Raw genomic sequence first — 144,179 nt, forward strand, 5'->3', positions numbered from 1 at the left:
GTGCAAGGAAAGTTGAGACCAAGCCTCAACCAAGTACAAATTTTTTGGGTAAAGATAAAGAAAAGGAGGAGGATGTAGATCTAGATAAGGAAATTGTGATTCCTAATTGCGATATTTCAAAACTCAATACTGATGAAATGCAAACCTTCAGAGAATTACTCCAAAAGAAAGCCAAGCAGTAGAGGCTAAGAGAGGAAAGAGACAAAGAGTTTAAAATCATTTAGGATGCAAAGAATATCTTAGCAAAGGCTATAGGCATAGAGGTTGATTCTTCTCAACTAGTTTTGTATTAGTTGGTAGAAGTATTTCAGAAGTATAATGAAGATTTAGATGAACAAGACAAGTTTTTGTAGAAAGTAGAGAAATTTTTTGAGAATAAGGTCTTAGAACTTAATGCTCAAAAGATTTCCATTCACCAAGTAGAGTTATCTACTATTTTTGGATTTTCTTGAAACTTCTTTATTAATGTAACTTTACTTTTTGGTAAATTATGTGATATTTCAAGTTGTACAAAGAAAATAAAAGTCAAATTATCTAAGATTGATGAAGACCTTAAGGTGAGTTCTCAAAAATTGCAGCTTGACTCGAGTTCAAGCTCTACCCATTTCAAAAAGATTAGATTCTTGAAAAATATATAGGTAGAATTGCTTAGAGAATAGGTTAGGATTAGATATAAATTGGTAGATATTCAAAATATGATTCTTCCTAACATGGATGCACTGCAAAAGCATATTGCATATTCAAAAATCCTCATCCATGACAATAATTTGTCTATTGTAGACCATATGATTGAACTATCAAAAGAGGTGCAGGTGGCATTGCACATATGTAGGATCTTGCAAGAGAATTGGGACAAGACCTTACCACTCATACTAAAGGTACATTTAGACTTATTGTCTCATTTTGGCATTACTATGTAAATACATACAGTATAAATCTTTGGCATTAATGTCAAAAAGGGGGAGAAGATATAAGTTGATATAAAGGGAGAGAAACTATATAAGTCATGAGGAGAAAGATGTAAAATGATAGGGAGAAAATATTTTAAGAAAAGTGTAAAACAAATATATATTATGTATAATATACTATATATTATACTATGGAAGAAGCATTACCATGTACTTAAATTTATCCTTACAAAACCAATTTTGAAAAATCTCAAAAATAGTATACTCTACCAAGTTGGAGATATAAGGTGATGGATAATTTAGTTTTGACTTATAAGTGTTTTTGTCACTAATACCAAAGGGGAAGATTATTGACATTTTGGTCATGTTTGTTATTAGTGACATACACTTATTTAGATTGAGGGTTCATACTAAGCATATTGTATAGTTAATAGTGTTAACCAAGAATTTTAGTTGCTATCAAGTCCTATAGTTGCTACTAAGCCCTATAAATAGATTTCAATTTGAACTGAGTAGTTACTAAAGATTTGATGAACAATAGTATAAACCAAGCATTTTAGTGTATGTGAAGTTTACCAGTGTAAATCGAGTTGTGTAGTACTTACCAAGTTCGTAGTTGATGTGATACAAATCTAGTATTGACCAAGCTACTCATTGTTAACCAAGAGACTCAATTTATACCAAGCTTGAGGTGATAGTGTTTATTGAGCTATGTAGTGCAAATCAAATGATTTAGTTTATATATTGAGTTTCACAATATTTTCTGAGTCACTAGTTTAAACTAAGTTCATGACTACTTGGAAGTGATTAGTATGGAGCAAGCTTCTATGTCTACTAAGTGCATGATGATGCTGAGCATTGATAGTGGATGTTGAGTACCAGAACCTCACCGAGTTATTCTTTAGAACCCTAGTTTCTACACTTTGGCTGACTTTGTAATATTTGTGTAAACTTGTATTATGGCTGACTTTGTAATGGTGTAATTGGATTGATATGTATGTAATGTATTGTGTCACATCCAAAAATATTGAAACATGTAAGGAAGTAATGTAATCTTAAAAGAAGAGTAGGAGAGAGAATTGCAAAGGCTACAATAGTATAAGGAGCAACAACGATTCATCTATCACAACAAGGTGATTTTTATACTCAAAGGAATATAATTTAGGAAACCAAGTTGCATATCAAAGATTAGCTACTATTTCATCCTAACAAGTGGATTAGTCAAATCCTTTAACAAGCTAGACCTAATAGTTTTATGTAAATCTCTTTACTGAGTGCATACTTCATTGTATGTTTGTAAATCCTTTTGCAAGGTGGACCTAGCAATCCTTATTGCTCCTAATAGGGTAGATCATCAGAAGTGATTATTGTAAGCCTTAATAGGCCAACTTTATATTATAGTACTAAATCTTGTGGGTATCACCCACACCCTAATTTTACTTTCTCTTTGGAAAATTTTTAGGTCACCAAATCTTGTGTTAAAGTGTTTTCTATGCTTTTATGTTTTTCAGTTTCTCATGCATGTAGTTAGATCAAAATTCATAGAAAGGATTAATTGCTAATTGGGATAAAAGTTTTAGAAGTTACTGATTCACCCCTCCCCTCTTAATAACTTAGCTTGTCATAATATTTCCAACATAATGAACCATTTATGGGCTTATAATCAATAAGGCATGCTTGAGATCTAGCTTTGAGGCCATTAGATTGAGGTGAAAGAATGAAGTGTTGTTGCTTTACTCCTGTTTGGAAAATTTTGCTAAGAAGGGAGTTGTCTGCCCCAAGGCAATAAAAGGGACACTTCTCTAGGGGCTTTGAGAATAGAAAGTCAAGTTACTCTATAGTGAAAATATTCCTTAGAGATGCTCAAAAGATACTTCCAAAAAAGTTAGTGATGGAAATGTGACTCCAATATAAATTAGATGTAGTGTTAAAATCTTTAGGTAGGAATTGAAAAGATGAAGTGCATAGGATAGCAAAAGGCTTACTCCATGTGTTGCGATCCTGGATAGAAGGAAAATGGGTTTGCAGAAAAGCTAAGTTTCCCTATCTCTCCTACATGTATTAACATTATCAAGTATATCTATGTTTTAGATTCTAAAGCAAAGTAAGGCACTTCCCTAAAATCTAAAGAATTTGTGTTGTTGAGTGATTCTTAGTCATATCACTTTACTTTAAGTAAAGTAATAGAGCTTTTGGGAGTTTAACATTTTACATGAAAATGAATAGAAAGTTTGAATAGCCATTAGTCATGTAATTAAATGTAAATCCTGGCATTATAATCATTGGCCAAACTTAACTTCATTTGTGTGGCACCAACATTCTAATTCCTATTCCTATTTTACTAGAATTGCATGCAATTGGTTTCTTCAAGTATATTTAAGTGTCTATTTATTGAGAATTGCATCATGTGAAATAATAGAAAATGGAAATTAGAGCTATTGGTTATGATAAGTTAATTATCCTAGAAAGTGAGTTAAATGAGCTTACAGACAAATTTTTCAAATTCTACGATTTCAGTGATCTTCATAGAAGACTTAATTCTCAACCCATTCACCCAATTACTTAAAAATTTAAAGAGAGAAGACTAGAGGAAGTAGCTAGTTTTCCTATGAAAATTCATGCATCTGAGTTACTAAAGGAATTCATAGAGAGATGAAACTCAAAAATAAAGTAGATTTTGTTTCCCGATCGATCTATACTCATATCAATAAAAAAGGCACTGATGTAGTCTCCATTTGGCATTCCTGTAAAGGAGAAATATTGTGATGTTGGTTCATCTCTTCCACATCCATGTTCAATGAGAAGAAGACCCTCAGACAAGAATGTGTTCAGAGGACCTAGTTCTAGACTACCCATTCAAAGAAAAGAAAAATGTTGAAGACCCTATTTGACACAAATCTAAAAAGAGAGATTGTGGATATCCTCTCACTCCTCCCAAAACTCAAAGGAAAAGAAGATATTTTGGAGTTCATCAAGCACCATTCATTCCTAGTACAAGAAATATGTGCTAAAGATATATAGATTGATTGGGCACATATCACCTGTGATGACCTCACTTCATGGTTGAATTTTGTGAGAGGATTCAAGTAGGTTTATATGTCCTCATATCTAATCTATGCATTGGAAATTCACCACTTGTGACACAACCTCCCTATCATCCCAAACTATGATGAGCACACCAAAGTATATGAATTCTATCCACATTTGTAGCTGAAAAGAAGCTATGAGGAGTACATAGCTATCAATGATGACTTAATAAAGAGGCTATGCTAAGAATTGTAAGGATTCCTTGAAAGGAGATTCTCACTAGAGCTGATTTTGGCCATAAGCTAATTGGAATGCCCATTCATCTAGTTTTTGAGTTTCTCCTATTTGTGAATAGGAGCTTATGATGAATTTCCTAAGAGGTTTCTAATAAGATATCTAGAAGATAAGGTGGTTCTAGTTGAACTATATTAATAGATGCTTGAAATGAACACCATGTGTTCTAATGTGAAGAGGATTGTTAGTATTCCATTTTCTATAGTGGCTGGCCCATATTCATGTGCCTTCAGATCAAATGCTCATAATTTGGTAAAGAGCTTTGAGAGAAAAATTAAGGTGTTAGATTATGAGGTACTCAGGCCTTAATATGATCCAGTTAATTTTGTAAGGGGTCATTTGAATTTTAGATATGCCTATAGGCATGTTACAAATATTGAATACTTTTGGTCTGAGTGTCTCAATGAGTACCAAACTGGAGAGAGATTTTGGCCATGGCTAATAAGATTAAATTATATAAAAATTTTGTTGATATTTCTAACCTTGTAGATGATGGAGCCTACATGCACCCCTCATCTTATGAGAAGATCAAAGAAACCCCAATTTTGTGTACCCCACCTATAGATCTAGTCATTAATACTATGAGAGTTCCTATGTAGGGTATAATCAAAAGAACAAACAAATGGGTGTAACAAACCTGAGTGAGAAAGAAGAGGACTGGAAGCACTAGTTCGATGGAGTATCAGCTAGAGCCACCCAGGAAACCACAAAAACAACCACCATAGCTACTACATCAACATCTATAGGGCCATTATAGTCCATTGGCCAAGCTAGAGACCAACCTCTAGAAAAGAACATGCCACTCACTCCTACCTACAAAGATGACCCTCTTCCAAACATCGAGAAGGTTGGGGAGAAGTAGGATGACAAGGATAAGGGGAAAGAATAAGAAAAACTACTGGTCAAGCCATCTTCCCTTGTCCAAATCATCAATTTGGATGGCCAAACCAATCCCATGGATGGCCAGGAATAAGATACATCACAACAAGGAGATACCTTAACCCTTTCGATAACTAAGGTCTATAATGTCCCCATTTTTGGTAGGTCTATGCAGTTGATGGAGTTAGCTCATCATAGTGAACCTCATGAGCTGATAGGGTGTTTTGGTGCCTAAGTTGTGATTTTTCTATTTTCAGTAAGTCTATTATTAGCAGTTGTTATTTTTGGGAGTGTAGTGTGTGGCTTCAGCAGTTGGTTGTCACCTATAGTTAATAATGTTAATTATTGCATGAGCTCTTATTTATTTATTAATCATTGAGTTGCATTATAATAATAATATTTATATTATTATAATAATGTAATTAATAGATATCTCTAGAAAGTATGCTGGAAATTTTCTAGTGTTAAGTTCTTTTGGAAAACTTCCACAATTTCTAAGGTGGAGTTATTTAGGAAACTTTGGCCAATAGAAGATTATAAATGAGAGCTCATTGCATTGGGAAAAGTACACTTGAAAATATATATTATTTTTTTCCTTTATGGCTTATTCCTAATTTCTAACTTGTAAGCCCTTGCTAAGGTATAAGGGTCTTGTCTAAGAAGTTCTTGGCAATTGTGTCAAAGTATACAATTGGCCAACATTCTCCTATTGTATTCCTATAGCTAAGGAGGATAATCTTAATTATTATATATCTAGCTAAGGGTTTTAAAGAGTTTACTAAGAATTATGATTATGACCTATAAATTATGCTAAGATAAATAATTTGAAACATTCTCCTACAATGATTTTAATCTATGGCTTGGAGATTCTGATAGTAAAGGTCGACATTTTGGCTGAGACTTTATATTGGGTTTTGTTGAGTGAATTGATACTGGAAGTCTATGAATTTTCTAGTACTGGAAGATGTGGCTGAATGCAAGGGAAAATTTTCATAAAGAGACTAGATGAAATCATCATGGGACCTACATGCCATTATCAGTTGTGCATTTAAGATTGGATAGCTATGTAAATGTTGTAGTAACATCAAATTGGAACTACAATTTGAAACTAGCTACATGAATGACTAGATCAAGTCATGATTAATAGTTGGGTCTAGATATTGGAGATGACAACTAATGGAATTATTGTTTAGACCATATTCATTACTAGAGGAGGGAATCATGCATACTAGTGATTTTCCATGAAGAAGTTAGCTACAAATGAACAATAGAAGGGAGAACAACTCCACAATATTTCAATTCAGGTTCAAAATTGCAATACAAAATTGTATTGAAATTATTGGAAAGTTGTTCTTTTTCTCAAATTTAAAAAATTGGAAAATGATATTTTGAAAGATTTATAATTTTTCAATTTATATTGTGATAATTTATATAATGCACAAAACAAAGAAACACATATAATTTGGAAAAAATAAAAAAAGTGAAAAACTTATGAAACAATAAAGTTGTTCATCAATATCCAAACTAGGAGCCAGTTCTTATTTTTACAAGGTCATTGCCTTCCCTATTGCTTCTTAGAGCAAGCCAACTCCATTAATCTCAAGGAAGATATTTGATCCTACTGCATTGTAGTCTACTATCAATGTGCTCTCTTCAGAGTCATGGCTCGAAGAGACCATTGATAGGAAGAAGAGGAGATATAAGGAAGCAACCCCATCAAAGGACATGATCACACAAGTAAATTTCTCTTATCCTTCCAAGAAGATGAAGAATCATAAGGAAAATTTTGCATTGGTTTTTGATTCAACAACTAGCGATATGCTAGTTGAGATTGCTAAGCCAAAGGAAGAAGGCATATTTTATGAGCTTTCCAAGGTTGATTTCCAGATTAGGATAATGGATATTGACATCCTAGTTCATAACTCAATGATGAACATATGGAAGTCTACCAATGAGAAAATCTAGGATAATATGAAAGATCTTAGAGTAGAGAAGAAAATATTGAATGCCTTGAGTATAGAATTAGTGAAATACATAAGGTTTGCACTTGGGAGCACTTCGTCAAGTCAATTTGACATGACTGTAAAGGAGAATAAAATTCTACTCTAAAAGCTACAACAAGAAAGGGAATTCAAATAGGTTGGATGAACATGGGTAGATAAGATGAAGGCTCAAGGTCCCCCACTAGTTGAAAACCTAGGAAGCCTATTATTGGATGCTCAAAAGCTCAAGGAAGTAGCTTCAAATCATTAGACAAACATATAGAAGGATGCAATCATTACTTAGGAGATCCTTAAGGTAGGCAAGAAGTCACCATTTCACTAGAAACAATTCTTGGAGTTTTTTTATAGAAAGCTCCATGAGATCTGCAAATGAGCTCAAGGATGTGCATGACTTGGTGCAAAAGGTCATTGAAAAGTTGTTTCAATATTTGAAAACCTTGCACACAAAATCCTTTGTGTCCAGTAACAGAAAGTTTGTGGATATTGAGAAAGTGAAATCAAAGTTCTTGACATTTTTTGATGAAGCCATTGACACACACAACTTCCAAGTGTCCAAGATCTAGGAACTCTTAGTAGAAGATGAAATCATAAGGAGGGAAACAAAGAAATTCCAATCAAGGCTTGCCAGAATCAATGAATTGATGGAAATGCATGACTACTAGATTGTTCAAGTTGACAATATCAACATTCTAGATGTCAAAGAGCTAGACAAAGTAGCTGAAGCCATAAAATCTTATAGAGATAAATTAGTTACTCCTAAGAAGACATGATATTTTGATGTTCTTCCAGACATTTGTCACTCTTCCCCTTCTCTTTCTTTTTGTAGCCATTTTAGGCATTCTTTTAGTCTGTGTAATGGACAATGATTCAAGCTTGTCCTATTTTTAGTTGATTCTATTCAGAGATGCCTTGTGAAGTAATCATCTAATGTAACCAACCATTTTGAGAAGGCCCATAAATTTAATCTTTTTAGATGTCATGAATACTAAAAAAAATTTACTTTGGGAAAACCCTGTTGTTAGGACTACTATGTGTTACTCTGAGTACTTTCAATTTTTTTTGTTCATTTACTTTCAGTATAGTGTATGGAATAATCTGTTAATGTTAAAAGTTGAATGAGTGTGAATGAAGTTGATTTTATTTCCTTAGTTCAATAGATTGTATGTCTTACTTTCTTCAACATAAGCATATCCTTTTTTCTCTGTGTTGTATTGTATGGTTTGTGTGTTTAGTATAGTTTGTTACATAAAGAAGCTAGAAACTAGTGTGTGGAGTAGCCAAGGGATAGGCAATCTGGGTATTGTCAAAACATCAGCTAAATATGTAATTTGAGAATTACCTATTGCACCATCTCTTCCTTCCTTCCTACTATTTGAGTTAGTTATGCATGTTTTCATTCCTTGCATCTAGGTTAGAATAGATTGCATGTTGTGAGTTAGTCCCCCTTTTAATTTCCTAAGTTTTTTAAAGTGTTGAGCAACTTGGATTTTGCCTCTTCTACTCTTTGGTTAAGAGCATACCCCCAAAACCTGATAGAAAAAATTCATTGCATATCTTGCATTCATAAGGGAGTTATACCTTTCAATTGACCCATTCTATTGTTAACATTATTGTCCTCCATAGGCCATTGCGAAAGTTAAGAGTCAAGGTATGAACCAAAAAGATAAAGAAGAAAAACTATTAACCAACATGTTACTCATGTTGCAAGAGAATATAAGGATTCATTGAACTTATCTAACATATGTGTTTTCCCTGGTAGAGGCATAAGGCTACTTGGGTTTCATCTCCAAGAGTCATTGTCCTTGTAGAAAGGGGGCTTCTATTTGTCATACCTTGAAGGATCATTGACATGTAAGTTTTTTGATTGAATCTTTTATCGACTCACCTATTTGATTAGAAGTAAATATCACACTAGATCTAGAAAAAAAAACCAAGATGGGCTTTTCCAAACAGGCCTAATGAGTAGCACATTGACACCAAATTGACCTTAGGGATAAAAGTGTGCTTGAATTATCTTATTTTTGCAAAGACCTCATGAAAAATATTAGAGAAAATGGTTAATTTAATTTAATTTATTAAATTACCTTTTCCTCTTTCTTAAGATTTCACTTTATGCACTTTACATTTCCATTTAATAATTAATTAGTAATTATTAAATTTCATTTACCTTTTAGGCTACCCCTTCTAGATTTTTTATCTCCTTCTATAAGGATTGATCTTTTATAATTATCTCTCACCTTTTTCATTTCTGAGAATACAATTTGCATATTTTTAGAGAGAAAACCTTTCATCTTCTTGTCTTTATCTTCTTTATGATAGGTTCTTGCACTGTCATGTCCCCATATTTATAAGATTGAATGATAAATTAATTATTAATAATAATGATATAATTTGTCATTAAGTTAACATATTAATATGTCCCTGTCTCCAAGAGAAAGGATATCTATCACATCATTTGTAGATTATTATTCATCGGCCTCCATTCTAATATTAAATGAGTTGATATTCAAAATCAAACAAGTCGACATTTCATTGATTAGAATGATTCTTCAATATTACATAATTATATCAAATGTATTAATATAATGCCTTTGTATATATTTACCTATATATATATATATATATATATATATATATATATATATAGCCCTATTCTTATATCATACTTTAAGAGGGAATCCTATAATTGGATAAAATAAAATAATAGTTCATACGCTATTATCAATTGTTCACAAAAGAAATAATATTGATAAATACTTATGATCTATTTATTTTACTTAATCATTTGTATTATTCATAGTAATAATATAAATTATTATTATTCATAATAATAAGATTAAGATATAAGAATAAATAAATGTTACAATTACATTATAAACAATGAAATAATAACATATCTAGATATTATCACATTTGAATATATATATATTAATTGATTAATAAAATAATAAATATAATATTATATAAATTAATGATACAAGAGTTAATATAAATGATAATACAATCAAATATGTTATAATAACATATAATATAAGTAAATATATATGATAACCATCATATTTAAATAACATATAAATATATATATTTTAACATAACTATGAATTAGTTAACACCTAAGGATGTGACTGTTGGCCAATACCGACCAACACATATAAAGAAATCCAATCAAATGTTATATGTGGAGGGGAATAAGGAAGAGATGTAATTGATTATATCTCTGACAAATTACTAAAGCAATAACAATGAAGATGCATGGATCAAATACGGAGGACAAAGAACATAATAGAAACTAAAGGGATAGAATATATATTCAATTTCTCCTGTTTGTAGACTTATGGGGTGGACTGAGAAAGCATGGTTTCTGACACAACCTTCCAGTTATAAGTGCAAGAATTGTAATAGCATATATCAGACACAACATAATTGTTGAGCACATATTTATCTCTTTATCAGTGATGGCTTGAAGCATTGCAGATTGCATACATAATAAAGTTATATCAAAGAAAACATGGCAAAGGATATAAGTAAAGAAAAGAAAAGTTGCAAAAATGAATGACCCTAAAAAGGGGTCATTACAAATAGTTTCAGAGCCTTGATCTTGCCATCTTGTGAGTATTTCTTCACGAGTGGAGTATTTTTTGACGAGAATCTTCCTGAATTGTGCTTGCCAAATAATCATAGGGAAATATCATTGTGAGAGACATTGAAGAGGGCTAAGGGGCTTCTACCTCTAAATCTGGGCTGCTACCTCAAGCATCCTAGTCAAGCTCTCGATCAGGGACATCATAATCAGATCCTGTTGCTCCTACGGGGAGATAAGGCTTGTACCACTTCTGCAACTATAGTAACTTTCTTTATTGCTGGTCGTGGATAGGAAGATTAATAAATCCATACTTTTGTGTGAAAATGTCGACACCTTACATGGATTTAGAAAAATACATAGATGAAGAATCATTTTCCTAGTGAAGGAAGCAAGTTTTATATATGGAAATAGAAAGAATCACAGGTTGTAAAATAGTAAAGATGAAATTGTAAAGATTACCTGTGCCAGCAGAGGCTCTACTCAATGGATGATAAAAGATACAGGTTCTGTGAAGCCCTGTGAAGTTCAAAAGAAGACAATGTAGAAATAATGAAAGATTTTTAATGTTGTAAAAGATGACCACCTGGAATACCTTTGGTAGCAGTGGAGAAGGCTTACTTGTACAGAGGCATTGAAATCTTTTGAAATTTTGATATATGAGTAGAAATGGAAATTAATATTTTATAAGAGCATTTTCAAGAAACACAAAAGAGGCAGACTAGGAATGTATGGTTGGTTAATTTATATAGAGGTCGTCATTGAAATGATGGTTCTGCAAGTTTGCTAATACACTCTTTCATAGGAGCCAATGCAAATAGTCAATGGAGATTGCTTGTAAACACCTCTTGATAACTCGTCTATTGACTAGAACAATGAATGTATAGGATTGGTATCCTTGATAATCGATTATATATATAAATAGGTAACCAGATGAATTATAAGAAAAATAATAGAAGAAGTGTAGAAAATGTTTTATGACCCCACGTAGAGATCCAAGTACAAATCTACACATTGACAATCCTTGTGACATGGCTCTAATAACCTCTATGTTTGAAGAGTGAAGCCGTACAGGTCTAACAGTGTTCATATCACCCTACATAAGGGCTGATGTCAGTACGATAGGTGTGTAGATTATTGATTTTCCATTCTATGCTATATTAATGCATATTCATATAATTTAATAAAATGCTGATCTTAATTAATGAGTAAAGGTTAAACAATTAAAATGTAATCAAAATTCCATTCATATATTACATGTTACAAAATATGGTGATTCATAAAATTGTCCAAGTCTATAGTATCCAAGAATATAAATAGGAACGACTAAGGAATTTAATTAAAACAATTCATATGTAAAGGCTATTTAGCATCAAGGACCCACTACTAGTGAGCAGGTCATATGTATTGAATAAGGTCAAAGGAAGGAAATAGTTAGGGTTTGAAGAGTTGCAAGAATTCCAATTTATTTTACTCCTCTATACTAACTTAAAGGTTAGAATCCCTAGTTCAAGATGTTAAGTTATAAATCTTTGGAAAGCATCTAACCTAGTTTTCTTGTTTGGGATAGAGAAGCTAAAAGCTTTGAGAATATACCATTCTATGAGTTCTCTTTTGTTGACTTAAAATGGATTTTTTTTTATAAAAAATTTTCTTTGAGGATATACCAGTCTCTATGTCACTTATTATGAGTATCTACAGGACACTCAAATAAAATAAAAAACTTGTACTCATAACTATGCTTTAAAATTTTAAGGGCTGTACGCTCAAATTATCTATAGTCATAAGTATGATTTGAAGTTCAGTAGACCAAAGGGTTGACATTTAGAATGGTTTTCATGATCTGCATTTTCAAAATATGGATTGACAATTAAGATTTATGTTCTTTATGATAATACTAGTTTAAAATTGGGAGGATTGTCTAGTCCCCTGATTTGACATTGAGATTATCATACAAACCCAAGTAAACTTGAGTTCACTATAGTTACACACTTCGTTGTTATTGTTTTGGCTGATGATTGTGAATAACATAGGTTTAACCATTTTTAATAAGCAACCGTATTCTTGAGTAGTTGACAAGTTGTTGATGCTTAAGAATAGCTGTGTTGATATTGGACTTCATTTTTATGAGTCTAATATTATAATTCATATTAGCTATCTAATTGAGATCCTTGGGGATTTTTCCATGAGATATTAAGCTTCCATTATAGGAGTAAGTGGGAAGTTTGTCCTTGAGGTGTAACCATTCATGGGTGATGTAAGAAGTCTACATTCCTTTAGAGAGCTTAGAAGTGCAAGGGTTTTTGTAAGCCTTTAAGTCACAAATGAATAGATGTTTTCAAGTTTGAAAAGTCATTATTCTTGTTAGATACCTCATTTCTAAGATTAAGGATCTTGAATAGACTCTAGGTCAGTTAGTACCCTTGAGTTAATATTGATGTGGAAGAGTTTTTATATGAAACCCTAAACTGTTAGTGGGGAGAAGATTTAGTATTATAACATTATTATATCAAATTAAGTAGACACATGTATAATATATAAGGATCATGTATGACTAGATCTTAGTAAGTACCAAGTGAATTATTAAACACCATAGAGAATATATGAAATAAGGTGCAATGACCTATCATAGTTTAGTGACTATTGGTTTTACACTTGAAATTACAAAAGAGTAAATACATGTCCATAGAGTAGTGTATATTCCAAAAAAGGAAGAATTTAACCAATTATGATAGAAGGGAAATCCATTTTATTAGATAGTACATATGGATCTATTTCTTGTCCACATTATGATCTCTTAAGATAGGGAGTTGGTGGAGGGAGAGGCGGAGTAAATTTGAGCACCTGACGGATATCCTCCAGGGAACCGCTTGTAGCTTGTTTCATGCGCTCTCTACACCATCAATCTACCATCTCAAGATGATTGTAATAAGGAGAGAGAAAGATTCTTATAAATTAGATTAACACTCATTTTCTCATCCACATTATGATCTCTTAATATAGGGAGTTGGTGGAGGGAGAGGCGGAGTAAATTCAAGCACTTGACGGATATCCTCTAGGGAACTGCTTGTAGCTTGTTTCATGCGCCCTTTGCATCGTCAATCTACCATCTCAAGATGATCAGGAGAGAGAAAGATTCATGTACCAAAAAACTATGTTCATTAGATTAATCTTCTCATCCACATTATGATATCTTAAGATAGGGAGTTGGTGGAGGGAGAGGCAAGGTAAATTCTAGCACTTGACGGATATCCTCCAGGGAACCGATTGTAGCTTATTTCACGCGCCCTTTGCACCATCAATCTACCATCTCGAGATGATCATAATAAGGAGAGAGAAAGATTCCTATGTCAAATAATTATGTTCATTAGATTAATCTTCTCATCCACATTACAATATCTTAAGATAGGGAGTTGGTGGAGGGAGAGGCGGAGTAAATTTGAGCACCTGACGGATATCCTCTAGGGAACCGCTTGTAGCTTGTTTCACACGCCCTTTGCACCATCAATCTACCATCTCGACATGATCATAATAAGGAGAGAGAAATATTCCTGTGTCAAATAATTATGTTTATTAGATTAATCTTCTCAACCACATTATGATATCCTAAGGTAGGGAGTGGGTGGAGGGAGAGGAGGAGCAAATTCGAGCACATGATGGATATCCTCCAGGGAACCACTTGTAGCTTTTTTTACGCACCCTTTGCATCATAAATATACCATCTCAAGATGATCATAATAAGAAGGGAAGGAATCATCACAAGACTCATCTTTCTTCAGAGCTATTATATGCTAATAATTATTTGTGTTGCAGGTCCATGATCAAAAGGCATATTAGGGAAGTATATTTTATACATCATTTCCTTTACTCTACTTCATTGTGAAAATCAAAAAAGAATGTATGATGTGTCTACATCGTGTATGCTTTATGCCTTCATGCATCATGTGTCTGCATTGTGTATACTTCGTGTCTTCATGCATTAATGTGTCTTCTTCATGTATGCTTTGTGTCTACAAGCACTTACATATTTACTTCATACATTATGACATTAACTACATGCATACTTTATGTGTTCTTTCATTCCAGTGTATAACTTGTATATTGAATTCACAATAAAGGTTTAGTGTAAAAAATCATTGCTTGAGGACAAGCAATTTGAGGAAGGGCGGACTATCATGTCCCCATATTTATAAGATTTAATGATAAATTAATTATTAATAATAATGATATAATTTGTCATTAAGTTAACATATTAATATGTCCTTGTCTCCAAGAGAAAGGATATCTATCACATCATTTGTAGATTATTATTCATCGACCTCCATTCTAATATTAAATGAGTTGATATTCAAAATCAAACAAGTCAACATTTCATTGATTAGAATGATTCTTCAATATTACATAATTATATCAAATGTATTAATATCATGCCTTTGTATATATGTACCTTTATATATATATATATAACCCTATTCTTATATCATACTTTGAGAGGGAATCCTATAATTGGATAAAATATAATAATAGTTCATACGCTATTATCGATTGTTCACAAAAGAAATAATATTGATAAATACTTATGATCTATTTATTTTACTTAATCATTTGTATTATTCATAGTAATAATATAAATTATTATTATTCATAATAATAAGATTAAGATATAAGAAGAAATAAATGTTACAATTACATTATAAACAATGAAATAATAACACATCTAGATATTATCACATTTGAATATATATAATATTAATTGATTAATGAAATAATCAATATAATATTATATAAATTAATGATAGAAGAGTTAATATAAATGATAATACAATCAAATATTTTATAATAACATATAATATAAGTAAATATATATGATAACCATCATATTTAAATAACATATAAATATATATATTTTAACATAACTATGAATTAGTTAACACCTAAGGATGTGACTGGTGGCCAATACCAACCAACACATATAAAGAAATCCAATCAAATGTTATATGTGGAGGGGAATAAGGAAGAGATGGAATTGATTACATCTCTGACAAATTACTGAAGCAATAACAATGAAGATGCATGGACCAAATATGAAGGACAAAGAACATAATAGAAACTAAAAGGATGGAATATATATTCAATTTCTCCCGTTTGTAGACTTATGGGGTGGACTGAGAAAGCATGGTTGCTAACACAACCTTCCAATTACAAGTACAGGAATTGCAATAGCATATTTCAGACACAACATAATTTTTGAGCACATATTTATCTCTTTATTAGTGTTGGCTTGAAGCATTGCAGATTGCATACATAATAAAATTATATTAGAGAAAACATGGCAAAAGATATAAGTAAAGAAAAGAAAAGTCACAAAAATGAATGACCCTAAAAAGGGGTCATTACATGCATGTAGGTATTCTTCAAGCTTTGTGGATTTTTATTTCTCAAATCCTTCATGGTATTAGAGCCAGATCTATTATAGCTTGTTTGGTATTTGGAGAACAAGAAGAACAAGGGTTTGACAAAATAGATCTAGTGTTCCTTAGGATTTTTTTTGTGAAAATAGGGGGATCTCTAATTTTTGGAGCATTTTGAGGCCAAATAGACCTCATGGTTAGATTCAAAAGACATCAAAACCCCCATTTTCATATTTTTTTTTTTCAATTTTGGACAACATTGATCTTGGAGGCAAAAATGCTTTTCATAATAGGGTTGTACAACCTTTACACATAAATTGAGATGCCAATTTTTTTTTTAAAATTGCAAAAAGTAATTTTTTTCAACCATTACAATTTGAAATATGAGCTAGTAGTCACTGAAGTTACTAGTGGTCCCAGAAACCATCGGCAGAGACTGCAAGTGGTCACCCTAACTGTTGCGGCTCCTATCACTGACCACCACCACCAGTAGCTCTACCCACCCATTGTTGAAGACACTACCACTACTCCTCCTAACTATCACTCCTCCAGAGCTCTACTCACCTAGTGGCTCCACTATCCAACCACCACCACACCAACAACAGTGGTTGTATTTTTTCCTTTTTAAAAAAAATTTTTTTTTTTCTTATTCCTCTAGGGGCCCTATTATCTTTTTGCAATACCTTGAACATACATGGATCTTTTTTTGATCCAAAAGAAGTGTTGGAGAGATGGTTCAAAGACATAGAAAATAGAATAAGTATTTTTTTATTTTTTTCTAGTTTGGTACCTATTTTTGTGCTCGAAGTCTGTTGATGACTTCTATCTTCTAGGGGGTAGAACTTCTTCATTATAGCTCCATTTCATGATCCAGAAAAAGTGCTTGAAAGCTCTTCTTGAGCCCTACTCAGATTCTTTTCTATTTTTCATTAGTATTATCTAGAGGTACATTTTATTCTAAATTGGATCATTTTTTCTCTCTTTTTTTTTATGCATCCCTTCTAGCAAATGGGGTTCAACTTTTTGCATTGTGGGGGGTGTTTTGTATTATTATTTCTATTATTTACATTAGTAAACCATAATTTAAAAAAAAAATTCAACATCTTCTTCTGTAGAACTTCTAACCCCTCATAACTATCACACATGGAAGACCTTGATGACACAACTTCTCTGGTCAAAGGGGTTGTGATCTTGTTTAGATGAAGTGCAACTAGTTTTATAGAGGCCTTTTGAGGTCATGCAACACAATCTAACAAGATGGAAGAGGCAATATGACTAATTTCTTTATAGGTAGCTAATAGTCTATAGTGTCATATTGATGGGTGCAATACCCCTCTAGCTATGTGGACCAATCTTGAAGGCTTGTTTGATATAGTGAATGAGTTCAGGACACTTTAGATTGAGACAGAACTTACCTCTCTTGTACCATATTATTTTCTTTCCATTGATAACTTCTTAATGAAGTTCAATCAATAGAGATATTTATTGCATGGTTGTAAGAAGACCAACACGGACACTGAGTGCATTTATCTTATTATTTATAAGCTTCATGAAAATTTCATATCTTTTCTTCTACCTTCTATTCCACCAAAGATGCTTTGGGTAATAGATTTACCATTCCATCCTTTGAGGTTTTTGAGATCATTTGACTCAAGAGAAAGCTAAACTCTCTCAATTTGATTCTCTCATAGGCTTATAGACTTATGCATTGGTAGCTCGACCATCTTTAGGGATGAAAGAGGAGACATAGAAATCTCATTCTATAGTGTCTTAGATTGATTCTAGAACTCACAATTCATTAGAGCCACCTCCTCCTAAGGTGGGTAAACCAAAGCCAGAAAGACCAAAGTGTACTTATTGTAATAAGCCTAACCATGATGAGTCACATTGCTATGAGAAAAAGTTAGATGGCTATGCCAAATAGGTTTTAGATTTGAAAGCTCTCCTTTAGAAGAGAAACATTGATATTCCTTCTACTTCTCATAGATCTTCTTCATTATCATCATTTCAATTAGATGGTAACGATATAGGAAAGGGTCATGCACTATGTGCAACTATTATTCTTGATTCTTTTAGCTAGTTGCTAGATTCATGTTCTTCACACCATATGGAATCTTCTTAGGATTTGTTCTCTTCTTTGAGGCTTCTCCTACTCCACATATTTTGATGCGGAAAAACATTGTTATGAATGTATGTGGGAAAGTTTCTATTGACATTGTAAGAATTTGGCTTAGGCTAGAATTCATCCAAGATCAAGGAACTTAGACACAAGCACAACAATGGACCAAAATAGAGAGTATGATCAGAATGATGATATTCATTCAATATGCCAGCTTGAGAGTACACTATGAGTACCTATATAGAAAGGCCTTAGGAGAGCTTCTAGAATGCATAGAAGTTAGCATCATGATAAGTCCTACAACTAGGCACATGTCCACTAGATATGAATTATCCTCCATTAAGCATGGAATTGAGTGTGATGATGTGAGGATAAGTCTACAATGGTGTAGCATGCAAATCAGTGGTGTAGACAAGATGTGCTAAATAAGAAGTGTGAATAACTGTGTTGTCAACATGACAACGTAGTGAATGATGCAAACTCCTATGTTGTAGACACCATGTGTATAATTAAAGTTACATAACTCATAAGAGTACACAAACTCCTAAGTGTCTCACCTAATAAAATAATAAAATAATGCAAAATAATTAAATAATACATTAACCTAAGTAAACTTAAGTAAGTGTAATAAGTAAATAATTATTTACACCAACACCCCCCCTTAAGTACAACTTCAGGGAATGCCCTTAAGCTTAAAAAATCTAGGATGATGTGCAAGATAGGTTCTAGATACTAGGCCATGTTAGATACCCATGTACATAATGATATGCAATCTCTCATAAAGTAGAGAAAGAGGAAAAACCTCATGGAAAAAATGCTCTCCCAAAAAGAGAGATAAATAGGGATGCACGAATGGATGGAGTAATCAAGACCCCCCAATTACAACATACATCTAATATATACATAAGAGAATGATGAGAAGAGGAAGAGAGATAGGATAGGCTCACCCCCCCCCCCCCCCCCACCTCCTCCCCAAAGAAGAATGTTGAATAGTGACTGCTCTGATGAAGAAGCTGATCCAAGACTACAAAATGGTGCTCCTTCCCTTAGGAAGAAACAATGCCAAGGGTACAAATGAGATGCTTCTGCTATGTATGGAAAGAATCCCATGGATAAGTGATGTCTCTAAAACTTTCTCAACTGGCTGAAGAACCTGTCTCAAAAAATTTTCTATCTCTGCAATTGATGAAAAACTCTTCTGCAACTATTGATCATAAGTATCCACAATCACTTCACCTATAAGGATTGATCATGTAGAGAATGAACAAGAGAGTCAGATGGAGCCCTTGTGACAAATAAAGAAGGTGCTTTTGCATCAAGAAGAAGAGGTAGATCATCAATACTATCCCCCAAATTTGTTATTGAACCCATACCTAGAAGATTGGATGTATCTTGCTATGCTAGACCTATCACTATGGCTATGTATGCATGTGGACTAAATCGATGAAGTGACCTTTCACTACAACTATTAATAGAACCCCACATGTCTAAATCTATTGAAGCACTATCACTGGTGTCACTATTAGTTTCCACACTATATGATGTGCAAAGAGGAGTAGAGGACAAGCTAGGTGAACTTTCCTCAAAGTATACAACATTCATCACAAATATCTAATGTGTCTCTAGATCCAAGAGTTTGTATGCCTTCACACTATCTTCATAACCAATGAAGGTACAAGGCCAAGATGACTATGCCTTGCATCCCCTGGAAGATGTCTTTGCCTATGCAGGGCAACCAAAGACTCTGAAGTGTGTCGTAATAGGTTTTTTGTTGCACCATACCTCAAAAGGAGTTTTTCCATCTAAGGCTAGATGAGTAGAATGATTAAGAATGTGAGTGGCACTAGAGATTTCTTTGACTCCTAATGATGGAATAAGAGACTTGGCATGGATCATGCAACTTGCCATAGGTTTGAGAGTTTAGATCCTCAAAGCTACAACATCTATCTTATGTGGATTGAATGTTGAAGGAGTTTGAATATCAATGCCCTCATGTTTGAAAAAGTCCATAAGTCTTCTATTCACATACACGCTTCCATTGTCCATTCAGAGTACTTTTATGGCCTTTCTGGATTTTTGTTCTGCATGAGTCTTGAAGGCTATAAATATGTCCAACACTTCATTCTTGTTATGAAGAAAATAGACCCAAGTGTATCTTGAAAAGTCATCAACAAAGGTAAGTATGTAGTGACCCTAGCTGGATGCAAAAGGACCTACTAATACCATGTGAACCATCTGTAGAACACCTAGTGCCCTTGAAGACTTCCCTCTTTGTAACTTCCCCTTTGATGCATATCCACTAAATCTGTTGAACATTCACCCTTAGAAAAGTTGATTTGAGGTAGACCTTTCACCATTAGGTTTGTGTAAAGTTGCTAAAGGTAGCAAAAGTCAAGATGACCATATCACTCATGCCATAATTGTATGCTTGAATTTGATTGAGATAACAAGGCCTTGAAGGAGACTTAGGCAAAAAATGAGAGAAAGAGTACAACCTCTTCTTATGATTCACTTTCCCCACTGCAACCAAGGAATCATCTTTGAGACTATGCACTTTTACTGAGTCTGGAAGAAACTGAAATCTATGTCCATCTTCGAGGTGAGTGATTTGGTAGATTGATAGGAGGTTTGAACTTAGATTTGGAACATAGAGAACATCTTGAAACTCTCCATTTTCCATTTCCATGCTTCCTTTTCCTTCAGTTTCCATTTTTCTATCATCTCCCATGAAGATGTGCGATACCTTGGACTGCTTCATTAAAGAAAAATCCTCCTTTGAAGAACCCATATGATATGAGGCACTCGAGTCAAATATCCATTCCTTTTAAGAGTTTGAATTTTCCATGAATGCTTTCCCTTTTCCCTTTGAATCTAAAGAAGACCCTTTCTCCTTATAAGCATCAGGCAATGGAACATTATATCTCTTCATGATGTTGGTCAACTCATCAATCTTCTTAAGATAACACTTGTGCTCTTCATGACCCAATTTCTTGCAATAAGTGCACTTCTTTTTCTCCTTATTTTTGTTGTCACCCTTCTTGTTGGAATTCGAGGACTTGCCTTGTTGATTGGATTGTGGTGTTGTCTTTTTTGCATCCTCATATTTGTTCTTCCACTTCTTCTTACCCTTTACTTTATTTGAAGACTATCCAACTAAATTTTGAGAACCCTCATTGTTGGCCACCAATGCTTTAGACTGAGGTGATTTGAGAATCCCCATTAATTTCAACTTCTTTTCTTCATCATCCAATAGTTTAGCATATTCATCAAAAGTGACTTTCTTGTAGGTAGACCCTAAGGTATTCTTTGAGGTGTTAAAAGAAGATAAAAATGTGGAATACTCTGATGGTAGCTTGTTATGTATGAGATAGATCAATTGTCATCTTTTATAGAACTTCCACAATCAGTAAGCTTTTCCCTTAATTCATTCACCTTGATGATGAAATTTTGTATGGAGTCATATGACTTAGGATCTAAGGAAATGAGCTCATCTTCTATTTTGAAAACATCCTCTTTAGACACTTTACCATAAAGATTTTTGAGGGTATCCAAAGCTTCCTTGGATGTAGAACACTTCTTGATTTGATACATGATCTTATCATCTACCCCCAAACATATATCACCTACGGCTTTTCTATCCATTGCTACTCAAGCTGAAATATCACTTTCTAAAACTTTATTACCTATTGGTTTAGGAAGAGTACCATCTACATATTGTGAAACTCTATTATGCATTAAGTGATACCACATTTTGATGGACCATGTAGCATACTTATAAGGAGTTAATTTAGGAAACTTAAAGTTGCCCATAGTGCAAAAAATGAAAGAAAAATGCAGAAAAGAGAGAAGGCAACACCAAGAACACTCCCCCTTTTCACTAAATCAAGAAACCCCCCAAAATAGATGCTTTGGGCACTTTATTAGTAGTGTGATTACAATGGGCCACTTGACAATTTGGCCTTTGTGGACTTTTGATTTTTCTCATTACAACCTCTATAAGGATTACAAGTCTAGGATTTTACAATGTGCTACAATTTTGAAGCAATACAAATAAAAGAAAGGCCCTATTTCCAAAAGTGACACTTTTGTCCACACAACACTACAATTTAACTATAGATCTAGAAAATAGACAAAAAATAATGCATTTTCAAAAAAAATGGAACCTATTTTCGACTCAGATGTGCCTATACAGAGTGCTTGAAGTTGAAAAATGTAGCATTATGCAAGTATAGTCACCAAAAAATGAAAATTTTGAACAATCCATGCACCAAAACTAGAAAAAAATTGCACCACTAAAAAGTTTAGAAAATTTTACCCAATTTTTAAAAAATTGCATTTGATTAGGTGTCTAAATGTCCAAGTTATCGCCTCCTGAAGTCAGACTACAAAAATGAAAATCAATCTAGAGAGGGGTTGCATTGGCAAATGAGGGGGTTAAATTTGACAGTAATACGACCATTAAAATAGTTCAATTTGGCCCTAGAATGATGGTCAGATAGCAGTCAAATTTAGGCTCATGAATAGGATGACGTTAGCACACCTTGCCCCTGTGATGATGTTAGCATGATGTCATCCATATGAATGATGAGACTAGTGGTATGGTTTTGTACTATATGAACTATATGGACATGATAGAGAAAAATGGTTGGTTTGCCATGTGTCACTAATTAAGCAGGTACAAAATGCTGACTGTTCAATTTTCTTGCATGTCACCTATAGATTGGGTCCAGACATGGGGTAGTCCAATGATGCCATGTGGAGGTAGGTTGGCAAACTGTTAATGCATGGCAAAATTGCAGGTATGATAGAGGACGTGCTGGCAAGCATCATATGCCAAAAATTTTGTTTTGTAGCACCTATTTACACAAACAATGGTTGGATTCAAATGCACACATTGTGAAACAAAGGGTGCAAAAAATGGTTTAGCAACACTGGACTCTTGTTTTTTGTAGCCAGATTATGAGTTTTTCACAGCCAAAAAAATGACTGTGATGCTGGTAGATGAATTAATAGTTGCTAGAATTTGAAGTATTAGTCCCACATGCATGGGAAAAGTGCATAATGCACTCTTTAAGTTAAACTTGTCATGGACTAAAATGAAAAAAGTCCACCTAATGTTGGGCATGGCCACCGAGAGGTTTAGTCCGGCTCATCTCACCTAATTCTTGTGAGATAAGTGCCAAAATTTGAAAGCTTGGCTTGTTAAATTGATGAGTTATGTGGGAGCTGATGGAAGGGTAGTACGACCCACAGACTCGTTGAAGAACCCTACAAAAATATAAAACTAAATACTACACCAAATTATAGAGCCAAGCCTAGGTGTCACTGCTCGGTTGGGGAAAAAAAAAGTTTCTCTACCTTGAATTAAATTTCAAAAAATAATTTTGAAAAAACCCAAATAGGAAAATAAATTGTAGAGAAATAAAATAATTTAGATCCAAAATCAAATAATCAAATCAAATTAGATCATACTCGAGCTACAAATCGGGGCCTTCGAGTTTTGATTTGCAAAATTTTTTTGCCTCATGATCAACTTTCACCTAGCATAAGAAAATTTATAGTCAATCTTTACCGAATCAACACTCCAAATGCAAAGGATGAGGTCAAATTTGGCTCTAGACTCTCCCAATTTTTGCGGATCCTCCGAATTCATGTCAAAGTGTTGAAGCATGAACAATCTCAAATGACTGTGTAGAGAATCTCCCTCAACTCTGATATCATGTAAGAATTTGGCTTAGGCCAAAATTCATCCAAGACCAAGGAACTTAGACACAAGCACAATAGTAGACCAAAATAGAAAGTATGATTAGAATGATGATATTCATTCAATATGCCAGCTTGAGAGTAAACTAGGAGTGCTTGTATAAAAAGGCCTTAGGAGAGATTCTAGAATGCATAAAAGTCAGCATCATGATAAGTCTTACAACTAGGCACATGTACACTAGAAATGGATTATCCTCCATTAAGCACAAAATTAAGTGTGATGATGTGAGGATAAGCGTACAATGGTGTAGCACGTAAATTAGTGTTGTAGACAACATGTGTTAAATAAGGAGTGAAAATAACTATGTTGTCAATATGACAACTCAGTGAATGATGTAAACTCCTGTATTATAGACACCTTGTGCATAATTAGAGTTGTGTAACTCATGAGAGTACACAAAGTCTTTAGTGTCTCACCTAATAAAATAATAAAATAATGCAAAATAATTAAATGATGCATTAACCTAAGTAAAGTTAAGTAAGTGTAATAAGTAAATACTTATTTACACCAACATACATTGATGATGGTATATTTCATGATGTACTTTTTGTTCCATATTTTTCCTCTAACCTTCTCTCTATTTATTAGATTATACATAGTGGGATAGGGAAGACAATTGAGTTTGCATAAGATTCAGTGCACATAAGAGATAGTGAGACAAACAATATTATTGCTATGGGGACTATTGATCATGCTTCTTGTCTATATTCCTTATCACTTTTTGGTCCACCATCTCCACTATTGGATACCCACTCTCCTTTTTCATGAGATTCTACTAAGGTGAAGTTAGGTCGCTTGAACTTATGTGTTGCTCTTGAGACTAATGTTGTGACTTCTACACCTCCACCTCATGTTCAAATTCCATCTCTTGCACATGATTACTCTTCAAACTTTCTTACTATTATAGATCCAATCATTGAGCCATCTAGTATAGTTTCTAAGGATATATCAAAGGACACACATCTTCTCTTAGATGATAGATTCAACATACATATTATCCCACCTCCATTGGAGATTCTATTCTAGGATTCTCATGCTTTCCCTTTGAGAATAAGCTAGGACTTCTAGATTTACCTTACATACATGGGTTTTATCATCCTTGTCCACTACCTTTTTTTCCTTTAAATTGGAGCCACATTGGTATGTTCATTAATACAAGAGTTCTTCCATTCTGATGGGGCCTATGGATTCTCAAGCTTCTATCATGGGGGCTTTCATTATACTTATGGTCTTAAGAGATTCTTTTGTGATGTTTCATTTGTACATCATTTTCTATATCTTTTTGGAGTAGTGTTTTTCCCACTAGATTTTCTCTATTTATCTATTTCATAGAGATTTGATTGTGTTTGAGTACCTCATTAGGCCATGTTACCAATACCTAAGTTTTCTTTCAGCATTGTAGTTTTCTTGCATTATTGCTCATCTTAAGGGGGGATGTTAGAGAAAAAAGTTAATTTCATTTCATTTATTAAATTACTTTTTTTCCTTCTTAAGATTTCACTTTATGGAATTTTCATTTCCATTAAATAATTAATTAGTAATTATTAAATGTCATTTACCTTTTAGGTTGCCGCTTTTAGGTTTTCAATATCCTTTTATAAGGATTTATCTTTTGTTATTATCTCTCATCTTTTTCTATTTTGTGAATACAATTTACATATTTCCAGAGAAAAACCCTTTCCTCTTCTTGTCTTCTTCTTCTTCATGAAAGGTTCTTGCATGTAGATATTCTTTGGGCTTTGTATATTTGTATTTCTCAAATCCTTCAGAAAACATTTGTAAAATATACACACTGGTTACTATCAAATTTTTTTGTTGAAGAGATCACTTGTCCGTCTATCTCAAAGTTTCTTTTTCCTTTGAGAGATTTCTTTCTCACAATACACCATATCCATTTATCAAAAGAGTCTTGTCCTTTTTGATTCAAAATGTTTTTTAGCAAGTCTATTAATAACAACCCTAAGTCTTGTGGGTTGTACTACATATCTTTATCTTGTTTAAAAGAAAAGCCTTTATACCACATTTTAATAAAAACCATTTATTATCTACTTAGACCCATTTATTACTGAGAAGGTTAATATTTTAAAATTTAAAGAAAAAGGTATTCTTAGTATAGTCACTACCTTAACCGATAGTTGAGATAAACCTAGTAAGAACACCTTATGTCCAACCAAGCAAAGCCCAAGTTCGAAAAGGTTATGCCTCCAGGAAAAATAGTTTATAGAGAGGTAGAAGGAGAACACAAGAAAAAAAAATCTAATTCAAGACTTGATAAACTAGATCAATTTGAGAAAGAAGATGTTGAAGTTTCTCTACAAACCAAGTGGGACCATAAAGTTCAAAACTTAACTTTAATACATGGACTCAATCAAAGCCTTAATGACTATACTAGCTTTACCCACTTTGATTAGGTTCCTCTTCTTCCACATACCCTTTGCACTTATCATATCATATATTTTTCCTTTTAGGTTATTATATAGGTTCTTATCCTCCTTAATAATTTCATAGATCCATCATCTTTAAGTCATGCTTTTATAAATCCAACCCCATCCAAATCAAAATCATAGATAAAAGTCCTCCATCATCTTCATCATACTTAAGTATTTGGTGTCCCTTTTGTCGAGAAATGTCTACCCTAAATCCTACATCCATCACAATATCTTAGGTATCCCTTTAGACTAAGAATTATCTAAGATAACCTATATTTGTCATTTGTGTCTCTCATCACCTTGAGAAAAAGGTTGGGCTCCACATTTGATCATCATTTGTCTTTTGAAAGTCACAAGTCTACCTTAGAGTTGACATCACCATCACATATTAAGCTTATACATAGGGAAAACATCTCCTCCTCCACTTTCACATCATGTCACTTATCCTTTATTCCTCCTAGGTGCCACATCATTAGGAGTAAGAATCCTTTCCACACACCTAATCATACATCTTTTACATCCTAGAAAAACCCTATATCATAGTTGTTATATCCTTATAAAGTTTTTACAAAATCACCCACCCACATATAATTTTCACTTGTTCTCCTTCCATTTTTCATTTCATCCTTAGGAACATCATCATTTCATACCACCTACCACATGTATCTCTAAAAACAAAAGGACGAAGAAATATATGGATCCTAATCTTAGTAGAAGCTCAACTAGTGTACATCAATATCCAATGGTCTCCAAAATTATACATGATCCACCACCACAAAATCTAGAAGAGACAAGTCCCTCATTAGACATAGATACCTTTATGAATCAACCAAGAAACACAACCATTGTTAATGCCATCATAGATAGAAATAGGGAAACCATCATGGTGAACTTCTTGAGAGACAACATTGGTATTTTTGGCTTTGGGAGACCACCACCTTTGGACATATTTGATCCTACCCATCCCTTTCTTGGAAGAATACCACCACCTATTGGTCCATTTGATCCTAATGACCTATTGGTCCATTTGATCCTAATGACCCCTTTTCATACCAAAAATAGGACATCAAATGATGCAAGAAGAACACATGGACTCAAATATACCATCAACCCAACTCCATGCTCCCATTCATAGAAGTAATCAACTTGCTATAGCATAATCATTAGTCTACACAACATCCCAACATACCACTACTATACCATCCATGTCTAAAAATATTATCACCATTCCTACTTTAATTTCACAATCAACTTCTATTCCACTAAGTAGTATTGCACCCTCTTTCCCTCAATCTTCCACTTCCACTTCATATGCATCCACTCACACTACAACCAATCCCTCTCAGTAGAACACCCAATTAATACTTCATTACGCCATGGGGATTACTTCTTTAGTAGATAGAAATCAACCTTTTATCCCACCCATTATCAGTATCAATCTATTTTTTGTCAGTCAAAACATCACCACTCCATTTCCACTTGGTCCTTTTAATTTTACACAATCACAAAGACCACCTAAAAATATTTTCACTAGAAATCCATTCATGCCTAATTTCCAACCACCACCACCATCCTTTTTCAACCCCACACCTACCATCATGAATTATTTCTCCATGCCACCTCTAGGAAACAACCAAACAATACCAAGAATAGGAACATTTCCTTACACTAACTATTGGGCTCCATACAAATCCTAGTTGCCACCTCAATTGAGCACACAATTCCAAACTATAGAACAACTATATCCACCACCACCCCCCTTCCAAAAAATTCCACTATAATCATCACATGTCCAAACCTCCTTATAAAATCCTCCAACTAGACAATAGTCTCACATCTACCCTCTACCACAACCACCACCTTATTAAAAATACATCTAGCAAGAACAAAAATATGTCCAACCACCATTTCAGCAACCTATAAATCTCATCCCAATAGTAGTGCAATCCACATTCCATCCACCACAACATACAAACCAAATACACCTCTATTCACCTATGACATCTAATACATACCCTCCACTAGAAGCACTAAGATTGGAGGCATTGATAGAAAGACCTGTCAACCCTGAGTGGGAAGAAATGAAAAGTTCTCTAAAGCACTCAAGGATGGAACTAAATCCAAGACCTTAAAGTTTGAGAATTATTGTCCATATCCCTTTGACAAGACTATAATAATGACACACTTCCATAATAATTTGAAGTCCCCAAATTTGACAAATTTAGGGGGAAAGGAGATCTGGTCACACATGTCAAAGAGTATTATATGCACTACCAAGAAGTGGCTTACACTAACATATTCCTTATGCAACTTTCATGTAAAAGTCTAGCAAGATTTTCTATTGAATGGTTCTGTCACATACCCTAGGGCACAATTCATACCTTTTCTGATCCTTCAAAAGCCTTTGTGGCCCAATATGCTCACCTAGTTGAAACCAAGTTATTTGTCATAGATCTAGTCCACACAAAATCAAAAGGGAGGGGAAATCCTCTCTGATTACTTATAGCAATGGAAAACTCTCACAAATTAGATGTCATGAACCCTACCCAAATTCATCCTTGTCAAGATGTTCATTAAAAATGCACATCCTAATCTTGCACAACACATGGTTATGAATTTCTTAAAAACATACAAAGACATCAAGAAGAAGGGGATGATCCTCAAGAAAGGACTCATTAAATATGGTGTCATCAAAATTTACAAAGAAAACACCCAAGAATGAGGATAATATAATGACAAGCCATGGTATTGGAACAAGAACAAAAACATAGTCATGAATGTTGCCACAGATACCTGACAAGTTCATGTGGTCTAAGTAGCAATGCACCAAATACTCCTTATCAACAAATGCTGCAACAAAAAAAATTAACCTATCAACAAAGTGTGTACCAAAAATCCTACCAACAACCCCTATCATAGCACACTTAGCACAATACACAAGCACCAAATCCTCAACATCAAACCAATGCCATTACTATCATAGTAGGTCCACGATGGCAAGTCCAAAGGAAATCCCAAGTATACACCCCTTTGGAGGAGCCCCTTGACATCATTTTTGGAAAATTGGCCTAAGACAATCTTGATGGGTGGTTGTTCTACATGAGGCCAACGATAGGAATCCTTCACACAATTCCTTTATTAGAAAGATAATCTTTTGAGATCAACTCCAAGGTTCTATATTTGTCTTGCAACATACCAAAATCTACTTAGTTGAAGATAAATGTGATTGTTCACAAAGAGACCTTTGATGGTTCTATTTTGATCTCAAAATGAAGTAAAATCTGTTTGCTACCTTAAAATAACACACAAAAGAACAATGTTTTTGTATTTTCTATTTTTCAATGAATGCAATCTAATAGTGCAACTAATATGAGTTCCTATTCTAACAAGGGGTTAGCAAAGAAAATAATAGAACTAAAAGAAAATAACATGAAATTAAAAAACCTAATGGACATAAGCTACAGAAAACAACATGCTACGAGTTAAGCTTTCGAATAAATCGGTAGGAAACCAATGAAAATAGGAGCAACACTTCCTAGAATCCATTGATGCAATCGTCGATGATAAACTTTAACAATTGTATGATATTTCACCTTTCATCAAATCACAAGGCCACAGAAAGTGTGCTCATGCGAGACAAAAAATTATGCAGACACAATTTGATGATATCTTCTCAAGCTAGATATGTCAACAAAATTCGTAATACTATAGAAAATAATAGAACTAAAAGATCGTACAACTAGAAATAATGCAATAAACCTTTTGTTCAATCACAATCTCATGAAAAAAATTCACAAAACAATAAAACATTTAGGCAAAAATCACTACACTCCAAATGCGAGCACCAAAAGTATAATTTTATTGCATAATAATGGCAACCTTTGTTACATATTACAATGGGGTATTTATAAGAAATTGTCTCCTCAATTTGTGTTGAGAGTGATATATTCTTCATGCAATAAAATGATTTTAACTAATAAAACAAACTCAATATATACAAACTAATAATTAATCTAGTGCTTAGAAGGAGTCCATCCATATTTTATTCATTAATTGGATGCATGAGACATTTACATGTCAAAAAAAAAAATGAGAGAAGAAATAGGAGGAAGCCTTCAGTCAAAGTAGGAGTTTCTAGAGGTGCCAAAAATAGATGCTAGTCCTTTACTAGGCATGTGTCGAAGTTAAACTGTCATCAGAATGCATTCTTGTTGCATGGAAAGCACTATTTTTAGAACAAGTAGTTAACTGTCGATGCACCTCTAAATTGTGGAGCTGCGGAGCTACGTACCTAAATACCTACACACCTATGGAGCTGCAGACCTTGACAAGGTCAAAAATCTCAAAACTTTATTAAGTGTCAAAATTAAAATTCTGGCATCTAGGTTTCGATCTTCTTCATCCCAAAGCTATGTTTGGATGTTTTCCCTTGAATTTCTCTATCATCTCAGCAATTTTAGCCGCATTCAAAAGATCTAAAGCCTCATATTTATCTTTTAGCTTATGTCTATAATTGACTACATCAACTTGGGTATTAGCAAAATCCTCGAGTTTGGTATCCAATTCTAACAATACTTTTTTAGACCTAAAGGCTTGTCAGATGTCCTCATCATTAGCAACCTCCACAAAAATCTTCCTCAAATTCTCCACTACTATCTCTATAGGTAAAAAATTTTCTCATTCCTCATCTTCAAAAATATCCAAGCATACATCATTGTAGTGTCTCTCTACTTCCAAAATTCACTCTCAAGCTTGGTCCTTGAGCTGATGAATCTCCTCATGTAATGTTCCCATTACCTAATTTCTATCCACTATCTTCTCTATCCAATCGTTGATCATATCCAATTCTTCTCTAGTATATACATCAATCAAAACTTGGTATCTTTGGCCCATTATGGCTTGTAGAGTCTAAAAATCCTTACTCTAGGCCTATACCACATCCATGATACTGAATTCCTACTTCAAAAATGCTATGATCATATTCACATTCTCTTGTATAGCATGCATAAACTTCAAATTCCCTGTGATGATTGTAACACCTTTCTCCTCAAAACTTTCTCACCACTCTTAACAAGCCTTAAAAATTGGATCTTGTTCTACACCTCCCCCTTCTCTAAGTACAATGTTCAAGGTATACTCATGGTGTTCAGGATCCAAAGGACCAACTATTTTGGCTAGACATCCTTTTAGGATCTCAACTTGCCTTCGAAGTTCTTGGAGTTTGACCTCATCTTGTTCCATATGCTTAAGGACCTCCTTGACTCCTAGAGTCATCATTAATTGGGTTGAATCCCATCTAGGCCTCCCCAACATAACATCTTTTAATTCATAATCCTCAAGACCAAGGCCTTCCACATCTATGCCTTTAGGAGGGAGAGCCACTTGTGAAAATAACTCTTGATTCCTTATGTTGGTGATAAATACCAATGGCACTACCTCATGTGATGGAGACTCAGGTTAATTCAATTTTTTTGCAATGTCACAAATGTCTTCTTCTGAAGCACAAAATTGAGGTTTAGTACTCTTCATTATTTCCTTTTGGATCCATCTAGGGATATGTCCTACTAAGGTCCTAGCTCCTGATGATGAAGGAGTATGTTCTACAACCTCCTTCCCTTTGTTGCTCCTACTCAAAGTTGTATCCTATTGGGAGGGCTCTTCTTTTTTAGCCTCAATCTTAGTGGACCCTTTAGCCTAAAACTTTGTATCTTGGGAAGGTGGTTGAGAATATTCCACCATTTGTCCCTCATTTGATACTTCATCTGTTGCTATTTGTTCTAGTTGCTTCTTTGATGATGGTTCCTTCTGAACCTACTCTTCCTTTGAACTCTAAGGTGGGGGAGTCACCGAGCCATGTTCTATCATTGTAACTCATGGTGGAGATGGAGGAGTAAGATCAGGACCCTATGTATCTAGCACAATTTTCATCCAGTATTCTTGTTGAGGTTCACTTGTAGGGGTGTCCCTGATCTTATCGCCAATCAGTTCTATACCTATAGGCATGAAATCAAAATCTGACATTGAGAAAACATCGTCAAACTCTTCACTTTTCTCATCCACCCACTATTGTACTACATCTTCCAAAGAAGAGAGTTCTAAGGGTTCTCCTTGAGTGGATGGTGGGGTACCCATGGCACTCTTTCTCCTTTACAACTTTGTTGCTCTAGCTAGCTGAGTTCTTCCTTGTAGGGGCAATTGTTCCTCTTCCTCTTCTAATTTTGTTTCTTCTTCCTCTTTATCTCCCTCTGGAATGGTTTTGGGGATAGATGTTTTAGGCACTAATCTTCTACTAATCCTTTACCTTTTCTTCATCTGAATCTTAATACTCTTCTTATGTTTCTTTGGGACAAAAGGAGAAGCTAGCTCTTCTTGTGTAGGAGGAATCAAGGCTTGTGGAACCTATCCCTCTTCTAGTTGTCTAAACACAATGGGAGGCAACTAAGGTTCATCCTAGACTTGAGTAGCTCCAGTATCCTTGGACCCTTGGGCACTCTATTCTTGCTACTAGGGAGGCACCTATTTTGCAACTTATTTTTCTTGAATCCTCTAAGGGGAGGTCCTCTTTCTTTAATTCTTTCCCTTCCTTTTAGGAGGGTGATAATATCCAACTGGGTGATCAAGTTGGTATACCATCTCTAGCCTGATAGGAGACTGGGTTGCGAAGGTAAGAATTGTTACTTTCTTCCCTCTACCTCTTTCTAGGTGGGCATGTGCATGGAAGATCACTGTATCAGGAATTGGATCAAGTGGAAAAGGTTTCTTGATCTAATCCTTCATCATTTTGATGACATGCCTCACTCGATGATTAATATCATCAACCTCCTCCTTGTCAACCTCAACATTCATAATGGGTCTTTCACCAATTTTTTCATTGTTGAATAGGGGGTCCAGTAACTCCTTAGAATCCTATTGCTTTATTTCCTTTGGGATGTTCAACTGGAGCCTTTTTTTTCTAGATACAAATTCATCCTATAGTAGTCCCTAATGTAGACATTGTAGTCATTTGTGGCATTCATCCAGTGATCTTCAAAAAAATCCTCATGATGGAAGTCCTTTCTTACTAGACTCTCCACTCTCCTAACATTGTCAAAATAGTTTCGAGGAGAGTTGTACTCTTCAAGGGGATAATTCTCTCATTCCCACTAAAAGGATGGAATATCCTACTTTTGTTTCACCTGATATGGTCCAATGACCAATGGCCATGCCTAGCAAGGTCTTTGTTGTCTCTTTATCTTCTCATAGGCTGACTCAATTTTTTAGGATATCTCCAACAACACTAGTTTGTCAATTGGGTATCTTGGGAGCTTCTTAGGATTGACAGATGCACTAGGTACCCATAGATAGGTGAATGTTTTGAACTGGATGAAGTAGGCTCTAAGAGCTATTATCTATGCTTTGGCTTCATCAGATAAAATTTTTCCATAGTCTCCCTTAATGAATTGAATGGTATCAAAGATGAATGCATCATTCACAATTCTATATTCCTTGCTCTGCAGTGAGAGTTTCTTCTTCACCAACTGAGGGTAGACTATGTATAGCCAGGCATTAGGATCCTGCATACTACCTCTTTTGTACAAACCCAGGTAGTTTGTCACCCTTGCTGCAAGTAGGTATACCATGTAAGAAGTCATGTAAAAATTCTTCTTGTCCTTTACCATCCTCAGTTGCTCACACAAGTTTTCACTTAGTGTGGTAGCCTAGTCCAATGGTATCTTTTCCTGTCTAATGGTCTAAATGAAGTTGACCATGAAGGTGGTGAGGTGGCCCACTATAGGTAAGCCCATAAATCTTCTTAGGAGAATGATATAGTATCAAATATCTTCATGTATGCCCAAGTCATATCCACTTTACCTATTATCACTCCCCAAGAAGGCTTCTTGATTAGGTAGGAGGATTGTATGATGTCGATCGCATCCTATTGATGCTCCCTGTACCATCTTTCAATTATTTCATATGAGAGTCTTATAAACTAGTATGCTCTTGGGAGATGGAAGACCCTCTCAATATTGTTAGGTCGTAGGTCCAACACAACTTCTCCTGTGACATTTTTGACAACCCTTTCTTTAGGAACAAAATGTTGTGCTAGGGCCATGATTAGTTTTGTTGATTGTACTAACATAGGATATGACATTGCGTTCACCAACATATAATGGATCAACATAGATACCAAGGCTAACCTCTTTGTTGGTTTATTATAGATTCTAAGGAATTCTCCTAGATCCATGTGCCCTAAGTCAATATCTCAAATTTCTATGTAATCATCATGGAATCTCAACTTTGAGGGAATGCCTTGGAGTTTGAAAACTATAGGTTTGGATGCTACTTCAAATGTGGGTGCCATTTGATCACCTGTACATTATGAGAAAATGTTTATTAGTTCAAAGTAATAAAGACTTAGAAATAAAATTGGTTGCATGCATGATGAAAATGTTTTATGGATATGGGTTCACTAGGTTGTGAAAAGTTTTAATTGTACACTTGGACCTTGGCTAACTAATTCACTACACTCTTAGTTATTCTAAAGAATTCAAACAATATGCACTGAGCACTAGTAAAATTGCACAGTGTGAAGTATGTTTAAGATAAGTATGATGAGTTTGTGGCACAAAATTCAAGAGAAACCATTTTTAGGTGAATCTACTGAGGATTCTAAGAGAAGTTTCTAGAGGGGACCTAATGGAAAGTAGGGAGGATTCAATGAATCTAACCTAACCCTAAGATGGACAATTGTGACTAAGCAAAAAAAGATCAAAAATATCTAGATATGGGGATATGAGGCTAGAAGAAAAGTGTCAAGAGTGCAAACTAGAGAAAGAAAAGAAGTCTAGAATCAATGCTTCATATAGTGGCTGAAGGAAAGAACCTACTATTGGCACACTAAGCATGAAGTCTTAACAAGGTAAAGGCTTCAAGGGCAAACAAGAAATTAGAGGTTAAAGGAATGAATGGCAAGTAGAATGAAGGATTGAATACAAGATTTGAAATCTATAAGTGAGTTGTTTTGTTATCAGATCAAGTCCTACTACTACTTTCTAACAATTGTATTAGTTTGGATAGATTCTTTAAATTAAGGTTGACCTAACAGTCATGAGTAACTCCTTTAACTGAGTGACATTCTAAATAAAATGTTCTAAAGTACTCTAAAAAGGCTCACTCCTAATAGGGTGATTAAAATCTTTTAATCAATATCACATTTAACAGTGTACATTGTAACCTTTAATAGCATTAGCTCGTCACTGGGCTCACTTTAGAAGAGTGAAAATTTCTAGCATGTTGTTGGTGGTTTTTCCCAAATTGGGTTTCCATATTAAATCCTTGTGTCAAATTGTGAGAATGAGTTTGTGATGTTTAATGTTTATATTTCTATAATGTTATTTTGACCTAGGACATTAACCTACTAAGTTATGGAGATATTGGTTGATCTAATCAATGCATGCACATATATGTTTAGTGAGTAATGAAAAGTTTTTTTTGTACATTTGGACCTTGGATAACTAATTCACCCCCCATCTTAGTTATTATAAATACTCAAACAATTGGTATTAGAGCCATTGGTGCTTGTGAGGAGATAGTTTAAAGGTACTAGAAGCTAAAGATCAAGATGCATAGAAAGGAGGTACCTAAGCTAAACAAGGACAACTTTCTCCATGACAAAGTTTAATGAAGCTGCATCTAGGAGGAATTGGATATTTTGCAATGTCAACTATGACTACCAAATTTGTGGAAGTATAAATCAATTGAAAGAGAAGAAAGAACACAATTAGGAAGTGTTGGAGATTACATCTTCCCAAAGCTATTCAAATTTTGATGACATCAAGGAGTATACTTTTGCTAAACAAATGTGGGATTCCCTAAAGAAGATCTATGGAGGATATAAGAATGTTCTAAGAGCCAAGGTAGAATGTATAAGAGAATGCAAGAAGGTGAGACTATAGTTAAGTATTGTGCAAGATTTAGAGAGGTTTTTAATGCAATGAGAGGATCAAATGGAAAGATTAAAGATGAGACTATGATTAGCAAAGCATTGAGAACCCTGTTGCCTATCTATGCTATTAAGTCTCTTCCATACAAGAATTGAGATGTACTCCTAGTAATAATCTGACCCTAGAAGGACTTGTTGGTAGACTCATTGCTTTTGAACTTTCAAATTTTGATAATTTCAAAACTGAGAATGTTGAATCTTCTTTCAAAGGTAATACAGCACTCAAAGAAGCTAAAGACAAGAGTAAGAAAAAGGTCAAACATGTTGCCAGTGATAGTGATAGAGATAAAGAAGATGTAGAAGAGCTTGAAGCATTGATGGCTAGGAGATTTCATAGAGGCAAAGAAAAATACAAAGGTAAGTTACCTATCATATATTTTAATTGTAATGAGGTTGGCCATATTGCAATAAGATGTCTTGAGAAGAAGATGATAAAAAATGGAGACAAATACAAAGGCAAAAGAGATGAGAACAACATAGACTATAAAGACAAAGGAAAGAAGGCTTGTTACATTGTTGAAAAACAATCCAATGAAGAATCAAATGATCATGATAATGAAGTTGTGTATGTTTCTACCAAAGATGATTCTAATGAAGATGAGGCAACTACATTAGTATCTTATGCAAACAAGAGTGATAGATGGATCCTTGATAGTGGATGTTCCCATCACATGATTGGAGAGAAAATCAAGTTCAAAATCCTTTAGCATTACAATAGAAATAGTGGTAGATTTGGTAATGATGCACCTTGTCTCATAAAAGGTAAAGGATCAATAAGATTGATAGACAAGATCATATGTGACAATGCTTACTATTTGGAAGGACCTAACTACAATATGTTAATTGCATCACAATTGAGTAGTTCAAGATGTAAAGTTGAATTTGAACACAAGAAAGCTAAGATTTATGATACTGATGGTGAACTCATTGGAAGTGATGACCAAAAAAGAGGTATTTTTTTTTAATCTTGACATGAGTGAAGCAACTTGTCTTTTTGTACAAATTGAGAATCTGTGGTTATGGAAAAAAAGGTTATGTCATGTAAATCTTCATAACTTGGTCAGTATTAGTAAGATGAAAAAGAGTTAGAGGTTTGCTGAAAATGAAGAAGCCCAATAATGTGATTTGTGAACAATTTCAGTTCAACAAAATGACAAAGTCTAGTTTCAAGAGTAAGACTCATACTTTAAAAAAAAACTTGGAATTAGTTCATACTTATATATGTGGTCCAATTGATGTACAAAGTTACAGAGGTGACAAATACTTCATTCTCTTTGTTAATGATTATTCTCGAATGATGAAATTGATGTTTTTGAGAGGAAAATCTGATGTTTTTCAAATGTTTAAGTGGTATCTAGCATGAGTTTAAAAAGAAAATGGTAAAATTTTAAAGTGTTTGAGATGTAATAGAGGTGGAGAGTTTACATCTAATAAATTCAATAATTGCTGCAATGATATAGGAATCAAGAGATAAACTTTTGCACCTAGGAACCCTCCATAAAATGGGATAGTTGAAAAAAGAAATAAATTTTTGATGGACTATACTAGGATATTGATGATGGGGAAGAATGATGCTTTGAAATATTGGAGAGAAGATGTCAGTAACACTATCTATACCTTGAACCGAGAACAAGTGAAGAAAGGAACAAATATCATACATTTTGAATTATGGTATGGATACTCACCAAATGTCAAATATTTTAAAGTATTTGGAAGAAAGTGTTACATTATAAAGGACAAAAAACAAGGTAAACTTGATGCTAAAAGTGAAGAAGGCATATTTCTAGGTTATTCCACAAGAAGTAAATTCTAAAACTAAGAAAATTGTGGAAAGTTTCAATGTAAAAGTTGATTATCATACATAAATACATGAAGATTAACCAAATAAGGAATTTTAAGATTACAAAACCTTTGTGTACTACTATGAAGGCATGTTTACTAATGCTGATGATTTTAAAAATCAAGCTGCTAATCAACAAGAACCAATGACTATCAAGTCACATACTATGGATTTTGAGTTGTAGTCAAAAGTTGAGTTGCAGTTTGATGTCGAGATCATTTTAGAAGAGAGGAATGTTGAGTTACCTAATAGAGATGTACATAGTGAACCTAAGATTGAAATTCAAGAATGACTTATTATTGAAGAAAGAACAATGCAACCAAGATTATCCAAATATGTTAGAAGACACCATCCTACTAAACAAATCATTGGAGGAAAAGAAGATGGGCCAATGACAAGGAACATATTGAAAAAATAACACATGTTTGTTAAGCACACATGAACCTAGACCACTAAAGGATGTATTAGAAAATGAAGATTGGATAAAATTCATGAATAATGAAATTGATCAGATTGAGAAGAACAAAACCTAGACATTAGTACCTAGTTGAGAAGACAATAATGTTATTGGAACCAAGTTGGTGTATAGAAAAAAATTGGATGAGAATGGTGAAGCGACAAGGAATAAGGCAAGGCTAGTTTGTAAAGGTTATAATGCACAAGATGAGGAATTGACTATGGAGAGACATTTTCCCTAGTTCCAAGATTGGAAGGAGTAAGAGCTCCACTTTCTTACTTTGAATACAAAGGATTCAATGTTTATCAAATGGATGTTAAGTCAACATTTCTAAATAATGTATTGGAAGAAGTTTACATTGAACAACTTGGAGGATTTGTTGATCCTAACAATAAGAACATGGTATTTAGATTGCACAAGGCTTTATATGGCTTAAAGCAAGCTCCTAGAGCATGGTATGAAAGATTTCATAACTATCTTGTGAAGATTAGTTTTGAGAAGACTGATGACAACAACAACCTATACTTGAAAATTGAAGGAGGAAAATTAATTTTACTAGATGAAATATTTTTTGATGATATCATATTTTTTAGGAAAAAATGCATTGTGTAAGACATTTGTAGATGAGATGATGAAAGAATTTGAGATGTCTATGTTTGAAGAGATAAAGTTTTTTGTTGGATTATATGTGTATTAGATGAAATATTGTATTTACATTACTCAGTTTAAGTATGTAAAGGAAATATTGAAAATTTTTGGTGTGGAAGATTCAAGACTAGTTGGCACTCCCATGGTGATAGGACACAAACTATCAAAAATTGATGATTCCACTGAGGTAAATCAAACATTGTATAGATATAGATTTATGATTCAGAATTGCAATATGTAGTATGTGTAGAGGACCTAATATTGCACTAGCTATTGGGATTTTTGCAAGATTTTGTACAAATCCTAAGGACAATCACTTACTAGCTATCAAAAGGATTATGAGATATCTAAAAGGGACATAATATTATGGTCTATACTACATCAAGAATGATAATTTTGAATTGAGAGCCTATACATATGTTAATTGGGTTGGAAACATTGATGTTAAATCCTTGTGTCAAATTGTTTGAATGAGTTTGTGATGTTTAATGTTTATATTTTTGCAAATTTATTTTGACCTAAGACAATAACCTACTAAGTTATGGAGATATTGGCTAATCTAATCAATGCATGCACATATATGTTTGGTGAGCACTGAAAAGTTTTATTTGTACATTTGGACTTTAGATAACTAATTCAATGCCCCAGTCAGTTATTCTAAGTAATCTAATAAATCCTCTTCCATCTCTTATCATCATTTAAACCCTCTCAAATTCATCAAATCCATCCAATTCTGATCCACATTTATTACTCCTAGCATACTCGAACTCCATCTAATGAACCTCATGAGTTCATCCTCCATATATTGATCCACATCGAAGAACCTCCATATCACACAGGGTGTCTTATAGGAGTATGGATATCATGAATCTCCACTTGTATTTCTTGATAAGATGCCAAAAGTTCATTAGCATCTCTCTTTTCCTTCCTGGTCTCTTTGTTTTCAATTTAGGGCTTGTAACCTTTTTGAGCCCCAAATTTTCCTATCTTTCATTTATTGTTTCAATATCCCTTTAAGTCCTTCTTGTGTCTTCTTTTCCTCCTATGATCTTCCTATTTTTATTGTGCCTTCTTTCTATTTACAACATTATCTCATATTTATAACAATACTCTTTACTATTTTATAGGGCTTGTTGGGGGCTGAAATTTCTCAAGTTGATGATGCCATACTTTTTGCCATTAACTTTGGCTTGACAGCTATGTGGTATCATCGATTTAAAACCTATCAAGTTTATGATTTTATTTGAACTCATGATGTGTCTTATTGATTCTTCTTATGTTATATTTGTTTCTTCTTTAGGCTACTCCACATAGCTCAAGGTTTAGAGGAAAGGGAAGGAAATCAATATGAACACCGAAATAAAAAAAGGCATTAAATATAAGTCAAGTTTATATTTTGAAATTTATTACGAATGAATTTTTATACATGTACTCAATATTGATGAATACATATTGACTTGTTTTTTAAATATATGTAGAGACAATTGGGTTTTATATAGTTGATGAATTCTCTCGAGACTTCCAATGTTGAGGCAATGGAAGAGGTAAAATTTCATGTTTTCCTTCTCATAAATTTTAGGTTATAGTATGTATTTTTTCTATATACATATTAAATAGTTACATTTACAAATGAGTACATGTTTTTTTTTCTTCCACTTTTATAGTAATTATCAACAATTTTTCATATTAACATGTGTTATTTATATTTTACCCATTACAACACTCTCTAAGACTTTGTGAAAATCCTTTCCCATTTTATTTTGTTAGGAGTCCCAAGTGTCAAAGATGGGGTCAAACACAATAGAGGCTAGAGGTATGTATGTAGATTCTTGGTTGAATTCCTCTTGTAATCTCAACTTGGATTGCTTGAGTGTGTGATAGAAATCCCTAATGTCTACTATACAATTCTAACATTTTATTGCTTACCATATAGGTTGGGCCTCATGCCAAAATTGATTCATCAATTTTTGTGCCTCCTTCTAGCACGCGAGATACATCTTAGGCTGCAATATTCTTTTTTGTTTCTTTAGTCAATTTGGAATCTATAATGTCACTCTATATTTCTAACATTTTATCACTTACCATACATGGTGTAGGAGCACCTTAGGGGAAAGGAAAACCCTAATAGAAATTTTTTCTTTTAAATGGCCTAGCCAACCATTTCCCAAATAAGGACTAGTTATAAAGTCCCAAGGTGTGTTGGAGAATGTGTCAGAAGGTTGAGTGCAAGTGTTGGTCATGTTTTAGTTGTTAAGTCCTAGTTAGTGCTAATAGGTCCTAATAGGGTCAACTATGGTAAAAGTTAAAAAATAAATAAAAAATGAGGTATGATTGTTAAAATATGGTCCATATGTGTTTTTGAGTCAAATTGGATGGGTTGGAGTCACACTTGTCAAGTTGGGAATGACACATGGTCATTTTTGCAAAAATTGTGAAAGTTGCTAATGACAACTTTTCCTAAAAAGTTGGAGGGAGATTTAATTAGGTTTGGGACTTGACCTTAGGGTCATTATAGGTGGAGTAGGAGTATAAAATCTCATCCAAAACCTAAAAAAAGGGGAGACCTTTTTGTGTATAGTTTGGAAATAAGAACAACACTAACTATAATGACAATTTTTGGGGTTTTGTTCTTCATTTATAATTTAATGGATTAAAAGGATGAATGTTGCCATTGGATAGGTTAGTGTGAGACTTTTGAACTATTTTTGCATGGTTTTTTTTGAAGTTTTTAATATAGCTATTGTTGTTTTCTAATAAGTTTTAATTCCCCTATTTTATTGCCCTGTATCTTGAGTTCCAACCATGGGATCTTGATGGCCACTTGGAATCAAGAAGTACACATTGTGCATAATGTAAATATGGAAGGAAGAGTTAGAAGGTGTCCATTTTATAATTTTTCAAGTGATCCCTAAGCAAGCCTGAAGATGTTTGGCTAGGAATTAAAATGCTTGCAGGAGAGTTTTAATGTGTTTGCTTGATTGGTATGAGAAAATATTGATTGGGGAAATGAAATAGGGAGAGTCAAGGGTATACATGATAGAGAAGAATTCCTGAGAAGAATATTCAAAAAAACCAAGAAGAAATTCTTGATATTGCCTTAGAAACCCTCAAGCATGGGGTTTTTTGGAAAAAGTATTGTACAAATGCTATGGGAGTCTGAAACCCATAAACTCTTTGAGACTAGGTTATTGTGAAAAGATGGTGCAGAATGGTTGGTAAATGACCAAGAAAATTATGAGGGTTAAAAATTTATGCATTTTACATGTTTGAAGCCCTGGGTGAGTTTGTGTGCTTGTTGAGCACAAAGTTGCTTAGTTGGGGTTTTAAGAGTTAGGAGTGTATTTTGAATTGATAGGTAAGTATCTAAGTTAAAGAAGAACAAGAAAAGATCATCTAGTGTAGGGTATTAGGAAAGAACCCTAAGAAGGATAAGAAAAATCTTTAGTTAGAGAAAAAAGGCTCAAAGTGTGAGAAACTCCCACATCAATATAGGTTGTGCCTCATACCAGCGCTGAATCAATAGTGGTTGTACATCCTACTAGCATGAGAGATCTAGCTTAGGTTGTAGGAAGTTTTATTATTTTATTTGGAATCCCTAATTCCACTCTATAATGCTAATATTTATCACTTACCATATAGGTTGTGCCTCATACTAGCACTGATTCATCAGTGGTTGTACCTCCTACTAGATGAGAGATCTAGCTCAGTCTGCAGTGCATTTTTTTTTTTAAACTCTATTTGGAATCCCAAATTCCACTCTATAATGCTAAAATTTTATCACTTACTATATATTTTATGCCTCATACAACACTAATTCATTAGTGGTTGTGCCTCCTGCTAGCATGAGAGATCTAGCTTAGGTTGCAATACATTTTTTTATATTTTTACTCTATTTAGAATCCCTAATGCCTATCTATAATTTTAACATTTTAACACTTACCATAGAGGTTGTGCCTCACACTAGGACTGATTCATCAGTGGTTGTGCCTCCTATGAGCATTGATTAATCAATAATTGTGTCTCTTATTGTGACTCTACCTCATCATTTTGTTAGGAGTCCCATTCATCAAAAAAAGGAGCCCATTACCATTATCATTCAATCCAACTATGGGAAATAGGGATGAGGCAATGAAAAACTCAATTATCCACAATATAGAACCCAATTTCAAGATATTTTAATATTTCTTATAGATAAGATAGTTGATAGTGTATTTTAATTTTTCTTCTGCAAACACCTGACAAGCTACATACTACATCAAATAGGCTCACTTTTGATGATCCTACATAGTCATAGATATTGATAGTGATATACATATGTATTTGTGGTCATCACATGCCATTGACATATATTCAACTTTTGTATTGTATTTGTGCGAGATTTTTATTGTGCACATTCGACATTTCTATTGTACATGTTTGACATTTGTTGGGTATTCAACTTTTCTATTGTATTGATGAGACATAACATATTTTTGTAACTATATGATTGATATGGCATAATATATTGTTTATTTTCATATACATTAAACTTGGATTTCTATCCAATATGTTCAGTATGCACATACAAACTTTTATTTCATCTTACTTTCTTGTAATTAATCAAACACATGAACATTCATTATTTTAAATAGAAAATGTAACATGTTTATTGAATTCATTATAACGTGTAGTAACACTCATATGTCAAATATTTTCATGTAATAAGACATTAAAAGTAAAAATATGTAATGATTTTTGTATTTGTCTCAAATATGTGATGACGGGCCACACCACCCGTACCAACTCACAACCAAAAATGCAACAAGATGGAGATAGAGAGATGACAAAAAAAATGCTTCATAAAGCATCCATTAATACTTGAAATTCATTAAAAGAGATTACATTTGAAGAGCTTACAATTCAAGAACTTCTATAACTTCCAACTTCCATTCGAAGAGCTTCCTTTTCTCGAGCTTCTATATCTTCAACTTGATTACAAATGATAATAGGCCTTCCTTAAATAGGCACTTCTAACCCAAGACATTACAAACACAACCAATGTGGGATAAAAGGTAAATACAACTTACCTTTAAATAAATATTAAATTCCCACCCAAATACAACTAAGCACCCAACAAATATTAAATACATGATTTAAGGATCTTTCCACAAACTTCTAAATTGCCACCTATACACCTTGAAAATAGAAATCTCCTTTTCCTTTCTTTTCTCCTTTTTATTTTTTTATTATTTCTCCTCTAATTTTCGTCACTTTCTCTCTCCTCCACAATTTTTTTTTTTTTTTCTTCCTCTTTTTTTTTTTTTTTTTTTTCTAATAATTTAATTTTCCCATGTAAGATGCTCCTGCATCAGACTCCCCTGGTAGATAGAAAAGTGTGTCCCACACTTTGATGTCAAAAGAAAGATATAGAACCATCTTCATCTTCACCACAAGCTTCCACCTCAACAGGACAAGAAAACCAACATGCAAATCTTCCACATTTTTTTTTTTTGCTGATGCATGATGCTCCTGCATCGGACTCCCATGGTAGGAAAAATTTTGTGAGTATGGAGTCACAAAATGAAGTAGCCATTGTTGACATAATTTTTTTCCTCTTCCTCCAACACATAGCTGGAACAAGTATCCGATGCTGATATATTTCCTTCTTTCTTCTTTTCCAACACTTGGCTGGAACAATTGTTTGTTGCTGAAAATGCTCCCTTGCAATGAACTCTATCCAAGTATAACTCTCATCCTCATTCAATCTTGTTGAATTAATTACACCTGTAATAAATCCAGCAACACCATACCAATCTTTCTTTGCATACCACACTTTATTAACAAGATCCTCATGCAAACCATCATTAGTATCTTTCAAAATCACCTCAAATTCAGCATCATATAATTCATAAGAATTTACCTCTTTGACATATTCATCTTTTTTTGCCTCTTTCATGCATGTAACTACTTCACTTGTTGGATCTCCAACTAAGGCACTATACTTCTCATCCATTGCTGCAATCTTCAAATAATCTTGATCTACTTCAGGTTCGTAAGTCTTGTCATCTTTATGTTCTTCCTCTTCTCATTCATCTTCTTCAACTTTAGGTTCACAAATGATTTCCTCTTCATCTGCTTGCTCTTCCACTGGATCATCTTCCTTTTCCACATCCAAGGAATTATCAACATCTCTTTTCTAGTGACTTGCTCTTCTCTTCTGCAACTCAGCTTCTAATTCATTCACTTGCTTCTGCAAATCAACTAGCAATAATTGTTGATTTCTTGCTCTAAATTTCTCAAGTCGAGGAATCCTCAAAATCCATCCAATCACAAAAGTCATCTTCTTTGTTCTCTTCTCCATAATCAAGTCTTTAGAAGACAAATCTCATCCAAAACAAGAACCTTGTGCAAACTGCCTCACAGTCGGCGATCTATCTACACAATCAAGAACTTCTTGACAAACTTCAACCAACTCAAGGTCCTGGTGCAAACTGCCTCACGTTCGGCGATCTGTCCGCATGCTCAGGAACTCCCACTCTGATACCACTGATGACAGGCCACACCACCCGTACCAACTCACAACCAAAAATGCAACAAGATGGAGATAGAGAGATGACAAAAAAAATGCTTCATAAAGCATCCATTAATACTTGAAATTCATTAAAAGAGATTACATTTGAAGAGCTTACAATTCAAGAGCTTCTATAACTTCCAACTTCCATTCGAAGAGCTTCCTTTTCTCGAGCTTCCTTTAGAAGAGCTTCTATATCTTCAACTTGATTACAAATGATAATAGGCCTTCCTTAAATAGGCACTTCTAACCCAAGACATTACAAACACAACCAATGTGGGATAAAAGGTAAATACAACTTACCTTTAAATAAATATTAAATTCCCACCCAAATACAACTAAGCACCCAACAAATATTAAATACATGATTTAAGGATCTTTCCACAAACTTCTAAATTGCCACCTATACACCTTGAAAATAGAAATCTCCTTTTCCTTTCTTTTCTCCTTTTTATTTTTTTATTATTTCTCCTCTAATTTTCGTCACTTTCTCTCTCCTCCACAATTTTTTTTTTTCTTCCTATCTTTTTTTTTTTTTTCTAATAATTTAATTTTCCCATGTAAGATGCTCCTGCATCAGACTCCCCTGGTAGATAGAAAAGTGTGTCCCACACTTTGGTGTTAAAAGAAAGATATAGAACCATCTTCATCTTCACCACAAGCTTCCACCTCAACAGGACAAGAAAACCAACATGCAAATCTTCCACATTTTTTTTTTTTTTGCAGAGCATCATGCATCAATATGGCAGCCTAATAGTGCTTAGAGACCCTTAGGGATGCTTCTATTTAGTGTGGTTGATACCATTAGAGGGGCATTGTGGCTAAAATGAGGTTGGTTCTAGCCTAAACTTGACCAATTGGAGCTAACAAAGAAGACTATTTGATCCTAGGACCAATGGTTTGAAATATACACAACCTTGCTCATTTGAACTAAGCAACATTTCAACTTTTAGCAATAGGCAAGATATAAATGCTAAGTCCAAAAAAAGTCAAATCCATAAAAAATAAAATTGGTTATTTTAGACCTAGAAAATGAAATCTAGTAGAACCTAAAATTTTGTAAATACCTCATACAAGCTCAGAGAAATGCTCGATCAAAGATCATAGCCTAATGGTGCTTAGAGACCCTTAGAGATGCTTTCATTCAGTGTGGTTGATACCTTCAAAGGGATGTTGTGGCTGAAATGAGGTTGGTCATAGCATAAAACCAACCAAATGGAACAAACAAAGGATACAATTTGATCCTAGGACCAATGTATGGTTTGAAATATACACAACCTTTCTCATTTGAACTAAGAAAAATTGCAACATTTGGCAATAGGTGAGATATAGATGCCAAATCCAAATAAAGTCAAATCTCTAAAAATTAAGATGAATTGTTGTAGGCATAGATAACATGATCCTATAACACCTAACATCTCATCAATTCCTCACATGAGTTTGAAGAAATGATCGATCAAAGATCATAGCCCGATGGTGCTTAGAGACCCTTAGGGATTCTTTTATTGAGCATGGTTGATACTGTCAAACAGACACTATGGATGACATGACCTTGGTCCTAGCCTAAACTTGAATAACTAGAGATAATAGAGTACATGATTCAAACTTGGGGGGGGGGGGGGGGGGGGGTAAAATCAATTATCTAAGGTCCGGATGTACAAATAAAACTTTTCACAGCTTAGTGAACCCATATTCATAAATGCATCCATTAGATCATAAAATCACTTAAAATTTCTAGGTTACTATCAAATAAGCTTTGTAGAAATGTAAGCATGAAACATAATAGATTCAATAACACATTTGATACAATGATTTTATGTGGAATCCCAATTTGGGAGAATCACCAATAACATGCTACTCATTCTCACTCTTCTGAAGTGATGCCCTATGAAAGGTCAACCCTATCAAACATTATAATGCACACTATTAAATGTGACCTAGTTAGAGGATTTCAATCACCTTGTTAGGAGTGAGCCTTGTTAGAGAACTTTAGGTCATTCACTTATAATGTCACCCAACTAAAGAATTTACAAATGATTGTTAGATCAACCTTAATCCAAACGATTTACACTAGACTGGTACTTGATTAGAAAGTAACACTAAGGCTTGATTTGATAACAAATTACAACTCACTTGTAGATTACAGATCTATGTCTTAGTCCTCTATTTTTCTTAGCTTTCACACAGTTCAACTCTGATAGCTTATTCACCCTTCAAGCATTCATACTCTTAATCCTTCTTACTTTGCTTGCCAATAGTAGTCTCTTTTATTTGGTCTCTGAATGAAGCAATACCTTAGACCTCTTGTCTAAATTAGATTCTCGAACATTGACCAACCTTGCTTCTAACCAGCCATCTCTATAAATAAAAGATTAAGATAATTTTTAATTCATCCTCTATCATCCATTTTAGGGTTAGGTAAGATTAGGTAGGATTCAATGAATCTACCCATCTTTTCATTTAGTCCCTTCTAGAAACTTCTTCTTTAATCCTCTTTGAACTTGCCTTAAATTGGTTTACCATGAATTCTATATGACCAACTCATCATAGTTATATTCTATGTGCTTCACAAAATTCAAGAAAAAAAATTAGTCAGCTCATATTTTTCAAACATATGATTTAACATGAATACTGGCACTTGACATTAATATGTTATCACTCGGCTTCCATATTGCTCTTCCACTCATCTTCAACTAGATCACTTGCTAAACAAAGTTTACTGGTGCTCGACATCAACTAAACTTTACTTGGCTTATACTGTATCACTCAGCATATACTGAACTTTGACTTTTCTTGGCTCCAACTAATTTTCTACTCAGCTTGCACTAACTTTTCTGAGCACCTAATATCCACTTGATTCTTCTAGACTTAGTCAGTGTATCCAGCCTTTTCAACCTATTGAGCTATCATTTTTCTATAGTTCTAACCATAATTGTTGTTGTTGTAAGGACCAACATTGTTTCTCTAAAAAAATTATTTTTTCCTTGTGGTAACTTTAAATGAGTGAACTCATTGTTCATTTGTGACATAGTCTTGTTCATTTAAGCAAACTCAGAGGCAAAACTATTGTCTACCTTAGTGGAAGCCACTACATTTTGCACGAAGAAAGCAACTTTTGGAGGTTCATATCTTGGATATGTTATAACCTAGTTTTGTAGAGTGGGTGCCTACTATAATGTAACTTGATTCATATGTATCAATTGACTAGGCATAATAGGTTCTCTAATAGGATATGTTGGCATTGTTTTAATAGCTTGAGTTGGAAGCATCAATCCTCCCCCATTAGGATTGGCCTACTTAGTAAAGGTAATTTCTTTCATGAAGAATTTTTCTAATGTGTCAATATTTGTTGTAGGAAGTCTTCTTAGAAAAATAGTAGTAAGATGCTCCATAGCATTTAGATAAATCTAAATTGTAGCTTAAACTAGTATAGTGTATGGCATTTCCAACTTGCAGTAGGCCATATGAAAGTAATGGTTGAAGTGTGAAATCATCTTAGTTGGCTCCCTTTTGATTGATATGCATTGTTGATGTATCACAACTGGTTTGATGAAAGTTTTGAATTGTTCCAAGAACAATTTTTTGAAAGTATCCCAGTCTCCAATATACCCACATGGAAAACTAGCATACCAATTAAAGGATAATTCCCCCAAAGTGTAGGGGAATAAGAAAAGAACCACATTCTTGTTAGTAATATGATTTCAATTGTAAATTGATTTGAATACCTTGATGTGATCTTCAATAGTTCTAATCTCTCCATAGATGAACCTATTGACAGTCAAAATTGTAGCCCAAATTTTGAGCACCATTGAAGAAATTGAGCCCTATAAACACTTTTATGATGCACATATACCCGACTTTCATGTTGAGGCCTAAGAGGTGTTAAATGCTTCTAGAACCTTCCATTTAGCCTGTTTAAGTGTTCCATAAAGCTAAATTGACGTTCTGAGCCATTTCGTGAAGTCTCATTTCAAGCACATTTCAAATCTGCATTTTCACCTAAGTGTTAAATAGTGACAAGAGGTTATGTTTGTAGCTAGATATCTTGCACCCAAAAATGTTTTGTGACTTTCCAATTTGAGAGTATCTAGTGTCCATATCTAAGAACTTATGTTTCAAATTTCAAGTTGTTTTGGGTCTGTTTGACTAGGTTTTGAATCCCTCAAAGTTGGTTGTTTAAATTTGTCATGCTGATGCACATTGTGCAAAATTTTGGGAAGCCCTATTTGACGAGTTATAACTTTTGACCAGTTGACCAAAATGTTGAAATTCATTTTGCATTGCATTTTAGACATCAGAAAATTGTTATGTTTCAAGTTTCAACTTTTTATGAATTCGTTTGATTAGTTTTCAATCGTGATTCCAAATGGAATTTGTATCTTTTACTGGTGTCATAAAGTGCAGATTGATGGGAACCTCTGTTCATGATGTCATAACTTGATATCTATGATAGGTCAAGCTAAATGGATTGTATACATATGTTTTCCTCTAAAAATACTCCAATTTTGTTAGTTTTTAAGTCACGATGAATCCGTATGCACACTTTTCTAGGTCATTTCCATTTGCAAAAAATGTTTTCTATTAGTGTTTCTAGTTTACAAAATTTGAGTAGCCTACTTTGACCGCTTGCCATTTGTGCCTAGTTATTCATCATGAAATTGAATCCTAGATTTATATTCACCTCATGATGAAGAACCAATGTCCCAATTTTCATTTTCCCAAGTGTCAGTTTGCCGGTTCAGGTGTTCAAAAATGAATTTTTTTTTAGGTGGATCCACTCTAGGGTCCGACTATTTCAGCCTGGATTGACATGTTTCGAGGCAAATAGAGGATTTTTTTTTAAATTGAAAAATTATTCACAGTCAATTTAGAGGAGAGTGTGGGGGACTAGCTAAAACCACATTTTATGTGCCAACAAACAATGATGTTAAGATATGGTATTCCACTGACTATGGCATGTTTCATTTCTGCAATTTGGATTCAAAACTTGACTTAAAAAAGGGAGTCAAGAAATATGAATTTATTGAGAAATTCTTAGCATTAGCAGATAGACAAAAACAACCATGGCTCATTTTTGAGTTCTTGGTTATTCATCAAATTCATGGCTCGCCTTGCATCGGGTATTTGAAGAGCTGATGGGAAGAGAAACATACCAAGAATTTTAGCAGAAATATCTGGTTGACATTGCTTTCTTTGGTCATGTTCATAACTATGAACGATCATGCCCTGTTTATGAAAGTTTCTATATCAATGAAGAAAAGACACATTATTTGGGCACTTTCAATGCAATAATTGATTTTATTATGGGCAAGAGGAGGTTTCAATATGAGCAGAAATTCAAGAAGAGCCCGCTTAATTATGATGCATGGTTTGATTATGTGCACCTCGAGGAGAGTGTTGCCAACAAGGAAAGAATAAGGGAGATATATGAGAGGGAAATAGCTAATGTGCCACTTGCAGAGGAGAAACACTATTGGCAAAGATACATCTACCTGTGGATAAATTATGCACTTTATGAGGAGCTTGAAGCTAAAGATGTGGAATGCACAAGAGATGTATATAGGGAATGTTTGAAGCTCATTCCACATAAGTTTTCATTTGCAAAGATTTGGTTATTAGCCACACAGTTTGAGATATGCGAGAAAAATTTGAAATCTGCAAGATAGATATTGGGTAATGCCATTGAATGAAGTGGATAGGGCCAGGACCATCTTTGAAAAATATGTACAGTGTCACCTTACGGTAAAGGCTTGGATCTGCTATGCCAAGTTTGAGATAAAGGATGAGGAGATTCCCAAGGCTCGACACTATTATGAGAGGGTAGTTGACCAACTTGGGGAGGATGGGTAGATTGAGGAGCTATTTGTGGCATTTTTTGAATTCGAGGAACATTGTAAGGAGTTGGAGCAAGCAAGGTGTAGTTATAAATATTCCCTTGATCATATACCAAAGGGGCATTTCATGGCATGGTTAGGTGGAAGTCCATGAAACCACTTTTATCCCACATTCATTGCGGGAGGTTTCAAGTTGTGTATAAATACTATTATACACATCAAAAATTGTATCTTAAGCATGAGGCTTTTGGAAACAAAGCTTGCACAAGGGTCCCATAGGTAGATGAAAGCTAGATTTGACTGAGCATAATTTTAAATGAAAATCCAAGTATAATGACATGGCATTAAAAATAGAGATGCATCCAAATTTTGCCACGTGTATAGATCGACCATGGGTGCAAGCCTACAAAATGAACTTGCTCACAAGTTACAGATTGCAAGATTGTGGGTGATTGACATGTGGTGGCATGAGCCCTGGGTGTAGTGATGTGACAGAGACATGTAGGTTCAGGAGGATGCATAGGATCATGCCACATGGCAAGATGGATGAGCAACGCACCCCTGCAAAAACAAGATGCTTTTTGGTTAAGTATTGTGGGCATGCAAAAATCCAACATGTGGTAGAGGGGGTCCCATTTGCGATGAGGTGGCACTAACATGATGAATGATGTGGATTGAGTATCCAATCACAGAGCAACATGTGGCATCTGGTCAAAGGAGGTTGACCCAAAGTCAGAGGAAAGGAGAAAATTTTAAATCATAAAAAGTTTAATATTTCATTATTCTTTCAAGTGAATGCACGTTGATAATTCATTTTTAAATTTAAAAGGGGCATTTTTCTAAAGTTCTAACTTCAGAACATTTAAATTTTTCAAAACTTAAATTCAAAGATGTTGCAAACCTGATAGTTATAGCAGGGGATTTATTTCAATTTGACTTTCAGGGGGTTTTCGATAGGAAAAATATGCACTCCAATATACCATTGGAATTGGAAAAAGATGAACTATCCATTTCTGAAGTTAGTTTGTGCACAAGTGCTCACCGATTTGAGCTATAAGCCAAATTGTAAAATATGGGGCACTCTCAGTAGAATAGGTAAAACTCATCATTGATCAGCAAAATTGGTTAAGGGATAGATATTAAGGCTTGTTGAGATGTGAAAGTGAAGAAAATAAGTTCTATGATGTTTTCTTGGTTCCTAAAGCTCATATAACTAATTTTTCATTTTTTACTTTGAGGTCAAATGTGACATCAAAAATTAGTTATATTTTTTACCAAATATCTGATATTCTTTATGCTTCTAAGAGCCAAAATCATGGGGATTTGATTTTTAGTTATAGAGAGAAGGTAGATAGAGGCTTTTGATCTTCTTAGGAAGGAATTCGGAGGGGACACTTGTCAGTTGTAGATTCAATCTGAGAATTGCCCTCTTGATATTTCTTTCTTTCTTCTTCTCTTTTGTGGGGGTTAAAAAAATGGGGAAAGTTTCTTTGGTATGAAGATAGTTAGTAGGATTGGCCCTAGAATTGATGTATTCTAAATGGAAGGCCTGGGATGTGCTGGTTCTAGACCATGAAGCTTTGCTTTGTCTATGATACCCCCTTCCCATCCCATCAGTTTCTCATTCCCACCATTTTCTCTCTTGTATGACAGCATATGTTATTGTATAGTCTAGTTTATTAGGTGATTTATGAGTATTTTCATGTATTTTCATGTGTTATTTCAAGGAAATTAATATAGTGAGCAGTAGGTGTTTAGTTTCAATCTAAATTTTGTCTCCTTTCTCAGTTGAGCTATGATGTTTTATGGTCTTTGAACAAAGAGCCTAGATCACAAGTGCAGTCCCTTAAGGTTGTATGTTGCTTCATTGTTGCTTGTAATTCAGGAATTATGTAAATGCTTCAGAGATTTAACAGGGTTGCAGTTTTATTGAGGGGGATATCAGGTAAGAATGAGATTTAGATCAAACATTGATGTCTATTTACAATGTGAATGGATAGATCATATATCTGAATATATAAATAAGTATTAGATATCCAAAATACATGAGGGAGATTCATGAGTTTTTCCAATGGATTAGGCACTGACTAGCTATAGGGTCATTAAGTTGTTGTCTATACATGGTTTTCATCCATTTTCCCCACCCACATAAAATGAAATCAAATTCAAATCATCTTAACAATTTTATGTTGAAGAGCTAAAATAGTTTAACACTCACTCATCTTATGAGATCCATAGATTTGTGTTTAGCTATTGTAGATTGATGTTATTTCATGAGTTACTAGGAGATATAAGGATTTTCATCTGCTTAATAGATTCAGGGATATGTTTTTACACTGGTATGGTATCATTTGAATCTAAGGTCTACCCACCTAGGTTTAGTAGAGCCTGAAGTAGAAGAAGGGTCATGCCTTATAGTTGGCCTATTATCAGAAATGGCATGTTGAAAATGGGAGTTAGCTGGCCCTAGATATGTCAGTTTCTCAGTGGGATAATTGAAAACCTGATAACATTTTCAAACACCAACAGAGCCTTGGGAAAAACTTCTTAGGATTTTTAGGAAGGCCATTGAGGAAACCTATCAAGTTTATTGGTGAATCTACAACATTTACAAAAAAGGTTATTAGAGGGTTTGGTGGAATAACAGGTGGTTATTGTGGAGGTAGAACAGAAGAAGATGACGAAATGTTGAATGGAAGTGGTAGAATTTGAGGTAATCTTTTGTCACAATGAGGCTTACAAAAATGGCTAGATTCAAGCAACTCATGTGCACTGGTCGAAGATCTTAAAGCTTGCTAAAGTGGAGATGATGGATCAGGATCCTCTAGTTTGCATCAATTCTAGAAAAGTGCACCTCTATAGAAGTACACTTTCTCAAAAAATATGGTGCACCTAGGAACCTAGCGCACCTGGTGCACCTTGGAAGCTCATGAAGTTTAGAAATGTTTTTGGACTTGTAAAAAAATGCAAAAAGTTAAAATTGCAAGTTTTTTTCTATTCTAGATGTTAGGGGCCCTCCTTCTAGAGCCACTTTTCTTGAGCTATCATTTTGCACAATGCTTAATGATAGGAATGCTTTCGAACTCCTCTCTTGAAAAGATGATCTATGATCAGGTCCAAGGTTCTAGGTGATCTTGCGACCTACTAGAATCCACTTAGTTGAAGATAAATATGAATATTCACAAGGAGGATTTTGTTGGTTCTGAACAATTTGGATAAGATGTAGAATTTTCTTGCTATCTCAAAAGAATGACCACACAAAAACAAAGATTTTTTTTTTTTTTTTTGTGTTTTTTATTTTTTAATGAATGCAATCTGAAAATGAAACTATATGAATTCCTAATTTAACCAAGGGCTAGTAAAGCAAATAATGAAGATGGGGTAACAAGAAATTTAAGCAAATAACATGAAAAGTAAATTTCATAATAGACATAACCTATAGAAATAACATGTCAACAAGTTAAACCTTTGGAAAGATTGGTAGGTAACCAATGAAAATAGGAGCAAAATTTCATTAATTCCATTGATGTAATAATCAATGGGAATTTAGTATCCATAAGATGTTTCACTTTCCATCAAATCACAAGGCCATGTAAAGTGTGCTCATGAAAGACAAAAAGCTATGTAGGAAGACAATGGATGATCTCTTCTAAAACTAAGTATGTTAATATAATTCTTAAAACTATAGAAAACAACAAAATTAAAAGATAACTAAATCAAAACAATGCAATAAAACTATTGGCTTAATTACATTCAATGAACATGCATTCACAAAACATAACACAATTAGGCAAGAATCACTACACTCCAAATGCGAGCACCAAAAGCATATATTATTGCATCAAAATAATAGCCCAAAATACATATTATGTCCTTGAAATTATAAGAAATCTTCTCCTTGATATGTGCTGAGAGTGAGAGATATCTTTATACAAACATATGCTTCTAAACTAATAAAACAAATCTATTTATGTACAAACTACCTCTCCAACTAGTGCTTAGTAGGACTCCATCCATATTGATATAATTAAATGGATTCATGAGCCTTTAAATATCTTAAAACAAAGAAAGAATGAGAAAATAAGAAGAAGAAAGACATTAGATAATGTAGGAGTGTCTAGAAGTGCTAAAAATAGAAGCTCCATCTTCACTAGGTGTTTGCAGAAGTTAAACTACTGTCAAATGCATTTTCAATACATGGAAAGCTCTAAATTTAGAACTAGTAGTTAAATGTCAATGCACCTTTGATTTCTTAAAAAGAAACTTCTGACACACCTCAGAAGAATTGCACTTGATGCACCTATGCATCTTTTGAAGCAGGTCCAAAAAATACAAAATTTTACCAAGTGTCAAAACTAAATTTCTAGCTCTTGGGTTTTGTTCCCCTTTATACCAGAGCTATGTCTAGGTATTTTATTTTGAATTTTTCAATAATCTCAGTGACTTGGGTAGCATCCAACAAATCTAAATCTTTATGCTTGTCATTCACTTTCTACCTATAATTTCTTACCTTGGTCTGAGTCTCTACAAAATCTCCTAGTTTCACATCCAACTCAAGTAATGCTTCTTCAACCTTGAATGCTTGTCTAATATCATCATCATTAGAATCTTCTTCAACAGTCTTCCAAAAATATTCAACAACTACTTCTATAGTCATCAATTTATCCCTTGAATCATCTTCAAATATATCTAAGCACGCATCACTATAATGTTTCTCTGCCTCCAAAATTTGCTCTTGGGTTTGATCCTTGAGCTTATGGATATCTCCATGTAATGTTTCCATCACTTTATGTCCATCCACAATCTTGTCTATCTAATCATAAATTTTATCTAACTCTTCTATTGTATATACATCCACTAACATCTAATACCTTTGACCCTTAATTAGTTGTAATGCTTGAAGGTCCTTGCCTCAAGTATGCACTTCATCCATTAACCCAAAATATTGATTCAAAATGGCCACTAGCTTATCTTTATTATTTTTCATATGGTGTAATAGTTTAAGATTTCCCTATCTAATTTGTAGACCTTTCTGTACAAAAAATTCTCCCCATTATTGACAAGCTTTCAAAAATGGATCTAACTGCACAATCTCCTTATCTTATTTCCCTAGTGTTGCATTCAAAGTCTCCTCAAGATTTTTAGGATCTGATGGACCAAATAATTCATTTAGATATCTCTTTAGGATCTCATTCTAATTCCAATAAGTCATCAGTTTTCTCTCATCCTGTTCTAAGTTCCTAAACACTTCTTTGATTCTCATTGTCACCATTAATTTGGTAGTGTCCAAAGTGAGTTTCCAAAGAACAACCTTCATGATTTTATAATCTTTCAAAGTAAACTTATCAATATCTTCATGTAGAGGAGGGATAGAAACATGTGCAAAAAAATCTTGAATTTGATCACTCATCACAAAGGCTAGTGTTTGTGCATCTTTCAGGGCAACTCAAGCTTCCTAAGAACTTTAATCAATTCTCTCATTCCTTCTTCCTCAATATCATACCACTGCCTTTGGTTTCTAAACACCTCTTTCCTCAACCATATTGGAGCATGTTCCATCAAAGATTTACCTTTTGAATAAGAAGGAGTTTGATCTACTATGCCCTTTTCCCTATCACTCCTCTCTAGAGTCTTCTCCTTTTGTGAGAGATCCACATTGGGAGTCTCTGTATTTATAGAGTCCATAGTTCTGACCTCTATGTCTTGGGAAGTTTGTTGAGGTTCCTCATGTATTTTTCCTTCCTTCAACACTTCATCGATGGGTATTTTTTGTCACTCTTCCTCTTGTTCTAATTTTCCTCTTGTTCTGCTTGGACCTATTCTTCTTCATTGCTCAAAGGAAGAGGAGTAACTGAACCTTTATCCATCCAAAACATAACTTGATTTGGTGATGGTGGAGCTACTTTGGTTCCTTGGGGCTAAGATGGAAATTGACTCCAATCCTCCTATTGAAGTTGATTAGTCAAAGTATCCCTTATCTTATCTCCCACTAGTTTAGTGTGCACAGGCATAAAATCAAAATCTAACATCTGAAAGAAACCAACCCCTTCATTCTCTTGTTCATCAATCCTCTGTTACATCTCATCCTCAGAAGTTTTAGACTAAATGGGCTGCTTGGGAATGGATGGTGGTGTAATGGTGGAGCTTCTTCTCCATTCTAACTCTATTTCTCTAGCAAGATGAATCCACCGACTTAAAGGAAGGTTATCTTCTTTGTCTCCATCATCCTCTTCTTCCTATTCTAGAATGGCTTCTAGGACTGATGGAAAATGAATAACTCTTCTAATCACCTTTTGTCTCCTCTTGACCAGAGTCTTGATCTTTCTTCCCTTAGGAACCAATCGAGAGGCTTTTAAATCTTGTTGAGGAGGAGACACTATTTTGTACTTCTATTTTATTTCCTCCTTGCCCTTGATCTAGCGGTGGTACTTGAGGATTATCTTGGATTTGTGTAGCTTCTACATTCTCTAACCCTTTTACATTCTCAACCCCTTGTTGTGGCGGTACTTGAGTTGTTACTTCTTCTGGCTCATCTTATTGAGGTGAAGTTATTTTTCTCTTTCCTTTACCCTTCTGAGCCCTATAATATCTAACTTCTCTATCAATTTGGTGCACTATTTTTGGCTTCACTAGGGACTGAACTATGAAAGAGGGCATTGTCACCTTGGCCCCTCTACCTTTGGCTGGGTAAGCTATAGTGTGGAAGACAACCATTTGAGGAATCAGATCCAATTTGAAAGGTCTTTTGATCCAATCCTTGGTCAATTTGATGATATGCCTAGCCCTACGATTAATATCTAAATTTTCTTCCTTATCATTCTCTACATTCATAATGGGTCAATAAAAAATATTATCTCTATTATACAATGGATCTAGGACATCTTAAGTATCTTGCTACACCACCTTTAAAGGAACCTTTATCTTCAATGCACTACTTGCCAAATAGAGAGTATTCCTACAATAATCCCTTATAGGGATATCATAGTTATCTACTGCATTCTTCCAATGGTCCTCGATTGCATCTTCATGTTGGAATGTTTTTCTCTCTATGTACTGCACTCTTTGAATGTTATCAAAATAGGGATGAGAAGAGTTATATTCATCCAAGGGATATTGTTCCCACTCAAACTCAAAAGATGGAATATCCTATCTTTAGAAAAAACTAAATGGTCCTATAGTAATGGGCCACACCTAGGTTATCTTGTCTTCCTTCCTTACTTTGTATGATCATGCATTTGCATCTTGCATGTTGCCCTTTTTAAACAATCATAGATAGTCCATTGCCCTTCTAGCTAACAAGTACACCAAATAGGATGTCATGAAGAACATATAGTTTTTCTTAGCTACCACAGTTTCTCATCCAAGTTATCACTAATAATCAAATCCCAATCAATTGGCATCTTCATTGTTCTAATAGTCTCAATGAAATGCACCATCCATATGTTCAGGTGTCCTGGTGTTGGTAACCCCATGACTCTACTCAAAAGGATTATAGAATATCTAATGTCCTCTTTCATATAACCTATTGTCATATCCACTTTTCCTGCTTTGTGCCCAAGAGGAGTCTTCTCAATGAGGTATGAGGATTGGATGATTTCGGATGCTTCTGCTACATGTTCTTTGTACCATCTTTCCACCTAGTGATAGGTCAATCTGATAACCTAATCTACTCTTGGGAGATGAAATAACTTTTCCATGTTCTTAGGTCAGAGATCTAGCATGATCTCTCTAGTTATACTCTTGATGATCCTTTCTTTGGAGACATAGTTTTCTGCTAATGCAATGATCAATTTTGAGGATTGTACAAATATTGGGTGTGATGTTGTGTTGGCTAGCCCTGATTAGATAAGAGTAGATACCATTTGTTGATGTTCTAGTCATGTTTGTTATTAGTGATGTGCACTTATTCAAATTGTGAGCTCATATTGAACACATTTTATAGTTAATAGTGTTAACCAAGCATTTTAGTTGCTATTGAGTCCTATAGTTGCTACCGAGTCCTATGGGAAGATTTTAGTTTGAGCTGAGCAATTATTACAAAATTAAGGATTAGCAATCTAAACTAAAAAAATTCAATATATGCCAAGTTTATCAGTGTAAACTCAGTTGTGCAGTATTTACCAAGTTTACAGTTGATGTGATGTGAGTCTAGTGTTGAGTGAGCTACTCAATGTTAACCAAGAGACTCAGTTTATACTAAGCTTGAGGTGATAGTGTTTATTGAGCTATGTAGTATGAATCAAGTGATTCAATTTATATGTCGAGTTTCATAGTATTTGTTGAGTCACTAGTGTAGACCAAGTTCAAGTATACTTGGAAGTGATCAGTATAGATTGAGCTTCTACATCTACCAATTGCATGATGATGCAGAGCATTGACAATGGATGTCAAGTATTAGAACCTCATCGAGTCAATCTTTAGAGCCTGAGTTTCTACACTTTGGCCAACTTTGTAATATTTTGTGTAAACTTGTATTGTGGCTAACTTTGTAATTGTGTAATTGGATTGATATATATGTAATGTATTGTATCACATTCAAAGCATGTATGAATCAAACAAGGAAGTAATGTAATCATTAGAGAAGAGTAGAAGAGAAAATTACAAAGGCTACATTAGTATAAGGAGTAGAAAATATTCATCTATCATAGAAAGGTGATTTGTACACTCAGAGGAATCTCATTTAGCAAACCAAGTTGTCAATCAAAGATCAACTACTATTTCATCCTAACAAGTTGATCAGTCAAATCCTTTAATAGCTTAAAGCTAACAATATTATATATAAATATCTTTGCCAAGTGCATACTTCATTGTATGTTTGTAAATCCTTTTGCAAGGTGGACCTAGCAATCCTTATTGCTCCTAATAGGGTAGATCATTGGAAGTGATCATTATAAGCCTTAACAAGACAACTTTATAATATAGTACTAAAGCTTGTGGGTATTATCCACACCCTAGTTTTACTTTCTATTTGGAAGGTTTTTGGGTCACCAAATCTTGTGTCAAAGTGTTATTTATGGTTTCATGTTTTTTAGTTTCTCATGCATAAAGTTAGATCATAATTCATATAAAGAATTAATTACTAATTGGGATAAAAGTTTTAGAAGTTACTAATGTACCCCTCCCCTCTCAGTAACATAACTTGTCATAATATTTCCAAAAATTTGTATCAGAGCTTTGTGGTTCTCAATGAAAATTTTAATAGCTTGAGCAATGATCAAAGGAAATGGATGTATTTAGACTTGACAAGGCTATTGACAATGAGAAACTAGATTTGGAATTGGCCATGGGACAACTCAAGAAAGAAAAAGAGAAAATCCTTGAAAAGAAGAAAAGATCTTGCAATCGAGATGAATGATTCACTCTATATTGAAGAAAGAATTGATGACATCATTCCAAGAAATTTAGATGAACCTGATGAAGCAATCAAAGAACTACTAGAAAATAATAATGCTCTTCAAGAAGAAGTAAGAAAACTAAGAATAGAGCAAGAAATCTAGTCAGTAAGATTGTGTGAAGTCATGGAATAGAAAAATAAGATAAGAGAGTAGATAGAAGGAAAGAACAATGAAATTTAGCACCTATCCCTTAAGCAAGCAAACTTCAGTGATCAGCTCACGAATGCAAATGAAGAAGTCATGAATCTAAGATCAAAGAATGAAAGATTGCAGAATGATCTAGACATTGAAAGGAAAACCAATGAAAGAATGTTGAAATCCCAAGTAGATATGAATTAGTTGAATGAACAAAGTCACTTTAGAAAAAAAGGAAAAGTGGGAATTTGATATATAGAAGAAGGAGAATCATCCAAGCAAGGAGCTCAAAGGAACCAAAAAATTACAATCACTATGGTAAGGTAGGCCATACTTCAAACAAATGTTGGAGCAATGAGAAAGAGAAATTTAATGGAAAATGCTACAATTGTAATCAACATGGTCATAGAGAAAATGAATGCAAAGAGAAACTAAAATTTGAAGGTAAATGTCACAAATGTAAGAAGCATGGCCACAAGTCATCAAAATGGAAAACCAAGATATTAAATCCAACATAACAAATTATGAAATCTATATTTTGTTGGGACTATAACACCTAGTGCAGATGTCATTACTGTGGAGAATTTGGACACATTGGTATGAATTGTGTGAAACATCACATGAGGAAAAGAGATACTAGAAACAGATGTTTCATCTATATAGAACTTGCTCACCTTGCCAAGAACTATATGAATACTGAAAGAATAGAAGATGAAAAGAAGGAAAATGTTGACAACATCAGTTTACAAATGAGACAACAATGGGTTCCAAAGTCTATCGAGAATGCAAGTTCAAGAATTGATGATCAAGTCACTCAAGAATTGGTGACTCCACTATTTCCACTTGATTTGTCAAAGGAAAATTGGAACTAGGCTACCAAAGAAGACATCTAAATAAGTTTGAGTTCTCAGGACAAAAGACCATATCAACATTCAAGATGTGAAATGGATCACCAAGTAAAAGGTACTAGTTACTACTAAGTTATCTTCCTTACCAAGTGAGGTCAGGTCATAAACTGTACCAAGCGAGGTCGAGAGTAACTGAGTTTTATATGTGCTTACCAAATGATGAAAGACTTTACCAACTAATCAATACAAGAAAAATGGACGAAAGTCTGTCAAATTCATCTAACCTATGTACCAAGAACTTGTGGCAAAATTTTATAAAAGGAATGAAATCAAAGTCATTTTTACTGTAAATTTTTGGGAGCAAATTGCATAGAGTGATCTTCAAAATCATTCAAGCAATTTGAGAAAATTATTGTCAAAATTTTTGAATTCTCTCAAATCCTACCAAGTGAAGATGGCAACAACTAGCATCAAAGCAAAGTGAGGGTTAGACATGTTAGTTCATGGTGTATAATGGAAGGCACCATATTTTAAGCTCGCTCTTATAGTCACTGAAACCCTAGACCTGAGTGGAGCACAATTGCAAATCCCTTCCAAGGTACTATTGATCAACAACATCCATTCTCATTTTAAATGTGCAATTTCAAGATATTGGTACACTTGAAATGGATGAATGTTTAAAAGATTGATGCATTGATGGCATTTTGAAACTTGAGCACTAACATCTCGAAGCCAAAGGATTAACCCATATTCTTCACATGCCCCATGATTTCTAAGTAAAATGGATTAGGTATATTCTCAGTTTTATGTACAATGGGTAGTTGTGGTTGGAGTAACCAATTTTGATTACAAAGAAGATGATTCATAGGATCATTGGTCTTCCTATGCTGGCTAAAGTTAAAATGATAAAAACCCTAGGTTGGGTCAAACTAGAGAAGAAAACCCTAGCTGAGTGGGATGGTAGAGGAATGAAAATTAGTAGTTTCAATGATATGGAATTAAAGTTTGATATTCATGTCATTTCATAAAAGATCTATAGTTCTAGTAGGTTGAATAGTGTGTCGTGTGAAGCAGTTGACCTAGTATACAAAGTAGTCAAGAATAACCTATCTCTTGACCTTACCAAGCTAGTGCTGAATCAATTCAATAAGAACATGGAGAGCATCAGGACATCAAAGAACAATCCTTGTAAATTTGTCTCTCTATTGACATGTTTATTCTCTTATGTTCAGAAATTATTTCCATCAAAAGGTACTGTCATGTGGAGGAAAGATGTGCCAATACTCTATCAGATTAATGAATATATTACTGAGATGGGAGAAAACTACACAGTATTATGAATAATTATTTTGATGCATTTAAAGAGAAAATGAATAATAGATACTGAATCCCCAAGAAACTAGTTGAAGATTATAAGGATGATGATTATTTTATGGTAGCTAGTGATAAGGTATACATTCAAGCAATTAGGTCTAGAATTGCATGGGTGAAACCTCTAGGATATAAGGTAAAAATTGATGAAACAAAAGATATTATTGAGGCACTAATAAATGAACTAGTTGACCCCAAGGCTTCATATTTTGGTACATTTGATAAGGCTAAGGCCAAGATAGAACTAGAGATCAAGCCCCCTCAGGCAACTAGCAAAGGCAAGAAATGGATTGTTGAGTTGAAAACAAGTTCCACTCTCTTGTTGACTAAGGGAAAAGGTGAGATGAAGAAGCAAAGGATGAAAAATTAGAGGAAGAGGAACCACTGAATTAAAATGGAAAGGTAACCAATACTAAGCCTGTCAAAACATCCACTGAAATATTCACTAGGAGATCCTCTAGAAAGAAAATAGACAAAGAAGGGGGAGACATAATTTTCAAGAGGTCTCCACCCACATTTGAAGAAAGAATGAAGGAATTGGAATTAGGTTTTAGGATAAAAAATTTCAAAGCATTAAAATATAAGACCAAAACAACTAATGAGAAAAAGTAGATTGAAGATATTTTGATATTTAAAATGGGCAAATGGAAATACTCTTTTGACCAGCTCACTCAACAAATTCCAGATGCTTTAATGAATAAAATCAAGCCAAGATGGGAACATGCAATGCAAACTACAAAGGAAATTCATGAGAAAACTCTAAGGAAACTTATGCCAAATTTGACTGACAAGGAAGTAAAGGAATCTTTAAAGAAAAATGAAGAAAATTTGACTTTAACATTTAATGCTTGTCTTATTTTGTTGAAAGAAATAGTGCATGTTGTGAAGAATGCAAAAAACACATGGAAAAATATCAATCTTCATCACAAACTAAGTGATTTTCTTGTCAGCATAAGTGATAAAGATGATGATGGTGATCAAGAAAAGGATGAAGAAGTAACACATTTTGATAATGAGGATGATGAAGAGGAACAAGAGCAAGAGGCTACCAAGGAAGGAACTCAAGATGTTGAGGAAACTAACCTAGTCAAGATTGCTATAGCAGTTATTGCCACACTTCCTCACTCTCCAAGAAAAATAGTGACAACATCAAGCATGGAGACAACCTCAATAGGATTGATTGTTTCTAGCATTGTAAACACAAACATTCAATCAATCTTTGCACTAGTTTAGCTCAACACATCATTGATTGAAGTACCAAGTACTTCATCTACTAAGCTATAGACTCTTCCCTCTTCAATAGTTTTGAGTACATCAATTTTGGCTTTAATAGGTACTTATACTAGTATTTCTACAATCAGTGTAGTATCAATTTTTGCAGCAAGCCCCTCTATTTCAACTATTATTTCTATTCCAAGCTCACAATCAATAAGTGCAAGGAAAGTAGAGACCAAGCCTCAACTGAGCACAAAATTTTTGGTAAAGGAAAAGAAAAAGAGGAAGATGTAGATCTTGATGAGGAAATTGTGATTCCTAATTGGGATATTTCAAAACTCAATCCTAATCAAATGTAGACCTTTGGAGAATTACTCAAAAAGAAAGCCAAGTAGCAAAGGCTAAGAGAGGAAAGAGATAAAGAATTCAAAATCATTGAGGATGCCAAGAATATTTTGGTAGAAGCTATAGGTATAGAGATTGATTCTTCTCAGTTAGTTTTGTATTAGTTGGCCGAAGCAGTCTAGAAGTATAATGAAGATCTAGATGGACAAGATAAGTTATCACAAAAAGCAAAGAAATTTTTTGAGAACAAGGTCTTAGAACCTATTGCTCAAAATATTTCCATTTACCAAGTAGAGTTATCTACTATTTTGAGTTCTCTTAAAACTTCTTATACTAATGTAACTTTACTTTTTGGTAAATTATGTGATATTTCAAGTTTTACAAAGGAAATTAAAGACAAATTATCTAAGATTGATGAAGGCCCTAAGGTGAGTGCTCAACAATTACAACTTGACCCAAGTTCAAGCTCTGCCTATTTTAATAGGATCATATTTTTGATAGATATATAGGCAAATTTGCTAAGAGAGGAGGCCAAAATCAAATCTACATTGGTAGATATTAAAAACATAATATTCCCTAACATAGATGTAGTACAAAAGCATATTTCATATTAAAAATCCCTCATCCATTATAATAATTTCTCTATTGTAGACCATATGATTGAACTATTAGCAGAAGTGCAAGTGGCATTGCACAAAAGTAGGGTCTTCCAAGAGAACTGGGACAAGACCTTACCACTCATACTAAAGGTACATTCAAAATTCTTGTCTCATTTTTGCATTACTCTGTAAATAAATATAGTATAAAGCTTTGACATTAATGTCACAAAGGGGAAGAAGATATAAGATGATATAAAGAGCAAAAACAATAAAAGTCATAAGGAGAAAGATGTAAAAAGATAGGGGGATAAAATGTATATTATACTATGGAGGAAGCATTACCGTGTACATAAATGTATCCTTTACAAAATTTTTAATGAAAAATCTCAAAAATAGTGCACTCTACCGAGTTGGAGATATAAGGTGATGGATAATCCAGTTTTGACTAATGAGTGCTTTTGTCACTAATGCGAAAGGGGGAGATTATTGACATTCCAGTCATGTTTGTTATTAGTGACATACACTTATTCCAATTGTGAGTTCATACCGAGCACATTGTATAATTGATAGTGTTAACCAAGCATTTTAGTTGCTACCGAGTCCTACAATTCCTACCGAGTCCTATGGATAGATTTTAGTTTGAATTGAGTAGTTACTATAGAATTAAGAATCAAAATTGTAAACCACACATTTTAGTGTATGTCGAGTTTACTAGTGTAAACTAAGTTGTGTAGTAGTTATTGAGTTTGTAGTTGATGTGATGTGAGTCCAGTGTTGACCAAGCTACTCAGTGTTAACCAAGAGACTTAGTTTATACCAAGCTCAAGGTGATAGTGTTTATAAAGCTATGTAGTGTGAATCAAGTGATTCAATTTATATGTCAAGTTTCATAGTATTCACTGAGTCACTAGTGCAGACCAAGTTCAAGAATACTTGGAAGTGATCCATATGGACCAAGCTTCTACGTCTATCGAGTGCATGATGATGCCAAGCATTGATAGTGGATGCAAGGTATCAAAACCTCACCAAGTCAATATTTAGAGCCCAAGTTTCTATACTTTGGCCAAATTTGTAATATTTTGTGTAAAATTGTATTGTGGCTGACTTTATAATTATGTAATTAGATTGATATATATTAATGTATTGTATCAAATCCAAAGCATGTATGAATCAAACAAGGAAGTAATGTAATCATCAAAGTAGAGAAAAAGAGTGAATTACAAAGGCTACAATAGTATAAGGAGTAGAAAATATTCATCTATCACAAAAAGATGATTTGTACAAACAAGAATTTTGTTAAGCAAACCAAGTTACAGATAAGAGATCAGCTACTATTTCATCCTAATAGGTGGATCAGTCAAATCCTTTAACAAGGTAGACCTAAAAATCTTATATATAAATCTCTTTGCCAAGTGCATACTTCATTGTATGTTTGTAAATCCTTTTGCAAGGTGAACCTAGTAGCTCTTATTGCTCCTAATAGGGCAGATCATTAGAAGTGATCATTGCAAGCCTTAATAGGCCAACTTTATACTATAGTACTAAAGCTTGTGGGTATCATCCACACCCCAATTTTAATTTCTATTTGGAAGGTTTTTGGATCACCAAATCTTGTGTCAAAGTGTTATGTATGCTTTCATGTTTTATAGTTTCTCTTGCATGAAGTTAGATCAAAATTCATAGAAAGGATTAATTGCTAATTCAGATAAAAAAAATTAGAAGTTAGTGATTCACCCCTCCCCTCTCAGTAACTTAGCTTGTCATAATATTTCCAATAATAATTAATGAACCTCTCCATAGGTTTTTTGCACAACACTAGGAATGTGTTCTAATTAGTATGACCAAGTTCAGTGTCTTAGATCTTTGAATAGTCATCTTGGAAGCGTGACTTTTCTAGAAGACCTTGAAACTTAAAAACCATTGGTTTTGGGACCATCTTTGTAGCAAGAGAGGTTGATGAAGAAGCCAGTACATGTACACAAAATCAATATCCATTAGTCTGGAGGTGAAGAAAAAAAAAAATAGAAACCCTAATAATGATAATAAAAAACCCAGAAACCCTAATTTACCAAAACTATTAAAAATCCTATTTCTAACCCTAAGAAACAAAAAATGGTGCACCTAGTGCACCTCAAAGGTGCACTAGGTGCACTCCCCCTTATGCCAACTTTTAAAATGAAATTATACCCCTAGCATACTTCATGAGGTGCACTAGGTGTCCACTCTTATGTCATAAGTGCAAGAATAAATAGTGGACATTTAGTGTAGCTCGTGGGGCACGCTAAATGTCCACCCTTTACTTTACCTAAGGGAAGATTCTTCCTAATAAAGGTGCATATCTACGCACCTTGGATAAGTGTGCAACTACACACCTTATACTAGATGGAACTTAGTATTCATTTTAGGCTTGTTTTTTTTTAAAGTTTTCTAAATTAATACAAAAGTGTGCACCTTGCACACCTCAAGAGGTGCACAAGGTGTGCATCTTTGTCTACGCTTATTAAACATTGTGTTCTTTGTGTAGGTGAGAGAAGAAGACTAGGTGAAGTGGCATAGTAGCACACTTAAGGAGCTATGTAGGTGTGGGTGCTAGAGTTTGAAGGAGTCAAATGAAGGTAAGGAGAGGGGTGGGGGCACAAGGCTTTATAGGACCAAGGCTTAGTGCACCTCTTGGAGGTACACAGCTATGCAGATGTGTTGCTACACACATCTCAAAAGTGAGTCCTCTCTTAACTGCCTCAGTGACTAGTGCACCTAGTGAGGTGTGCTAGGTGCACTAGTATGTATTTTACTTGTAAAAATTGACTTTCTCCCTTAGAATACTAGCTTTCAAAATTTGGGTTTTTAGGGAAGGACCTAGATTGGCCAAAGACATCAAGAAAAACCCTAAAAAAGACTCAAATCTTGAACTAAGGATCCAGAGATCCCAAAAAATAAAATAGGGGGTCTCCATTTCTAGGTGAAATAGGGCATATATTTTGAAACCACAATGAATATTATTGACAAAAGGGAAGAAATGACAAAGGCATTTCTTCATCAAAAAACATTTCTCTAATATGTGTGAAACAACAACTAAATCCAAAATACTCCAAGTGTATTTCAAGTCACTTTATAGTCAAAACCTCAAAATATCGAATCTCAAAGTTCAGTGTGTGTTTAGTGTATCCATTCCCTTCGACATCTTAGAATGAAATCTATCAAAAAAAATTGACCACTTAGAAACAATGTTCCACCCCTTCTAATCCATTCATTGGGAATCCTCATGAAAGCTATTTATTAATTTCTTGTATGACTAGATGAGAGAATCAATTTTGAGGGGCCTTAACAAGTTATCACTTTTAATTTGAAGTCCTAGGTAATCTTTTGAATACTTTCTTCACATACCTTAGAATGCCATCATTTGATCCTTTGATGAAGCATTTGTTTTGATAGTAGTTAGCTTATTTAAAATACATATCCCTATAGTCAAATTACCTTACTCAGACTTTGTAGAATCTTTCATTCTTAACACCCTTTTCTTTTTCATTCTCTACCTTGACCATGCTTAGACTTTGTGGCCAAGAGATTGGTGTCATTTCTCAAATTCAATGTTTAATGGACATCCCTTACATTCCTCTTTTAAGAACTTTTTAGAAACTCTCACGCCAAATAATGATCTTAGCAGTTCCTTTGAGAAGACCCTTCTATTTGAACTAGTGGAGTTTGGACTATCCCTTGCTGCCTTCAAACTTGGTTTGAAAACATATAAGATAGTAAATCTTTAAATTTTTAAACTATTGAGAACTTTTTGATCTACAATTCTAAATTCAAGACTAAAAGTCACCTACTACTACAAGTAACATCTGTTCCTTAATTGGTATAAGAAACAAAATCATTAAAATGTTTTGACAAAGAAATACCTTTTCCCAAAAGTTGTAACCAAAGAGTGGTTAATAAGATATGTCAAGATAAAATCTTAGATGCACCTAAACCATGGACTAAATAAACTTTAAAAATAAACATGCAACTAAAAGAAAAAACACAATCGAAAAGAAACACACTTGCATAAATTTTTATTTTTATATTTTCTTTTGGGGATTTTATGCTTTAAAGTAATGCTTTAGGAATTTCCCATTGACTGGCAATGGGACCAATTCCTCCTATAAGGAACTCATTCTAAAATTATTTTCTCCTAGAATTTTTGCGATCTAATAAGGATTGATCCACAAGCATTGAAACTTAGTGTGGCTACCCAACTTTTCTTTTGCCTTGTCCCAGAGTAGAAAAAGGTTAGATATTTTAAAAGAATTTGCAATGGACCTCTTGTCAAACCATCCTTTTATGACACCCTGATGTTTCACCATATACTCCAAAGTAGTTGTCCACTTCTTATCCATCTCCAAAAGATTCATTAGTCTAATATGTACTTTATCAACATTTTCAGCATACCCACTCATGAATTTCAAAATAGGAATATTGAGGTTAAGTGAGAATATTGGATCTTGTCCATAGATGAGAAAATATGGAGATGTCCCCAAAGCATTCTTGACCCTAACTTGGTCTGTCCATAGCACATATTTGAGTAGAGTGTGGCAATCCCTAGGATTTTCCTTCAACAAACGTCTTATTACCATGATCAAGTTCTTGTTTGTAGATTCAACCACACCATTTCCTTGTGAATAATAATTTGAAGAGAACTTGATAATAACTTGATTTTCCAGTCCCCATTGAGTAATAAATATCAATGCAAAAGCTGATCTGTTATTACATTTAGGGAGAATGACATCCCAAATCTAGTAACAATGTGTTCTACCAAGAAGTTTGTAACCACCTTAGCCATGCAATTTCTAAAAGTCTCTTTTTATATCCAATGTGTGCAGTAATAAGTAGCTGTGAGAATAAAAGTGTACCTAGTTGATGATGGTGGGTTCACTGGACCAATGAAATCTAGCCCCCACTTTATGAAGGGGCATATCTCAAACACTAGTTGTAAGGGCATTACAAGATGTCTTTCTTTAACACTAGTCTGACAAATGTGACAAGTATGCACATGTTCAAAAGTATCATTGAAGATCATTGGTCAAAAATAACCTAATCTTAAAATCATATAAGTTGTAGCCTCTACTAAACCATGTCTTGTTCCATATTTATCATGTAATTATTCTAAAACCTCTTTTACTTCCTCATGTCCCAAGTACTTTAAGTAAATCCCTTTATAATTCCTCTTATATTGTTTTCTATTATGCAACATGTAGGATTCACACTTCATTTTGAGTCCCCTATGCTATGAACTATTCATCCAATTGAGGTACTAATTTTGTAAAAGATAATAAACAATATCTTGGTACCAAACATATTTTATTATACCCTAGTCAATATCAACTTGAGATACTATAATCTTCCTCTAATATTCCACATCTATTTCACCATCAAATTTGAATTTCTTTTCATCCTTGATCTAATTGTCCACTATCATTTTTTATAATCCTTGGCCTCTTACTAAGTTCATGGGTTGAATTTCTAAATCAAATTCTTGAAGGATTTCAATCCACTTTCCTCATCTTTCAACAAGTTCATTTTATATCAACAATGTCTTAGCTGCTAAATAGGCACAATCGCATATACCTTGCTCCCTAGTATATAATTGTAGAACTTCTTAACCACTTTGATTAAAGAAAAAGACTATTTATTGAGGTTGGAATAGTTTAACTTGGCATTTTTTAGAAGGTAACTCATAAAGGCAATGGGCTTTTCATCTTCTTTTCCCTTCTTCTATGTAAGATTCCCCACACATGAATGTTCTAAAGAAAAAGAGTATATTTTGAAAGGTAGTCCATAATCTAGACTCACTAGTATTGGGGCCATGGAGATGGCCACTTTGATATCCTCAAATTATTTCTTAATATTCAGAACCCATTCTATTTTTGCTCTCTTTTTGAGTAAATCATTAAGGGAACAAACTATCTTGGAAAATCTGCTTATGAATTTTCGCGCAAAATTTATCTTTCCAAAGAAAGACTTAAGTTCTTTTCAATTTTGAGGAGGTGATAACTTCAAAATGGCTTCAATTCTATCAGGATCAATGGAGATTCTAGCTTCAAAGATGATATGGCCTAGGAGCTTTTCTTTAGTAACCTAAATGAGCATTTCTTAGGATTGAGTGATATGTTGTATTTATAAAATCTATTGAATACCTGCCTTAAATCATCAATGTGAGTGCTTCTATATTTTGAAAAGATAGTTAAGTCATCCATATAGATGACTAGACACTTGATTATTAATCCCTTAAAGGATTTGTTCATGGCTTATTGAAATGTAGCCCCTGCATTAATTAGCCCAAAATGCATTCTTTTGTAAGAAAAAGTTCCCCATTTAGTCGTGAAGGCCATCTTTAGCCTATCCTCTTATTCAACCATTACTTGATTATACCCCAAATATCCATCCAAGAAAGATGTCATCTTTGAACCATTGACAATTTGTAAAACGTCATCTAGTGAAGGAAAAGACTAGTTATCCATTTGAGATGCAAGGTTTATGTTAATAAAATCCAAACAACAATGAATCTCTCCAGTCTTTTTCTACATAGGAACCAAGTTAGCCACCCATGTAGAATGGTGATTGGGGAAGATGATCTTGGCATCAAGCAATTTCTTAACTTTCTTCATTATCAAGGGTTTAATAATGGGATTAACTGGTCTTTGCCTTTGATAGAAGGGTTTGGCATCTGGTTTTAAAGGATTGTCATGCATAATGATCTCAAGGTCATATATTTTTAGCTCTTCATAGCTCCAAGAAATAACATCCTTTCTTGTACATTGCACACCTTTTTGATCCTTACCATTCTAGGGTCTTCATCAGTAACCAAATTATATGAATCTCATTCCTTGATCCCCTTTTCTTTGAATGTTCTTCTGTTAAGTGTTGATTAATCATGATAAAAAATGTACTCCAACTCAACCATTCCCTTAGGAATGGTGTTGGTTTTTAAGTTTAAATATCTTTTCAATTTTATTCTCTCAACTGGTTGTAATGCACTAGCTAAAATTGCGAGGGCATCTACTACCATGTTTTTTCTCCTACGAATGGACTTTATGTTCGAAGCTCAAAATCATTCATTAAATCCCACACTCCTTTCCTATAAGTGAGAACCCTCCTATCATTGCAAGAGTATATTGACTTCACTTGTCTTATAACTAATTGAGAATCTCCCTCGACTATGAGAGATGTGATTCCTTTCTCCAATGTGAAAAGAAGTGCTCAGATCAATGCTTTGTATTCTACAACATTATTAGTACATCTAAAATATAATCAATATGTTGTGTAGAAAGACTTACCTTTTGGGTTGATCAACTCAATACTTGTGCCAGCTCCTAATTTGCATTTGGAACCATTGAAGTGAAGTGTCTAGATCAGATCTTTTTTGGGCTTCCTAACCTTATGCTTAGTTGTCCTTAGATTTTCTTTCACTTGAGCCTAAAAGGATTATTTCTTGGGGATCCACTATAGTCTTTCATAGGGTGGATTTGATTATTTTCCATTGTTAGTCCTTCATATAGGTAGTGTATGTTTTTCTTATTTGTCTTGAATTTCCCCAATTAATTCTATAATTTCATCCACTTTAGGTTTTGGATGGATGACTAATAAAGTGAATCCTTGACCTTTTACATAACATGTCCTTCTTTGGAATTTTATCATCCTTGGTGGAGGAGAAGACAAACCTCCACCATCTAAAGATGTATCACTATATGATTCATTTAGATCTTCAATTTCCTCTTAAACTTTTTCCACAGATTCAGGCATACTTGTAGAACTTTGACTTTCTGTGATTTCACCTTTTGGAATGTTACTACCATTTATTTCCATCATTTCTGTTAATACCTTAGTGACTACTTCTTGGCAAGATGAACACTTAAATTTTGAACAACCAACTTTTTGCAATCTGCAAAATCTTGGGAGAAGTCGAATACTGGTCTTAGCTTCTTCTCCTAAACATTGTAAGTTAGCGACCATGTTGTCTATGAATTGTGTTATGATCTTGTTCTTTGGGATTCAAATCTTGGATTTTTCATCTTGATCATCTAATGTTTTGGTTGAAGTTATATCAAAAGACATCACCTTGTAAGATCCCAAATCTAATTGTAAGAATGCAACCTCATTTAGAGCATTATATTCTATGATCATTGTATTTAACTTTGGCTCTACATCTATCTTGATTTGATTATTCATACCTTTCCATGGTAACCATAACTGAGTAAAATCCATAGAAAACCATCCTCTTAGTAATTTCATCCATTCTTTGCTTAGTAGCAATCCATATGTTTTTGGAATATGAACCACATGTTTATCAATGACATCTTGGATTCAAGGGTCAATTGTTAATTGTATCCAAACATCTTTCGACACAACAATAACTTTTATCTCTATCTTATCCAATTGTATCACTGTTTGATTAAAAGGTTGAGGAGTGACTCCCAACCTTTGTGCTATCAATAGTGGCATCAAATTACAAGAGGCTTCTAAATCAATTAGGCAATTATGAAGATTCTAATGCTAATAAAAATGGGGGCACCTCAGCTTTGTCATTAAACATAGTTGGCAATGCCTCCAAAGCATTGACTTGTTGAGATATTATCTTTTAAGGAACAATATTTGTATTTTGGGTTGCATTTGTATGATCATGAGTTTTGATAAGTGCATCTCATTGATGAGGACCATTTTGTAGCATGTTGAACATGGGCATGTTGGCCTTTGTTCATTTCAAATCTTTAGTTTGTTGGCAAATTTCCTTGATTCTAATTTTGTTGTCCTCCATATGGGGGCCTAATTGGTATTAGATTCTTACTCACTCTTGGATCAAGATGAGTTGGTTGTAATGCTGGAGGAAATCCATCTGTCATAGGTTCTTTTTGACTTCACAGATTGTAGGTATGTTGATTGTCATTTCAAAAAGAAAGCATCTCTTCTAGTTGAATATCTAGTCCTTGACTAAATGGAAAAGAGAATTCTTCATCGGCTAGTTATTGCACTCATGTATTCTATGTAGAATCATAGGATTCTGATAGCATATCATTAAATTCCATAGGAGGTACATTTCATTCACTTGTGAATTTTGATTCATGTCTTGATTTCCATTATAATATGAACCATCATTGTTGGATGCATTTTGACTATTGTTGTACTGATTAATATCAACATACTAAAAATTATTGTTATTTTCATTTCAAGGAATGCTCCCATTATTTGGACAAGTGTTCCATTGTTGATTTTGTCTTTGGAAGCGACTATTATAGTTAGGAGGATTAAAATTGTTTCCTCCATTATTGTTTCCTACATTTTTGTTCCCGACATTGTTGTTTCTATTGAAATTCCTATGGTAGTTTTCACCATAATTTTTGTTGTTATAAGGACTAGCATTGTTTCTCTAAATATTGTTGTTCTATCCTTACAAAAACCTCAAGTTAGTAAGCTCATTGTTCATTTGTGACATGGTCTTCTTCATTTGACCAAACTCAGAGGCAAAACTATTATCTACCTTAGTGGAAGTTGCTACCTTTTTCTCAAAGAAAGCAACTTTTGGAGGTTCATATCCTAGATATTTTATAGCCGGGTTTTGTGGAGTGGATGCCTACTATAATGGAATTGGATTCATAGGTATGAATTGGCTAAGGCATCATAGATGCTATGATAGGATATGTTGGCATCATTGTAATAGCTTGAGTTGGAAGCATCAATCCTTCTCCATTAGGATTGGCATGCTTAGTATAGGTAATTGCTTCCATAAAGAATTTTTCTAATGTGTCAATATTTTCTATGGGAAGTCTTCTTAGAAAAATAGTAGTAAGATGGTCCATAGCATTTAGATAAATACAAATAGTAGCTTCAATTGGTATAGTGTATAACATTTCCAACTTGTAGTATGCCATATGAAAGCGATGGTTGAAGTGTGAAATAGTCTCAACTAGGTCCCTTTTGATTGATATGAATTGGTTATGTATCACACCTGGGTTGATGAAAGTTTTTAATTGTTCCTAGAATAATTTTTTGAAAGTATCCTAGTCTCCAATACACCCACATGGAAAATTAACTTACCAATTAAAGGAAACATCCCCCAAAGAGTAAGGGACTAAGTGAAGAGCCACATTCTCATTAGCAATCTACTTTCTATTGCAAATTATTTTGAATACCTTGATGTGATCTTCAATAGTTCTCATCTCACCATAGATGAACCTTCAGAAAAACTTCTTAGGACTTTTAGGAAGGTCATTGAGTACACCTATCAAGTTGATTGATTAATCTACAACACCTACAAAAAAGGCCATCAAAGGATTTGGTGGAATAATAGGTGGTTGTTGTGGAGAAGAAACTAGAGAAGATGATGAAATGTTAAATAGAAGTGGTAGAATTTTAGGTAATCCTTTGTCACTGTGAGGCTTACAAAAATGGGTAAGTTTGAGGAACTCATGTACACTGGGTGAAAAGCTTAAAGCTCTCTAAAATGGAGATGATGGATCAGGATCTTCTAGCTTAAATCAATTTTTGAAAGAGTGGACCTCTGCACAAGTACACATTCTCAAAAAATATGGCAAACCTTGGAAGCTAGTGCACCTAGCACACCTACACACCTAATACACCTTAGAAGCTTGGAAGGTTATAAAATTTTCTAAAACTTGTAAAACAATGTAGAATGTTCAAATTGCAAGTTGTTTTCTTCTATTCCAAATTTTAGGGGCCCTCCTTCTAGTGCCAGTTCTATTGAGTTGTCATTTTTCATGATGCTTAACAGTAGGAATCCTTTCAAACTCCTCTCTTGAAAACCTAATCTATGATCAACACCAAGGTTTCAGGCAATCCTACAACCTATTGAGATCTACTCAGTTGAAGATAAATGTGAATTTTCATGAGGAGGCCTTTTTTGGTTCTGAACAACTCGGATAAGATGTGAAATTTTCTTTCTCTCTCAAAAGAATGACCACACAAATATATATATATATATATATATATATATATATATATATATATATATATATATATATATATATATATATATATATATATATATATTTTAATGAATGCAATCTAACAATGCAACTATATGAATTCATTATTTAACCAAGGATTAGTAAAGTAAATAAAAAGGATAGGGTAATAAGAAATTTAAGTAAATAACATGAAAAGTAAATTTCCTAATAGACATAGGCTACAGAAAAAATGCATCTATGAGTTAAGCCTTTGAAAAGATTGGTAGATAACCCTTGAAAATAGGAGCAGTGCTTCCTTAATTCTACTGATGCAATCATTGATGGGAATTCAGTAACCATAAGATGTTTCACTTTCCATCAGATTGCATGGCCACCAAAAGTGCACTCATGCAAGATAAAAAGTTATGCAAGAACATTATGGATGTTCTCTTCTCAATCTAAGTACATCAATAGAATTCATAAAACCATAGAAAATACTAGAATTAAAAGATCACTCAATCAAAATAATGCAATAAACTTTTTGTCTTAGTTATATTCCATGAACATACATTCACAAGATATAACACATTTAGGCAAGAATCACTACACTCCAAATGTGAGCACCAAAAGCATATATTATTGCATCAAAATAATGACTCAGAATACATATTACATCCTTGAATTTATAAGAAATATTCTCCTCAATTTGTGTTGAGAGTGAGAGATATCTTTATGCAAACATATGCTTCTAAACTAATAAAACAAATCTATTTATGTACAAACTCTCTAAATGGTGCTTAGTAGGACTACATACACATTGATATCATTAAATTGATGCATGAGCCTTTACATGTCTTAAAAAAAATAAAACATGAGAAAATAAGAAGAATAAATTCATTAGATGATGTAGGAGTGTCTAGAAGTGCCAAAAATAGAAGCTCCATCTTCACTAGCTGTTTGTAGAAGTGAAATTGCCGTCAGAATGCATTTTCGATGCATGGAAAGCTCTAAATTTAGAATTGATAGTTAAATATTAGTGCACCTCTAAATTATTCAAAAAAAATTCTATTACACCTCAAAAGAAGCACACCTAGTGCGCTTGCACACCTCAGAAGTAGGTCCAAAAACTACAAAATTTTACCAAGTGTCAAACTTGAATTTCTAGCTTTTGGGTTTTGTTCCCCTTTATACTAGAGCTATGTCTAGGTATTTCCTCTTGAATTTCTCAATAATCTCAGTGAATTGGTTAGAATCTAGAAAATCTAAAGCTTCATACTTGTCCTTTAGTTTCTGCCTATAATTTCTTACCTTGATGCAAGTCTCTACAAAATCTCCCAATTTCACATCCAAGTCAAGTAATGCTTCTTTAGTCCTGAATGCTTGTCTAATATCATCATCACTAAAAGCTTCTTCAAAAGAATTCTAGAATTTTTCAACAACTACTTCTATAGTCATCAATTTGTCCCTTGAATCATCTTGAAAAATATCTAAGCACACATCACTATAATGTTTCTCTGCCTCCTAAATTTGCTCTTGGGTTTGATCCTTGAGATTATGGATATGTACATGTATTGTTTTCATCACTTTATTACCATCCACAATCTTCTATATCCAATCATTTATTTTATCTAACTCTTCTACTATATATACATCCAACAACATCTAATACCTTTGACCCTTGATTGATTGTAATGCTTGCAGGTCTTTGGCATAGGTATGCACTTCGTCCATTAACCCAAAATGCTGGTTCAAAATGATCACTAGCTTATCTGCATTATTTTGCATATGGTGTAATAGTTTAAGACTTCCCTGTATAATCTAGACACCTTTCTCTTCAAAAATTTCTTGCCATTACTAACAAGCTTTCAAAAATGGATCTAACTACATAGTCTCCTTATCTCTTTTCTCCAATGTTGTATTCAAAGTATCCTTAGGATTTTCAAGATCCAATGGACTAACTAATTTGTTCAAATATCCCTTTAGGATCTCATTCTTCTTTCGAGGTTTCATGAATTCCATCTCATCTTGTTCTAAGTGCCTAAACACTTCTTTGATTCCTATTGTCACCATTAATTTGGCAGTGTCCAACATGGGTTTCTCAAAAACATCCCTAATTTGATAAGCTTTCAGAGTCAATTCCTCAGTATCTACATGTAGAGGAGGGATAAAAACATGTGCAAACAAGTCTTGATTCTAATCATTGACACCAAAGGCTAGTGCTTGTGCATCTTTTAGAGGTAACTCAGGCTTACAAAGAACTCCAATCAATTCTCTTATTCCTTCTTCCTTAGTGTCATACCATTTCCTTTTGTTTCTAAACACCTCTTTCCTCAACCATCATGGAGCATGTTCCATCAAAGATTTACCTTTTGAAGAAGTAGTAGTTTGTTCTGCTATGCTTTTTCCCCTATCACTCCTCTCTAGAGTCTTTTGCTTTTGTGAGAGATCCACATTGAGAGTCTCTATTTCTATAGAGTCCATAGTTCTCACCTCTATTTATTGGGAAGTCTATTAAGGTTCCTCACATGTTTTCCCTTCTTCCAACACTTCATCAGGAGGTATTTTTTATAGCTCTTCCTCCTATTCCACTCAGAACTATTCTTCTTCATTTCTTGGAGGAAGAGGAGTAACTAAACCTTTATTCATGCAAAATGTAACTTGATTTGGTGATGGTGGATCTATTTTGGGTCTTTGGTGCTGAGATGGAAATTGACTCCAATCCTCCTATTGAGGTTGATTATTCAGAGTATCCCTTATCTTATCTTGGAGATTCTTCTTTGTTCTAACTCTGTTGCTCTAGCAAGATGAGTCCCCTAACTCTAAGTAAGGTTGTCTTCTTCATCTTCATCATCCTCTTCTTCCTCCTCTAGAAAGACTTCTAGGACTGATGGAAAAGGAATAACTCTTCTAATCACCTTTTGTCTCCTCTTGACCAAAGTTTTGATCTTTCTTCTTTTAGGAGCTGATGGAGAGGCTTGTGCTTCTTGTTGAGGAGGATACATTTTTTGTACTTATATTTCATGTCCTCCTTGCCCTTGATCTAGTGGTGGCACTTGAGGATTATCTTGGGTTTGTTTAGCTTCTACATTCTCTAACACTTGTACATTCTCAACTCCTTGTGGTGGTGCTTGAGTTCTTACTTCTTCTAGCTCATCTTGTTAAGGAAAATTTATTTTCCTCTTTCCTTTGCCCTTATAAGCCCTATGATATCCAAATTCTCTATCAAGTTGATGCATTTTTCTAGCTTGACTGGGGACTAAGCTATGAAAGTTGGCACTGTCACCTTGGCCCCTCTACCTCTGGTTGGATGGGCTATTGCATGGAAGAATATTGCTTTCAAAATTAGATCTAATTTGAAAGGTCTTTTGATCTAGTCCTTGGTCAATTTAATGACATGCCTATTCCTATGAGTAATATCTAAATTTTCTTCCTTATTAATCTTTGCATTCATAATGGGTCAACAAAAAATCTTATGTTTATTATACAATAGATCTATGACATCTTCGATATCATGTTGAACCACCTTTAAAGGAACCTTTATCTTCAAAGAACTAGTTTCCAAATAGAGAGTCATCCTACACAATAATTAGTTATACATATATCATAGTCATCTACTACATTTATCTAATGTTCCTCAATTGCATCTTCATGTTGGAATATTTACCCCCCTAAGTATTTCCCTCTTCCAATCTTATAAAAATGGGGATGAGGAGAGTTATATTCATCCAAGGGATAGTGATCCCACTCAAACTCAACAGATGGAATATCCTAACTCTGGACCACACTAAATGGTCCTATAGTAATTGGCCACATCTAGGTTATCTTGTGTTTCTTCCTTACTCTGTCATATGTAGACAAGAGTTGTCAAGAAATTTCTAGCAATATGAGTCTATCAGATAGACATTGGGGAGCTTCTTGGGATTGATAGTTGTATCTACTACCCTTAAATAACTGTATGTCCAAAATTGGATATAATAGGTGCCAACTTCTGAAATCTTGGCTAGTACCTCATCTAATATCTTTTTCACATAATCCCCTTTAATGATTTGAATAATTGCAAAAATAAAGGCATCATTCACAATTTCCTATTCCTTGTTGTGCTTTAGAAGCTTTTTCTTCACCAATTGGGGACACACTATATATGGCCATGCATTTACATCTTGCATGTTTCCCTTTTTAAACAATTTTAGATAGTCCATTACCCTTGCAACTAAAAAGTGCATCAAATAGGATGTCATGTAGAACTTATAGTTGTTCTTAACTACCACTAGTTTCTCATCCAAGTTCTCACTAAGAATCAAAGCCCAATCAATTGGCATCTTCATTGTTCTAATAGTCTCAATGAAATGTACCATACATATGTTTAAGCATCCTGATGATAGTAACCCCATGACTCTACTCAAAAGGATTATAGAATATTTGATGTCCTCTTTCATATAACCCCTTCTCATATCAATTTTTCTTGCTTTGTGCCCAAGAGGAGTCTTCTCAATGAGGTACGAGGATTGGATGATTTCAAATGCTTCCACTACATGTTCTTTGTACCATCTTTCTGACTGGTGATAGGTCAATCTGATAAAATGATTTGCTCTTAGGAGATGGAATACCTTTTCTATGTTCTTAGGTTGGAGATCTAGCATGATCTCTGTAGTTATACTTTTGACAACCCTTTCTTTGGAGACATAGTTTTCTACTAGTGCCATTATCAATTATGTGGACTCTACCGATACTGGGTCTAATGATGTATTGACTAGTCCTAATCATATAAGAGAAGATATCACCAGGGACCTCTCTATAGGTTTTTTACACAACACTAGGAATGATTTCTAATCATTATGACCAAGTTCAGTGTCACGGATCTCTGAATAGTCATCTTGGAAGCATGAATTTTTCAAAACACCTTGAAACTTTAAAACCGTTGGTTTTGGGAGCATCTTTGTAGTGAGAGAGGATGATGAATAAGCCATTGAATCTATACAAAATCAAGATCCATTAGTCTAGAGGTAAACAAACATTTAAAAATATAAACCCTAATAATGACAAGAAAAACCCCAGAATCCCTAATTTACCAAAACTATTAAAAAACCTATTTCTAACCTTGAAAAACAAAAAAGGGCACAACTGGTGCACCTTAGAGGTGTAGTAGGTGTGCCTTACCCTTATGCTAAATTTTTAAATTAAATCATACTCTTAGCACACCTCATGAGGTGCACTAAGTGCACACTCTTATGTCATAAGCACAAAAAGAAAGAGTGTGCATTTAGTGCACCTCATGGGGTACACTAATTGTGCACCCTTTACTTTACTTAAGTGAAGCTTCTTCCTAACAAAGGTGCATAACTATGCACCTTGGATAGGTGTGCAACTCTACACCTTATACTAGGTGGAACTTAGAATTAGTTTTAGGTTGGTTTATTTTTTAAGTTTTCTAAGTTAATACGAAGGTGCTCACCTTAGGAGGTGCACAAGGTGTGCACCTTTGTCTAGGCTTATTAAACATTGTGTTCTTTGTGTAGGTAAGAGAATAAGATTGGGTAGAGTGGCACAATAGTGCACCTATAGAGCTATACAGGTTTGGGTTCTAGAGTTTGAAGAAGTCAAATGAAGGTAAGGAGAGGGGTGGGAGCCCTAGGGTTTATAGGCCTAGGGTTTAGCACACCTCTTAGAGGTGCATAGTTGTGCACTTACAAGAAGTGAGTCCTCTCTTAACTACCTAAGCACACTAGAGCACCTGGTGAGGTGTGCTAGGTGCACTAATTTGCATTTTACTTGCAAAAAATGACTTTCTCCCTCAGAATTCTAGTTTCTAGAATTTGGGTTTTTAGGCCAAGACCCATATTGACAAAAGATATTAGTTAAAACCCTAAAAAAGACTCAAACCCTAGACAAGGGATCTATAGAGCTAAAAAAGTAAAGTATGGGGTCCCCATTTCTAGGAGAAATGGAGCATGCATTGTGAAACTACAACACAACCTTGAGTAGATAATCAATGCACTATATCATCATAGTAATAACTGATCTTTGTACTCCTTTTTCATACTATAACTCAACCTTTTCTCTAGTTTATTTTTTTAATCTAATTTGATCAAATCCTATTCATCAATCAAAAAAATGATAGTACTCAAATCAACAAAGTAGTTATCTTACCAGAAACTAGCATGTTTGACATCAGTGACAAAACAATGATTGAAACACATTCACATACTTGTATTGATTTGTTTTCAACAATATCCCTCTTTGGAATTGATGGAAAACTATTACCAACAACAATACCAAAAGGAAAATAATTCATTGTATTGAAACTCTCCCTCTATTAGTAGCTTTCATCTTTTGTATGGGTTACAAAATTATGTTTTGATCAACAAAGAATCGACTCATCATTATGACTCCCTCTTGATCACTTCCTCTTTCTAATATTCAGGTTTCTATCTTTGCCTATTTTGTTCTTATATCTCCCTCTTATTGGTAGATGAATGTATTTTAATCATTTCTCTCTGTGTAGTTAAATCATTAGGTGCACTATCTCCCTCTGAGTAGATATTCTATGTTTCTTCCTTGGTCTCATTGTGTTTGGTATTTTATATTTCTCCCTTTTTGTAATTCTATCTCTTTGACAATATTTCCAAAGAATTGTCATCTTAATATGCAGATAAAAACATTTTTAGTTTCTCCCTCTGTCACCTAGTTTGTGAGTGGTTTGCAACTCCATCTCTTTGCTTACTTTAGGGAGCTCCTAAAGTAAGATCCACTATATCAATATGTAACATATGCCAATCATATTAGTTGATGTAGGGCACTTCTCATTCATCTTAAATAGCCTTGGATAGGGTTATCACCCCTAATTTAGCTCTTAAATACTCATGAGTATCCTTAGGTAGTACTTTTGCGAAGATATCAACTATTTTCTCTTTTGTATTCACATATTCCATCTTCACCTTTTTTTCTTGAACTAACTCTCTCAAGTAATGATACTTGATTTCAATGTGCTTAGTCTTTTAATGCATCATAGGATTCTTTGACATATTTATGGTACTTGTGTTATCACAATAAAGTATCATAGGTTTAGTGATTTCCTCCTTTATGCCTTTGAGTAGTTGTTTGATCCATACAATATTTGTACAATTTATTATAGCAACAACATACTCAGCTTCAATAGTAGATTGAGATATGCAATTTTTTTTCTTGCTAGTCCATATAACCAGCATTTTACCTAAGAAAAATGCTCCTCCACTAGTGTTCTTTTTTTCATCAATATTTCTAGCCCAATTAGCATTAGTGCAGGCTGTCAACTCAAACTTCTCATTTTTCTTGTAGTATAGACCATAGTATTCTATACCTTTCAGATATCTCATTATTCTCTTAACATCCATTAAATCATTCTCCCTGGGATTAGCAAAGAATATTGCAACTATCCCAATATATAATGCAATATTGGGTCTTCTATGCACTACATATTGCAATTTTCCAATCATAAACTTGTACAGTGTTTGATTCAACTCAGTTGAATCATCATTTTTAAAAAATTTGTGTCATATCACCATAAGTGTGCTTACTAGCTTGAAATATTCCAATCCAAATTCTTTTAGTATCTCCTTTACATATTTTAACTGAGTCATGTATATACCACATTTCATCTGATGTACTTGTAAACCCACAAAGAACTTGATCTCTTCAAACATAGACATCTCAAATTCTTTCTTTATTTCATTTGCAAAAGCTTTACATAAAGTATCTTGACCTCCAAATATGATATCATCAAAAAATCCTTTTGGTTGTTCTATATAGACCTCTTCTTCCAATATGCCATTTAGAAATGTAAATTTAACATCCAATTAATAAACTTTGAAACCTCTATATGTAGAGTAAGCTAGCCAAGTTCTTAATCCTTCCAATTTTGCAACTGGAGTGAATGTTTCTCTACAGTCTATCACTTCTTCTTGTGCATAACCCTTGCAAACTAATCTTTCCTTATTCCTTGTGACTTCACCATTTTCATCTAACTTGGTTATGTACACCCACATGGTACCAATCACATTCTTATTGTCTTGTCTAGGAACTAGAGTCCATGTTTTGTTCTTTTCAATCTATTCAATCTCTTCTTCCATGGCTTTACTCTAGTATACATCTTCTAAGGCATCTTTCACTATCTTAGGCTCATGCATGAAAAGAAAACATGTATCACTTCTTAACTTGTTCCTTATCATTGGTCTTACATCTTCTTCTCCAATAATTTTTGTAGTAGGGTGATGTGTTTTAACATACTTTAACTATCTTGGTTCTTCTCTATTTTCCTTATTAGGTCTATCAACTTCTAAATCAATATGTATTCTATATTAGGTAACTCAACATCTCTTTCATGTACACTAGTCTTAGAATCAAAATGTGCCTCAACTTCATGCTATAACTCAACACTTGATTGTAGCTCAGTTCCTAAATAAAACTTGACATTCATTGTATGTGACTTGGAAGTCATTGAAAATTGATGTTGATTTGTAACTTGATTTATAGCATCTTCATCAGTAGGCATACCTTCAAAAAAGTATACAAATGATTTGTATTCCACTTTTTCTTTCATAGGTTCATCCTCATGTACTTCTATATATTCATCAAATTTCACATTTGCACTTTCCATCACTTTGTTAGTGTTATTATTTAAACATGTATAAGCTTTACTTATTGTGGAATAGCCAAGGAATATACCTTCTTCACTTTTTGTATCTAATTTACCATTCCTAAAATCATTGAGCATATAACACTTGCTTCCAAATACCTTAAAATATTTTACATTGGTTAAGTATCCATACCATAGTTCAAAAGGTGTTGAATGAGTACCTTTCTTGACTTACACATGGTTCAAGGTATAGATAGTTGTACTTACATCCTCTCTCTAGTATTTGAAAGCAACATTCTTTTCCATCATGAGTATCCTAGCACAATCCATTACATATATATTCCTCTTTTCAACAATTCCATTTTGTAGAGGGGTCCTAGGTACAGATGCATGTCTTTTATTCGTCTACCATTACAGAACATCTCAAACGTATTTGATGTAAATTCTTCTCCTCTATTAGATCTCAAAAAATTTAGACTTTTACCTGTTTCCTTCTCAAATCTTACTAAGTACCACTTAAACAATTTGAAAGCATTAGATCTATGTTTTAGAAACATAATTGTGATCATCCTAGAATAATCATCAACAAATATCATAATATACTTATCACCTTTATAAATTTGCACATCAATTGTTCCACACAATTTAGTATGAACAATCTCCAAGATTCCTTTAGAAGTATGAGGATTACTATTAATACTAGACTTTTTTATTTTTCCTAACTGACATTGTTTGCAAATTATATTGTTAGGTTTCTTCCACATAGGAAAACCTCTAACTCTTCTAATGTTACTGATCCTAACCAAGTTATCAAAATTAACATGAAATAACCTCTTGTGCCATAACCACACATTATAAAATTCTACAACTAGATAAGTAGCATCATCCATATCATGATAGAATATATTGCATCTAGTTTGATCACCTTTTCCAATTAGTTTTCTATCAATATCATATATCCTAGCTATCTTGTTCTCAAAATAAACCTTGCAACCTAAACTATTTAGTTGTGACACACTCAAAAAATTATAATTAAATCCTTCAACATAATAAGAATTTTCACATAAAATATTTTTTGTGAGTTTGATAGAACCTTTTCCTTTTATCAGACATGGTGCATCATTACTAAATCTTGAACTATTTCCATCATAATAATTCAAGGTAATGAAGTTTCTTTTATCTCTTGTCGTGCCCTGCTTGGAGATCCCTAGAAACAAGGATGATCAATATAAGCCAAGATAATTTTTTTTTTAAAGTATGAATTCACATGTCATATAACATATGAGGATCACAATGATCACAATGGAAGACTAACCAAACATCTTGACACCAACGGATCTCCAAATGCCACTATTGACCAAAATGAATGATAATAGAAGATGCATAACTGAATCCAAATTGAAACATTATGATTTCAAAATGTGACACTAAAGGATTGAAGAAAACCTAAGAGGGTACCCTAAACACTTCTTGAAAATTTTGGGTCTTACCAAAAAGTGCCCATTCTCCACTCAAACTAGTTTTCACAAATACTAGGTGCTACTTTAAATCAGCACTGGGAGATACTTTCCAATATCACTTGCCATTTCTAAACAAGTAGGGTGATACTTCTGTCAAGGATGTGTGATACTTTCCAAGTATCTTATGACACTTCTTCAATGGAGGTGTGATACTAGAAAGTATTGCATGAAATTCCTATAAGAGGCATGCAACACAATTAGGGAACACATGACAAAATCCTAATGAAAATGCGACATAAAATTGTATCTCTCCATGCTAACACATGGTGGCCAAGAAAAAGCAAGAAAAAATCCTAAGCATGAACAACAGGGTTAAACTGAGTTCAAAACCTCCACACTTGGGAGTACTAGATCCACAATTTGAGTTATGAACACTCAAACAAACTACTGAAAGATGGAAACTACATCTAGCCATCTAAACAAGTAGTGAAGGGAAAGCACAGAAGGAAACATTGTAGTGTACTAAAGCAACATAACAATAAAAAAATTAACATCATAATGTACAATACAAAAAAACTAAGTCCACAGTTCCTCCCAACCATAATAGCATCATAAGACCATCGTGGGCCCTAGCCATCCCCTGTGCATAACATCCCAAGCTATAGATCAGATCATCAGTACTATCATATACAAACATCACTACTAAAAAATGCTACAACATAAGCATAAGGAAATCTAACATGCTAAATGCAAAGAATAAGATAATCCTACAAAATAGATAACATCTTCTATCATATGCTACTCATTATAGTAAGGAAATGTGTCAATAACTAACATCATCTAAACATGATATACAAGCATCCCAATGAAAGCATACTCTGGAACTTGAAGTACAAAGTGAAAACATCCAACAATGATTATAATAGGACAAGAAACCATCTCTCTACACCGGTCCCTAGCAGTGGTATAGCCAGCTATGCCTCCCAACCACGTGACACCCATAGGTCCACACCTGCCATGTTAATGGAGATAATGATCCAACCAAAAACACACACAAGCAAATGTCCATGGCTAACACACATGCTAGATAGTATAATGAGTGAAACCAAGATATAGATAATGCATAACTATAGGTCTCAATCAGACACTCAATGGGCTACTAAGTAGGGGCTAACATCATGGAGAGTCACTTGGCATTGACAAGCCCAAGCTTGGATCTGTCCAGACTCAACTTCTCAACAGAAGGCTCTCACATTGAAGAATTTTTTTTTATTATCTTAAATTTTATTACCACCTAGTATTTTATTAGTTATCACTTACTTAAAACTTCCTCTGCAAACCCTATGGCATCATGAAACTAGGCTATGAGATAAAAGCCCTCTTCCTATACTACCCTACCCTACCCTACCCTACCCATTCTCATCCAATGATGAGTGCTCATAGGCATGAAAATTCCCAAAACAACTCCAATGATCTTATTTTTGGAAGTACCACAAAAAATTAGGACTAACAAGTTACTCGATAAATGTACACACACGTACTTGTGTGCAGTGCACCACCATCATGAAGATCATAACACAAGGACTAGATGAGGAAACAATGCAAAAAGTCACTCAACCAAAAACAAACTTGGGAGGATGGATGTAGCATGCATCCCAATGCAACATAAAAGTGCAACAAAGGTTTGACTGACATCCAAATAGATAATCAAGTCCATGACCAAACTCATGCCAAGAAAACCTAAGAAAATAGGGCGGCACACAAGTTGAGGTAAAAACCCCCAAAATTGGAAAACTTCAAAATTAAAAACCATTTGGTCTATGGGTACAAAACCCCCAAAAATCCAATAATATTTGGGTTTGGACACCATATGCAAAAATGACAGGCATAATGGTGCAAAATCCCAACCCCCATCCCAAAAATAGGGAAAAATTTCATACTTGACCAATCGGTTAGAACCAATAAATAAAAACAGAGGGGAACGCTAGTTCTCAACCTCTAGATAAATGACTACCAAAAATAGAACCTAAAATGGAAGTAAAACAATAAAATGCGAAGGCCATACCTGATAGCAAAAGGGGTAGAAACTAAAACCTACACAATAAAATAAAATGCTTTTCGAAGTTACTAAAAATCATGGCAAAGTAAGGTCTACCCAAGAAGGATCCAACAAGACCAACCCAGCGAAGATCCCATGCTCACAACTCCCAGAATGAATAGAAATCCAATTCTTTAGGAAGAGGATTTCAGAAAACCTCTCAAATTTCTATTTTCAAAAAGTGAGAAGTGAATAATAAAATCCCTTTTTCAATACTTATTTACATTTTGAGTGAATAGTTAATTAGGAAAAATATCTATTTAGAGTAGCTAGACTCCAAATCAACCCAAACAAAAATAGGTTATTCCTCGCAACAGGAATTTAGCAAAGGAAAAACTGCCAAAAATTAAATTTGAGAAGATTTAAAGCCTAAAAATCCAAAACCATAGAAATAACTATACAACTTTTGCAATAATGCAAACCTCTAAATGCACAAACACACTCATTGGTTTAATCACAAAATACCAATGGGTTCAAAATTCATAATCACTGAAAGGTTTTAATTTAAACAATAAAATAAGGATACGTCAACCATATAGGGATGACATTGGTAAAATATTTATAGCTGAATCACTAACTCTATGTGCCACTACTAGGGATATAATTCTTGCACACTAAAACACATGATCAAGTGCAATTGCATATAATATCATAGTCAAAGCAATAATGCATTAACTACCTAATTAATCCATTTGCATTACTCAAATTTGCATAAAGCATAAAGAGAAAAGAATGATGTAAATAACCATAGCATAAAATCCATCACATAACATAATCAAAAAATATGTCCAACCACCACATAATTAGATATCCCCATAGATTACTATCATCTCAAAATGGCATCAACATGCAATATGATAAATTGAATAGCATAGCAATAAAGCATCTATGGTACCAAATCAAAGTATAATATTTGACCCTTAGATCATCTCAAACTACTTAAATAAGAGTATCAAGTATCTTTCAAATCAAAATACTCAAGGTAAAGACTACAAATATGGGAGGAAGTACATACCCCCCAATAGCATAGGATTACTCCTGATAGCCAACAAAAAGATAGGGGTACAATCCCCTTAGTTGTGTAGCATCCTCCCAAGTCATAGAGGTCTCATCACTTGGGTCCCATTAGACCCTTACCTGCTCGATGTACTAAACTTGCAAGGTCAGCCTCTAATACTATAGGATATGAATAGGCTCTAAAGTAAGCTACCCATCTTCTACCTAAAAAGCATCCCAATCGAGAACATGGGTCACATCAAGAATATACTACCTCAAAATAGAAACATGAAAAATATTATGGCTTGCATGATAGGCTAGGTGGAAATGCTAGTCAATAAGCAATAGGACCAATCCTTTTGAGAATCTCAAATGGTCTAAAAAAATGTGGCACCAACTTAGAGCCTTTCCCATAATAGATGGGTGTCTTTCTTAGACACACTCGCAAAAACACCCTATCACCAAAAAAAAAGTGATGATCCAACCTATGGGCATTTGGATACTTATTTTACCTATCTTGAGTAGTAACTAAATTTTTCCTATTGCAAACAACTTGCCACTCCATATCCCAAAGCATCTTTGGACCCAAAATAACTCAGTCCTCTAAGCGATCCCAAATCAAAGGGGTATGACATGGTATACCATACAAGGCTTAAAAAGGTACCATGCTAAGGGAACTATGATACTCGTTATTATATGAAAACTCAAAAAGGTACAAATATTCCTCCCACTTTACTTGGTTCACTCTCTTAGTCTGACCATCAATCTCTGGGTGATAGGCTGAACTGAAATTGAGTTGTGCACCCAAAGCATGTTGGAGATACATACACAATGCATAAGTAAAAACTAGATCTATATCCAAAATAATCCAATAAGGGATCCCATGCAAACATATAATATCCTCCAAAAAACCATGCACTACAAAATAAGCTATGTAGGATGCTCTCATGGGTAAAAAATGTGCTACCTTGGACAACTTGTCCACTATTACCATTACACAATCATGTCTCTATGATGACATAGGGAATCCTATGAGGAAATCTATAGATACTATATCCCACTTCCACTTTGGAATGGTATGTGGCTACAAAATACCCACTAGATGCTGATGCTCTACCTTCACTCTCAGGCACTTAAGACATCTAGTAGCAAAATCAGCAACATCACACATCATCCATGCCCAAAAGTAAAACTATTTGAGATCAACAAACATCTTCTTAACACTAGGATGTGTCTAATATCATGCATGATGTGCTTCTAAAAAAACTAAGGTACAAAGATCACCTAACATGGGTACATGGATATGTCCCAAGCATCATAGTAGTCCATTAGACTTGAATAGATAATGCAAGAATCTCCCTTCCAAGGTACATCTAGCCTCGATCTCTACCCTCAACTCTTGATACCAAGTGTCACTATACAAAGCCTCCAAGATATGGCCTCAAAAATCCACTCCCAATGACAACACTGATACCTCATGTCACCTCCTACTCAAGGCAGTTATGACAAAATTCTCCTTCCCTTTAATGTAATGAACATCAAAATCATACTCGCATAAGAACTCCATCAAATGACACTATTATGCATTCAAGTTTCACTAAGTAAAGATATACTACAAGCTCCTATGATCACTATGCAATTCAAACTTGTGTCCCAAAAGAAAATGCCTCCAAAGGACAAGGGCATGTACCATGACTATGAGTTACAAATCATGAGTGGCATAGCTAAGCTCATGGTCCTTGAGTTTCCTAGACTCATATGCAATGACTCGACCATCCTACATCAATACCACACCCATGCCTTCCAATGAAGCATCTGTGCACACCATGAAATCACCTACAAAATTAGGCACTACAAGGACTGGTGCACTGGTCAAAATTTCCTGAAGAGTATTAAATGCTACCTCACACTAGTTTGACCAAATATATTTCTTCCTTTTTCACTAAAGAGAAGTGATGAGATGAGCTACTCATGATAAGTCCTTCATGAAGTGATGGTAGTATCTTTCCAATCCCATTAAACTACAAACTTCTGAGACATTAGTGAGTACCAACCAATCCATGATAGCATGAATCTTCTTTGGATCCACTATAATTCCATCACTAGTGATGATGTGTCCCTCAGACTAGAAGAATCCACATTTACTCAAGTTTCCATACAACCGATGGTCTCTCAAGCACTACAATACTTGACATAAATGGACTTCATGCTCCTCAATAGCCTTTAAATAGATCAATATGTCATCTAGGAAAACAATGATACATTGATCAAGGTAACTGTTAAAATACACCATTCATCAAACTTATAAATACTAATGGCACATTGGTTAACCCAAAGGGTACAACCATGAATTCATAATGCCCATATTGTGTACAAAAAGATGTCTGATGAATATTAGCCTCTTGGATATGGAGCTAATTTTATCCTGAGTTAAGATCAATCTTTGAGGACACTTGTGCTCCCTTCATCTAATTGAACAAGTTATCTATCCTTAGGAAAGGATAATTTTTCTTCACCATAACCTTATTCAACCATCAGTAATCAATGCACAAATGCAAAGAACCATCCTTCTTCTTAATGAAGATGATTGGTGCACCTCGCAGGGATACATTAGGAAAAATATGGCCCTATGCCAATGATTCCTCCAACTGCAATTTGAGCTTACTCAACTCCTAAGTAGTCATGTCATAAGGAGCATGTGAAATTGACTACACTCCTAGTAAAAGATCAATCCCAAAATTAATGTCACGCTATGGTAGCATACCTAGAATCTCATTAGGAAACACATTTGCATACTCATGAAGGAGTGGATGATAATAGAGTGTCACCATACAGCTCTCAACTTCCTTGAGATCATTGATAGAAACAAGAAACAACTAATAACCTTTCTACACACTTTGCTTCAGCTGGTTAGCTAAGATCATCCAAAGTGAGACTGGTCTCGAGACTCACAAAAGTTCCACTTGCCCACTTATGTCAGCAACACACTATACTATCTTATGATGACAATCAATATTTGCCTAATGGGTGTCTAGCCAATCGATTCCCAACATAATGTAATATGATCCCAAAGGCAAAATATGTAGATCCATTGTACTGGTGAAGTTTCCCAAATTCAAAGAACAACTCCTAACAAGCAAGTCAATAGTCACTTTGGAACCTGTGGCTAACTCAACCTGCCATCTATCAACCTAAAACACTACCACTAGCCCACATTACTAAACAAGAGATGGTGATATGAAATAATTAGAAGCACCTGAGTTAAATAAAATTAAAGATAAAATACCATGCAACATACCTATAGCCTCAACTACTATACCTTGATAATCAGCTTGATGATTGTTAGCCATCACAAAGACTTTATGATTCCTATAAACATCTCCTATAGTAAGCTTAGATCTTGTTACACCCTTACTAGTTCTAGTAGATGCTTTGATGGAGCACTCAAAAGATTTATGGCCAAGTTGGCCACATGAATAACAACTTCCTCCAAAGTTGAAACCTGTTCTATGACCACCCTGGGTAGCACTAGGATAAGGTGCACTACCCCTACTAGAATTTTGTTGAGCACTTTGATGAGGACGATCCTATTGAGATTTCTATCCTTGGTTCCAATTATCTCCTCTCTTACTTGAGGTACCAGAAGATTGACCACCGTTGGTCCAATATCCCCATTGATGATCATGATGTTTAGCACTTTGAGAAGGTTTTGATTGGGCTTGGCCCTTCCCTAAGGACTAGGTAAACTATGCATCCTAACCTCACTTCTAAGAATTTTGATTCTAAGAACTAGATTTACCACTAAAAATTCTAGCCACATTGCTCTCTATGATCCTTTCCCTCTCAATGGCAAGAGAAAGTGTCCTTGATTGGTGGGCATGGACATCTCCAATAATGGAGTCTTTGAGGCCCTTGGTGAAATGTTGAGTGGTGAGGGCCTCATTATACCTATAGCTTCAGTACTACTTTAAACCAAGGAACTTATTTTCATATTGATCAACCATCATAAAACCCTATCTAAGCTAATGTAATTAATCAATGCAAGTCTTGGGGTACTATGGCAATAGGAAATTCTCTCTAAACCTCTCCTTGAAGATCTCTTAGGTAAGATTTGTGACACTGATCTGGAGCTTGTCACTCTTTGAATCCCACCAAATAGAACCATGTTCCCTTAGATGCGTGATCACACATCAAGCCTTCACATTGCTCCCATAAGGTAATAGGGAGAAACAATGATCCATATCAAGAAATAGGTCTTAGCCTTGAGTCCTGTTCCTTGGCCATCAAACTCTAGTGCTTTGGACCTCTGAAGTTTCTGCATCATCTCAATCTAAGTGAGATTAGCATCATCCTAACCATAGCCTCTCCATTCATGCCTTCTTCCATCAGGTGGTGTATGAGAATGTTCCTATTCATGTTCCTCCTCTCTATGCTCTAAATGATGGGATCTCCATGATGAGATCCCTCTTCCTGAGTGTGGTCCTATTGGCACTCCTCCACATGAGGGTCCAACTTAGAAAGAATCTCTTATGTCCCCATGATATTCTAATTAGCATTTCCCTATTCTTCCCCACTGACCTAACATCCCTCTTTTTAGTGTTCTTCCTCATGGTTACTACTACAGCTACCATCTTGACCACTAGGTCTATGTGTAAGAGGCATCACTATGGGAACAACAAGACAATGTCAAAACACTTGGATCACAAGCATAAGAGTCAAAACCATGAACAAAAAAAATCTCAATAATCAAACATAATATAACAATACACAATAGAAAATGAAACCATAGTGGAAGCATAACATAGAGATCCCAATGTTTCAACATGGGCTCTGATACTAGATGTAGTGTCTTGCCTGGAGATCCTTAGAAATAAGAATTAATATAAGCCAAGATTTAAAAAAAAATTACAAGTATGAATGCACATGACATACAATATACGACAGTCACAATGATCGTAATGGAAGACTAACCAAACATCCTAATACCAATGGATCTCCAAATGCCACTACTAACCAAAACAACTAACAACAACAGATGCATAACTAAATTCAAATTGAAACATTCTAAATTCAAAATGCGACACCAAAGGATTGAATAAAACCTAAGAGAGTAGCCTAAATAATTCCTGAAAAGTTTGGGTTTTACCAAAAAGTGCCCATTGTCTACCTAGATAAGTTTTTGTAAATACTAGGTGATACTTTAAATTAGCACTGTGTAATACTTTTTAGTATTGCAAACAATTTCTAAAGAAGAAGGGTGATACTTTTGGGGATAGGGTGATAATCCTCTCAAGTTCATGCGATACTCTTCAAGTATCGTATGACACTTCTTCAGTAGGGGTGTAATACTGGAAATTATTGCATGACATTCCTATAAGAGGCATGCGAAACAATCAAGGAATGCACAAAACAATCCTAATGGGCATGTGACATAAAATTATATCACTCCATGCTAACACATGGTTGCCCAAGAAAAGAAAAGAAATCCTAAGGAAGAACAATAGGGTTAAATTGAGTTCAGAACCACCACATTAGGGAGTACTAGATCCACAATTTGAGGTGTGAATACTTAAAGACACTACTAAAAGATGGAAACTACATCTAACCATCCAAAAAAGTAGTAAAGGGAAAGTACAAAATGAAACATCATAGTGTACTAAAGCAACATTGCAAAAGAAAAAAAACATTGCAATGTACAATACAACCAAACTAAGTACATGGTTCCTATTATCCTATTTTGCCCTGGCCAAATTTGAATTCAAATATCTGGCTTGCCCAACAGCTACTTCCCACCTTTTATATTATTTAAATTCCCTAGAAATATCAAAATAATAATAATAAAATGATCAATTTATGGTATTTCCTTTTTTGTTTCCATCAGCCTGCAATTTTCTATGCCGTCAGATCTTGCCTAGATCTATAGTGGGCTCATTCCCACATTCTCTGAATGCGCAACCTTTATGTAATGTAGGGAAGCCCCTTGGCAACGTGTGGATTGTGGGTCCATATTCTTCTTGTGGGCTGCAGGGCAGACAAAGTGGCTATCTGAGCTGGCGATTATATTGGTGATGTGTGTCCAAATGACATCATGGTGGGTATTAGCAAAGGTTCAAAATGCACATGTTACTAGCACCATTATATTTCTAGAGATCAAAAATTAGTGAATGCCCACAAGATGAAGACGAAAGAAGATTGAGAAATGTGGGCATGTTCCCTAGTGACACCTATCCCACAACCTCTCATGTTCCCAGTTCCACCTTCCACCATCTGATGTGATCTAATCAATGGCTGGCACATGCCTATAATATGGAGATGTGAGGATTTTAAGTGATGTGGGTATGTGCCCTTATCACGAATGGCATGGTGTGACATCACAAGCCTACTTCTCTCAGAAGGTAAAGACACCTCATCCTCAATGGAAGTTGTTAGGTAAGTTAGAATACGACGGATGTATTTCATTGGCCCATCCAACTGACTAGGCTTGTAGTTCTACAGAGCTTTGATCATCGTGGATTTGAAGAGGATCAACGATCATGGCATTCTTGCATTATGAAATTATGAGGGCTTTAAAAATTGTATGGAAAGGTCTAAATGACATGTGTCTTAGTGCCCTAGCTAAGTTATCAACAGTGCTAATAGTTAATGTGACCACCACAGTTAGGGCTTTTGGGTGGCACTATTAATTTAATAAAGACATGGTCAACTTGGGAGGACCCCACAAGGTGGAAAAAGGAAATAAACTCTTTGCTCCACGTGGCCGACCCTGCTCAAAGATTTCAATTTACTTGCTGACCTTGCTAATTCACGAGATAGAAACAAAGGAATACAAGGTTTTTTGCACGAATCTAACCCTCATGATTGATTCCAACCACTTTCAAGTGAATGCAAAACAAAGAGGAACACTCCACCACCTCTGATCTGATCCATCTACTTGGTTAGATGAATTAATGGCATCATTTCTATCTTCTCAGAGCCCTATTCCAACAAGATCAGATATCATTGCATTTGCATCTCCATGATTATTCTCTGCATAACTTAATGGCAGTGGTTATAGAGTAATCTCAGTTAGAGGACATCTTAGTTATGCCTGAGCTATTAAGGAAAATTTTGTAGATTTTCAAAAGGTCAACCGTTCTCTGACTTCTTTGATATTGCTCTACAATTTCATGTGTAAATTCCCTTTGCCTCTGAATTGTATGACATTTTGCCTTATCTCCTTTAGCCATTGATGTAAAGTGCAAGAACTATTCGCATCTCATTGGTGTTTTGTAGAGATCTGTAACCTGCATGACTATCTCTTTTGGCCTATGAATGATATATAAGTGAATCTTCTCTTCCTTATGTTATTCATCAGGGTTTTTTGATCTGCATGTGGTTGCTAGGTTAAAAAAAGTCTGAATGTGTATATCCTTTGGTGTCATGAAGGTTCAATAGTGCATGTATGGGTAGAGATTAGTTTGAACACTCTATTTAGGTGCATCACCCCTTAGGTTAGAATAGGTATATTTTCTTTTCATGCATTCCTTCTCCCTTTTCCTCCTCAAGAGTAGTTAGGTGTGCCTTGATAGTAAGAGGAAGCCAGCCTTCTCTGGAGACTCAACCTCACAGTTCAAGTCCCACAGCTTGGAGGTTTTTTCCATGCGTCACAAGGTTGTCCTTAGGTAAAAACTTTGGACAAGGGTGCAAACCTCTATGACAACAGTTTTGGGCACGCCTAGTGGGAATTATATCAGAAGATTTCAAGTCTACTGGTGTCAAGAAGGAATATTTCAAGATTAATACTGAAGAGATAGTACTGGCTTCAGTGTTCAATCCTTCAAGAGGTTCATTCTTCAAAGTACTTGGTGACTCTGAGCTTCAAATACATCTGGTTCTAGACCAAAGTTGCAAGAATTCATGCCCAAAGCTGAAACAAGGGTATCTTCTAGAGGTAAGTTTCAATACCAAGAGCTTTCATTTTCAAATCCTAGAAGAAGGAAGACTATGGTATCTTTTTCACCAATTAGGAAAGCAATAGCAAAAAATACAGCTGCAAGATCTATTTCTACTCCTCCTATTATTATATCTCAGCCTAGATTGCCATCAACACATATCAATAGATCACTGCTCTATATGGCATTGCCTAGAACTCATGCTTTTGCCATGTTTAATGGTGGAAGTCCTCTTTTATTGGCCCAAAGACATGACATACCAATAGCTACACTTAAAAGTATACCAGAGTTTATTGGTGAAAAATCTATTTCTCCCTTAGAGAACATTCAAGAGGTTGCAAATCACTACAATATCCATGGTATTATAGAAGATGATGTTGCAGTTAGGCTTCTAGCCTCATCTTTGAAAGGAAAAGCATTAAAATGGTATAGAGGTTTGGCTCATGGTTCTATAACAAATTGGGATGGATTAGGAGTAGGACTATGTAAACACTTTGAGGACAAAAGTGACCATTTGTCACTTTTAGAATAGTTGACTACTATAAAAAGAGCCTCCCATGAATGTATGACTAATTTCAACTATAGATTTCAAAAGACATGGGATAGAATATGTGCCTCAGTAAAACCTACCCCTGGTAATGCCTTCTTGCATTACCTCAGAGCTCTTAACAGTCACATTGCCATTAAAATCCAAACTATGGGAGGAGATACCTTGCCTAATGCTTATGACATATCAATAAAGTTAGAGAACATCCTAATACAAGGAAGTAAGCTAGATCCAAGGCCTCCCATGCCTTTCTTTGCTAATGTTCCAAACCACCAACTGGTAATGGCTCCTCTTCCCACAACTTCCACATCATGATCCCTTGCTCTAGTCCCTCAAGCTTCAACATCTTCAAATGGAATAGATGAAATCAAGGAAATGATGCAATCTATGATGCTAAAGATAGATAAGAGATTGCAAGGTCAAGAGAAGAAGCTGGAGGATAGTTTCTCTATGATGCAAAAAATCAGCAATAAGGTGGTGACTTTGGAGAGACAACAAGCTCAAGGTAGTAAAGCTCATCAATTATAGCATCAAATTATGAACAGTGGTAGTCCTCCAAATCAAAATTATGGGAACAATTCTTTTGATCAAAATAGGTAGAGTAGTCATGCTTCAACCTCAAATGCAAATCAAAGTAGGGCCATAGTCCCTCGAAATAACATGGCCCAAGATCAGGAATTTTTTCCCTCTTGTAACTATTCTTATGCCTATTGCATGTGTCAGAAGGCTGAATCTTATTTGGCTTTGACCATCCAAGAGCTTGTAGTAGGAAAACCATACAAAGAAGGTCAATTTAAAGATGCCTTCTATGTGCAAGGGCAAGGTGATTGTTCCTTTATGAATCATTAGGTGGAGGAACATTGTAATGTAAACAAGGATTCCATTACTCACAACAGTAGGAGAAAAAGAAGAGCTTTTTAAGATGCTACCTTTCCTCTTCCCAATCAGGCCTCAACTTCAAATGTGATATCCCATGGTCAATTAGCAGATGATCAATCAAATACCCTTTAGCAAAAAAGACAAAAAATAGGCAAAAAGAATGGAAGTGATCCTCAGGATGTTCCACCTCAACCTCCTACAAATGTAGCTCCCAGGGTTTATACCAAAGTGCCCTCTACTCCATTTAGTGTGGTAGAAAAAATGAAGAAGACAAATGTGAATATTTCCATGTGGGATGATGTTGCTACTATAACCATGCAAAAGAGGTTTCTGCAGCAAGAATTGGAAAGCATTGAACCAAATGATCAGCCACCCAGCATGGGAGGTGCCACAAGCCTAGTACAACCATCAAGGGAGGCAGAAACAAGTAAAAAGGTTAGATCCCCTCCATTTTATGTTTCTCTAATTATAGGGGATAAAGTAGTCCATAATTGCATGATTGATTTAGGGGCTAGTAGTTTAGTGATGCCTAGGTGTGTTGTTGATGCTTTGGGAATGAAATATAAGCCCATTGTTAGGGATGTGTTATAGTTGGATGGTAGTACTGTCAAGACTATAAGGATCCTTAGGAATGTGGAAATGGCTTTACATGCATGCCTTGGTTGTACTGTAACTCAAGATATATCCATTGCTAAAGTCTAGCCACATTTTTCCATTTGTCTATCAAGAGACTTCATTTTTTTAGGACAAGATATGGGGCCAAAGCTTCGATTAGATTAGAGCCTATAGCCCTGCATCATACCAAACCTTACACCCCTAATCTCATCAACATGAATTGTACTATCCTAGAGGTGGATGAGAATGACATAGTGAATGAGCCTACCACTTCCTTAGCATAGATACCTGATTTTCTCTTAGATGAATGGGCTAATGCATATAAACTTGATCCTATGTCAAAAACCCTTGAAATAGACCTCAGTACATATTGTATATTAGAGAAAAATGCTCTAGTTCCCAATCTTGTGGAGACTAAAGAAGATATGGGTGGGATATGGAGTATGTAATTTGATGGATCAAGGAATAAGAATGGATTAGGGGCTAGCATGATGTTGATTTCTCCTGCACAAGTAAGGTACTACTTCTCCTTTAGGCTCCAATTCAATTGCACTAACAATGTGGCTGAGTATGAATCTTTGATTCAAGGTCTCCTACTTGCTTAGAAAAGAGGAATCTAGGCCTTAAGGGTATATGGAGATAGTGAATTGGTGGTTAATCAAGTGAGAAATCAGAATACCACCAAAGAATGGCTTGCTCAAGTCTTATAAACATAGGGTATGGGATTTGCTTGAAAGTTTTAGTGCATTTAATATTCAAAGCATCTCTAGAAAAGAAAATAGACATGCTAATAGACTTCCAACAATATGTGCATCTCATGATGTGCCAAAGGATTTTGGGGAGGAGAAGAAGCAAAAAATCAAGATGGTAGTCAGGCCTGCCATCCCTAACAACAACATCCATTGACAAGTGTTTGAATCTGATGAAGAAATTGTAAGCTTCTTGAAAAATGAAGTAAAATTTGTAGATAAGAACCAGTCAAGACTATAGGATCAGTATGGTGATCAAATCATTAACCTTAGTTCCAACAAGCTACCTAGGGGCCTCATTACCTTAGAGAGTGTTTTTTATCTTGATGACCAAGCGAGAGGCAAAGTCATGAACTTAGTTGTTGACCAAGATGATCACACTCCAGTCATGATTGCTGATGGAAAATCCTTAAACATGGGGAAGGTATGTTCTGAGATTGAGCAGGAAAGTTTTATTCATCTATGTCAAGAATTTAATGATATATTTGCCTAGACGTATGATGATTTAAAGGGTTTTGACCCAAGGTTATTTTAGCATACCATAGACTTAATTAATAATGTCAAACCAATAAGACAAAAATAGAGGCTAGTGAATCCCAAAATTGAACCCTTAATGAGAAAAGAGCTATCCAAATTAATTGAGGCCAATATAATTTTCCCCATCAAACACTCATCACGGGTAGCAAACCTTGTCCTTGTTAGGAAGAAGAATGGAGAAATTAGACTATGTGTGGACTTTAGGGACCTTAACCAAGCTTCCCTTAAAGATCACCATCCTCTCCCTTCCATGGAGAAAATTTTTTCCAAGGTCAGTGGTTCAAAGAGGTTTTCATTTCTTGATGGATTTTTAGGCTACAATCAAGTACTAGTCAAAGAGTCTGACAGGTACAAGACTACATTTACCACCAAATGGGGTACCTATGCTTATTGTAAAATGCCATTTGGGGTAACCAATGCAGGTGCTACATTTTAGAAGGCAATGGAGATGGCCTTTAAAAGAAAGATTGACAAGTTTGTATTATTTTACCTTGATGATATCACATTGTATTCAATGAATGTGGAAGATCATTTTGATCATTTAAGACAGGTGTTCTCAAGGTGCAAAGATTTTGGTGTATCCCTTAACCCAAGAAAGTGTGTCTTTGCTACCAATCAAGGAAAATTATTAGGACACATTGTATTTGAAGATGGCTTAACTATTGATCCAGAGAGAACAAAAGAAATACTTGCTCTTCCTCTTCCTAAACACAAGAAAGGGCTGCAAACTTTCCTTGGTAGGATAAATTTTGTGAGAAGATTTATCCCTAATCTTGCTACCATGGTAAAACCTCTTACAGCTATGCTCAGGAAAATTATGGTCTTTGCATGGGCCAAGGAAGGGAGAGAAAGTTTTGAAGAGCTCAAGGCAGCCATAGCCTCAGCCCCTACTCTCATTAATCCAAACTTTGAAAATGATTTCATCCTTTATACCCTAGGTGGTGAGTCAAGTATTTTTGCTATCTTGACTCAAACAAATGATAAGAATGAAGAGAAGCCAATAGCCTTCTCTAGTGAAGGGCCTAAGGAGTATGAAGACAAGTAAAACTTTGTAGAGAAGCAAGCCCTTGCAGTCATCAAAGCTTTAAATAAATTTAGACACCTCTTGTCCCATAATAAGATTCATTTGTTAGTACCCCATGCCAGTGTGAAGGAATTCCTTTTGAGCAAAGATATTGGCGAGAAAAGAGCTAGTTGGATTATAAAAGTAATGGAATATGATGCTGACATCCAAATCACCAAGTTGGTAAGGGGGAAGGGGTTGTGCAAACAAATGATATCATCTTAGGAGTTAGATGAGGAATTTTCTATGGTATTAATAGAGGAACAAGAGGTAAGAAATGATAACCCAAAGAATTGGATGGATGATATGAAGAATTTCTTATTAGAAAATAGATATCCTCAAGGATTAGATAAAGCTAAAAGGAGACAATATAGATTGCAATCAATTCCTTGTATCATTGTTGATGGTATCCTTTTTAGGAAAGATTTTAATGGAGCCCTATTGAGATGCATTGGCAAGGACCAAGCTGAAAGAATGATCAGAGAACTTCATGATGGTCTTGATGGTGGTCACTTCTCAGCAAGGACAATTGCAATGAAGATCATGAGAGCTGGTTACTACTGGCCATCCCTATCGCATGATTGTCATAAATATGTGAGGAAGTGTGAGAAATGTGCCTTCTTCTTTGCTAAAAAAAAGCTTGCAGCTCTTCCTCTTTGTCCCATCTAGGTGGACCAGCCTTTTTCTCAATGGGGATTGGATTTCATAGGCCCTATCAATCCTCCTTCTAGTTCTGGTCACAGATGGATTTTAGCTGCTACAGATTACTTCACCAGATGGACAGAGGCAGTTGCATTGAAGGACACCATAGAATCTTCATTTGTTGAGTTCCTTGATGGAATTGTGACCAGGTTTAGTGCTCCTTCAAACATTATTTCAAATAATGCAAAGTCTTTTGTAGGAGCTCAGATTTGTGCATGGGCAATTAACCATAATATCTATTTGAACACGTCTTCAAACTACTACCCTCAGGGTAATGGTTTGGCTGAGTCATCCAAAAAAACTTGATTAAGATTATAAAAAGAACTATAGAGGATAGCCAGAGGTGTTGGCACCAATAGTTGAAGACTACACCGTGGGCTCATAGAATAACACCTAAGAGGTCAATAGGGAATTTTCCATTTATGTTGGTATATGGTAGAGAAGCAAGGTTTCCAATTTCATTAGAATTCCCATCCCTAGAGCTAGTTCATCAGCTGGAGCTAATTGAAAATGATGCCATGATAGTGAGAATGGAAGAGTTAATGGACCTAGAAGGAAAAAGAGGTCAGGCCATGTAGACCCTAGAGATACATTAGCAGCAGGTAAAAAGGAACTTTGACAAGAAGGCTAGGGTCAAAACCTTCAGGGAGGGTGACTTGGTCTTGAAATGGGATGCAAATAGGGCAAAACTAGGAAGACATTCAAAATTTGATGCACTATGGGGTGGTCCCTATGTGATTGTAAGTTGCAAGAAAGCCAATGCTTTTCAATTAAGCAAGCCTGGTGGTGAATTTTTGCCCATCCTAGTCAATGGGATCTACCTCAAGCCATGTTTCTAAGAGGGCTTGATTTTCCATGTACATAGGTAGTGCAGTTTCTTTTGCTAGTTCCTGCTTTCCAAGAAGTGCACGAGCAGAACTGTCTCTCTGTGAGATAGCTAGTTTTGTCAAAATTTTGAAAGGTTGTAGAGGCATAGGTTTTTTGTGTTTTGTTCCTGTTGAGGTAGGGTTAGGTTTTAATGATGCGTTGATTCACATTTTCCATGACTTTGTAGCCCAATGGACACACAAGGTCACTGGTTTTATGCGTGACAAGCTCACATCCCCTCTGAGTTGCTAGATTGTTATCTTATTTCACCTCGTCCAAATTTGAATTCAAATATCTAGCCTGCCCAACGGCTACTTCCCACCTTTTATATTATTTAGATGCCCTGGAAATATCAAAAAAAAATTTTAAAATGATAAATTTATGGTATTTCCTTTTTTGTTTTTGTCAGCCTATAATTTTTTACGCCATCAAATCTTTCCTAGATCTACGGTGGGCACATTCTTGCATTCTCCAAATGTGTGACCTTTATGACCTTTATGTGGGCACATTCTTGCATTCTTGTGGGCTGCAAGGCAGACAAAGTGGCTAGCTGAGTTGGCGATTCTATTGGTGCCCACTTTCCCACATCTTGAGCTTTGTCAAACCTTCTAACAGTGCAAGGGAGCACTCCAGTGATGCATCTCTAGATGACATCATGGTGGATATTAGCAGAGGTTTAGAATGCACATGTTACAAGAACCTTTAGATTTCTAGAGATCGACGATCAACGCATGCCCGCAAGATGGAGACACAAGAAGATTAAGGAATGTGGGCATGCACCTTGGTGACACCTATCCCACAACCTCTCATGTTCCAAATTCCACCTTCCACTGTTCGATGCGATCTGATTAATCACTGCTGCATGCCTGCAATATGGAGATGCTAGGATTTTAAGTGATGTAGGTATGCACCCTTACAATGCATGGCATGGTGTGACATCACGGGCCCACTTTTCTCAGAAGGTAAAGATAGCTCATCCTCCATGGTAGTTGTCAGGTAAGTTAGAGTATAACAGAGGTATTTCATTGGCCCATCTAGCTTACTAGGCTTGCAGTTCTGTAGAGCTTTGATAACCGTGGATTTGAAGAGGATCAACAATTAGGGCATTCTCATATTATGAAATTATGAGGGCTTTAAAAGTTGAGGGGAAGCACCTAAATGACACATGTCTCAATAGCCTAACTAGGTTATCAACAGTGCTAATAGTTAATGTGACTGCCACGATCAGGGATTTGGGTTGGCACTGTTAATTTTAAAAAGGCATGGTCAACTTGGGAGGACCCCACAAGGTAGCAAAAGGAAATAAACTCTTTGGTCCATGTGGCCTACCTTGCTCAAAGATTTCAGTTGACTTGCTGACCCTGCTGATTCATGAGATAGAAACAAAGGAAAACTAGAATTTTGGCACGAATCTGACCCTCATGATCGATTCCAACCACTTTTGATTAAATGCAAAGCAAAGAGGAAAACTCCACCACCTCTGATCCAATCCATCTACTTGGTCAGATGATTTAATTGAACCATTTCTGTCTTCTTAGAGCCCTATTCCAACAAGATCATATATCATTGCATCAAGATCTCCATGATTATTCTCTGCAAGACTTAATGGTAGTCATTGCAGAGTAATTTCAATTAGAGGACATCTCAGTTACACCTAAGCTATAAAGGAAAATTTTGCAGATTTTTAAAAGGTCGACTATTCTCTGACTTCTCTAATATTGCTCTACAATTTCATGTGTAAATTCCCTTTGCCTCTAAACTATATGACATTCTACCTTATCTCCTTCGGCCATTGATGTAAAGTGCAAGAATTATTTTCCTCTCATTGGTGTTTTGTAGAGATCTGTAACCTACATGATTGTATCTCTTTTGGCTTGTGAATGATATATAAGTGAATCTTCTCTTCCTTGTGTCATTCATTGGGGTTTTCTAACATACATGTGGTTACTAGGTTAAAACAAGTCTGAATGTGTATATCCTTTGGTGTCATGAAGGTTTAATAATGCATGTATAGGTAGATATTGGTATCTGCAAATAATTGGTGGTTGGCTGGGGTGGTGGATTACCTCCTAGAAGTGGCATTGAAAAGTAGTTGGTAATTGGGGGTAATGGATTAGTTGGTGGTGGAGGTGGTAGGAATTGAAAGCTTGGGAATGGAACTGATGGGGTTTGATAGCTTTGTGGTTGGATTTGGAAGCTTGGTAGAGTGGTGGCAGGGGCTGGGGTCACTTGGGAGCTTGGTAGAAAATTGGTAGTAGCTTGTGGGATTTGATAGCTTTGTGGAGTGAGGGTAGTAGCTTGTAGATTTGTGGCTAATGGTATTGAGCTCCCAAGACCTAATGGAAATGATGGGATTGTGCTTTGGGCTGTAGTGAACAAGCTGGGGGTGATGAAAGGTTGATTACTTGGCCCCATGGGTGGCATCCCTGTTGTATATTGCTGAGGTTGGCCAAAGATGCTAGCACTGATTTGGGAGATGGGTGGATTTGGAAGGCTGGGTTGGGGAGCAACAACAACAATAGTGAAGGGGGTGAACGGTGAGCTATTTTGGGTAAAGGGGGTTTGGAGCGGAGAGGTATGAACCAAGGATGGAGTGGTGGTGGCTGGGTTGGCTTGCGGCATGGAGATTTCAACTTGGGTGGATGATGGTATGTTTAGGTCTGTTGGATCATATGGATTGGCTGGAGGCTCTTCTTTTGGCAGATATTGAGGATAATTTGGATCATAAGAGCCTATGGGTGGTGGTAGCTATCCAAAAAATGGGTGAGATGGATCTGATAATGGAGGGGGTCTTCCAAAGTCAAAGGTTCCTACATTTTCCCTTCAAAAATTAGCCATGATTGTCTCTTTGTTCTTGTCTATAATGGCATTTACCAATACTGCATTTCCTTGTTGGTTCATGAAAGCTTCAATGTCAGTACATGATGGCATAGCTTTCTCTGGGCTGAAGGATGGATGAGTGCTTAAGGGGGGTGAGGCTGTTCGATCCAAATGATAGGGCTCCATTGTTTCTTTCTTCTTGGCTAAGCGAGTGACGGGTGGCATGAAAAATGCTCCTAGGGATGAGATGCAATAATGCTAATGGATGCAAAAGGGGGAAGGCTTCTCTATGCAAATGATTTCCTAGGTTAAGGCAAAGCTATATGACAAAACCTAAGGAGGATTGGGTTGGAGATTCTAACTTCAAAGATATGTTGCCAAAGCACGAAAGGTCTGCTTTCCTATGTGCAAGCTTGGTGGTGATTGTGTCAACTTAAGGATAGACTAATGATCCTTTAGGAAGAACATGAGATTGACCACTCGTGGATCCCAACCTTTAGCTCAAGGTGATGAGGGATAATAAGTGACAAAGATGGATTACCCTAGACAAAGCTCTGTCAAAGGGATAACCTTGGTGAGATTGATGGATTTGGAAGATTTTAGGAGTGGCAAACTTTTGGCAATAGTGACAACAATTTTGAAAGCTTAGATGTGTAGATTTTGGATTGCTGGCTAGATGGTTTGATTCTAAATGAGATGGATGAGCTAATAATGCTTAAGGGGATAACCTAAGATGGCTGGCTTTTCTACAAAGATGACTCTAAAGTGAAGCTTATCCAAGAGGATGTGGAGAAACAAGGAGGTCTAATCATAGAAATCATGCCTTGTTGGTAAGGCATAAGAAGGATTAACTCCTGGATTTTGGCTAAATTTGATGGTGCGCTCTAACCAGGCCTCTTGAAGTTCTTCGTCAGTAGCTTTTTCCTCTGCTTTGTGGAGTTTGGCAATTCGTGGGCTTGGTGTTATTTCTTTTCTCTTGGCTGAAAGTTCTTGGTATGCTAGAGATGGTTTGAGTTTAACTTTGTGGAACTTCTGTTTGGGTTTGGGTTGCTTTGACATCAATTCCTAAATCTACTTGGCTTTGAGAGATCTTGGTTGTTTTTCTTCAACTCGTTCAACTTCTGAAATAGGCAGTGACTAAGCTAAGTATTCCCTAAGCTAGGATTGACCAAGTTTGGCAAACATTCATTCAACAAATAAAAGATCAAGCAATAGATAGAAACAACCAGATAGAAGTTTTTGATTCTCAGAAAGTGACACTCGCACCAAGGAGTGTGTATGTTCTAAAAATGTTTCGATTAGTCACCTCAAACACATTAACATCCTACATGGTTGTCTACAAGGCTGACAGTTGGTTTAGCTAAGGAGTCCTCGATATACCCAAGGTACGTGAGGTCCAAATCCATAGATGAGATCAAAAAGATGTCACACAACCGAGAGGAGCGGTAACCCACTTCTCCTCTTTCACTTCTCAAGGGTATAAATTTCCTTGAGGCTTAGCCCGAGTGACAAAATCTTGATCCCAAGAGAAGTGTCTTTCAATTCACCTTCCGATTCTTATACTCCGCCAGAACGCTGGAGTTGAGGTCATCCAAGGGGTGATAAAATCCCCAAGCAGGCCTCCTAAAAAGAAACAAGGTTTTGGATCCTAATCTTATGCACCCAAGATGGCCTCGAAAGATGACAAGGGGAGAGAAGACTTGGATGACCTTGGGCTAAAAAACACGCTTGTTCTTTTACCAACTGACGCTTAAGTTTTCTGATCTAGACTTTGCAAGCACTCATGTTTAAGATACAATGTTTATTCCAACTTGAACCACCAACAAAAGTAAATCGATCAAAGAATGCAAACAATAAGAAGAGTTAGGGTCAAAAAAAGAAAACTCACGTGCCCAGAGGCCCTCCACGTCAAGTATCGATTAATTTTCTTTAAGGCATTCAAGATTGAGTGTGACTTTGTTTTAAGCCCAAAACAAAAGTGTGTGAGATTCGATTTCAAGCGCACGCTCGGAGGCTCTGCACGTCAGTTGTTGTTCAATTTTAGTGCCCAAACTTGAAGTGTGATCGATTTAATCTAGAGTTTTGATCATTTAAGAATTTTGATAAAGTTAAAGCAAACATTCAAAGACCAAGTGAGTGAGTTAGATTGTGGAACATTTAACACATTTTTCAAGTAGACCCATCCCCATAAATGGTGCTGAGATTGCAACCAATGGTTAATATTTGATGGGTGATTAGAAAAGAGGTGAGTCCAAGGAACTACTCAAATTGATTTTTTCAAATATGTATTTTAACTTAACAAGGTTTCTTAAATGTCCAAAAATCAAACTTTACCTAGATTGCATGTGGAAAAGAGATTTGTTTTGTTCAATTTTTAGAAGCTCCAAATGAAGTGTTTGATATTGAAATGGTTAATTGATCCTTAGAATTCAAGATTGGATTTGTTGTTTTAATCATGCATTCAAGGAAAATTTAATTTTAATCTATGGCATTCAAGAGTGATTTTAGCAACATGCATTCAAAGACAAGTGGTTAAACATTCAAGTGTTTTCTTTTGAGCATTCAAGATTGAGATTTTGTGTGTTGTTTTAAGAACTTTGAAGTGCTTTTTTTAAACCTTAGATCATTCAAGATTTTTTTGGACTCAAAAGTGAAAATGACTCTTTGGACTTTGGTTTTCATTCAAGATTTTGTGTTCTAGTTTGCATGTTTTAAGCCCAAAAATGATATTCCTAGATTGTTTTGATGCATGAAAAACCTAAGAAACATTCAAGATTTTGCAATAAGACATTTGTTTGGAACATATAACAAAGCTTTTAGGACAATTTTTGGCAACCATTTAGGACTCTTAGTTTTCATGAGATTTTTTAAAAGAACTTTAGTGTGCACTTAGTGTTGATTTTGAACCTTTTGAAATGGAAACTTGAAGTTCTTTTTAAATTCCCAAAAATGAAGTGTTCCTAATTTTGTATGAATGCATCTAAAACCTTGATGTTGTAAGGATGAAAATGATTAGATTGGTTTAGTTTCACTTGTTAAAAGATTTTTTCTTTTTTGCAAATTTTTAATTTTTCAATGGATTTAAGTATGATTTGAGGGTTCATTTTAAGCACTAAAATGAAGTGTGTATGATTTTACTTCCTTAAAAAAAAATGGCCAAGATCTCCCACAAGAAGAAGAAGAAGAAGTAGATGGAATAAGAAGAATATAGACAAGAAGAGGAAGAAGAATTTCAAGTTCTTTGTCCACCTATAAGCTTGAAAAATTTGCAAACACTATGAGATAGATTATGAGTTCCTTTGTCTTCTTCATGCTCATGTGGACCTACAAAACCAATTTATACAATCCTAGCAATCACAAAAACAAGAAAAATTAGCCAAAATCAGCAAATAACATACAAAACTTGACTAAAAAAGCTAATGAAGATGACCCATGCGGGGTCCCACCGGGCGTGCCAAAATGTATATGAGCAATGTTAGTATGCTAATAGAAACCAAATTTAAATAAAGCTTCTACAAACTAAACAAAATTCATAAACTTCAAGATAGACTAAGATGAGCTCTCAATTGAAAATATGAGCCATTAATGGGCTCTATCAATTAGAAGCTCTCTTGTTGAGTGGCTTTATCTAAATGGATAGGATGTATGCTCAATATGCTTCCAAAGGCTTCAATGGATGATTGTGGATTTTTGGTGTGGATAAATGGCTTTAGTATGGATTTGGCTCTCAAAATAGCATTATAACTTTACTTCATGGATTGTGTTATTTTGCAAAGGGGAAGGATCCAATTTATAGGCAAGAGGCTTGAGGGATTGAGGGCTAAGATGCAAGGATGGGAAAAAGCTTATGGAGGGCTCAGATTGCATGAGAGGAGAGCACATGGATTGTGCTTCCTTATAGCCAATCAAAGAGTGACACATGTCACATGGTGAGAGGATGGAGGAAAGGGGAAGGATGAGTCAAAAAAGGAGGCTCAAGGGATAAAATCTTCATAAAGACCCTCATAATGACTTGTAAGAGCAATAAAAGGGCTTGTAAGAGTCATTTATGACCTAGTGGACTTCATAAAGTTTTATAGTTGAGATATTTTGATGGTGATGAGAGCAATTTCAACTTGGACTTGATTAGGAAGGTTTTAAGCTTGTTTAGGCTTGTGCAAATGATTAGAGGATGGATTAGGATGGTTTAGGATTAGCTTAGGGATAGGCAAGTGGATGGCATTTAATGAGGGTGGGTGAAGGAGGAGATATTTGTTAACTTTGGCTTGGGTTAGGAAGTTTTAACTCATGTTTAGGGAATGTGACAAGGTTAGGAGGGGATTAGGATTAGTTTTAAAGACATCTTCTAGAAGAGTCTAGACTTTGGATGAGGATAAAAACTTTCTAGAATAGTCTAGAATTTCTTAGGATGAGGATGAAGACTTTCTAGAAGAGTCTAGAACTTCTTAGGGTGAGGATAAATTAGATTTTTAGAAAATAAATAAAGTTTTATTTATTTCAAGGGTTTGGGTTGAGGAGATATTTATTAAAACTTTTTTAATAAACATGAGGATTAATATTTAATCTTAATTAAATATTTTGAGTTGGGATTAGGGGTAGGAAATGATGGGATTAGCCTTTAATTAAAATTAAAGAAGGATTAGAAAATTTTGGAAGAGGTTAGTGGTCTTAAGGAAATTGGCCAAGTTTTGGGCAAAAAATAAATTTTTTATTTATTTTAGGATTTTTGGTCAATTTATTAATTAAATAATTAATAAATAAGGAAATAATGTTTAAATAAGATTTGAACATTTTTGGGAGGGATTCCTTAATTAAATATTTTTAATTAAGATAAAGGGATTTAATGGCATAAAAATTAATTAATTAATTAAATAATTAATTAATTAATAAATGATGATGTGATCAGGACTTTTTCAGTAAATAAAAATACTTTATTTTCTAAAGGTTTTTAGGTGTCTACATTTTGCCCCTCTTTGATGTGATGCCGCAAGTGGCATGGCATCAAAGATAAGAAAATAAGATGTCGAAGGCTAGAGCAGAAGAGGAGAGAATGGACTGTGAGTTGCCCCCTCAAGAAGGCGGTGAGGAGAGAAAGCGAGGCTCGATGGCTTCTTGAAAAGTATAATAATCTCGGATGAACAAGGAAACTCAGATTGGCAAAGAGAAGGGGTTGAATTAGCTCAAACTCTCACTATGGGAGAATGATAAAGGAGAATCAGATGCAGAAGAGGAAGCAAGCTTAAGACTTTAGGGAAGGTGGAGGATGAAGGAGCAGAGCGCTATAAAAAGGAATCTAGGATAGGGAGATGGATGAGGGGATTATAAAGCTGATGCAACAGGATTTCAAAGAGTCAGATTGGTGGAAGATGGGTTTCGGAGATCCCTAGGACTAGGATTGTGGATATCGAAAGATAAGGCTTGGTGGATTGATTTGGATTGGTGGATCCCTAAGACTAAGATTGTGGATCCCTAAAGCTAAGAGTGATGAGTGATTCAAAGAGATACTGATGCATAAGTTGGGGTAGGAGAGACGGATGCTGGATATGGATGGGGGATAATGGAGATGAAGGAAAACCATTGAAGCTTTTTGAGCGGGGGGATATTTCAAAGAGAAGTACCACCATGTAGTTGAGCACTAGATTTGCTATAGGACTATTGGTTAATTGCCAAGGTTACCAAGAACATCAAGGCCTATTCACCAACTGTCCAGAGGACTAAAAAAATGACTCGAAACAAACACGCAAGGGTTGCCCAAGCATCACACATGAATCCCAAAGGAAGCAGTGCGGAACCGACACTGGGTAACCCACAAGCAGAAAAGAAAAACAAAAGAAAGACTTAATCAAGACCTTACGCTCTAATTGCCCCATTCGCAACATACCATGATATGGAAGATCGTGGCAACCTTGAGGAGGGAACAAGGAGATTTCTTGGAAAAGATACTTCAAGACCCAAAAGGGGAGATTCCAAATCAAAAGAAAGTGAAAATCGAAGAGAGAGTCGTTTGCCAACGAGATGGGTAGGACAAAGTACTAACGGACCAAGATTAGACTTGAGGAAAGCTATATCCTGCAAGGACCTATCGGAGAGCACCTAAGTTGGTGGATCAAGATGAGTGGTGCGTCTGGCAAGCTGAACTAAGAAGGATAACACTTTGGTGACAGGAGATCTAGCTAAAGGATGCATTGAAATAGCTAAACAAGCTGTGCGGTGTGTACAAGATGCTGATCAAGGATGAAATGACACGAAAGCTGGATAGATACAATGGTACTAAGTTAAAGAGGATGTACAGGTTGACCGACCAAGATATGTTACAAATGTACAAGTTTGTTCATGTTTTGGTTTTTTGTGAGATGGAAATGTTTGTGAAAGATGGGATGTCTATAATAGTTGATAGGTGGATAGGTAGATGGTTTGTGAAAAGCTTAAGGAAAATGGAATTCTTTGGGTGCATGTGATAGGATACAAGCTAGGATACAAGATTATCTACAAGCTGGAGTATGGTACAAGCTTTGGACAAGATTTGGATATACAAGGTATGGTACAAGATTTACAAGGTATAATACAAGCTTTGGTACAAGATTTTACAAGCTATATAGGAGGTATTTACAAGCTTCATCAGATTTTGGATATTTGGTTGGAACACCAAGGGAACAAGCAAGTGTGTCTAATGGGATGGTGGGTGAATGGATGAGGGATAGGATAGTGATAGATAATGGATTAGTCTTTAGTACACAAGGTGCCTGAATTACCAAGTTTTCACCAAGGTACCTATCCAAGGCGCTTGAATTGCCAAGTTTTCACCATTGGACGCTTATTTCTCTTTACTATTTTTTTTTGTATTTTTCAAAAGCTAGGTATACCAAGGATCTTCAAGCATAGAACTTCTTGAGATGAATGATGTTAGTAGGATCATTCAAGAGTTCTCCTTCCGGTGTAGATAGCTGATAGGCTCTAGAGCCAAAGGAAGTAGTGAAAACATAAGGACCAAGCCATGTAGGTTCAAACTTGCCTTTCTTTTCTCGATCTGCTTGGACTTTCATGTTTTCTTTAAGGACCATGTCACCTAGCTGAAAGTGTCATGGAAGCACCTTCTTGTTGAAATTCCTTTTGAGACGAGTTTGATAGACTATGAGATGATCATAGGCTTGTTGTCACTTCTTGTCTAAGAGATCTAGCTGGGTGAGCCGAGCTACTCTATATTCTTAATCTGATATTTGCCCTTGCAAAGATATGCGCAAGGAGGGAAGTTCAACCTCTATAGGTAGTACCACTTTGGCACCATAGACTAGGGAGTATGGAGTTGTACATGTGGATGTACAGAAGGAAGTTCGATAGGCCCATAGGGCTAGATTTATTTCTAGGTTCCAATCATGACTGGAATCATTGACAACTTTCTTTAGAATTTTGAGGAGGGTTTTGTTAGTTGCCTCTGCCTGGCCGTTACCTTGTGGGAAATATGGGCTAGAAAAGCGGTGATGGATGCGAAGGGAAGTGCATAATTCTTCCATGTTGAGATTTTCAAAGTTACCTCCGTGGTCGGTGAAGATGGTGGATGGGATGCCGAAGCGGCAAACAATGTGGTACAAGATGAACTTGGAGACCTGAACTCTTGTAGCTGAGACTAGGGGGACTGCTTCCACCCATTTAGTGAAATATTCTGTAGCTATTATTATCCATTTATGTCCATCAGATGAGAGGGGTGTGATAGTTCCAACTAGATCAAGGCCCCAACAAGCGAAAGGCCAAGGTGGTGCAATAGGCTGTAGATCCTGTGCTGGAGCGTGCACAAGATTTGCATGCTGCTGACATGGGAGACACTTTTTGACAAAGTCATAGGAGTCTTCTTCAATGGTAGGCCAATAGTAGCCTACTCTAAGGATTTGTCATGCTAGGACAATACCACTCATGTGGGCACCACAAAGTCTAGAGTGTACTTCCTTTAACACCATCACGGCCTCATTTTGGTCTAAACATCGAGAGAGAGTATCGTGATAACCCCGACGATATAGGGTATTGGCTATGATAACATAGCAGGATGATTTTTGCATGAGGTTCTGGCATTGGGTACGTGTGAGGTGAGGGGATATGATACCATCGTTAAGGTAAGCATGAATCTCATGGTACCAAGGGGATTGGGGACCAACCAAGATACAAACACAGTTTGAATCCTCATTTGCACAGGCGGGTGTGAGGAGTTGCTCCACTAAAAACTCATACTGTGTAGCTGCTTGGGGAATTTCCAAGAGCGAGCCTATAGTAGCCATAGCATCTGCTACTTTGTTCTGTATTCGAGGCACTTGTGTAAACTAAAGCTTTGTAAAATGTTGGGTTAGCTGATCAACTAGCTCTTTGTAGGGTAATAGCTTTTCATCTTTGGTTTGATATTCATTTAGGGCTTGATTGATGATGAGCTGAGAATCGCCAAAGATTTGTAGCTCAACAATGTTCCATTCTGCAGCTATCTTTAATCCTGTTATGAGGGCCTCATATTCAGCTATATTGTTGGTGCTAGGGAATTGTAGCTTGAAGGCTTTTGGAATGTAATCTCCTTGAGGTGTGACCAACAATATTCCTGCCCCTGATCCATGAGATGTGTATGAGCCATCAAAATAAAGTTTCCATGGGGGTTTTTCTTCAATTAGATAGATATGCTCATCTGGAAATTCTGTGATCAACGGATAAGCATCTATTAGAGGTGCATCAGCTAGGTGATTTGCTATAGCTTTCCCTTTGATTGCCTTTCTATCCACATACTGGATGTCAAATTCACTAAGGAGCATAACCCATTTGGCCAAACGGCCTGTAAGTGCTATTCTAGAGAGCATATACTTGAGAGGGTCAATCTTGGAGACTAGTTGGATGGTATGACTTAGCATGTAATGGCGAAGCTTTTGAGTTGAGAAAACAACTGCCAAACAAGCTTTTTCCATAGAAGTGTAATTGAGTTCATAACCAACTAGGGTTCTACTGATGTAGTAGATGGCTCTTTCTCTGTTGTAGTCATCAAGCTGTGCTAGAAGTGCCCCTAGAGCAGTAGGTGTTGCTGATATGTACAAAATTAGGGGATGACCAGGAATTGGTGGAACCAAGATAAGGGGATTGATGAGATATTGCTTGAGATGGTCAAAGCTACGCTGACATAAAGGATCCCACTTGAAGTTCTCATCCTTCTTCAGTAAATGTGAAAATGTTGTACACTTATCTGCAAGCTGGGAGATGAAGCGCCAAACAGATTGGAGCTTTCCTTGAAGAGAGCAAAGCTGTCGCAGTGTCTGGGGAGGAGGCATGTCTAAGATAGCCTTGACCTTCTTGGGGTCGATCTCTATACCTCGTTTAGAAACTATGAAGCCTAGAAGCTTGCCAGATGTGACCCCAAAGACACATTTCTTGGGATTCAGCATGAGATGATATTTGGCTAACCTATCAAAGACTTTCTCCAAGTCAGCAAGATGATCCATGAAGGTATGAGACTTGACCAAGATATCATCCACATAATCCTCCAAAATGCTATGGATGAGATCATGAAAAATGGCTGTCATAGCTCTTTGATAGGTAGCCCCAGCATTCTTTAGGCCAAAAGGCATCATGTTGTAGCAAAAGGTTCCCCAAGGGGTAGTGAATGTTGTCTTATGTTGATCCTCTTCTGCAATCTTGATTTGATTATACCCAGAAAATCCATCCATGAGGGATAAAATTTCATGTCTAGTTGTAAGATCTACAATCATATCTATGTTGGGCAAGGGAAAATCATCTTTTGGACAAGCTTTGTTAAGATCTCTAAAATCAGTGCAGATTCTGATGTCACCAGAAGGTTTAGTGACAGGGACCATGTTGGAGATCCACTCTGAGTAGTCGATAGGTCGGATAACCTTAGCAGCTAACATTCATTCTAATTTAGCTTTGACCAATAATGCCACCTTGGTGTGCATTTTTCTAAGCTTTTGTCTGACGGGCTTGATCTTTGGATCAACTGCAAGATGATGAACTACAAGCTTTGGATCAAGTCCTGGCATGTCCTGATATGACTATGCAAATCGGCCAATGTTCTCTCTTAAGACCTCAAAGAGGAGGTCAGCTTGGTCTTGTGATAGGGATGCAACAATGTGAACAAGTCTGGGGATCTCTGAAGAACCAATGTTGACTTCTCGAGTATCCTCAATTAGAATAGAAGACACCTCTGGTCGATTATCTTGAGCAGGCAATGCTAAATCCTCATGTTCTTCTTGTGGCTCTAGATTTTCTTGCTGAGGGGTTCTCTTCGTTGCCTTAGCTAGTCTCAGATTCACCTTAGTTCCAATTTTGGGTGTATCGAAACTAGGTTGGGGATTTTCTCCAAAATACCCCTTGGGATCTAGCTTGTAGATATAGGCAGAATCTGGCTTTGTTTTCTTGTGAGGAGTTTCAGCTCCAATGAATCTTAGAAGTGCCTCCTCTGATGTGAACTCATCGATGTGTATGACACTTGGTTGGTCCCAATCTATGAGTTGTGGATGGGCGAGTGGTAGGTCAATGAGGTGGATGATAGTTCTTGGAGAACAGAGTCTCCAAGGGAGATTTGGTCTAGGATATCATCGTAGGCTCTCTTTTCAACTTCCTTAGGAATGTCTTCAATTTTGACAAGGTTGCGGTGAATGTTCGAAAAAGCGTGACCGTTCTCATTGGTGCCCCCAGTTGTGGGTATGCCAAAGCCAAGACCTGACTTCGATTCCCACTTATGTGCGTTGATGGGGCACTGCATGCCTCTTTCTTTTGGTCCTAGACCACCACCTTGATAGTTCCATTTTTCAGTGATGAGCTTATGTTCTTGGGGATACTTTTGGCTAAAGTAATCAAGGCGTGCTTGATTTCTTTGAGGTGCATCCTTATGTAACCATTTGTTGATATCTGGAGTGAGCTCCTCATGAAGAGGGATTTTCGAGGATATAAAGGTTGTTGGGCCAAATTGTTTGTATCGAGGAGGTGGAATCTCCTTAGCTTTGTGATATGTCGGTCGTCCATGGGCATGTGGATCAAGTGGGAGTGCCCCGACAGCAAATGCATCTGACAAACTATACTCTCCACAACCTTTGTTATTGATCTTCATGGTAGATAGGGTAGAGGCGAGGATGGTTTCTGGGTCATTATAAGTGTGGTATGAGCTGGTGATGGATGTAACCATATCAATTCTAGGGCAATGGTTTGTATATGAAGCTTCAATCGCATTGCAGTAAGCAAAGGGTTTTGGATCGGCATGGATGGTTACCTCAGTGCCTTGATGCAGAAATTTGATGCACTGATGGTAAGTGGATGGAATGGCTTTCATGGCATGAATCCATGGGCGACCAAGGAGGATGTTAAATGGTAGGTTTAGATCAATAACATGGCAGAGTGTCTCTTGGATGACTGGCCCAACCTTGATTGGCAGCAAAATAGTTCATTCTGTGGTTCTTTCCAAGTTGTCATAAGCTTTGATGGTGATAACCTCACTGATGATATCTACCTCAGTATACCCAGCTTGTTTTATGAATTTTAGGGTGCAAATATTCAAGGCTGATCCATTATCTATCATTACTCTTTTCACAGCAAAGTTGGATACCATGATGGCTATGCGAAGTGGAAGGGTGTGATTTGGCTCGACCACAGGTATGTTGGTGGGTTTGAATGATAGGGCACATGAGGATGAGAGGTGTCCAACAAGATTACGAAAATCAGTAGCATTGATATCAGAAGGGACACGAGATTCTATGAGAGCACTGTTAAGGATGTTCTTGTACACAAGACTAGTGCGAAGAAGGTCTAAAATGGAGATTTGGGCTGGCATGTTCCCAAGGTGTTCCAAGATATTGTACTGGCTTTTTGATGGAGCTGATGGTGCTGGTGGAATGGGTGGGCCTGCGATGTTAAATCGCGCTCTTCGAGTGGTGACTGTACACTCATTGTTTGGTCCTTGGATATTGATAACATTGACAAAAGGCTCTTTCTCGGATATACAACCTATAAGGCTACCATAGTCTATATAGGATGAAGTGTGGTCATTGTTCTTCCCATGTTGTTGGTTTGGTTGATGGTTGTTGGTGTTGTTGTTGTTGGTTTGGATAGGTGCTTTTCCAAGATTTTGGTTGTGGTGTGGAGGAAAAGCATTTTGATAGATCTGTAAGCCTACATTGGGAGAGGTTTGGGCACCAACAATGATTTCTTTCCGATCAATGAGGTCTTGCACATAGTCTTTCAGTTTCATCCATCTGAGGGTAGTGTGACCTTTTACCCTATGAAATTTGCAGTACTCATTATCTTTGTACCATGCAGCTTTGGATTGGCTTGGGTCAATTTTTTGGGTAGGAGGAAATTTGATGAGGTTTTCCTTGACTAATTTCTCAAAAATGACATCCAATGGCTCACCAAGGGGTGTATAGTTTCTAGGTGTAGGTTGGAATCTAGGCTTTTGTCCTGCAGCTACATTGATGGCATTAGCTTGATTGCTAGACCCTTGAAAGTTGGGTCTTGGATTGTGGTTTTGATAGCTTTGGTGATTATGCTATTGGTAATTGATAGCTTGTTGATTGTTTGGTTGATATGGTGGGTTGGACAGGTTTTGAGAAGGACCAACAATATTCACATGTTTGGTGTCAGTGACGCCATCTGTTGCAACGTGCTTTTTTTTGTTCCAATACCTAGACTTGTCGTTGGAATGTGATTGATTTGGGTTGGCTTCCTTGTAAATCTTGACCACACCATCTCTAATGAGTCCTTGCTCAAGGATCATTCCTTTCTCTTTGATATCTTTGTAGGTCTGCAAACAGTTCATGGTCATGTGGTGAGCCAAGCTAGGATGGGCATTATCAATAAACATTTTCACCACATGGCGCTCTGGCAAGGTGCAAGATATGGGGGTGGTAAGGGTTTGCCATCTTTGCAGGTATTCAACAAGGCTTTCTCCACCTTTTTGCTTAGTGTGGACAAGGTCAACTATTAATAGCTTTGTTTCAACAAGATGGGCATATTGGGCTACGAATGCCTTAGATAATTCTGCAAAGTTTTTAATTGTGCCATAGGGGATTCTATAAAACCATTCAAGAGCTGGTCCAGCCAAGCTTTTGGGAAAAAGGTGCAAGAGGAAGGCATCATTGTATGCTACGTCCTAGCAGTGCATGTAAAATTCTTTGATATGTATGACAGGGTCTCCTTTTCCTCTGAATTTGTCAAATTTGGGTACCTCAAAGTGTTTGGGAAATGGTGTCATGGTAATGGCTCTGTCAAATGGGTAAGGACACACATTCTCAAACTTGAATGTCTTCGGATCATTCCCTTCTTGGATGGCTTTCAGAGCTATCTTCATTTGCTCCCATTCTGAATTGATAGGTGATGGCTAGGGTGCCCCCAATGTAGGAGTGCCTTGAGGTAGGTATGTGCTAGATGGGGCCACTGAATATGGATGGCTGTGAGTGATTTGCTGATAGGGATTGTACATTGTTTGGGCAGCTGTATGGTGGATGACAGTGTGCTGAGGGGGAGGTGGCGCATATTGCTGCATGTGCTGTGAGGCTTGCTGTTGATATGGGATTTGAGGCTGGGATTGAGGAACATAAGCTGGTTGTGGGATAAATGGATTGCTTTGTGGAGGTAAGGTATAAGATAGTTGTGAGGCTTGGGGAAAGGATCGTGGGGCTTGTGGGGTTTGACCAATATATGTGGGTTGTGCCCCCATTTGGGATGGTATCTGCAAATAATTGGTGGTTGGCTAGGGTGGTGGATTAACTCCTAGAAGTGGCATTGAAAAGTAGTTGGTAATTGGGGGTAATGGATTAGTTGGTGGTGGAGGTGGTGGGAATTGAAAGCTTGGGAATGGAACTGATGGGGTTTGATAGCTTTGTGGTTGGATTTGGAAGCTTGGTAGAGTGGTGGCAGGGGCTGGGGTCACTTGGGAGCTTGGTAGAAAATTGGTAGTAGCTTGTGGGATTTGATAGCTTTGTGGAGTGAGGGTAGTAGCTTGTAGATTTGTGGCTAATGGTATTGAGCGCCCAAGACCTAATGGAAATGATGGGATTGTGCTTTGGGCTGTAGTGAACAAGCTGGGGGTGATGAAAGGTTGATTACTTGGCCCCATGGGTGGCATCCCTGTTGTATATTGCTGAGGTTGGCCAAAGATGCTAGCACTGATTTGGGACATGGGTGGATTTGGAAGGCTGGGTTGGGGAGCAACAACATCAATAGTGAAGGGGGTGAACGGTGAGCTATTTTGGGTAAAGGGGGTTTGGAGCGGAGAGGTATGAACCAAGGATGGAGTGGTGGTGGCTGGGTTGGCTTGCGGCATGGAGATTTCAACTTGGGTGGATGATGGTATGTTTGGGTCTGTTGGATCATATGGATTGGCTGGAGGCTCTTCTTTTGGCAGATATTGAGGATAATTTGGATCATAAGAGCCTATGGGTGGTGGTAGCTATCCAAAAAATGGGTGAGATGGATCTGATAATGGAGGGGGTCTTCCAAAGTCAAAGGTTCCTACATTTTCCCTTCAAAAATTAGCCATGATTGTCTCTTTGTTCTTGTCTATAATGGCATTTACCAATACTGCATTTCCTTGTTGGTTCATGAAAGCTTCAATTTCAGTACATGATGGCATAGCTTTCTCTGGGCTGAAGGATGGATGAGTGCTTAAGGGGGGTGAGGCTGTTCGATCCAAATGATAGGGCTCCATTGTTTCTTTCTTCTTGGCTAAGCGAGTGACGGGTGGCATGAAAAATGCTCCTAGGGATGAGATGCAATAATGCTAATGGATGCAAAAGGGGGAAGGCTTCTCTATGCAAATGATTTCCTAGGTTAAGGCAAAGCTATATGACAAAACCTAAGGAGGATTGGGTTGGAGATTCTAACTTCAAAGATATGTTGCCAAAGCACGAAAGGTCTGCTTTCCTATGTGCAAGCTTGGTGGTGATTGTGTCAACTTAAGGATAGACTAATGATCCTTTAGGAAGAACACGAGATTGACCACTCGTGGATCCCAACCTTTAGCTCAAGGTGATGAGGGATAATAAGTGACAAAGATGGATTACCCTAGACAAAGCTCTGTCAAAGGGATAACCTTGGTGAGATTGATGGATTTGGAAGATTTTAGGAGTGGCAAACTTTTGGCAATAGTGACAACAATTTTGAAAGCTTAGATGTGTAGATTTTGGATTGCTGGCTAGATGGTTTGATTCTAAATGAGATGGATGAGCTAATAATGCTTAAGGGGATAACCTAAGATGGTTGGCTTTTCTACAAAGATGACTCTAAAGTGAAGCTTATCCAAGAGGATGTGGAGAAACAAGGAGGTCTAATCATAGAAATCATGCCTTGTTGGTAAGGCATAAGAAGGATTAACTCCTGGATTTTGGCTAAATTTGATGGTGCGCTCTAACCAAGCCTCTTGAAGTTCTTCGTCAGTAGCTTTTTCCTCTGCTTTGTGGAGTTTGGCAATTCGTGGGCTTGGTGTTATTTCTTTTCTCTTGGCTGAAAGTTCTTGGTATGCTAGAGATGGTTTCAGTTTAACTTTGTGGAACTTCTATTTGGGTTTTGGTTGCTTTGACATCAATTCCTAAATCTACTTGGCTTTGATAGATCTTGGTTGTTTTTCTTCAACTCGTTCAACTTCTGAAATAGGCAGTGACTACGCTAAGTATGCCCTAAGCTAGGATTGACCAAGTTTGGCAAACATTCATTCAACAAATAAAAGATCAAGCAATAGATAGAAACAACCAGATAGAAGTTTTTGATTCTCAGAAAGTGACACTTGCGCCAAGGAGTGTGTATGTTCTACAAATGTTTCGATTAGTCACCTCAAACACATTAACATCCTACATGGTTGTCTACAAGGCTGACAGTTGGTTTAGCTAAGGAGTCCTCGATATACCCAAGGTACGTGAGGCCCAAATCCATAGATGAGATCAAAAAGATGTCACACAACCGAGAGGAGCGGTAACCCACTTCTCCTCTTTCACTTCTCAAGGGTATAAATTTCCTTGAGGCTTAGCCCGAGTGACAAAATCTTGATCCCAAGAGAAGTGTCTTTCAATTCACCTTCCGATTCTTATACTCCGCCAGAACGCTGGAGTTGAGGTCGTCCAAGGGGTGATAAAATCCCCAAGCAGGCATCCTAAAAAGAAACAAGGTTTTGGATCCTAATCTTATGCACCCAAGATGGCCTCGAAAGATGACAAGGGGAGAGAAGACTTGGATGACCTTGGGCTAAAAAACACGCTTGTTCTTTTACCAACTGACGCTTAAGTTTTCTGATCTAGACTTTGCAAGCACTCATGTTTAAGATACAATGTTTATTCCAACTTGAACCACCAACAAAAGTAAATCGATCGAAGAATGCAAACAATAAGAAGAGTTAGGGTCAAAAAAAGCAAACTCACGCGCCCAGAGGCCCTCCACGTCAAGTATCGATTAATTTTCTTTAAGGCATTCAAGATTGAGTGTGAGTTTGTTTTAAGCCCAAAACAAAAGTGTGTGAGATTCGATTTCAAGCGCAAGCTCGGAGGCTCTGCACGTCAGTTGTTGTTCAATTTTAGTGCCCAAACTTGAAGTGTGATCGATTTAATCTAGAGTTTTGATCATTTAAGAATTTTGATAAAGTTAAAGCAAACATTCAAAGACCAAGTGAGTGAGTTAGATTGTGGAACATTTAACACCTTTTTCAAGTAGACCCATCCCCATAAATGGCGCTGAGATTGCAACCAATGGTTAATATTTGATGGGTGATTAGAAAAGAGGTGAGTCCAAGGAACTACTCAAATTGATTTTTTCAAATATGTATTTTAACTTAACAAGGTTTCTTAAATGTCCAAAAATCAAACTTTACCTAGATTGCATGTGGAAAAGAGATTTGTTTTGTTCAATTTTTAGAAGCTCCAAATGAAGTGTTTGATATTGAAATGGTTAATTGATCCTTAGAATTCAAGATTGGATTTGTTGTTTTAATCATGCATTCAAAGAAAATTTAATTTTAATCTATGACATTCAAGAGTGATTTTAGCAACATGCATTCAAAGACAAGTGGTTAAACATTCAAGTGTTTTCTTTTGAGCATTCAAGATTGAGATTTTGTGTGTTGTTTTAAGAACTTTGAAGTGCTTTTTTTAAACCTTAGATCATTCAAGATTTTTTTGGACTCAAAAGTGAAAATGACTCTTTGGACTTTGGTTTTCATTCAAGATTTTGTGTTCTAGTTTGCATGTTTTAAGCCCAAAAATGATATTCCTAGATTGTTTTGATGCATGAAAAACCTAAGAAACATTCAAGATTTTGCAATAAGACATTTGTTTGGAACAAATAACAAAGCTTTTAGGACAATTTTTGGCAACCATTTAGGACTCTTAGTTTTCATGAGATTTTTTAAAAGAACTTTAGTGTGCACTTAGTGTTGATTTTGAACCTTTTGAAATGGAAACTTGAAGTTCTTTTTAAATTCCCAAAAATGAAGTGTTCCTAATTTTGCATGAATGCATCTAAAACCTTGATGTTGTAAGGATGAAAATGATTAGATTGGTTTAGTTTCACTTGTTAAAAGATTTTTTTTTTTTTGCAAATTTTTAATTTTTCAATGGATTTAAGTATGATTTGAGGGTTCATTTTAAGCACTAAAATGAAGTGTGTATGATTATGCTTCCTTAAAAAAAAATGGCCAAGATCTCCCACAAGAAGAAGAAGAAGAAGTAGATGGAAGAAGAAGAATAAGTAGATAGAATAAGAAGAATATAGACAAGAAGAGGAAGAAGAATTTCAAGTTCTTTGTCCACCTATAAGCTTGAAAAATCTGCAAACACTATGAGATAGATTATGAGTTCCTTTGTCTTCTTCATGCTCATGTGGACCTACAAAACCAATTTATACAATCCTAGCAATCACAAAAACAAGAAAAATTAGCCAAAATCAACAAATAACATACAAAACTTGACTAAAAAAGCTAATGAAGATGACCCATGCGGGGTCCCACCGGGCGTGCCAAAATGTATATGAGCAATGTTAGTATGCTAATAGAAACCAAATTTAAATAAAGCTTCTACAAACTAAACAAAATTCATAAACTTCAAGATAGACTAAGATGAGCTCTCAATTGAAAATATGAGCCATTAATGGGCTCTCTCAATGAGAAGCTCTCTTGTTGAGTGGCTTTATCTAAATGGATAGGATGTATGCTCAATATGCTTCCAAAGGCTTCAATGGATGATTGTGGATTTTTGGTGTGGATAAATGGCTTTAGTATGGATTTGGCTCTCAAAATAGCATTATAACTTTACTTCATGGATTGTGTTATTTTGCAAAGGGGAAGGATCCAATTTATAGGCAAGAGGCTTGAGGGATTGAGGGCTAAGATGCAAGGATGGGAAAAAGCTTATGGAGGGCTCAGATTGCATGAGAGGAGAGCACATGGATTGTGCTTCCTTATAGCCAATCAAAGAGTGACACATGTCACATGGTGAGAGGATGGAGGAAAGGGGAAGGATGAGTCAACAAAAGAGGCTCAAGGGATAAAATCTTCATAAAGACCCTCATAATGACTTGTAAGAGCAATAAAAGGGCTTGTAAGAGTCATTTATGACCTAGTGGACTTCATAAAGTTTTATGGTTGAGATATTTTGAGGGTGATGAGAGAAATTTCAACTTGGACTTGATTAGAAAGGTTTTAAGCTTGTTTAGGCTTGTGCAAATGATTAGAGGATGGATTAGAATGGTTTAGGATTAGCTTAGGGATAGGCAAGTGGATGGCATTTAATGAGGGTGGGTGAAGGAGGAGATATTTGTTAACTTTGGCTTGGGTTAGGAAGTTTTAACTCATGTTTAGGGAATGTGACAAGGTTAGGAGGGGATTAGGATTAGTTTTAAAGACATCTTCTAGAAGAGTCTAGACTTTGGATGAGGATAAAAACTTTCTAGAATAGTCTAGAATTTCCTAGGATGAGGATGAAGACTTTCTAGAAGAGTCTAGAACTTCTTAGGGTGAGGATAAATTAGATTTTTAGAAAATAAATAAAGTTTTATTTATTTCAAGGGTTTGGGTTGAGGAGATATTTATTAAAACTTTTTTAATAAACATGAGGATTAATATTTAATCTTAATTAAATATTTTGAGTTGGGATTAGGGGTAGGAAATGATGGGATTAGCCTTTAATTAAAATTAAAGAAGGATTAGAAAATTTTGGAAGAGGTTAGTGGTCTTAAGGAAATTGGCCAAGTTTTGGGCAAAAAATAATTTTTTTATTTATTTTAGGATTTTTGGTCAATTTATTAATTAAATAATTAATAAATAAGGAAATAATGTTTAAATGAGATTTAAACATTTTTGGGAGGGATTCCTTAATTAAATATTTTTAATTAAGATAAAGGGATTTAATGGCATAAAAATTAATTAATTAATTAATTAAATAATTAATTAATAAATGATGATGTGATCAGGACTTTTTCAGAAAATAAAAATACTTTATTTTCTAAAGGTTTTTAGGTGTCTACACTTTCTCCATTAACTTATCCTAACCAGTGGAATCTTCATTGAATTTTTAAACTACCTCTTCTAATTGCAACAAAATGTGTTGAGAAGAATCAACATCAACACCTATAGACTCTATCAAAATATTCTTATCACTTTCAATGATCCTGAATTATCTATCTCTCTTTTCTCTTAATTGCTTTTGCTTGGCATTTTGTTGGAGGAGCTAACTAACTAATCTCATTTGTTCTATAGTGGCATTGTTAAAATCCAATTTGGGAATTTCAATATCCTTACCTAGATCTATATCTTCCTCTATTTCCTTTCCACTAATCAAAAATCTCGGTTGAATCTTTAATTCAACTTCTGACATTAATGCTTTAGATTTTGCAACAAAAACAATAGTGGAAATAGTAGGGCTAGCAGTGAGAACTTGTAGAGCACCTACTGATGGAATAATTACTGGAGTACTTAAAGAATCCAAAACTGATATACTTGCCAAACTTCCCAAAATTGAAGTATTTATAGGTGGATTACTTACTAAAGCATGTACAATTCAAGAATCCAAAACTATACTTACAACTAAAGAAGTCAAAATTGTGGAACACTCTGTATCCATTGTTGAAGCTAGCTCGGTAGCTAAAGGATTTTGTAGCTCTATGGATGAAGTCATAGACACTTCTATCTATGATGTGTTGAGATGAGATGTAGTAGAGAGTGATTGGACATTTGATGTATCAATGGTTGTCACAATCATAGCTGCTGAAGTTGTCTCAACACTTGATGATGTTGCCATTTTTACTAGAGAGTAAGGAAGGGAGGTTATGATAGCCGTTGCTATCTTAACTAAATCACTCTTCTTTTCTTCTTCTTCTTATCTGATTTCCTCTTCAGCTTGTTCCTCTTTTTCTTCTTCATCATCCTTCATCAATTCTTGATAATCTTCAGCATCAATGGTGACAAAAGGAGTATTGTCTTCCTCCTTATCACTATCATCATCATCATCTTTAATTTCAACTAGATTTTCACTTGGTTTGTGTAGATGATAAATATTCTTCCACATAGTTGTTGCATCCTTGACTACATGCTCTATGTCTTTTACCAAAATTAAACAAGTATGAAATCTAATAGTCATCTTGTCCGCATTTTTCTTCATAGCATCTTTTACCTCAACATTGGTAATGCTCAGTAACAATTGTCTTAGAGTTTTTTCATATATGTCTTTTTCTGATTGCATGGTCGATTCACATGTTGGCTTTAATCTTTCTAATAACTCATTAGAAATTTGAGGTTCTATCTAATCAGGGGAATACTTCCATTTTCCCATCTTGGTTAGTACCAACTCCTCAATCTGTATCTTCTCAGCCTCTATTCTAATTTCATACTTTAATGCTTTGAAATTGGTTATATCTGCACCTTCTTCCATTTGTTTCAATATTTCCTAGAAGGTGAGAGGGGGCTTACTGAACAAAACTTCACTGCCACCTTTCTTCTTAGATCTTCTTGAGAATACTACACTGGAGGGCTTGGGTGGCTTGGTGATAATCACCTTGCCTTTCTTCCTTGTAGGCTCTTCTTCCTTTTTTTATTCCTCTTCATTTTCAAATTCCTCCTCATCTTCACCTTTTCCCTTGATAATCATAAGAGGGGCACTTGCTATTTTCAACTTTTCTATCCTCCTCTTTCCTTTTTTCATAGCCTGTGGAAGCTTGATCTCAAGCTCAATTCTTCCTTTAGCCTCATTATAGGTTCCAAAGAGAGGTTCCTTTGGATCTGCAAGCTCATTTACTAGGGCTTTAATTATTTATTTTTCCTCATCAATATTAACCTGATATGGAAGAGGTTTTACCCACACTATTCTAGGCCTTACTACCTAAATGTATACTCTATCACTATCAACCATAAAACAAACATCATCCTTATAATCTTCAACCAACTTCTATAGTATCTTGAATCATTTATTCATCTTTTCTTTGAAGGATTCAAAATAATTATCCATGATGCTATCTAAATTTTCACCCATTTCAGCTATGAACTCATTGATTTGGTATAAGACTGGTGTGTCTTTTCTCAATACAACTATTCCTTTAGAGGGGAAAAAATTTTGAACACAAAAAAATAGACAAGTCAAAAATGAACCAAATTTGCATGGATTGTTCTTTAAAGTCCTAATGCTTTCCATATTCTTGTTCAGTTGCTTCAACATCAAATCTGCTAGGTCATATGACAAGTTCTTCTTAACAACCTTATAAGTTAAGTCAACTACTTCACATGACACACTATTGGGTCAACTTGAGCTATAAATCTTATGAAGTATCACATGAATGCCAAATTTAAGTTTTGTGTCAGATACACTTCTAATTTCCATTCCTTTGTCATCCCACTCGACTAGGGTTTACTTCTATAGCTCATTCTAACCTAGGGTTTTTGTGACTTTGGCTTTGGTAAGAATAGGGAGACCAGTAATATGATGGATCATTTTCTTTTTTATTAAAACTAGTTGCTCTAACCATAATTGACCATTATGAACTTAGCTTAAGATATACCTAATCCATTTAATCTAAAAGTTTTGTGGTAGGTGAGGAATATGGGTTAAGCCTTTCTCTTCCAAGTGTTTATGCTCAGGTTTAAGAATTCCATCCACATAGAGTTTGCTTAGGGCATTATACATTTCTAGGGTTCATATCTCTTGAACTACACATTTTAAATGAGTTCAAATGTCATTAATAAGAAGTACCTTAGGTGGAATATGCAATTGAGCTCCATTTGGGTTGAGTGTTTCTGCGATCACTGGCACCAATTTGAAGTTAGGAGCTTTCCACTCAACACCTCATACCAATATTTTAGATGCTGTTGGATGCCATGATCAGTTAGTAAATTGGGAAGATTCTTCAAAATACCTTTGCTGCAAATTTTGCTTAAGATTGCTAGAATGCTCTACAAATCACTTTGTTCTCAATATACTAAATTCACAATGGAAATAAAGTCAATTTCTTGCCTTTTGATTAAAACTTCCCATTAATGCTCAGTATGATGAGAGCCATAATAAGATAGTGTGTGATGGCCTATCACCCACTATTTGTATAGATCAATTGGTAGAAGCTTGTAACTTGGCAACCAAATATAACCTTGTTACTCTCGACTTCACTCGATATTTCCCAACCTTACTTGGTGATTACTGATGCTAAACTTTTGTGATCCCCTTGTATCTAGAATACTGATTTGGATATTTTTCTTTCTTTCAATTGGAACTATTTAAGATGTGATCTTGAAAATATAGTTTTGGTTCTTCCTTAAGAACTTAATTGGAAATGGTGGAGTCACCTACTTCTTGAGTGACTTGACTACCATCACTTGAACTAGCTTGCTCGATAGATTTAGGAATCCACTACGGTCTTATCTTCTTCTTGATGTTATCAACTTTTTCTTTCTTTTCATCTTCAACTCTACCTATATTCATGTAATTCTTAGCTATATGACCAAGTTTAGTACATGTGTAACATCTTATGGTAGCATCCTTTCTTCTCATGTGATGTCTAATACAATTCATACCAATGTGTCCATATTCTCCACAGTAATGACATGTACACCAAGTGTTGTAGTCCCAACTAAATATTTCCTTTAAAAATTGTTCAACTAGATTGAATGGTTTAGATCTGCATTCAGATGCCTTGTGACCTTGTTTCTTGTGTTTGTGACACTTTCCTTCAAACTTTGGTTTCTCTTTTCATTCATTAGCTTTATGACCATGTTGACTACAATTGTAACATTTTCCATTGAACTTTTCCTTTCCATTACTCCAACATTTATTTGCTGTATGACCTATCTTACCATAGTAATTTCAAGTAGGTTTTTTATTCCTTTGAGTACCTTGTTTAGATGATTCACCTTTTTCTATGTATCCAAGTCCTACTTTACCCTTTTTCTTATAAAGATTCTAATCATTTTGGTGATTCAATTGATCCATGTCTGCTTGGGATTTCATTATTCTTTCATTGATTTTCTTCTCAAAATTTAGATCAACTTTGATCCTTTCATTGATTTACTTTTCAGTCTTTAAGTCATTCCTTAACCTTTCATTTTCAGATCTCAAACTCATGATTTCTTTATTTGCATTGGAGAGCTAATTGATAGACTTTCGTGTTGAAGGGATTGATTTTGAATTTCATTTTTCCTTACCTCCAAGTCTTCTTTTGCCTTATTTCTCTATTTTAAGATTTTACACAATATTATTGATTGAATTTCTTGTTCTCTTTCCAATTTTCTTACTTCTTCTTGTAGAGAGCCATTCTTTTCTAGGAGTTCTTTGATTGCATCATTTGCTTCATCTGAACTACTTGAGGGGAAAAAATCTTTGATCTTCTCTTCAACATACTGGTGGTCATTCATTTTATTTGCAAGTTCCTTCCTTCTTTTTAGAGATTGGGAAAGATGCTCTTTTTCTTTCTTGAGTTGAGCTATGGCCATCTCTAGATCTATCTTTTCATTGTCAATAGCTTTGTCAAGTCTAAATATCTCCATTGTCCTTGATCTTTGCTCAAGCTATCAAACTTTATCCTGAGAACCACAAAGCTCTGATACCAATTTTTGGAAATATTTAGGACTAGCTAGGTTACTAAGAGGGGAGGGGTCCTCAAATTTTTTAACAATTTCAGCACTTAATAACATAATCCAATTATTATAGATCTAATCTATAGCATGCATGAGAAACTAAAAGCATAAAATATTTTGAACACAATATTTGGTGACCCAAAAACCTTCCAAATAGAAAGTAAAATCAAGGTGGGGATGAAACTCACAAAACTTCAATATTGTAGCATAAAGTTGGCTTATTATGGCTTACAATGATCACTTCTAATGATCTGCTCTGTTAGGAGCAATTCAAACTAGTAGGTTCACCTTGTTAGAGGTTTTACAAACATAAAATGAAGTATGGAATCTGTAAAGAGATGTAAAGAAAAGACTGTTAAGTCTACCCTATTAAAGGATTTGTAGCTAATTGACCTATTAGGATGAAATAGTAGATCTCTTACTTACAACTAAATTGCTGATTGAGATCCTTGAAGTACTGATCACCTCTATGTGATAGATGCAACTTGACTACTCCTGATATGACCTTGCAATACACTTTCATCTACTGTTGATTTACATTCACATTATTTTCATTTCATTCACGTTCACACTCCACAAAATCACTTGTCTTGGGTATGATACATTACATTACATATATACCAACTGAATTCACATAATTACAACGTTGGCCAATACACAAGTTAACACCAATATTACTGAGTTGGTGTAAGTGTAGAAACTCAGGTTCTAAAAATTAACTTGGTGAATTTCTAATACATGGTGTCCAATATCATTACTTGACATCATCATGCACTTGGTAGAAGTAGAGGCTCAATTCATACTAATCACTTTAACATAATTTCAAACTTGGTGTACATTAGTGAATCAATAGATATAGTGTAACTTGATGAAAACTGCATTCCATGTTTACCATGCTTGCACTCGGTAAACACTACTCATCTCACACTTAGTTAACATTGGCTTCACTTCACAAGAACTAATGACTCAGTAGACACTAGGAAGCTCGACAAATACTGAACTACTCAAAAAGAACTAATATTCTTCACACTATCTGAATTCACTTGGTAACCATTAGAATGCTTGGTCTAAACTATAGAAGCTTGGTAATTGCAGAATTACATGGCAACCACTAAACTGCTTAGTAAACACTAAAGATTATTCAAAGATCTTGGAAACCATACAAAATCTGAATAAGTTTTGTCACTAATAAAAAACTTGACTTAGTATCAACACTAAAATAATCTAAACATGATATGCAAGCATCCTAATGAAAGCATATATCACGAGAAAGCATACTCTAGAACCTGAAGTACCAAGTGAAAACATCTACCAATGGTCATACTAGGATAAGAAACTATCTTTTTACACTTGTCCCTAGTAGTGGTATAGGTAGCTACACCTCCAAACCACATGGCACCTATAGGTCCACACCCACAATGCTAATGGAGATAATGATCCAACCATAAACACACAAAATCAAATATCCATGGCTAACAAACACACACCAGATAGTATGATGACTGAAACCAAGACATAGACAATGCATAGCTATAGGTCCTACTAGACACTCAATAGGCTACTAAGTAGGGACTGACATCATGGAGATTTTCTTGGCATTGACAACCCTAAGCTTAGAACTATGCATACTAAACTTCCCAAGCGAAGGCTCTCACAATGAAGCATTGTTTTTATTATCTTAAATTTTATTACCACCCTATATTTATTTAGTTATCACTTACTTAAAAATTCCTCTGCCAACCCTATGGAATCATGACACTAGGCTATGAGATAGAAGTCCCCTCCATATGCTACCCTAGCCTACCTATGCTCATCCAACGATGAGTGCCTATAGGCATGCAAAATCCTAACCCAACCCCAATGATCTTATTTCTGAAAGTAATATAGAATATCAGGACTCACAAGTCACTTGATAAATGTATGCACACATACTTGTGTGTGGTGCACCACCATCACAAAGATCATACCACAAGGACTAGATGAGGAAATAATGTAGAAAGTCACTCAACTGAAAACAAACTTAGTAGGGATGTGGCATGCATTCCAATGCAACATAAAAGTGCAACAAAGGTCCAACCAACATCTAAACAGATAATCCAGGTCCATGACCAAACTCATGCCAAGAAAACCTGAGAAAATAGGGTAGCATGCAAAATGAGGTACAAACCCCAAAAATTGGAAAACTTTGAAATTAAAACCCATTTGGTCTATGGATACAAAAGTTCTAAAAATATAATAATATTTGGGTTTAGACACCATATTAAAAAATGACCAGCATAACAGTGCAAAACCCCAAACCACCATCCAAAAAATAGGGAAACTGTTCATGCCCAACCAACTGTGTAGCACTAGCAAACAGAAACAAAGGGGAACACTAGTTCTCAACCTCCAGACAAATGGCTACCAAAAATAGAACCTAAAATGGAAATGAAACAATAAAATGGGAAGGCCCTACTTGAAAACAAAAGGGGTAGAAACTAAAACCCGCATAATAAAATAGAATGCCTGCCAAAGCTACCAAAAATCACTGCAAAGCAAGGTCTAGCTGATCCAAATCCAACAAGACTAACCTCGCAAAGATCCCACACTCACAGCTCCTAGAATGAACAAAAATAAAATCCTTCAAGAAGAGGATTTCAAAAAATCTCTCAAATTTCTATTTTTAAAAAGTGAGAAGTGAATAATTAAATCCATTTTTTAATACTTATTCACTTTTTGAGTGAATAGTCGATTAGGGAAAATAACCAGTTAGAGTAGCTAGAATCTGAATCAACCCAAAAAAATAGATTATTCCTCACAATGGGAATTAAGCTAAGGCAAAGTTGCTAGAAATTAAATTTGAGAATATTTAAAGCTTGAAAATCCAAAATCATAGAAATCACTAAACAACTTTCATGACAATGTGAACCCTTAAATGCACAGACATGCTCACTAGTCTAATCATAGAATGCAAATGACTTTGGATTTAATAATCACCAAAAGTTTTAATTTAAAAAATTAAATAAGGATATGTTAACCATACAAGGATGAAATTGGTAAAATATGAATAGGTAAATCACTAACTCCATGTGCCACTACCAGCGATATAATTCCTACACACTAAAATACATGATGAAGTACAATTGCATATAATATCATAGCCAAATATATAATGCATTAAATACCTAATTGGTCCATTTACATCACTCACATTCACATAAAACATAAAGAGACAAGAATGCCATAAATCACCATAGCATAAAATCCATCACATAACATAATAAGAAAATATGTCCAACTACTGGATAATCAGATATCCTCATAGATCTACTATCATCTCAAAATGGCATCAACATGAAAATATCATAAATTTAATAGCATAAAAGTAAAGAATATATGGTATTAAATCAAAAAATAACATTTGACCCTCAGGTCATCTCAAAGTATGTAAATAAGAGTATCAAGTATCTCTCGAATCAAAATAGACAAGGTACAGATTGCAAACACAAGAGGCACTACATCTCTAGTCATGTGATGTGAACACCCACTATTGATGATCCATCTATAATTATTATTCACACAAGATACTAATGTAGTTGCCTCATCCTCATCAGAATCATCCTTCATTACAACATACACCACTTCATCATCATGATCGTCAGATCCATCTTTGGTTTCCTCTTTTGTAATGTACCAAGACTTGTTTCTTTTGTCTTTGTAACCTTTTTCATCTTCAACTCTTCTACTTCTATATTTTTTTCCATCTCTATTGCTCTTCTTCATTGGAAATGTAGTAGCAATATGACCAACCTCATTACAATTAAAACACATGATAGGTAACTTACCTTTGAATCTACCTTTACCTCTATGAAATCTCTTTTCTAATAGTGCTTCAAGTTTTTCTACATCCTCATTGTTTGTATCACTATCACTAGAAACATATTTTACCTTTTTCTTCTTCTTCTCATTAGGTTCCTTCAATGATAACTTAGATTTGAAAGAAGATTCAACATTATGATATTTGAAGTTGTCAAAATTGGATAGCTCAAAAATAGTGAGCCTACCTACTAGACCTTCAAGAGTCAAATTAGAACTTGGTATACATCTTAGTTCTTGTATTGCAAAAACTATAATAAAATAGATGGGTAGAAGTGTTATCAAAACTTTCTTTAGTGCAGTTTCATCATCTATCTTACCAATAGATCCTCTTACAGCATTAATAACATCTTTTATCCTAGAGCAATATTGAGCAACATTCTCACCTTCTTGGATCCTCATATCATCTAGCATACCTCTAAGACTTTCAGATATGGCTCTCAAAATATTTGCATCACATTCATAAATGGTGTGAAGAGCATCCCACATCTTCTTTGTACTATCAAAACCCTTGATGTCATTGAAATCAACATAACTTAGGGTAGGGAAAATATCCAACATTGCCTGATTGTGTTATTTCTTCTTTTTTAGTTATTCAGTAGGTAGGGCTCCGACAAATTCAACATGCTCATTGGCGATGGTAGATTGTGCATTGTCTCCATGATCTCCTAGGTGTAGCTTCATTAGACTTTTCCATGTAGGAAAGTTTTCCCTTTTAAGCTTGGGTACCTCTCTTTTTGAAATCTTGATCTTTTGCTTCTAGTACCTTCAAACTGGTCCTCTTAAGTAGATGGCTCTGATACCAATTTTTGGGATTCTTTAGAATAATTGAGAGGGGGAATAAATTAACTATCCAAGGTCCAAATGTAAAAATAAAACTTTTCATAGCTTAGTGAACCCATATTCATAAAATATATTCATGCATGCATCTATTAGATCATACAATCACTTAAACTTTGTAGGTTGTTGTCAAATCAACTTTGCACAAATGTAAGCATGAAACATAACAGATTCAATAACACATTTAACTCAATGATTTTACATGGAAACACAATTTGGGAAAAACTACCAGTAACATACTACTCATTCTCACTCTTTTGAAGTGATGCCCTATGAAAGGCCAACCCTATATTAAACATTACAATGCATACTGTTAAATGTGACTTGGTTAGAGAATTTCAATCACCTTGTTAGGAGTGAGCCTTGTTAGAGGAGTTTAGATCATTCCCTTCGAATGTCATCCAACTAAAGAATTTACAAATGACTATTAGGTTGGTACAATGATTACAAAGTAATAGTAAGGTTTGATCTAATAAAAAATTACAACTCACTTGTAGATTACAAATCTTTATTTTAGTCCTCCATTCTACTTGGATTTCATACACTTCAACTCTGATAGCTTGTTCACCCTTCAAGAATTCATACTCTTAAGCCTTCTTTCTTTACTTTCCAATAGTAATCTCTTCTATTTAGTCTCTAAATGAAGAAATACTTTAGACCTCTTGTCTAACTTAGATTCATGAACATTGACCAACCTTGCTTCTAACCAACCATCTTTATAAATAAAAAATTAAGATCTTTTGATATTCATCTTCTATCATCCATTTTAGGGTTAGGTAGCACTAGGAAAGTTCAATGAATCTACCCATCCTTTCATTTTAGTTCCTTCTAGAAACTGTTAGAGTAAATAATTAATATTTAATTATTTATTCTATTACTTAAGTTTACTTAGGTCATGCATTTATTTAATATTTCGTATTTAATGCATGTTGTGACAACACGAGAGTTTGTTCCCTTCTAGTTGTCACACTTATCTTCTAGCTTGTTCTACAAGCTTCTATGAGCTCTTTATATTCGAGCTCTCCTCATTGTATTTTCATAACATTGAAAGCCATTTCTTATTGTAAATACATTTCTTATTGTGTTTGCATTTTTGGCTCTCATGTCCGTTTAGGGTTTTGCCCATGCTCCATGCTCTTCCCTTCTTTGGCTTCTCTTTGACAGGTTTGCATGCAGGTGATCTTGGCGTCTTCGGAGTTGGCTTTCCTCAACTCCAACATGGTATCAGAGCCTTCCTGCTGCAGCTTCGTTGAAGAAATTTTGAAGCCGTGATTTGAAGTCACAAACCCTAGTTTGTTTGTGCAATTTTTCTTCAAATCAGGGGATCAGCAATTTTTGGAGCACTTTGGGACCAAACGGACATCACCATTGGATCCGGAAGGCCGTTTGCAGTTAGGATTCATATAAAGCTTGTCGTTTTTGGAGACAGGGCAATTTTGGCGAATTTTTGAGGCCTCCAGGAGTCTGCCGTACGGTCGTACGGACGCTGCGACGATTTTTTTTTTTAAAAATATATATATTCCGGGCGCGCCACCGCGGGGCCACCGCCGCGCCACCCGCGCGCCGCCCGCAGCGGCCGCAGCGGGCAGCACCGCCCGCGCTCCGCCTCTGCTCGGCCTCCTCCTCCGCCGGCGGCTCCTCCCAGCCCGCCGCCCTGCGGCCCCCTCAGCCGGCGGCTCCTCCCGGCTCCTCCGCCCCCCGACAGCACTGCACAGTCAGCAATTTTCTGCCATTCTGCGCGTGACACGTGGCACGGGCGCCACGTGGCACATTGCCACGTGGCCCCTGCCACGTCATCAACTGTATATGCCACGTGGCGATGCCACGTGGCACCCTTTTTTTGTGACGGGGGTTTGGCCGTCAATTTTAAACCAACGGTTTGCTGACGTCAGCATGACGTCAGCACTGCATCAGCCCTTGCATGCACCTCTCCTGATTCACTTTTGGACCTACCTTTGGTTTTTTGGCCATAACTCTTGCATACGGAGGTATTTTTCCGATCCGAAAGAAGCGCCGGAAAGCTGGTTCCGAGACGGAGATTTTGGTGCAAGTATTTTTTGGTTTTGATGCTTTTTTATTGTCTGTTTTTTCAGTTAAAGTTCGAAGTCCTATTTTTGACTCCGGCATGCATATCTTTTGCGTCCCATGTCTGTTTTTGGAAAACTTTATATTTTTGGAAAGCTGGTTTTCTCATCTTTTCAGAACTGTCATCTTTTTTCCTCACTTTTGGTCTCTTCTCTTTCTATCATAGTTTTGGCATTTTTGCTCTATGGTGGATATTTTGAGTGTTTTAGGCCCGAGGATCGTTTTCCTGGCATGGTTTGCTTTATTTTCGACTGTACTTTCTTTTGGTTCAGCTCCTTTTCAGTTCTGATCATTGTAGCTATCCTTTTGAAGCACTTTTCTATTTCGCACTGAGATAAACTGTCACTTTTGTATTCTGGGAGTCATGAACGTTGTTTTGAGTCAGGTGTACATGCACTATTTTATAAAGCACCATGGGGGGGATTATTTGTTTGCTGTTTTAGGCATTCTCCCTTTGTCAAGTGAGTGTCCCTTCCACGACATTAGCCCATGCAGAGTCAGTTAGACCGTGTCTTTATCGGTGTCTGTACTTCTTTTCCTCTCTCCTCGTTCTTGGTTCGTTTGCAGAAGATTTTGGCTCACCTTCTCAGTTGCCTGTCATCACACCCCGTCTGCATTAAGGGGGGATTATGCTGTGTTCTAATGCATCCGTGGTTCGATGGTTCGATAGTGTGAACTATGTATTCAGTGGTTGATCCTACATACAAGGCGATTGCAGTGGCTGGCTACCTATGCATTTCGGTGAGATGGATCATCTACCATATAGACATGCTCGGCTCATGCCTTCTTCTTCCATGGAGGTTTCTTCAGATCAGCAGTTTGACAGATTTGCGGCTTTTCATGCTTCAGTGATGCTGCTTCTTCATGATCATTCATTGTTCCTGTTTTAGGGGACAATTTCCCTAGTTGGAGACTTCTTCAGCTCTTCACTGGGTTCTTACCTCTTTTTAGGGGAGGGTTTTTCCCATGTGGTTTTCTCTCTTTCCCCGTTTACAGAGGTTTCATTTTTTGCATTGTACTTGGGCACCTAAAATGGCCTCGTTGCCGGGACCCATTATGCATTTCATCTTAGCTTTGTGAGCTTAAGGCATTTCCCTAAGTTGCACTTAAGGGGGGGTGTTAGAGTAAATAATTAATATTTAATTATTTATTCTATTACTTAAGTTTACTTAGGTCATGCATTTATTTAATATTTCGTATTTAATGCATGTTGTGACAACACGAGAGTTTGTTCCCTTCTAGTTGTCACACTTATCTTCTAGCTTGTTCTACAAGCTTCTATGAGCTCTTTATATTCGAGCTCTCCTCATTGTATTTTCATAACATTGAAAGCCATTTCTTATTGTAAATACATTTCTTATTGTGTTTGCATTTTTGGCTCTCATGTCCGTTTAGGGTTTTGCCCATGCTCCATGCTCTTCCCTTCTTTGGCTTCTCTTTGACAGGTTTGCATGCAGGTGATCTTGGCGTCTTCGGAGTTGGCTTTCCTCAACTCCAACAGAAACTTCTTCTTTAATCCTCTTTGAATTCACCTCAAAATGGTTTACCATAAATTCTATGCCATGAACTCATCATGGTTATCTTCCACATACTTCACAAATTTGAAGAAAACAAAATAGACAACCTAGATTATTCAAATATATGATATCACATGAATACTCACACTTGATATCAACATGCTATCACTTAGATTCCATATTGTTCTTCCACTTGTCTTCAACTAGATCAATTAGCGAATAAAGTTTACTGGTGCTCAACATCAACTAAACTTTACTTGGCTTACACTGTATCACCTGACATACATTGAACTTTGACTTTTCTTGACTCTAATTGGTTTTTTTCTTGGCACCTACTGTCCACTCGATCAAGCTTGGTAGACTCAATTCTTCTTACTTATTTTTCTAGACTTAGTCAGTGTGTCTAACCTTTACAACCTTAAGTAGATAATCAATGAACTATATCATCACTATCTTAAATGATCCTTGTGGGTATGTGTAGGATCATGGTGTGCCAAAAAGTGGCGATCTAAAAAATATGTAGTTCTGAAATGCCTCAAACCATTTCAAAATCTATTCCAAATTTTTTCCCACCCACCCTATACTAAATGAAAAAAATTAATATCTTTATAAGGTATGTTATATATTTTGATACCAACCCTATATGGTCAACTTAAAAACATCCTAGAAATATGTTTTTGGCCTGTTTTTATGTGATTTTTACTTCAAACATGTAGCTGACAACTTTTTTTCACCAAAGTTTGGTGAAATGAAAAGGGTTTTTAAAGAATGTTCTTATCTTTCCATAAATGTAAGGTTTTTCAAGTTATGAATTTAGTAAGTAATTATTACTTATTTTCTAATGGAGTTACATATAAAGTGTTGACTGACACACTACTTGAAAAACAACTATAACTTTCAAATGGTAAAACATTTTTTAAATCCAAAAGATGCATCACATTCTATGTTTCTTCCACTATAAGAGAAAAAAAATGAAAAAATAAATTTTGCAGAGTTTTGAATTAGTTAAGAGGGTTAGACATGAGATTTTCTTATTCCAAAAATACTAAAGTCAAAAATTAATTATTATTTAATTATTTAAACTAAAAATACCCAAAAATATGTGTCACATCTAGGCATGAGTCTACTACTTATATCTAGAATATTATTTAAAATTACTATCATTTGATTTTGATTAAGGTGTTCAAACATATGTCTACTTCTTATTTTTGTTTTGAAATTTTTGTAATATTGCATTAAAATTCAAAAGTTTAACCAATCAATTTTTATTTTTTTGAGATAAGTCCTAGTAGTTTAAAAACTAGATTCAATTTCCTAGAGTTTTTTTCTCTCAATTTTTTGATATAAAACTAATAACAAGTAGAAAATTGCATGTCAAGTTGACATAACCCTAATTTTTTGATTTTTTATTGCCACTTAAGAGCATAGTTTGGTTGACCATGATCCTGCACATACCCTTCAAGTAATTCTTTTCATACCATAACTCGACCTTTTCTCTAGGTTCTTTTGTTATCTCATTTGATCAAATCCTCTTCATAAATCAAAAAAATAATATTACTTAAATCAACTAAGCAATTGTCTTACCAGAAAGTAGCAAGTTTGACATTAGTGATAAAAACAATTATTGAAACACATTCTCATACTCATATCAATATATTTTCAACACCTTACTTATTTTAACTAAGCAACATTGTGATTTTTGGTAATAGGTGAGATATGGATGCCAAAACCAAACATAGTCAAAATCTCTCTAAAAATAGATAGGTTTTTATAGGCCTAGATAATGTGATCTCGTAGCACCTGACATTCCATCAATACTTTACACAAGCTTATAGAAATTCTCAATCAAAAATCTCATCCTGATGTTGCTAAGAGACCCTTAGGGATGCTTTTGTTCAGTGTGATTGATACCATTAGAGGGACATTATGGCTGAAACTAGTTTGGTCCTAGCCTAAACCTGGCCAAGTGGAGCTAATAGAGAAATCAATTTAATTCTAGGACCAACGATTTGAAATATACACAACGTTTCTCATTTGAACTGAGTAACATTGTAACTTTTGGAAATAGGTGAAATACAGATGCCAAATCCAAAAAAAATCAAATCTCTAAAAACTCAAGTAGGCACCTGAGACTTTGTCAATACCTCATACGAGTTCGAAGAAATGTCCAATCAACGGTTGTAGCCCGATGGCACTTGGAAACCCTTAGGGATGCTTTCATTCAGTGTGGTTGATACTGTCAAACTAAAATGAGGTTGGTCCTAGCCTAAACTTGATCGGTAGGAGCTAATAGAGTAGACAATTTCATCCTAAGACCAACAGTTTGAAATATACACAACCTTGCTCATTTGAACTGAGCAACATTGCAACTTTTGGCAATAGGAGAGATATGGATTTCAAATTCAAAAAAAATTGTATCTCTAATAAGTGAGATAGGTTTTTGTAGTCCTAGATAACATAATCTTGTAGCACCTAAAAATTTGTGAATGCCTCACATGAGCTCAAAGAAATGCCCAATGAAAGATTACAACTTGAGGGTGCTTAGAGACCCTTAAAGACACTTATGTTCAGTGTGGTAAATAGCGTTGAAGTGACATTGTGACTGAAATGATGTTGGTCCTATCCTAAAACTGACCAACTAGAGCTGATGGAGTAGCCATGGATTGCTAAGAATGCATTAGAAGCTTCAAAACCCTAGTTTCTAGGAAAACACAAAATGAAGACAAATGAATGAAATCAATTGTTCTAACCTCATAATGTGTTGATTTTATGTTGCATCTCTTTCCCTCAAATTGTCATAGAAAAATCTAAAACATCCTTGCACAAACTCTAATGAATGAGTTTGATCATCATTGATATAGAAGTGAAACTCTCTTATTATTTTTTTGTCATCCTCTATGCTATCATGTGCATGAATAAATGTTGTCTAAAAAAATTGACACTTTTATAGAGTTATAATACATTGGTTGCATTTCATTTTGAGGTTTTGGTGTATAGTTTTCAGTGAAGTCAAAAAATGACAAAATCATACCCAAGGGAAAAGTTTCCTTACACAACTTGAAATGTTCGTCTAACCATATTTCTCTATGTGTATGACCTATGTAGTCATAAACTATTTTATCTTGAAACAATTTCATAAAATCAACTACACATACATCACTTCTCACTAATTCACACCTCTTTAATTCTTTTCCATCTTTAACATCATATATAACTAACTTGTACTTTCCAAGAAAAACTATTGTCTTACCAATTTCATGTGTGCTATCTAGATGTAGGAATCTTATGCAATATTTTAAAACCACCACATTGAGGGAAAACACCTTTCAAACACATGGTCTTATAATAAATGCACCTATCATCTTGTTTACATAGTACATGTAAAATAAATTATCTTGGTGACTTATATTAGGAGGTAATTAGAGACCACATTCTTGCAATAACTCATTAGTATGCAGAGTAAAACATATATAATGATAAACATCATAATAAATAGAAAAATCAACATGAAACCTATAACTACATATAGTGTGTGTATGATTTACATTAACATAGAATGATTTTGTCATCTCAAAAATCCTTTGGCTGATTTTAATTTGAGGAAATATTTGAAGAAACATAAATTGTGTTTGAGTCATCCAATTTTTTTTGCATGTGGCTCATGGTTTTTTTTTTCCAATTCATCTTTTGACAACATCGTTTTTGGTTTGGTGAAGCCCTTGTATTGTCATGCCAAAAGTTTTCTATTAATGTTCTTAGTGCATCAAAAATAAATTTGTCCTTATGTGGGAGTCTACCTTGGAATGAATAAAAATAAGTCCCATTAGAATTCTCAATTTTTTCTCACCTCACTAAGCCTTTGACTAACATTGTTCTACTTATCTTTAATGATTTACTTGTTTTGCTTACCATATGATTTTTTTCCATTTCCTTTCCCATTATGGTTGATGTGAGAACCCATCAACTTGTATTAGCATCTTTAGTATGTACTTTTGAACCAATCGATTGGTATCCATCAAAGATATTTATAACAATGCTTCTTTCACTACTATTTTCAGATGTTCTTAACCCCAAAATTCTCATTTTCTATCTAAATTTCAGATTTTTAAAAATTTCAACAAGAAATTGGCATATTCAACTTTGATTTAAAATTTCAAAATATTTATTCCAAATCTTTTGAAAAATTCTCCTACAATTTCTTTCTAACATTTTATCATGAATTGGCTTCAAAATATTTTCATCAATGTCAATTAGAAACTTTCATTTTCTATGAATTATTCTAGGAGATATTGATGTACATGCATGCTTTATATTTTCATTAATTACACTATGTGCATTCATAATTTCAACTTGAGATGTCTCATTAGGAGCATTAGGTGATGTAAGTTTATTTGTCATAATCATTTCAATTGGGGTATGTTGAACATTTTCGTTTTCCAAATTAGGTGTATTTGCAACATCAATATCAATAGGTAGATTTTCATCACTTACGTTGGAGTAATATAATGATTTACCATCATGTAATTTACTCATGGGATCCTATTGGAATACTTTAGAATAACTGGGGGGGTGGAAGTGAATCAGTTATCCAAGGTCCAAATGTCTAGATAAATTTTTTTAGCAATAAACAAAACTCATATCCATATATCCTTATCATGTATCATGCAAGCATCTAATAATTCCATAACTTAGTAGGTCATTGTCCTAGCTAAAAATAACTTTGTAGAAATGTAAACATTAAACACCACAAAATAATTCAGACATTTTGACACAAGGATTTTATGTGGAAACTCAATTTGGGGAAAAACACCACTAACATGCTACCAATTTTCACTCTTCTAAAGTGATTCCCTATTAAAGGTTACAATACACACTATTAAATGTGACCTAGTTAAAGGATTTCAATCACCCTACTAGGAGTGAGCCTTGTTAGAGGACTTTAGAACATTCCATTATAATGTTACCCAGTTAAAGGATTTAAAAATGACTATTAGGTCAACCTTAATCCAAAGGAGTTATCGTAAACTGATACAATGATTAGAAAGTAACAGTTGGAATTGTTTTGATAATAGATCACAACTCACTTACATATTATAGATCTCTAGTTCAGTCCTCCATTCTTCTTGGCATTCATACTCTTCATCTTTGACGTCTTGTTCACCCTTTAAGAATTAATCTTCTTAAGCCTTCTTTATTTGTATGCCAATTGAAAATTCTTCTATTCAACCACCATATGAAGCAACACCTTAGACTTCTTGTCTTCCATAGGTTCTTTCTCATTCCAAGCATTACTTCTAGCCTTGTGTCTACTTATAAAAAGAATTATGGTCTTTTTTCACTTAATTAGAATTGTCCATCTTAGGGTTAGGTTTGATT

This window comes from Cupressus sempervirens, chromosome 3 (genome assembly GCF_028749045.1).
Source record: "Cupressus sempervirens isolate cs-2001-9-10 chromosome 3, ASM2874904v1, whole genome shotgun sequence".
NCBI classification, from domain to species: domain Eukaryota; kingdom Viridiplantae; phylum Streptophyta; class Pinopsida; order Cupressales; family Cupressaceae; genus Cupressus; species Cupressus sempervirens.